Here is a 109,604-nt window from a genome sequence, read left to right as displayed (position 1 = left end):
TGGAAATAGTTGAATCAGTTTTATTGGGAACGTATGTTCTAATATCATATGCTACTGCAAATGTAGCTTTGCTAAATGTAGTACATGCAATATATTATTTGGTAGATGACATTCCAAATAATACAAACCTCCTCTCTCACGAGTGAAAACAATCATCTTCCTCATCACTAGGTCATGAATGACACAATGAGTAGTGTAAAAGGTTAGTAAAAAATTCATTGACATTGCCAATTAACAGACAATAAATTCAATGGAAACTTAGGGACAAGTAAGGTAGACTGAATGGATATGAAGGATGTTGAAACAATAGTACCCACTCCCTGAACTGATGAAATAAATCCATCAGCAAGGTTGGCATATTTTATATTCAAGGATTCCTTCAAGTCAAAGAACAAAGATGACATACCTAATATATGTTTAGTAGCCCCTAAATTAAGAACTCGGGATGGTGACAAACACACATTGTCAGCTAACATACCTGAATCGGTCTCACTGGTAGTAGGAAAAGAAGTATAGGAACATATGCAGAAGAGAAAGCAACGGAAATCTAAGCCACACATTGAACAATCTATTGTTGTTGCTTAAATAATTGTTGCATTTTAAGTGGGGCTCTTGGTGTGGCTGATGCCCCAACATCAACCACATTACCACTGCCATCATGAATAGTAGAGTTGGCTCATGCAAGTTTTCCAAATTTAATTCAATATATATCTACGTGATGATCGGTGCGTCAGTAATAAACACACTTCCTCTATGATTTGCATTCACTGCAACCTCTACCTTGGCCTGAGCCATCTCTACCTCTACCCCTATCAATACCTATACAACCTCTAGAAGAATATATTGAACCTGATTTTTATCTAAAATACTAAGAGCAATAGCCTCACCCATCTTAGCATCTATACCCACTTTTGGAACAGTCATTTTTTCAACTCTCATAATTATGTTAAAAGTAGTGGATGAAGTAGGAATCTCATTAGAAGCTAGTAGTTGGGCCATAATTCTATCAAATTCGGCACTTAAACCATCAAGAAATTTTGCTACCAGTAGTTGGTTATGCCGCTTTCTCAATTCTCTTTCATTTGTAGTGAATAGATGATACGCATTGATTTCCTACCAAATCCCTAGAAAAGCATTGTTGTATTTTGTAACTGTCTTGTTTCCCCTTTTTAATCCAAAAGAGTTGGTGTATAATTCATATACTCGTGAAAGATTACTTTTGTGAGCATATAGGAACTCTAAAGACACCCACATAGCCTTTGCAGTCTCACGATTCATTACCTGATTCTGTAGTATATAATCAATTCATAATTTAGCTATCCTTTGTTTCCCAATCATCATCAGTGGGAACCAGGGATCATCTAGAATGAACTTTCTCTTCTTTCTTGCCTTCAAGTACATTCTCACTGATTTGGCCGAATTAAGATAGTTGGACCTATCAATTTTTGAGAGGTGATAGTAATTGTGTCTTTTCCATCAGATCTTGAAAATTCCCTAGATGGGCATATACTTTACCAACCTTATTTTATGTATAGGATCACAAATCAACCAAGCAATACTTCCAACAAACTTTCAAGTGTAGCACCAAAATTAGGGTTAGGCCAAGAATAGGATATGTGCACTCCAAACAACCTTAATCAATGTATAAGCTTCAATTTCAAAGAGAATAGTATCAAATAACCCTTAATTAGAGCTGACATCAGCTTAGATGTGGATGATGCAGTCAATAGGGTAGGGATAGTTGGCCACAACCCAAGAAATCTCAATAAAACCTGTAAGTCTAGAGTTATGGCAGGGAAAAAAGAGAGAAAACTTGAACTTTTACTAATCACTAAATGGAAGAAAAAAACCTAATAAATCTCGTTTCTAACAGATCCCCCCTTCAAAGATTAATGGAAACTGATAGTGGATGCTACCAGATACTATTTAATGCTCTGATACCATAAAAAAACTTAAAAGAGAAGAATAGGAGAGAGAAGAGAGAGTGGCTCACAAGAGAACTCCTTGGGGTCGTGTAGGATCCCCTCTCTATTTAATTTCGAGGGTTTTGTTAATTATAAAAATACCCCTATGTAATACTTATCTCCTTACATCTTCCATTCTACATATCCTATGTACATGAAATTTGGACCATGGACATTATTCAATACAAGGAACAATATTACATAGAAAAACAAATCTATTGATATAATAAAATAACCAAAATACCCCTGAATTGGTTTTCTAACATGGATCAATAGGAGTATTTATGGTATCTAGCCAACCTTCACCATTCTTGCCATAAAAATGTCGTTGGCCTTCAAAGATGAAAAACAAAGATATGGGGATGTCATTTTGATGTATGAAGAATTTGGAAGACTCGAAATTCTTCTAGAAATGGGTTTTCACTATGATACTAATTTAAGCTATGGGTTTATGGCTTTCACTTGATATTATTGCTCACACGTTGCCATTAGTAATGTCATAGGAAAAATAAAATAATGAAAAATTAATTTCCTTTGACAATAATTTTCTATTGAAAGTGCAATATATTATGACAGTAGTTTTTTTTCTTTTTTTAATTTGTGTCAGCTTAGTATATATTTTCTATCATTTTACATTGAGGCAACTAGAAACTATTTTTCTATCATCTTATGGTGTTTTTCTTCACATAAACATATCAATTAAGTTCGTGTTTAAGGATGATAATAGGGTGAGTGACAAAGGTGACGGCATAAAACAGCATCCATATTACTGTATCAACTAGAACTGGCCACCACTAGCCTTCGCCTGTCTAGCTCAAGGCCTTGCTTTGAAATAAGAGATTGGAGCCAAACTATGTAGCAAACCCTGGTCTCATTGGGAAATGGCAAGACCTTCCTGTCAATCATTAGTTAGTTTTATCAATTTTGAAGAAGGAGAGGGAGAGACCGGTCAAATTTGGATTGGTTTTTTTATGATTCGCTGATTGAACCACAAAAACCAGTTCCATTGGCCAATTTTTTTTCTCTTTTTAGGTTTTCAAAGATACAGACCCACAGAGTCTCTAGAGAGAGAGAGAGAGAGAGATTGAGACAGATGGAATCGTTTTTACAAAAAAAAAAAAATGATGAGGTTAATGTACAGGCACTCTATGAGCAATCAACGAACGGTTTGTCAATTTGACTCACTCAAAGAGGAAAAAATCGGTCTATGGTGTAGGTACAAAGCGGCACCCGACCCCAGGAGGGAAGATAAAGCTGCTTTTCTTTTCTGCCTTTCTCTTCGTTATGTCGCTCAGCAGCCATGGGAATATTTCAGCCTCCTTTAAGACAAGTACGTCAATTTTGTCTCCTTCGCTCTATTATAATTTAACCAAACCCCCAAAAGTCAATTTTTTAAATTCCTCCCGTTTTCCCATTGCCTTTCCACGACAAATGACTCTTTCAATTTGTCCAAATCCAATGTGCCTTGTTAATGCGTTTCCCTAAATTGACTCTTCTCCTCTAACCGTCTTTTTCAAGTTGAACTAATTACCATCACTACTCTTCTGTTCAACGCCTTATCATCGCTTCAGTTTTCTTCAACCACTCATCATCTCACATGGAGAAAACAAGTCTCAGTACCGTAACGTCCACGCAAGAATAAAATTGTAATAACAGTTCTCACGTACCCGTGTTCAGCAAGACAAAAATAAAATTTCGGGGCTCATGGACACTGCTGCACCAAATAATTTTCTTTCTATAAATGATAAAATTTAGAAGAATAAATTACTATAAACGAACAAGAAACAAAGTGGAAGAGAAACAAGAAACAGGTGTTTTTTGGGGGGGATGGGGATGGGGATGCGGATGGGGATGGGGGGGATCACATCAGCATTCCCCAAGGGATAAAAAAACTGAAGGGAAAAAATTAATAATCGAAAAACAAAAAAAAAAAAAAGTTCTAACCTCAAGGTTAAGAGAATACTGGAATCACCTATGCTTTGTAGCCATTCATTGTGAGGGTTATCATCTACACCTTTTCATCAAGCTCACTAGATTCTGTTCCATGCTTCTGAGCCTTGTCACTTGAGATAGAATAACTCCTCCGTTCTTTACCTCCAGGCTTGGAAGAGGCATTTCCATACCACACCATGCCCATCACAGCCAAAATCATGCCAAGAACTACATGTAAATTGAGACCTTCTTTACCAAAGAAGAAGAACCCCATTATTAGGACGAGAATGGTCTTCATGTGTCCAAGAACCTGGAAGGACACGGCTGTGAATCTGCCAATGCAGATGAATTGGCTGAGGTTGGTACCAACTGCTATTGTGCATGACAGTACGATGAAGAACTGCATAACAAGGATAAGAGCAGTCAGATAACTACACGAAACTTTGAACCTTCAAATATATAAAGACAATTGGTACACTGCAAAATAACAGCCTGCAAGTGATGCACCGACACACATACAAGCAGCAACAAATCAAACCATAAACAAAATCTTCCTATGCTGAAGGGCCAAAATAAAATTAACTCATGTTTACAGATGTTGCTTCCACTTCATTGTTTCTAAGTTCTTTTTTTACCGAGTCCATGCGGCAGACCGTTCAACAGTTATAGTAGCACTTAATATTGTCTGGAGTAGCCAGAAACTCACCACTGACACTGCATTGTAGTCAAACATGTCAACCCTTTTAGTAGTCAACCAGTAGTCAAGAAAGGGTCCCACTACCAACAGTGTAGCAGCCTGAGCAGGTGCAGTGTGGCCCAGGAGATTGAATGACCCGAGTGAGTATTTCCGTTGCAGATAATGAACATACTGGAAGTATCCACAGGAAGAAAAAGGCAAAATATGTTAGATGCAAAGTAATTGTTGATTGATGAAAATTACTACTTCTTACATATCCATACAGAAACTTACATATTGTTGGATTGCAGTGCTCCAAACAGCGATAAAAGCTGCAATAAAACCTTTTGTATTCACGCTCACATCAGTAACAGTGCAAACGGCAACACCAAGGAGAACTACTCCAATACTGAGTTTGGTGTCTCTAGAGTATCGGATCTTGTCCAAGACAACTTCCAATAAACAGGATACAGGGATCATACTCAGCTTGGCAATCTGCAGGTGAATGCATCTCTATTCAGTAAAATGCAAGCATTTCCATGATCCATAAGAAAAGGACAAATATCTACTTGCTAACCTGATAGAATCCAACTGAATTCCACATGAGGCTCACATTCATACCAACAATGGAAAAGTTTGCAAAGAGAACAAATTTCAGAAGTTCACGGAATGGAAGATGGGAAGCCTGGATGTAACCTAGCCACCTGAGAACTACAGTCATCAAGGTTGTCATGGCAAAATGCAAGCCAGTCAATGTAGTAGCTGCAGCAAAAAATAAAATAAACAAACACAACATTAGTACATCATAAAAGAAATTTGTTTATCAACATAAAAGTAGTCAAATTTAATTAAATACTAAAAACAACAATTCCAATGCATGAAAAGAAAGAAAGAAAAAGAACTCAATAATAATGTGGGAAAAGCAACTAGAATGAGAAACTCCTTTATCTTTGCTCCTCAAATCTCATTCCATTCTGGAATCAGTTACACATTGGCTTGGTATATCAACACAGAGTCAAAAACACAATTTCTACTGAGATATTACTGATTTAATTGTTTTCTCTCTGTTATGTCCAGCAGCCATTTTTAAGCATGTCTAACAAAAACATAAAGAAACTCCCGCACTGGAGGTGACTTAATACATCCAACACTGCCCTAGAGAGCTACATAAAATCAAAACTGGAGCTCAGACAATAAGTAGCTGGATCGTAATTTCTAAAGAGTATATGAAAAGAGTAGAAAAGCCACATTCATGTCAAACTATCTAAAAATGGGAAGATTTAAACAACATTTATATTATATTGTTTTATTAGATATTCCCTTCAATATGGATAATGTAGTAACAACAAATGCACTGAAAACATCCTTGGAAATTCTACTATTTGATTCAAAAGTCAATATAAGTGGTAAGTCATAAATGTGAAGAAGCATGTGATATTGATCCTTAAATGGCTTACCACCATTGGGCATTATTTTGTCCACACAGATGGAAAAGGATAAAGGTAACAGAACTTAGAAAAAAAGGTATGTTTTCAACAGGACATTTTGACAAGTGACACTGCCAAAGAGTGTGGAGCCTGGACCCTGGCTTATGATGATGATATAGAAACAAGGTCTAAGATCATACCTTATAGAAGAAGAAGCTAAAGAAGATGAACAACAACAAGGATAAGAAGAAGAAGAAGAAGAACATGAAGAAGAAGAAGAAAGAAAAATAATCTCCTGCATTTCCATTCAGTAGCTCAAAAGGATTTATAATTTCTCTTAATGATGTTTACTCACCCTTGTGAATATGTAACAGAACAACTTGAAAGAGACACCAGCAAAAATGAATAAGAAGAAATAAGACATATTACAACTACCATAGAGTTTAACATAGGACATATAATACAAAGAGTCTAACTCCAACCCCAGTATTCAGTTCAAGAACATGACTTAAACATGTGAAAGACAAGGCAAAAACCACATTTACAGCTAAGATTTTAGATTTTAATCACAAAATCCAGAATGTATACAGACAAATAATGTTGTGGTCAAGAATGGGGTCTTCATGTCTAGGATAAACTGGTACCACAAAAGACAGATGCTAAAATTTTCTGAGGATACCAAGAAGTACTTAGAAGAGCAACCATGTACAGTGAGCCACACAAGTTCACATTTCATCAGTTGCTCAATATCCCTATGAAGAACATTTCTCAGGCAGATAAAAACTTGAATAGACACCTGCATGGTAAGCCTAATGACACGAATACTAACCATCAAAATTCAACAAATAGAAGCCAATATCTGCACTACAAGAGTTTCCATGTGGATAATGGTGCAAAGAACATGCTTCATGGACTCTGTCAAAGATTATTCTACCAACAGAAAGACAAATGCATGATAAAAAAGACAATACAAGCCGGAATTTTGTGCTCACCAAAGCTGAATCCATAAGTAGCCATCAGGGCCTTATTAACTATGATGATCCCAACAGAAGTAACAACGTTGAACATCCATGATGCCACATCTAAAGCGGCTTTCCTGTCAGCCTTGCTTGCTGGAGCCATATGGTTGCACTTTGTCAAGCTAGAGTCAGGTATTTCACTATCTTGTAACTTACATCAAACCACCTCATGCAACAATCTGAAACAACCACAGAACTTTCACAATTTCAATCCAGAGAAATTTGGGAAATTTATAAAGGAATAAGAAAATTTATGAGCATAGAGGGTATCAAAACTGAAATTTCCCATATAATTGAGCTAGATTGGCTTTTTCCCCTCTCTAAAAAACTTGTGTAAACAAAGAAGAGGCAACAAAAAAGGAAGGAATGCACAGCTGAAACTGAAAAATTAATCTCCCGAACAGATCAAATCATAAAGAGATTCAACTTTACCCACCGAACATTCAGCATCAACAGATAGGATTCAAAAATCAACAAGTAAAAAGGTATTGGCTGAAGTGTAGGAATGAGAAATGAGAGAAACTTGACATTCATAAACAGGACCTTTCCTGATGACACAAAGCTGATATTTAGGACTGTTAGAGATCAAGCATCTAAGATGATAAGATACAGAACAAAATCGTATGTTCCTCCAATCAATGGATTCAAATTCCATTGATAGCATTGTTTAATGAAAAAATACATGTAGAAAGTAAACTCTTCTATCCTGAATGCAATACAGTAAACATAACCTTCATAGGAATATCATTTGATATTAACTCGTCAAAAAATCCTATGTTATGTACTTGATAAAGGTCCAGATGGCTATAAGAATGACTAGCTGCTTCCTCCCTTTGGAGGAGCATGTGATTCAGCCTAATTGGGTACGAACTAACAATGAAAATGGCTTGTGTGCTATGAATTCCTGAATTACAGGTCATCCAGACGATTGAAATATGAAAGGGTTTCACAAAATAAACTCAAAGGCAAATGAATAGCACATAAAGTACATACTTAAGGACAAGGACACCCACATATATTAATTATTTCGTCATATTCCAGAGAACACCAAAAGAGGAGATTGAAAGAATCAAACAAGATACCTTAAATTCCAAAGAAAATGGACTCTCCTATGTACAACGAAGAAGCTGGCGGGTGGTCATAGTCTGTTTGTTGGTCTTTCAGGCTAGGCCATCATCTCCATTCCTTTCATTGCAAAAACTACATGAACAGAAAATATTTGATAAGACCAAGGGGAATAGCGACCGAGGGAACCTGAAGACCTATTCTAAGTTTCAAAAATTGACCTACCGAGGCCAGATTACGAAAACTCGGTCAGAAGTGCTAGTTGATTAACTTAAACATGCCGCGAAAACTCTTAAAATTTTATGAAATGTTCTGGACAATATGCCGAAGAAACATCTGAAATTGCAAATGGTGCAGTGAATTTCTAAAATAACCAAAAACTGCAGGTGTCACCACAAGAGCGAAAAACTAATTTTACAGTAAAAATTCGACCAGAAGAATTCAATTTTTAAGAAAAGATCCAAGCGTATGACTGAATTTACACTTAAGATCCATCCCTCGCAGCTGAATTTTCAGTAGAGATCCAACTGTCACAGCTGAATGCTCAGTAAAGATCCATCCGTCATCACCGAGATCAACAACAGAGGTAACAATCACGGGACCTCTCCAACAAATCCTCGACAGATCCTAGACCGACCGCAGCTCCCGCACCCCAAACCAACTCCGCCACAGTGTCAATTCAACGCAAAATCTCAAATGCAACAAAGTCAAAAAGCCAAACCGAGAAAACAAACATGCAACCCGATCTCAATTCTCAGAAATTCAGCCGCGATCCCCAAAACCGCAGCGCGAAATACAACACGGTCGAAAGGAAGAGAAGTCAAAGGAAGGACTCACATGGCAGGTTCCCGTGATTCGATCTAAGAAGTTCCAGAGCATCGAACACGCGTAGGGTTTGGAAGAAGAGCGCTTTGAATACTGCGAGATCCGAGGCAGTAAAAACCCCGGGAACAGAGATCTGACTAACAGGAGGTGAAGGAGAAGGTGGAGCGAGAGGAGAAGGAGATGGATCGGCTCAGTCGCCATGATAAAGGATTCGCGATCTGCTTTTATAGGCGGAGGGAATTAGGGGGGGCACGTGCGCTCCCGTGAAAAAACAGACAAAAACCAGAAGGATTAAGGGGATTTTAATCACAGACAAACCCTTAATTAAGGATTAAGGATTAATGAGCAAAAGTTGAAAATTGTATGGCCGGCCTCCTGCGCACTTTAGCTATTAGCGTAAGTTTAAGCAATAAGTTCAAATTCCTAGGATTTATCAAATATTTGTCGTACCACAAACACTAAAAGAGAATTCGAATTCATTCCCAGCCCGGAGAGAAAGCCGCGACTAAAGGGCGATTCTGACTTTTCTCGGGAAAGTCGATTCATTTATTAACTGCCTCTAAACATCAAACATGGCCATGTGAGTCACTGATACTGACTCCAATTATGAAATTGTCATGGAAATATCTTTCCCACCTTCCCCTCCGATTCTTTCAATGAATCAGGGGGTTGCTAGTGGGAACTGGCAAGCATTCAACCATTCAATCTTTTTTTTTCTTTTCTTTTCTCTCCACTTTTCGTACTTCCAAATTCAACATATATCTTATCGTATAAAATGGAACAAGTTGCATGTATGTTTTTATTTTTATCCCACCAAACACTTTGAGTGTAGAATAGGTTAAACATAGTTGCCATGGTGGTATCAAGGCAAACCCTTAGATTTCGGAATATAGACCCAAATTCGCAATTTTAGAAAATTGTCGTATATTTCGATATAAAAATAGGTAAAAATTATTTTATGAATGAGAAAAAAAAAGTATTTGTTGATGGCATTATCGCAATATGTGATAGTTTTGTTATTGTGACTATAACATATCCTCTTTTGATGTTTTAAAATTCATAGAACCCAATATTGCTCCGACAATGTTGAATAAGAGGAAAAAGGTAAAGTGGATAATTGATGTTGTTTGTTATAGATTTTGACATCATTGAGAATTATACGTAGAGATCTATAATTGGACGAAATCATTGAAATACTTTCTAATTTTGAGAAAGAGAAAATTGAGTTGTTAACTTCTCTAGATATGAAAATTGTCGTTAGATGTATGCGTCAAGTTGCTTTCAATTTTTACATTTTTTAAATGTGTCTTCGCACGGTTTTGACTTTTTAATCTTCAACAATCTCACAAAGTCAATAATTTTAATGCTAAAAATAATTGTAAGAGTCTTGAAGACGTATCATGCTACATTTGTCGATACAATTTGTTTCAAGTCAATACCATCCTTTAAGTGGTAGTTCAATAATATATCATCCTTAACTTTTTTTTTCTAATCAATAGACTTTAAAGTTAGAAATAGAAAAGAAAAGAAAAATAAAAACAAAAAATTAATAAATCAATTATCATATGTATTTTTAAATAATACTTTCAACAAACATGAAAGAGTAATTGTGTAATTTTCTCCTCGAATTTACATCTTTAGAGGAGGGAAATTAGAATAAAAGACATTTTTTAAATTAATACAAAATAAATTAATATTTTGGGTAAAATCTTAGCTCGAAGGCAAAAAGGAATTTGGATCTTCTATAGATAAAATAAAATAAGAGAGAAAAATCCTTCGATCAATCAAATTAATTGAATAAAAATCAACGAATACATAACAAAAACAAATGTCCAACTTAAAGCAACAAAAAACACGCACAAAATGCACACAAAAAAAAAAAAACATGTGGGACAATAATTTGGACATAGTCTACAAATACTTGTTAATTTATATAGTTCATCTTGAGTTTAATGTAAAAAATAAAAATTGTAAAAAAAATTTTCTTTAGGAAATCAATAGTTGTTAGTAAAGCCAAACTATGTATATATTGAACATAGACATACGTAAATGTAATAAATAAAATAAACTATAGAAATTGAAAAAAAATGTAATACAAATTTTTAAATGTAATAAAGATGGTCTGGTAAAATAAATGAAATAAAGGAAGAAACATAAAAGAAGAAATTAACACTGACAAGAAAGAATAAGAATCAAGTCAAAGGTATGCCAGAAAGATGAAATTGAGGAAACCCCTAAACAAAAAGTGGTTAGAAAAAGATGGATTTTTTTTCCACGAAATCTATAAACGGAAGAACAAAGAAAAAGAAGCGGTAGAAGAAGTATTCACCAATTCTTGCAGCCAAGAGAAGAGAAGATTTTTGGCAAACGACAAAAGTTTTTGGCGACAGTAGAACAAATAGAGAGATAATTGGAGAACAAATTTTAAACCAAATTACCAAAGTCGGTGAAAGAATGAATTGAGTGTCTTGCCAATATAAGGTAACCAAGTGTTGGCGATGACCGGAGGAGATTTTCTAAGATATGAAGTATATGAGAGGCTTAGAAACTTCTACTCTCGAAAATCCAAGACCCTCTCTAGCCAAACTTCTTCTTGGGTAAATTAGTTGTTTTTCAAAAATGATAATCAAGAAAAAAAAATGTTTTAGCTTTCACTGAAAATTAAACCAAACCAAAGCCCAATCTTAACTCCACCCGACTTTATGTAACCTAAATTCAGTAAGCTCCATTGGTATTAGGTAGTGACCTAATATTAATTTAGTATAGTTTGTTTCAATGCCAAAGTTGAATTTACAAAAATTACATACCCCCTTTAAAAAAAATAATATTATTTCTAAATAAAAAAAGAGTAGACATGACATGACATGAATCCAATTTCGATCTAATTTATGATCCTCGTATACTCAAAGCCCTCAAAATCCAACTTGACACTTTGCCTCAACTAATTCAAATAACCTTTCTCTTAACTCAATTAAGACATGGTCCAATCGATTGAAGCTGACTTTTTGTATGATATGAGGTTTATCTATGTCAATTAATTTACTAACTAATTCACTCATATGAAAAAACATGTTTTTTCTAGTATTTATTTGGAAATTATAATAATAGCTGTTTGGAACATCTTAAGAATTTTCTTGCCAGTTTTCTATTAGAGCACTAATAAAAAAAATTAAACTAAATATTTATGAGAAACTTATAACCAAGAAAAGTATTTTTTAGCTTTTCTTGAAATATAAATTTTCAACCAATGACACTAATGGGGCCTAAAGAGTGACATAATCTTATATATTTTCAACCATAGACAGCCCAATAAATATGTATGAATTTTGTGAAGAAAATTAAGAACTTATTTTAAATTGAGGTCTTTAAGAAGTTAAAATAATAACAAATAATGAGAATTATAAATTGTTGAATACTTTTTCTTTGGGGTAGAAACAAATTGAGCCAAACCCTAGACAAATCAACCAGGCTCAAGCTCAAGCCTCATAATTGAACTCGAGGTCAACTTAACTCCACAAAATTCGTGGCTATTAAATGAAAACCATGACTTAACTTAGCCTCTCAGTTTTGCCTCTTATTATCATGTAGATATTGAAGAACAGGTAAGAAATAGTTTTATATAACTCTCATAGTAAGAAGTCTCACCGAACTAGAATTAATATGGTGGAGTCTAAAAAGAGGATCATGAGAAGGAAAATTCAATTGTTCAGTTAAAAGGAGACGAACTTTAGTTATGTTAGTAATCTGTTTATGTTAAATTGATCAATTGTTCTAAGACTTGTCTTTTAGGCTTTGTTTGGAACAAAAAAAGTGGAGAAAAAATAAAAACAATATAAGAGGAAGAGAAAGAGAAAAAAGAGAGGAAGTGACTTTCCCTCTTATTTTCCTTTCTTTCAATGATTATTTGTTGCCAAACAACGAAAATTACTTTCTCTCTCCTTTTCTTTTCTATGGCTCCAAACATGCCTTAGTCATTGACTTTGGGTGTAACTGAGATATGTGTAGTTTAATCGTAATATGATTCTACTTATTGTACTCAATTATAATAAAATAAGTGAATTGTTATTTATTTTATATAAATTTAACAATATTTTTTTTGTAAATGATGAAAAATAAGGAAGGGTTAAAGTGGAGTGGGGTTAGGAAAGTAGGAGAATAGAGTGGGGATGTGAGTGGATTTGTTACCTATGTTTTGACTCAATGATTGGTATTAATTTTACTAGTTTATCTTGATTTTGATTTATTATTTGTATTAAATAAAATAATAATATATTATTTTTATCAGATTAGGCATTCGAGAAATTTAACCCGATTACCTGTTTATTATTTATTAAATAGAATAAAAAATAGATAAGTGTTATTTCACACTCGATTAATCGATTACCCGATTATATGTAAAAGTAATTCGATAAAATTTTATTTGAGTGATTGATAAATTGGTAAATAAAAAATAGCATTTTTTAATATTGATAATAGTGTGTATCAATATACTATATTTTTATATATTGAAATAACTTATTATGTTCCGTTAATATATAGTTTAGGGTTTAGGGTTTAGGGCAGAGAGTGTGTAATCAACGTTAAGAGAATGAGAATTCGGTTTCATAGGAATATGTTTTAGATTACGTTCATGGGAAGGATTCGGGTTCTTCAAAAATCTACCGCGAACCGGACCGGCACATATTAAGATTAAAGGCCAGAGGAATAAACCATAAAATAAATGGTATTATCGTACTTTTACGAAGAAAATTGCAATAATCATTTGCCGGACTTCGTCATTTGAATCGTATTCAGCGGTCAAGAGCACCCAGTCGTCGTTTTTGCCGACAAAAGCAATCTCTCGCTTTTATTCATTTTTATCTCGTCCCCCCCCCCCCCCCCTCCCTCCTTGCTCTCTCTCCCCCCACCGAGCCCTAAAATAGTGTAAACCTGGGAAGAACCCTAACCCGATCATGAAGAGCAAGAAGCCAATGTCACTGAAGGAACTCAAGCTCTCAGTACCTGCTCAAGAAACGCCGATAACAAATTTCTTGTAATGTTATTTCTTTGATTATATCACCTCGTTTTTCAACTTATTTATGGATTGAATTAATGGGATTTTATGTTTCTCACTTCTGTAGTTTGATGACCCATTGCTTGAAATTGTACCTAATGTTTCCGACTTGTTTAACTATGTGGCAGGACGGCCAGTGGCACATTCCAGGACGGCGATCTCCTTCTGAATCAGAGGGGGCTAAGACTTATTTCCGAAGTAAATGATGGCCGTGTGAGTGTTCTCTTATTATTCTTCCTTCCTCTGTTTTCCTTCTTTGACCTTCTGGCCAGGTAATTGTGTTTCTCCTGCTATCGTAGTGTTACTAAACACGGGGGAAAGATGGCAGATGGTTCAATTGATTGGATCGCCGTCTGTTTTACTTCCTGACTTGGTTACAAGGTTTAAACTACAAAAAGCCTCTATATGTAGGCGGAAGATGGGAACTGTGTCATGATTATTTTGTGAAGCGACGAATCAAATGACATTAATAGTTAATGATGAATAGTAGGTTAATGCTTCTAGCCTACAGGATGAGTCTAAGCTAGTAAATGCATTTCCCATTGACGTAACGTAGGTAACGGAAGCTAAAACATCTTTAGTACGGAAGTACGAAACTAAATGGTACAGCGCCTGTAGTCTTTAAAACCAAATACAATTATCTTGTTCATGATATGCTAATGTCTTCCAAGCACAAGATATAATTATGGCTTATACTAGTTGTTTTAGGTGGCTAATATCCGGCTGCTTGAGGAAATTACTTGTAAGTTGTAATCCATCCTCCTGGTGTGAAGGTTCTTGCTCGGAGCACTGTGGTTGTCCTATTAGGTCTTTGTTTGTAACCCAATTTGGCTATGAGACGGAGAGAAGAAAGTAACGCTGGATCTAAACTTTACAATTTTTTTGTTTGGTGATGCCTCTGTACTTTGTAAATCTCGACCTTAATATAACACAAGTTGTGTATTCCCCATTCTTACTGCTGGTGTAAGTTCTATATTGTACTTGTGTTATGGAATCCACAACTTTTTTTTTATACTACCTGTTGAATAGATTCCTGTAAGATCGTTCTATTGTATGTGCATGGTAATAGGACACTTGTTTAAGTTCTTCTATTTTCTCTCTCAGACCTTGAGAGAATTTAAGCTTTCCATTATGTAGTATGTTTATTCGTGGACAGCTTAAATTCATACTGGACTTGTTTCATTTCACAATTGTATGTTAGCTGACGATTCTTTAAATATACTTTGTTGACAAATGCCCTATCTGCAGTCTTCTGATTCAAAAGAAGTTGATTTGCAATTCTCCTTGGAGGACCTTGAGACCGTCAAAGTTATTGGAAAGGGAAGTGGTGGTGTTGTCCAGCTTGTTCGTCATAAATGGGTGGGCACGTTATTTGCATTGAAGGTATAATGCAAGAGAGACTTAGTAAAACCTTTCTTTGCTTATGGCACATCATTATTTGTATTGATGTTATAATGCAAGAGATGCTTCGTAAAACCTTTGTTTATTTATTTTCTCAAAGTTACATTTTCTTGCATTTTTTTTTTGCAAAGCAAGTTACACAAATAGTTATTACCACATCCTTTCATCTTCTCTTTGTTTGTCCCATTTCTTCTTGTTTTTCTTCTGGAAGAAACGGCCCAAGTTGCTAAAAGTGGGCCATATGCATTGACAGCACCATTGCAAAGTTATCAATTCAGACAGAGATAAGGATCACCTATGGTGACTTTTGTTATTTGCCTTAGGCAGTGGGTTTTCTGTGTTCTCCTTATGTCTCATTGTGTTGTTTGTGCCCTGTTAACTCATTCTTTTGTTTGGTTCAAAGGCAACATAGGTCCTGTTGCAGCAAGATCTACTATTGCCTATGCAAGTTCTCTGAGGATCTGAAGTTTAGTGGTAGGAGAAGTTAGACCATTCACAAGGGCATAAAAGCTTATCATTGTCGTTGTGACCAACTTAGGTTATGTCTTTGACTTGTTCATTAAAATTTAGCTTCTCTTCTGGAATTGATTCCTTGTGTAAGATAAGGACCTGTAGGGCCCACAGAATACCTAAGTCTTGATTTCTCCAAAGTCAAGTCAACTTAGAGAATCATTAGCTGGAAGCCAGCTTCCCCTCACTCTTTCCTTTTTGCTCTTAATTTCTCTTTCTCTTCAGTTTTGTGACTGGAATTTAGGACATTTGGCTCAGTGATTGGCTTCCTGTTGTTGACATTCAATATGGAAAAGTTGTTGAATTTTTTCTCTTAGTGACGAGTTTGTGTTGCTTGGATGTAGTATGTAAACTAAATGCTGTGATTTTATTGTCAAAGGTTTGATTTATGGGGACATAAGTCAACTAAGTGAAATAGTGAAGCCTTGTTGTTTGGTATCTGAAGATTGACATTATGGGGTGACATGGGTCCTATTTAGCTAAATTCTGTTTGCAAATGTTTCTCATGATTCCTTTCGGTTTATGGTGACCCGCCCTCATTTCCTTTTTCTCTTCATATCTTAAAGAACAAAGCCGTTTTAATGTTTCTCTTTCTTGAAGGTGTGTCATGGGAATTTATAAGTTTGATATCCTTGTTGAAAATAATCCAAGGAAAAAGACAAACTTTTACTATGATGCACTGGCTGGTGGCAGGTTAAGCCAATTACAGTTATTTATTCTGCAGGTTATCCAGATGAATATCCAGGAAACCATCCGTAAACAAATAGTCCAAGAGGTGAAAATAAATCAGTCATCACAGTGCCCGCATGTGGTTGTTTGTTATCACTCTTTCTACCATAATGGGGTTATTTCTCTGGTCCTGGAATACATGGATCGTGGGTCCCTTGCAGATGTTGTCAGACAAGTTAAAACAATACTTGAACCCTATCTTGCAGTTGTTTGTAAGCAGGTCATTGTCTCCTTCAAGTATCACATTGTCTGCCTTCTGTATAGAAGTCGCAACTACTGCAGTTACCTATTTCCTTATGATATTTTTTTTAACAATATTTCAGGTTTTGAAGGGTCTGGTGTACTTGCACAATGAAAGACATGTGATTCATAGAGACATAAAGCCATCCAACCTGTTGGTGAATCATGAAGGGAAAGTGAAAATAACTGACTTTGGAGTCAGTGCTGTCCTGGCTAGCTCTATGGGTCAGCGAGATACTTTTGTTGGAACTTACAACTACATGTCGGTATGTTAAGCAGTTAATATTCAGTCCTCAAACATACCTTTAGAACTGAAGCAGAACATGTAGTTGTCTTACAGTTAAAGCAGCTTAGGAAAATTCGAGCACATTATAAATGGAGCCTAGAAAGTCTTAACTGAATTTTATTTCTTGTGACAGCCAGAACGAATTAGTGGAAAGACTTATGATTATAGTAGTGATATCTGGAGTTTGGGCCTGGTCATACTTGAATGTGCAATAGGCCGTTTCCCTTACATACCTTCTGAAAAAGAAGAAGGGTGGCTAAGTTTTTATGAGCTTCTGGAAGCTATTGTGGACCAACCACCACCTTCTGCTCCTGCAGATCAATTCTCGCCAGAGTTCTGCTCATTCATATCAGCATGGTAGGTTTACTTGTTTTATGTAGCCTGCGAATGTTATCTTTTACTCATTTTACTTTTGACATTCTTTTATATTTGACAAACACCATATGTAATTTTGGTCGGTTGTGTATACTTCCTTTTCCTATCCTGCTTCGCCTCCATGGAAATGATATGTAATGTTGTATTTGTGGGTAATCTTCCTTTGCCTTGTCTTATGGCCCATATTTATTTAGTTCTACTATGTACCTCATTTGGCCTTCCATCAATAGTTTAGTAAGCAAATCCATCCTGAGCTCATGAATTCTGTAGCTAGTGAAGTATTGGATCATTTTTCTCTGTTGACAATGGATGATGATTTTAGTCTTGCACTATGTTATGTTTGGTAAGTTGTTGCAACTTTTGGCATTTGTTGTCCTTTACTAACCGTAAGATTCTTCTCCTTTTTGACTTGATTGTCTTGCAGCATACAAAAGGACCCACAAGATAGAATGTCTTCTTTGGATCTTCTGGTAGTTTTTTCCCCTTTTATTCCTGTGCATTATTCTTCTTTTGGAGATTGTAAGATTAAGCGAGTCTATTTGTTTTCTTTTGCAGAATCATCCTTTCATTAAAAAATTTGAGAACAAAGACATTGATCTTGCAATTCTATTCGGCAGCCTAGACCCTCCTGTAAATTTTCCAAGATAATTTTATCCTGTAGTAATTGTTCCAGTGTATAAATTGGTATCATATACAACATGTGGTTGAAAGGCGTGGTTTATCCTACCCCAGCCACAGGTATGTGGTTGTGCTTGTGTCATTCACACCAAGAGAGAGCATAAGTAGCTTTTCACTTTTCATTCGGCGTATAAAACCGGGTTCATGGGTACTGAAACCATGTGGGGGCATGTTGGGGCTCCAGAAGGTCCATATCTAGATGGAATTGAAACTAGTTACTTTTTAACCTCAAGGTCTGTTAGCTTCTCAAATAGGAAATGATTTACTGCAGTCACCAATTTTTAGAGTGCTTGTTATATTCTGAAGCACTGCCAATTTTGAGAGTGTCATAATATGTCTATATAGAAAACTACAGTAAGTTTGTTTTGCTTTTTAAATGAAATATAACTCTCTCTGTTTCTCATATGATGAGTTATTCCACAGAGCATATTGTTTTAGAACTTCACATTGCCAATATTCATAATTTGAAACCCTATGTATCATCAATTTATTTCTGTGTTTCTTTGATGCCATTCAAAATGGACTTTCTATGTAGTAATAGTTTGTACTCTGATGGGTATCAAATAGTAAACTGAATTGAATGTTGGACATGCAATTAGAAAATTCTATATTGAACTATTCCATCTCATCAAGATTTCTCCATGTAAGTGTGAAAATGGGTCCAAAGGCATTCTCTAAAATGACTAGTTAAGTTAGATACTTTATGTGAGACTGTTTTTTATCAGTAATATTAAAACAGAGTAATATAAAGTCAATATATACTCCTACATTGAACAACATATTAGATCCAAGGGCTCATAATAATGTAGATCCTGTTCGAATCTGATCAAGTGGATTATGATAGTTTGGGTTTGATCACTAGTAGTAGTGTGACGGATCAGATGTGGATCCGGATATAAATGCGAGGGTTTAGGCATGGAGGCCTGCCACAGCTTCTCCCATTTCCTATCCCTATACTTGTGCCATCTGGGCTCTGTGGCAAAAATGAACCTGGCCCCGGTGAGCATCTGAAGCGAGGAAGATTTACTGGGTTAACCTTCTGGTTCGGTGCACGTGTGAGGTAAAAGACTAGGAAAAACTCTAGTAGATGTTCGATTAATAGCTCTGAACTCAAAACTCCAGGATTTTGGTTAATGGCCTGAAGCACCTCAAGTTCTCTCCTCTCCGCGGAGCCCCGCCCTGTCGCTCTGTGCCGTTCTTTGTCCCAGAAACTGTCTCTCCAGGCGGAGGTGGTTTCAGTGAAGGAAGAAAGAGGAGAAAACGACGACGGATACTTGGACGACGAGACGGTTCTATCTCTCATGAAGGGGAAAAAGAAAACTCAGAAAGGTCCCTGGGTTTGCCGCAAAACGATTGAAGTAAAGAGCGATGATGACGAGGACTTCAAAGAGGAAGAAAAAGCCTCTTGGTAGGAAAGTTTGAAAAAGAAAGGGAAGGATTAAGTGAAAAAGGAAGAGCGCAGTGACGAGGAAGATGAGGATGATGAAGGAGATAGGAAGCCTCTGAGTGCAAAAGCTTCCTAGGGAGGGGTGTCTAAGAGTAAACGACAAGCACCTATAAAGGAGGAATACGAGGATGACGAAGAAGAGGGAATGAAAAGGATGAAAAGGTTTTTTATCCCTTCTCTTACTTTACATTTTCTGTTTAACTGTTTATCTAGGTTTATTGTTGTGGAGGGTTGGATTTTGTTTTGTATGCGGATCACGTTGTTGAAAGAGGGTTTTATGATGATTGTTGGGGTTTTGTGTGAAGGAGAAGAAAAAGGCAGGTAAGAGATTGAAGGAAGAGGAGAAAGCTGGAACGAAAAAGGATGGAAAAAACAGTAAAAACAAGAAGAAAAGGAAGGTTTATGCTGTACCGGAGCAGAAGCTCAACCCGCCGGAGGAAGTATGAAGTACACTTTATGTACAGTTTTTTAAATTTTACCAGTGGACTTTCTGCAGCATGATGGTAGGTCTTTTTCTTGCCGGGGTCTTTTTTGTTTTTGTTTTATAGAGAGACCCATTGAGGATTTCCTATGAAATATTATACAAGCAGTTGCCCAGCAGTAACATGGCTGCAACTTGGTGAGAGATTTTGACCTTTTATTATTTTTTTTGTTTCAACTTGTTTTCTCCCTTGCAATGTTTCGTTTCTGGAACTTACTTCCAAACAAGGATGATAGAGCATGGGTGTACGAAGGATCCCTGTTACCCAATTTGCTTTAAAACCTCTAACTCAGCGAACCTTGATTTGATTCACAACCTTGCGTAGGTTTTTGAATAGCTCCAGAAGAGTTCGCTGATTCAGAAAAATGAGTTCCAGTTAATCCCCATTGCCTTCAGTCATCTAATTACCAACCGCTTGCATGGGAGTACAGAATCACTGTGGTTACAAATTATAGCCCAAATTAAGCAAGAATGTTATGAGGAAAAAATGGAAGACTTGTGTCTGCATCAGTTTGTTTGTTGGGCTGTGCATCTGGACGCTTGTGAACCGGCAATGTACCAGGTGGAACTGATCATATGCAGATGAACATATTCACGCATTGGAATTAACACCATGCAATTTTGTTGATCGTCTCTCTTAAACTTCTAAATGGGCTAATGTGAGCTTCTGCACAGCTGTATGGACAATGTTCTACACTGCTCTTTTCGATTAACCTCCTGGGCCTTCTCAACATTGTGAACTGGACTTCTCTACTTGTTTGGCTGGTCCTTTGCTGATCCTGCTCAACAGCTGGCTCTATGCCTGTATGTATTTGCTCCAAATTTCATGCTACGATTGCCTTTTCTGTTGTAATTTTTACTTGTCTTAGTTAACATTGATACCAGTATCAGTGTCTTACAATTTTATGTTTTAAAGTAGATTCTGTTGATGAGCATTAAAAAAAACCCAGTTATGTGTTATTTCACTGTCTGCATTCGTCTGGACATTCTGGATGATCACACTTTTAAAGTCCATGTGAGTTTTAAATCTATGAAGTTTTTAGTTTAAAAGTTCTATGCTTCTTATAGATTTTTAAAGTCATTTGTTAGTAAGATTAAACTCAATCCAAGAATTCCAAAAATCTTATGTTAGTGGAAAATTTCTAAAAAAAATATTCTTTTCTAACTAACATTGATTTAGAATCTTCTGTTAGAGTTGGAAATGTAAAGAGTTTGTTCACGGTTGTGTTGTAACTAAAAATCGAAAAAGTATACATCCTCAAAACTGCAACTCGTCTCCAACAAACTTCAAATGTAATAACCAAAAGAAAACTAAGAAAAGGAAAAGGGTCTCCCCTAGGCCCTCCCATTGTGTGGGGGGTGGGGGACACCCTCATCCCTATTCCGGACCTCTTTCTAGGTGGGGAGGGCATAACATTGCTGTAGGGAATATTTCCTCCCAATAAGGGGAGAAACGGGGGACAAAAAAAAAGAAAAGAAAAGAAAGTTAGAAGAGAAAAGAAAGGGAGAATGGATTATTATTTTATTTTTGATTAAAATGAGAAGGGTTGAAGGTATACCCTGTATAAAACGGAGGAGGATTTTCTGGAGAGTGAATTATCTATAAACACTTTAGTCAAGAATGGGATGTCAGAGGAAGGGAGAGGTTTTTGGTATGCTTTATAGAAAATCGGGATGTTAGATGTTTGAAGGCAGTAGTCTTGATTTCTTTCTTCTTTTCTCTGGGACATTTGTTGAATTTTAAGACAACTTGTCGGGTAGAATCTGCCTCAAGTCTGCCAACTTTAAGAGTCCAGACAAAAAAATCCTATCTACCCAGTCCTGTGTTTTTTCTCTGCTCTAGTACACCTTTTTTTTGTTTTCTTTTCTGTGGACTGTTTAAGGGAGCCTTTATGGTTTTTGGGTGGCTGTGTTTTCTAATATTATTTATTGGGAGGAAATAGTGTTTTCTTATAGTGTCAAAAGGAGCTTGATGTTTCAATACTGTCTAAAACTGGATTCTCCTTTTAAGGCCTTATGCTGTATTTTTTTTTTTTTTTTGAAAAGGAAGGCCTTATGCTGTAGATGTTGATGAAAGTGTTGGAGGGGTAAAGTTCTTTTGTCAATAATTTTCTAAAGTAGTGGAGTCAATAGAAAGGAGCTTACATCTGTTTATTAACCCTTTTATGCTCTGTCATGGCTTTAAAAATGGAAAATGGAGAGCCTTGGTAGACACTATTTAGTTACTAATGGCAAATGCACATCTTCTGGTAAAAATATTTGTTGTTTGATGCATTTTATGATGATACAGATATATAGCCTGCATTAATGGAAGAGGTTTGGAGTTTGCTGGCTTCAATGTTATTTGCCCAATTGGCATAATCATAGAAACATGATGAATCAAGTCAAGATAACAAAACAAGGAGATTACTGTTTGTATACTCTAATCTTATTGATATGTCAATTGCCTCTCCATCTTTTGTAAGAATGAAACACTTTTTGGTGGTTAGGAATCTTACATTATACCTGTTGCTTCATGAATGCTGATTAAATTGGCAATATTCAATCAGAAAGTGTCTAAATTTTAGCTATTATAATAAGTCGCTGATTTCTTGCTAAAAAAAGGTGCCATAACAATACGAGATAGTCGATCTTCTGGAATCTGATAGAAATGATTTAACTACATTCATCTTTAATGTGAGTTAAGTCTTTTTTTTTTAATATATTATTGGAAACAAGAAGCAGATTTACCCATGTCAATGAGCTGGTAGGTACGCAAAGGAAGTTTGTTTTGGAGGAATGAGTATGCAGTTAGTTTAACATGGAGATTGAATGTGTATCAATTTGGAGAATTTGAGTAGTTTGACGGAAATGGAGATTGCCTTTTCCTGGACATGTTTTTTTAAGGATTTTACACTGATAATCTAAAGCTTAGGAAACACAGTAATTTCATGATTGGGATAGTTTGGATAGAAAGTTTATTTTTCTAGTACTTAGATTTATCTCCATTGAAAGAAGGGGATTGTGTGTGCAACTCTGAAATAAGTCATGGTATGCTGAGCTTGAAGTAGTTGTGTGTGAACCTAGGTTTTTTGAGGCGTCATGTCAAAATTCCCTGAATGCCAGCCTCAGTTTATTTTATAAATAGAGAGTTATTTTGACAAAAATAAAGTTTATATAGGTAATTTTATTTTCACTGAACTACAGGTAATTTTATTTTACTACCTCAAACTTCCTTTCCATAACTTCCTCCAATTGTCCAAATTTTTTTTTATCTCTTTAATCTCTTTTTATGTTGGGGGGTAATATGGTAAGAGTTTTTTTTTTTTTTTTTGGGCTGAACCGTACCTAGCTCTGAAGGGTGGATGGAGAAACCTTCCCTGTGTGGACCTGGCTCGGTCAGGGTGGTTTCCCTGCCCATGTTCCTATCCTATTTCCTAATTATTAGAGATAAGGGCAAGACCAGACTCCAGGCATCTCTAATCATGATAATGAGTGGACTAACCATGAGAAAGTAGTTTCATTGGCTTTGTGTGGCATTGTAATTGAGGAAAAAGTAGATAGAATAAACTGGAGGAGGAGATTTGTTATGAAAATCAGTGATGGAATCAATATAACAGCAAATTAGCAGACACCATCAATTTTACAATTTCATTAGTCAGGAATTACGAATTTGAGTTCACTTGACTGACTGTTTCCGTTGTCATGGCTTCCTTTTCTTATAATCAAGTATGATTTTTATCCGGACTTCTGTGAGGGGTAAGTGATAAGTAGTGTTTTTATAGATTGGCTCTCTGGATGCAGAAGTAAAGTGCTCTCCACTTGGAGCCTTTAGAGCTTGACTGGAAGTAGGTAGAAATATCTTGTGTGTGAAGACCTCTTTGTAGTTGATTAATGAGCAAATAAGTCTCAGTTCACGCAGTCATTTAAGTCCACACGTTTGCTTGTGAGCTTTGTTTTATGTAAAATCAGGGGACAACTTGGGATCTTTTCTTTCTTCCTAGTCCCTTCAAGGCCACTTGATGGTGTTCGGAAACGTCTCTGAAACTAAAGCGATGGTGAACTGACAGCCACTTGGACCCTAGTATTTATTTTGGTGGGGTATTCAAGCAACTGCTCTTCCCGTTCGTCCCCCAGTTTCCATTCTTGTTGAATTTCTGCTTTGGATTTTCTGAGAATGAATAAGGTTTTGAGATTCACTGTGTGAACTGAAGATACACTAAGTAGGTGTTCACATTCACCTACTTAAAAGCCTTTCTTTATGAACTCTGAAATTGCACATTTTGCATGATCTTCTTTGGATGAGAGGATGAGACCCAGAGAGGAAAGCTACAACAAGTTCTGGAGTAGAAACTGAGAAAGGGCCCGCAGAGGATCAGCGTGCCGGGTCGGTAACCGTCAAGAAGGCATCAAGGTCTTCTCCCTCAAAGACGGTCGTGATAAAGTTTTCAAAGAAGAGAGGCCGGGCGGTGTTACCAGTTCAGACGACGATTTCTCAGCAATCCCGAGAGATGAAATATTAAAAAAAAAAAAAAAAAAACTCCCTCTTCCAGTTAATACCCAGCACTATACAACCTGTCTCTCTTCTCAAGATCCATTAGCAAGGTTCCGCGTTTTGGATTGAGCAGGTCAAAGGTTCTGGTTCTGCCCCATGAACTGATCATTTCTTTAATGGAATTTGGTGGTCTGGAGAGATTCTTCTGGTTAAGATTATGATCATGGGGGAAGATTAGGAAGATGCCCAGAAACTTGAATCGTATTGCAGGTTTTTTTTTTTTTTCTTTAGTCCCAAATGTGAAGAATGTCGCATTCAGAGCAGAGAATATGCGTAGGCCAGGACATTATTGTTTACTTGCAGCTGCCATAAATTTATATTTAAAAAAGTCCGGAAAGACTGTTGTAAGGTCAAGTCTTCTCCTTCCCCTGGATCTCTGATCATTTGTGTCACAAGCAGCAATCTTATGAAAAAAAAACACGAGAGAAATTTGAAACTTACAGCAGTTACGAGTGGTGGGTCTGGCCTTTTAACACTAGATCCTGCCACGTGACGTAATTGCTGGGCCCCATCTGATCGCCGCGGTGGGGCCCAGTGCCCGTGGAATCAAGAGCTACTTAGTTTAAAACCGGCGCATTGTAGAGAACGGAGAAGAACTCGATTCTAACGTGCGCAGTGTAAAGGCTGAGAAGCTCCGACCTGGTCAACCTTTCCCGGTGGGAGCTCGAGGGACACGCCAAATCCCAAATCCCAACAAACTTCAAAAATAGATAAAATTAAGATCGTCCTGCTGATCACAGCCGTTGAATACACTGCGCGGTGGGGATTTTATAGCTATAACCAGCCTGGAATTGAGGTGGCCCGTAGATCGTAAGTGGATCCACTATTGGTTAGCGGAGGGGTATTTTAGGAAGAGAAAAAAATAATGTGGAATGATAACTGATTAGCAGGGGTGTTGAATATGTATTATAGTATGTTTATGGGAGTTTTATTACTGGGAAAAGACGAAAAGGGTAGAATGTCTAAAAAAGTTGACTTGTTGCAACCATTAAACAGACAGAGAGAACTGATTAGGATTAAGGGAAGGGACAGAGATTAGGGAGAAAAATATAGGAAAAATGGTAATTAATTATAATTTCGGAGTTTTCTCTCTTGAGTTGTGGTTTGATTGAGGTGAAAGAGGCAGAGGGGAGGAGAGAGAAAGAGAGCGGAGTGCCAGCCCCAGCCCAGCCACCTCTCTCTGTTTCTCCCTCGTTCAAAAAAGTCACTTCTTTGACCACTCTTTCTTCCTCCTCGCTGCCCCGGCATTTCCTCTCTTCTTCCTCCGAACAACCGCTTAAAAACTTTCTCTCGCATTTCGTTTCTTTACATGGTGTGCTCATCTTGGAATCGGAATCTCACCTTCCCCAATCATGGGTGCTTGTCTTTCCACCCCCAAGGTCAGCGGTTCTTCCAGCAATAATAGGGAGGCCAAATCTTGCGCAACTGCGGTCGCGGGCCAGCAGAAGAAGAAGAGTGATGAGGGGAACAAGGATCAGAGCAAGGAAGTGCAGCAGCACAAGGGGAAGAACCCCACCAAGCGGACTGGGGGCGTCATGCCTTGCGGCAAGAGGACGGATTTTGGGTATGCGAAAGATTTTGATAAAAAATATAGTCTCGGGAAATTGTTGGGGCACGGCCAGTTTGGGTATACCTTTGTGGCAACCGACAGAGCCACTGGTGAGCGTGTTGCGGTGAAGAGGATCGAGAAGAATAAGGTGATTCATTGTCCGAATTTTGTGGATTCTATGGCTTTTTGTCTGCAGTGGGCCTGTGATTCGGTTGCTTTAAGTGATCTTTTTTGGGATTAAATTTCTTTTTCTTCATTTTTCTTAACCGATAACGATTTGGACAATCTGTTCGATTGTTCCTTCGAGGAAACAAAAAGAAATAGGAGAAAATTCTATTCGGTTTCTAGTTTCCTCTCTTTGTTATCTTTCTGTTATGCAATTTGGCTTGTGATTCGTGGTCAACTCTGCATTGACGGACTGTTCATCTCCCATTCCTTTATTCTTCTTCACTTTCTTTAAACATTACTTCCATCTGAACTACAAACCACTTAGTTTCTCCATTTTTTTTCCATGATTGCGTGGTTCTTTTTTGTTTCGTTTTCCTCGCATCTGTTACTGTTTCTTCGTGTTCCATCTTTGATGTTTTCGGTGGTCATGATTATTTTAGTGCTGTTTGTAAAATTTTTAATTGTTCCTTCATCGGGATGTCTTTGAGCTTTTCTTTGTCTATCCTTGCAAGTGTATTTTTGTTCTCTGTAAGGGTGTAGTCTTCTTCCTTTTCGTGGATTTTCTCTCATTATTCGTCTTAATTTAGCTAGCTGTTTTTGATTTACCCGTTGATTATGAGAACCGAGTAGATTGTGCTTCTTGAGAGCTAATTTAAATGTTTTAAATATAATGACAATATCGAAGCTCGGAATCTGTTGTTATTTAGGTTGCTGGATGTTAAGTTGTAAACTTTTTTTCTTGTTTTCCGTTCGGCATTGTTCTGTGATTTTTCAAGTTGTCACCATTTAAGTCTGCAATTGTGCTGTTCAGATTCATGATTACTGATGCTGTAGACGTAGATATCTTTGTTGTTTGTATGGAGTGAGGATGTTTTAGATTGTGATGTAGTAGGTCTGTCATGTAAATACTAAACATAATTGGTTGACATTCCTCAGCAATATTATGTTTAGAAAAAGCCTGTCATCTAGTTCATTTTTTGCTTAGTATAAACAAAAACTAAAGCTTGTCATCTAGTTCATTTTTGCTTAGTATAAACAAAAACCTATCTTTCTATTCAATTTTTAAGCATACCATCAGTCTCGCAAAGCTTAATGCTTTAACCACCAGTACTAGAGGACATCATGGACCCGTCTTAACAGTAATGAAATAAACCATTGGTTTAAGGCCTATGAAGCCTTTTTGCAAAATATTGGCCTGGAATTCACATGTAGAAGGCCAACATCTTACTCCCAAACTGGTTTTGCTTATACACATTGTTCAGGTGATAAAACTAAACGTCCTGTTGGTTGTCCTCAACGGTTTGCCTTTTTTCTCACATTGCTGACTACTTTAGACTTGCAAGCAGTGCCCATCCTAAAAAGTCACTGGCCACACAAACTGTTTCACTTGAAAACATTGTCTATTGAACAAAACATCCTTTATTGAAGCTTCTTATTTCACATAAATTATGGTTTTCTACATGAAAAAATTGGATGAGGCTGAAGTGGAATTGAGACAAATATGTTCTTATAGAATAGTAGAGAGAAATATATCTACTTTACTTGATGAATATGGTAATTTGGGTTATTTTCATCTTGTTTAAGTGATGTTGATACATACGAGTGCCTTAATTTCTGTTCTTGTAAACTTTGGCATAAGTCTTCTTATTTTTCCTTGTTCTTGGGGATAATTGTTGTTGATATCTCATAATGGCAGATGATCCTTCCCATTGCTGTTGAGGATGTTAAGCGAGAAGTCAAGATACTTCAAGCCCTGACAGGCCACGAAAATGTAGTTCAATTCTATGATGCTTTTGAAGACGATTCTTATGTATATATAGTTATGGAGTAAGTTCTATCTTTTGAGGCTTCTATAACTCCAAATATCTTATTCTCTTGTAATTTTATAATCATTTAGGAATTGGGATTCTATATAATGAAAATTGGGTTATTTATAGATTAATTTATTTAAACTACTAACTATGGTATCAGATCTTATTTAAAAAAAGAAAAAAAACTATGGTATCAGATCAATTATTATGACTGGAAGATGCCTGATTGTTCCTTTCATAGTTGCACTCTTCCATAGGCTTTATTTGTCTAACAGGGTCAAATAATCTCACAAAGCAAATCAAATGCTTTTGTTATCCAAAAAATATATTTTGATTAGAAATGTTAACACATTATATCATGGTCATCAATAAATAATATCAATACTTGTTTTGGTCCTCATCTTTTGCCAAAGTTGTCTTACTCTTGGTGCTAATTGGTATTTTCTTTCTTTATCAGGTTATGTGAAGGTGGTGAGCTATTGGACCGTATACTTTCCAAGTAAGATTGCTCAAATTTTCTTCATGTTCTTGTCATTCCTTTGATTTTCATCCTCAACTGTGATATGAAAAGTTTCACTTCATTGAAGAGATGAAACGAAAAAAATTAAATTGTAACTGGATGATGTTTAGAGGGTGGCTGTGATAGGTTCTTTGTATGTCAAGTGTAACACTGGACAATTTCTTTGACCAAGACAAAATTTTTTTTTTGAAAATTGAAAACATCTTCAACCTTTTAGTTGTGTATGAAATTATCTCTTGAAGGAAGAGCTTGTTAACTTGCCTTAGGCTTGAACTACATGGACGTGTATGGAACAAATTTTCATCTATTACACAGAAAGCTTTGATAATTGTTACCTATTGTTGAAACATAACAACTTAACTGTGGAATGTCAACCATTTATTTTCTATCTGAACTCCACATTAGAAGCTTAGAATCGTCCATTTGATCACATTTTTGCACCATTGCTCATTTACAACCAGAGCCTTAGGTTTGTGAGTTGGAGTTGTCTCGCACAGGACATGTATGCATCTTTCTTAACTTAGTTGTTTTTTCTCAAGACGCTTTGTTTCTGTTGGTGGTCTAGCTTAATCTTTCATATTTATCTGCATATGTAAATTTGTTAATTTCCAAGCTTTGTCCCTGTTTGTTTCTAAAGAAAAAAAGCTTTACCCTTGTTTCTTTTATTTGTATTTTCAGAAAGGATAGTCGTTATACTGAGAAAGATGCAGCAATAGTTGTTCGACAAATGCTGAGAGTTGCGGCTCAGTGTCACTTACATGGTCTTGTGCATCGTGATATGAAACCTGAGGTAAATCTTTTCTATATTCTTATTGGTATAGCTCAAGAAAATGTTAGTTTTTTTAAAATGTTCTTTCGATATTTTGTCTTGTAGAATTTTCTTTTTAAATCGACCAAAGAGGACTCCCCTCTTAAGGCCACAGACTTCGGTCTTTCGGATTTCATTAAACCAGGTTAGTTGGCATATTGGTTTTTTAGTTCTGGATTTTTAAGTCCTTTTTTTTCAATTTTTTGTGCAATGGGATCCTCATACATATATATAATAATTAACACAGGAAGGAAATTCCAAGATATTGTGGGCAGTGCTTACTATGTTGCACCCGAAGTACTCAAACGCAAGTCTGGCCCTGAATCAGATGTTTGGAGTATTGGTGTGATCACATATATTTTACTGTGCGGGAGACGTCCATTTTGGGATAAAACTGAAGATGGAATCTTCAAGGAGGTCTGCACACTGCTGTTTCAATTTTTAAATAAGATGATGTTTCTCTCATAGAAAGCAGAGATACTGTTGTTTACTTATCTTTATGGCAGTATACATGATCAGATTTTGTTACTTTGATGAATCCGGATACCTTATTATAATCTGAGGGTTATTGCTTCTGTTAAGTGGCCTAAAACACTTATTGTCAATTAGCAGTCTTGGAGTGAAACAGTGAATGTAATTGGACTCATATTCATATATTTAAAATAGATGTTTTATCATATATATAGATTTTGAAAAATTCAAGTTTTTTTTTTTTTTTCAATTCAAAAAGATGAAAAGTTGTTTTTTTGTTCATTCAATATCTATAGATATGGTAAAATAGAAATTCTGATGACACGCATTCTTATATTCTGTTTGTAGGTACTGAGAAACAAACCTGATTTCCGTCGTAAGCCATGGCCAAGCATAAGTAATGGTGCTAAAGATTTTGTCAAGAAGTTGCTAGTGAAGGATCCTCGTGCAAGACTGACGGCTGCCCAAGCTCTGTGTATGTAAATTGTTTGTCCTTTTGAGATGTTATTTAACTTGGTTTCTTTTGTTTCCATATTATAGGATAAGTCGGAGGTTTACTATGTTATTATTTCATTAGGAGTTCTGAAGTGCTTTGGCAAAGAAACTTCTTATTGAACTTCTGAATCTTTGCTTTATTTGACTTATTTTTTTCTCTTTTCCTTTATAATCTGATTAGATGTATCTTTGCAGCACATCCATGGGTGAGAGAAGGGGGGAATGCATCAGAAATTCCTTTGGACATATCAGTTCTTTCTAACATGCGCCAGTTTGTGAAATACAGCCGGTTGAAGCAGTTTGCACTAAGGGTAAAAGTTCAGCCTTATTTGTTACCAATATTGTTGAAATTACCAAGTGGTATTTCTAGTACCTTGGTGGGAATTAATTGGAGCTTTGTCTTGTTCAATAAAGGCTTTGGCAAGTACACTAAATGATGAGGAGCTATCAGATCTTCGTGACCAATTTGATGCAATTGATGTGGACGGAAATGGTGCAATTAGTCTTGAAGAAATGAGATATGTATGTCTTTTAACCAGCTCTTCACACTCATTATGGAACTCTTCGTTCTTTTCTCCAGAGTAAACCAGCCATATGGATATGTATTTTATTCTACCTATTATACTATTTTATTAATCATTGATTCTAATTTTCCATTCCTGAAATTTGTGTCATGACAATTTAGCTCAGAAGGAAATATAGTGGCATCTATTAGTTTTATTCAGGTGTTATTGGTTTGCATGCACCTGCCACAGGGCTGAGCCAATCAAAACATGGGATTGCATATACGTCCTACATTTTCTCTCTTTTTATAACTTGTGAAATACATTATTCTTTTAGTGCTTAGTCCTGTTTATGTTTGTGCTCCTTTCTGTCAAGCAGATGTAGATGTGTAATATACTGTTTGAAAGGTCATTTTCCTAGTTATGTTGTCATTTTCTGCTATAGGAAAAAAAAATGTTTTTCAACAATTGTGGTTTTAATGCATTCAATGAATTGGATGCCATTGTCTACTTTGTGGGTCTTCGTTGTCCCTTTTATTGTTTTTGCTTCTTTGATTTAGATAGTATTATTATTGCTTATTCTGTTTTCAAATTTTTTAGTAGTTGTATGTAATAGTGCTTCCTCGCTGCCCCCCACAACAAAAAAAATGTATTTTTATCCAAGTGGGTGAAATTTAATTGACAAAGATTTGGCATGAGCAGAGTGCTACATATATGCATTTAGCCAAAGTTGCCCCTCAATTGTCCCGCAAATGCATCTGTAGTGCTTTTGATGATAGAGACAGCTTTTGCATGACGTAAGGGCTTGTTAAATTTGTTCTATTTGTTCTATCTAGCACCAAAAAGTCTTCTACTTAATCTTTTCTTTCTGATTCAGCTGCATCTTTACTGATTATTGAACTTCTGCGTGCAATGTATACAAATCATCCCAGAATGGCCTCTGAGGTCCTGTGCTTTCTGTTCTTGAAATCATCTTGGCCTGATAATGCCTATCGTGTTAGTCAACATGATACATCCTTCAAAGCGACAAGTTCTGTTGAATGGTAGAATCTTTGCAACCAGTTGAGCATGAGCTAATCCACACCTTACAAAACTAAATATTATCTTACCTAAACATCTGTGACTAATAGGTAGGCGATCCTGTGCTGAATGTTGATTACTCATCCACTCTAAAGCCAATAACCCTGATTTAAACACTAAAAACTCTTCTATGTGGCTATTGAGCAAAAAGCCAAAAGGTACTAGATCCTGAGCTTTCGTCACATGTATATTTGACTGGCCCTCTCAATAATAGATGAGGAAGGAAAGTTGTGTCAGAAGATTGACTTTTGGATAAACCTTTTCACTTCTCGTAGCATGAATCTTTTACTTTGAATAGAGAAGATACAATATAGGCTTTAGCCATACCATTTGATGAGAGAGTGTGCGGGTAATGCATTGTTTATACTTACATACCTCTTGCAGTCGGATACAGTTGGTTTCTTCTATTTTGCAAATTCCTTCTTCTATTCTGATTCCTTTTCTTTTGTATTTGAATGAATACAGATTGGGTTTGGTTTTCTCTTTCTTTATGACAATTGTGCTTGTTCCTTTTTAGGCTCTTGCAAAAGATCTTCCTTGGAGATTGAAGGAACCACGTGTATTGGAGATTCTCCAAGCGGTGTGTCTCTTTCCTGAACTTAACTATTGTCTTATTTGCTTTCTCATGTTTTTTGTTTCATTTAATTTACTTATAGTAAGTTTGATGATATGGAATAGAAAACCTCAAATAATTTGAACTAGAAAAGAAATAAATCTTGGGTGACATTTCTATTCAATTACTTTTCTTCCCCCTTGTGTTTATGTTTGCAAGAGGGCACGCCATGGTGTTCATTTGTGTAATCAATCTTAAGGAAACATGTCCCCTGGGTCAATAACGTATAACATCATTTCTGTAGGAAGCACCTATGCATACTAGTGCAGAAGGGATGACCTCTTTCAGGTTGACATGGTAGGCTTGCTTTTTTTGATACTAAGGTTCTGATACCAGTTCTTCTCATGTTTCTTAATGCAGATGGACAGCAACACTGATGGGCTTGTGGACTTCACCGAATTTGTTGCAGCAACTTTGCATGTGCATCAGTTGGAGGAGCATGACTCTAACAAATGGCAGCAAGTCTCTCAAGCTGCCTTTGAGAAGTTTGATGTGGATAAAGATGGATACATCACATCCGAGGAACTTAGGATGGTATTTCTTGGACCCAACTGTGTCCCTGTTTTTCTTTTGGGATGCTGTCCTTTTTTATGTATCTTTAGTTGTTCAATTAAACTGATTTTTTGCTGATATGTTGATTTTTTCCTTTCGCAGCATACTGGTCTGAAAGGTTCCATTGATCCACTTCTGGAAGAGGCAGATATTGACAAAGATGGGAAAATTAGCCTGTCTGAATTCCGTAGACTTTTGAGAACGGCAAGCTTGAGCTCAAGGAATGTACCTAGTCCCTCTGGCACACGAAATTCTCGCAAATTGTAGATTGTACAGTGATTATTAGTAGAAAGAGGAAAGAGGAAAGAGGAAGGATCGACAGAAAGGAAAGAACTGAATGGGAAAGAAAGCTCTAGAAGATGTTCTTTGTAATTCGTAAGATGGATTCTGTTTGGTTCTGTTTGCCCAGATTTTGTTGAAGTGATGTTAGGCTGTCATGGAAAAGCCATTTTTGTTTGTCGATGGGAACTTCCCTTGGGCAGTGAGGCCCTCACACATCTGAAAGTACTCAGCATCAAGAACCAAATCATCCAAACCATTGTACATCCTTTACTTTTTTACAGGCGCAAGTGTTCATGTATGGTTTTAGATTTGCTGTGAGAAATGTTCATATTTTGTTTAGGTGCTTTCTGGTTCACGTACTGTATATTGTTTATTGGTGTAATTGTAGCTTACTGAAGCTTCTGTACTGTAACAAAAGAGGGAAGAGAGTTTGATTGTGAAGTTCAATCCAAACCCAAAGACGCTAGCACATTTTATTGTATTGGATAGGTATCTCCACAACGAATAGGAGTCTGAAAGTGCAGGATCAAAAGGTTTTTTAGAAGAAATTCAAGGAAGGAGTGGTATACTCTTTTAAATTGTGACTTCTACGGATTTGCTATTTCATTCGATTCATAGTAATGGTATCATCAACGTATTATCGAATAAAACAACTGAGACTGACATCGAATAAGTCTCAAAAACTCAAAATTACATCTTTGCCACTTCATCTAAACTTTCTACTAAAATGAACAAACTGCTTGTTAGGTCCTTCAAATATAAACCTAGGGGGCATGTTGGGGGTTGAAAAGGTTTATCGAATTTTATGATTAATTTTAAATTTTAAATTTTAAAATTTAAATAAATACAAATAACAACCCTAGCAACCCATAATAAATACACTAATATTTTCAGTGGTTCATAGCCCGACACCGTCTTGAATTACTAATCTACTCCCAAGGGATTTACACTTTGAAGTTAATTTACTATGTTTATCGAATTTTATGATTAATTTTAAATTTTAAATAAATACAAATAACAACCCTAGCAACCCATAATAAATACACTAATATTTTCAGTGGTTCATAGCCCGACACCGTCTTGAATTACTAATCTACTCCTAAGGGATTTACACTTTGAAGTTAATTTACTATGCTGAGAGGGCAAATGACATTTACATAGTAGGCATCAAAGGATCCCAGGAAATATCCCCTTCAGCAAAACAACAAAGGAAAGCTTCTGCCAAATGGCCCAAAAGACGTTTCTGAAGGAGCACACCTGTAAATTGTGTGCACAGAAAGGCAACTGTCTGAATGAACAGTCAGCATGCAACTCCTACTTAACACTTGGTCACTAGTTATCAGGTACAAGCAATTAGAGCTTTAAAAGGGAATTTCAGCAACAATTACAAATCAACTTATCTAAGTTTTGGTGGGTTTGCAACACAACAATGAATACTTGCTTTTCGATTAAGCTCAAAACCTCTTAATTTATGCAGACATTACAATAAGAAAACTTAAAAGAATACACCTAATCCTAGGCGATTCTACTACGATAATTAGCAACTAAATTCAATCTCATGCAAATGATTTATTTCAAAATATGAGCAGAGTGAGATTTAAAAACATCTAAATTAGAGTTTGAAAGGTTGTGGAATTGCCCTTAGTTAGAATCTAATAGGATAGACTCATAGCCAAAACTCCCAAGCAATGCAAAAAAAATTTCAGAATACATTTAGGCCAAATTCAGATCTAAAAATACTAAGTTCACAAAAGGAATTTCAAATTACAGGAAAAAACTAATAATATCTACGATAACTGTTCCCTTTGGTATGGGAAGTTAGTTACGTGGCATTGTTAAACCAGTGATATGAGCCTTTTCAAAGCTCATTTGGATCAATAGCCTTGCGATCTCGGGTTTCCAGCCGATATAACCAACTTGATTTCTTTCAAAATCATATTATCAATGATATTACGTTCCTATTCTCCCATTTATATATGCCCAACACGTCTTCTGCTATCACCTAATAGTACTCGGGTTTTGACCCTATTCCTGTCGGCTTAACACTATGTTGGATAGGTAGATCACAACTCCGTTTTTTTTCTACCTCGGAGCATAACCGACACTATTAAGTTCCTAACATCGACACTATTATGCATATAAAACTATTTAAATAGTAACTCACAATTTAAAATATACATTTTAAAAAAATTACTGTTCATAAATTACTATTCAAACATGATAATACTGTTCATACATACTATTCACAAATATCATTGTTCATATATACTGAAAGAAAATACAAATATAACAGTACAACAATTACTACATTACTCCCTAAGGTTACCGACCGGTCATTGGTCGGTCCCCTATTTACTCAGCCATAGAGGCTTAAGAGGCACATGCCGTGTGGTGGTAAAAAATCGCCTTCTTTGCTCCGATTTCTTCTTCGGTTTTCGATTCGATGATCTGTTAAGAGTCAAAACATCAAATTTATAGTTTTGATTTTGGAAATTTTTTTGATTGTACCCCCAAATGGAATGGTCCTGATAAAAGGTAGAGGGTATTTCTGACCTTTTATTTAATTCTATTTTTACCTTTGCATTATTGGCTTTCGACGCTGAAAATAGGGATAATTTGATCTTTTCATTCTAACGTCACAATTGCTATCGTTGAAGAATCTTTCCTCCGATCACATTGTTGATGCGGATTTTTCACGTTTAACTAATGTCGTTTGTTGACGTCGTGCTAACCTGTTCATTGCATCAGCATGTCTTCTGCGAAAATCTTCTTCTTGTACTGTTTGCAAGGTGGTGACTGCCGAAGGTTTGTTGTGCCATCGTGCAAAATTTCTCCATAGTATTCTTGCTCACTGGGAAATTCCCATTAAATTTTTTTTGTTCTACCTCCTCGAGCGCTTTTTGTATAGGGGCAGGAGTCTCTTTGAAGCTCTTCGAAAAAATGGTCATTGGTAGTGATGCTTTGTAGACGAAACAATTATTCTGTAATATCAGCTTCAGTAGATGCTAAATAACGTTTCAGAGGTCGATAACTCATCGGTCGCACCATATTACTTCATGGCACGGTTTGACCTTTTCCTTTATCTTGGGATTGAACTGTGGGAGTTCTCCATCCTTTTCAAGGGGTTTGATAGTGATTACCGATGTACATGGTAAAAGCTTATATGTACCCATTGACGATAGTGATTATCTGCAATGGACGATACAAATTTTAGCCGTATCATTTTGCTTTTTATTACTAAGCAAAATGCCTTGCTTGCCTTAGTAATTTCTTTTGGCAGTTTCTCAAGTGGGGTTAAATCTGACACTTGTAACTGAATTTGTCTGATTAATCCGTAGTTGTATAATATCCAAATATATTTTCCATCCATTTATGGATAAATGACTATCCTGTTCCAGCGTTTGCTAGAATCAGTAGTCTGAAGGGAGTGTGAATCCATACACCAATTTTTTCGTTCCAATTCTGGAATTGAGACTGGTGATTGACTGTCTCTTTTGAAAAATCATTGTCAAACTTTTGAGGTCGTACCGATAGTTCGTCTGACATAATGTTAGTGAGTGTAAGGGGTCTAATTTTTTGCAAAAAATCAAACACACTATGGACTTAGGTTTCTACTTTACCCAGGCTTTTCAACCCAGTGAACTCAGAAGGGGTAACTAACCATACTTTGAAAGTTTTATCTTTCACAGCCACTTCCGTTTCCTCTTGTGGAGGATCCGTTGTGACCGCCTCCTTTCCAGCTCGTGATTGGTAGGTAAAAGTCTTTAATTCCTCTATCTTCTAAGAAGACTTTAGTTATGATTTCTTTCTCATGCATAACATGACCGGTAGAAATTCCGGTATGATCTTTACTCAGTTGTTAATATGGCCGTCCATCTGCTTGCTTGAAGCATGTGTTGTGCATTCCTTTTCTTGCAGTGGAGATCCGGTTGAAGTCCTGGCTGAGTTTGGTGTAGCACACCGTTTGTGGAGTTTTTTTTGTAATTCGTTGATTAATTGTTTTACCTTGAGTTGTAAGTCCTTGCCACTAAATCTATAGCGGGCACAGTTCTCATCGAGTTTCCCACGTTCTGAAAGAACCAGGAGATTGTCGAAAAGGGATTGAATTGTAGAGAGCAATACCGTCAGAGTAGTTATTGTTGCTACGAGATCATTCAGACAATCGCTGAGAGGATCCATCTCCTTTTTTCCTGTCTATAACACAAGCAAACTCTCACTTCAAAGTATCAGGTAAATAATTTTTTTCTCCTTTAATATGATCAACAGTAAAAGAGAATTGAAAAAACCATTGCTGCCAGCAGAGTAATCTTCCACGGAAAAGAGAGTCTTTGAGATTTCTTTTCATGAAACCTACAAAGTTCTTATAGTCGGTACGTACTAGAAATTCTTTGGGTGCGAGATAGATAAATAATTTTTTGATACTATCTCTTACGGCTAAAATTTCTTTCTTGTAAGAATGATAATTTAGTTATGCTGATTTGAATGTTCCTTAAGTATATTTACAAACTTTTTTGGAATTATTTGTTTTAAATTTTAATACAACTGCCCAAGTGTGATCTAAAGCATTTGTTTCTAAAATGAGGTTGGCATTTGGTTAAGGTAATGCTAAGGTTGGGAGTTTAGTTAACATCTGTTTGATCCTAATGACCCTTGTACTGTTGTCGGGAGTCCATTCCCACTTAACAATCTTTTTTAACTTCTTCTGAAAAGGTTTTCAAGTCTCTCCTAAATTCTCAATGAATTGTTCAGCATGGGTAAAACATCCTAAGAACCTTTGAAGTTGTTTTATATTCTCTATATCATTTGGAAATGATGATATTTTGTTGAGAATATGATTTTGGAGAATTATTTCTCCTGAGGAAATATGTAATCCTAAGAAATCTATCTTAATACAAAATATTTATGTTTTCCTTTTGCTGAGCACAATTCCAGCACTTTTTAAGGCTTCTAAAACCTGTTTTAATTGTTTTGTATATTGTTCTCTAGTTTCAGAAAAAAACTAAGATATCATCAACATCAACATAAAAAAGAAAAAATCAGAAGAACGATTGATATCATCCATTCTTCTTTGAAAAATGTTTGGAGCTTGTTTTAACTCGAAGCACATAACAAGCCATTCATAATGTCTAGATGGACCACTGAATGCAGTAAGAGGAATGGCAAGTTCAATAAGTTGAATTTGCCAAAAACCTGATTTGCAATCAAACTTAGAAAACCATTGTTTTCCTCTGATGGATGCAATTAACCTTTCCTTGTTAGGGATGTAATAGCCATCCATTTTTGTGGCTTCATTAACCTTCTTATAGTTAATGACCATTTTGGCTTTTTCGCCTTGAATTTGTGCATGATTTCTAACAAAAAATATAGGAGAAGTATGCGGAGAATGACTTGCTCTAATAAATCCTTGTGAGAGCAAATTGTTAATCTGGTGGGAGTTCCACAACGTCTAACAGTGTGTAAACCATTGGTTTCACTTGAATTTCCTTATCGGGGTCAATAAGTCTGAGATTGGCAAATGGTTTCTGTTTGAACCACCATTCTAAAGGTTTTTCAGAATAGGTTGATTCAAGAAGTTTTTGAACTTCAATTTTGCAGGTTTCTGTAATGAGGAGGGATTCTAACAGTGGAACCTCATCACCACACTTGTTGCATTTCTTGATGTGTTCATGGAGAGTGTGGGCATGGTCGGAAATGGTGTATGCCTCAAAAGGTTTGATTGCGTATGCGTATACCGCATCTCCATTTATTTCTCGTCTTGTTTGACATCGAAGACGATAATATTTTGGTGTTTGTTCAACATGGGCGTGGAACATTAACCATTCATTTCCTAGGACCAAGTCTTTTCCAGAATTTATAGAACTGCCTAGACTGAGGAGTGAAGGGATAAAAAAATGTTCGACTTCAATGTCGGGGTAAAATTTTTGAGCTTCACATGGAAGTACCAAACATTCTCCTAAACCAATCGTTATTCAAGGTGGTTCAGTAAGAAGTTTCCATAAATCTTTTGGAAGTAAAGCATGTCGGGCTAGACACAATGTACTTCTTGTATCTACAAGAGCATGAATATGAAATTTGATATATCAGGGTAATTTTAAAACTATCGTGATATAACAATTTTCAGATGCTACATGCTTTGCATTTATTTGGATACTCATTCTCCAGGTCTAGAAGAGTCTGACATATTTTCAAAATTTTCTGATTCGGAAGATTCTATATTTAGATGAAGTTCGTAGACTTTATCTTTGGATTATATGTCATCATGATGACATATTTCCAATCCTTCTATTTCGACAAGTACCATATAGGTTTATATTGCAGTTTTTTCTTGTCATTGGGACAATCTCTAGCCAAATGTCCCTCTTTTTGACAAATCCAGCATTTGCATTTGCTCGAAGGTTTCCCTTTTGGGCAATATGAATTTGGACTTGTTTTTTCGAAAGTTCTTTTTTCTAAAATATCTATTTTTTGGAGAATAATTTTTTTTTTTGAAAACTTCTTACAATGTTTTCTTTGTTTTGAACTATGATCCTTACAACCATAAGCTTCTACACTTTTGTTTTGTTCAAAACAACAAAGTGTTTGTTTATACGCACGACTGTTTTTCTTTTGTAGTCGTTGCGTGTACATAGATTAGCAAGCTTGTCTTGTCCAAATCTATGACGTCTTCCCAGAGTATCTGCTCGTAGGAAGGCTTCCATGGAATTTTGGGGAAATTCTGGATTATGTTGCTAATATATTACTACGTATTTTTTTTTTCACAATGAGTAGTAAATGGCTCTGGCAATTTTGAATAGAAGATTATCAGATAATGTTTCTGTTCTTCTGTTCTGAGTTTGTAGTAGTAACTTGCAAACTCGCAATAGAATTTTTCGTAGAAACAAATATTACATATTTGTAACTTGTTGAGTTTTTGTAGCATCTCTAGTCTTGTTTGAGATTTGAGATTTTCATTCATGGCTTCTAAGGAATGGTGGATACCTTGAAATTCTTTTGATATTTTTGCTGCAATAGCTTTTAATATTGCAACAATGGATGTAGATCCTTCTGGTTTTACCTTTTGGTTTTTGGGAAGGTTGTCCCACCAATTGGCAACATTACCTTGTAAGGCATGGGTAAATAAGTTATATGCAGAATCCTTGTCCCATGATTCGTGCATATTTGCAGCATTACTTATGCTTCTTTCCCAGTCCTTAAGGATTTTTTCTCTTTCTTTTGGGCAATCTAAATTGAGATAAAATCCGAAAGGATTTATGCTATCTATATGATGATGTCCTTTGTTAGCTTTGTTGGGATCAACAAAGGCATATTTTGTTGAATACCGTTGTCCTCCTAATGAGACTTTAGAATGAGAGTATTTGTTTTGGAAATTATCCTCAATAACAAAGTTTCTTTCTTTGGAAGATTCTGCTTCGGAGTTTCCTTGAAGCATTTTAAATCTTTTTCCAAGATCATCTGCGAGTTTATCTTTTGCAGAATATTGTCCTTTCGTGGTAGTTTCAGTAGCAACGTTGTCTTCATGGCTCTGGATCACTTTCTTGTTGCTTTTCTTTTTGCTTACTAGAGGATGGTTTTTCATCTTGAACATAATAAATCGCTTGTTTACCGAAAGTATTATATTTTGCATAAACTATATCGTCTGTAGATGATGTTATGCTTGAAGCTATCCTGAAACCTAATGGTTTGGGATTTTTGTCTTGGTATTATGCACACTAATTTTTTAAGTCATCTTGTTATGTCAGAGAGTCCTAAAGGTAAAGGAGTTTCTAAATCTGTTAGATAGAAAAACTCATTCATTTTTTGGAGTCCAAGGGGTAAAAGGATTTTTATACTTTGAATTCATTGTTTTAGAACCTAATTGTTCTTTTTATACTAATAATTCATCTAAAATATCTTGTATTTTATCTTTGTTTAGGTTTTCTAAGCATTGTTTGAGTTCTGTTAATTCCCTAAAGAAAACAAGACTCGTTCCTTCATTTACCTTTTCTAGAATTGTTTCTAGAATATTTTGGTATTTTAAAACTTCTTTATGTCTGAATTCATTATATATGAAGTTTATTTTTGTGAGCATGTTGTCTACTGCAACCTCTATTTTTGTTAAAGTTTTGGGTATAAGTGACTATTTTCTGTAAGTCACTATTTTGGACAGGAGTCAATGCCCTTGTGAATTGGCTATGTTCCATCATTTGGCCTGGGGTTTACTATTCCTTCAAAATCAGAACTGGTAGAAGTTCTATTGGTAGAAGCTCTGGCTGGTCCATGGGAAAAGTTGTTTCTGGTGTTGGTGATTACCAGTTTTCCTTTTATATTCTTTATGATATTTCGAGATAGAGGTAGGTGTCTTGGTGCCATTGGTTGGACTACCCATTCCGTTGGCCAAGTTAATTCTTTTGGGTCGAGTTCTTTGACAGTTATGCTTTCAGAATATCCAATATTTTTTGGATAATTCTGTAATTTTCTTTGAATCGTTAACTAGAACCTTTCCAGTGTTGATTCCTCTAGATACTACGCATACCAGTATAAACATAACTCTTCTTCCTGGTTGAATTCCGTTTTTCGACTAGTTGTCTGTGTAGATTTTTAATGAAAAAGAATCTTGGAAATATTTGTTATCTAGATCTATATGAAGATTGGGCCAAGTCGTCAAGAATACTGGGCCTAATCCTAAGTTTGCTCTTACTTCTCCTAGAAGAGATTTTTTAAAATTATTTTTTATTGAGTTATTACCAATTGCTGCGACAAAAGGTAAATTTTTGTGGATTTGTATCAAGGGGTCTAGCCCTATTTGTACTAATCCATAATGGACAATTAATATCCCTAGGATAACTGAAGTCTATAACAATGGCTCTTTTATAAATCTTAGAATATATTAGAATGTTGGGAGAGTTGGAACAAGCTTCTTCGTATTGTGGAAATTGGTGGTTAATAGTGTGGGATGCAAAAACCTTTTGAGTGTCGTTTCTCCGAGAAAATGATGCTTTGTCATTTAAGAAAAGTCGGCCATATTGAATGTAATAAAACTTGAAAATCTCAAAAAAATATGAATTGAGATGCTAATGATAACGGTAGTTCATTTACAAATTTTTGTGACATAAGGTGTCCAAATCAAATCTCTAAAATTTTTTCTCCAGAATTTCTCGAACAAGCCATTTGGACGGCTAGGGTTCGGTTAGATAACCTTCTTAAAGTGATTTTTCTTCATATTGGTCACCTAACGAGGCGAACGGATACTTATAGGATCTTTCTCTTTTTAGTTTGATCAGATAGTATCTGCCCTATCGGTGGCCTTTTGTGGCTATCATTTCTTCCTTTCTTTCCATTATATCATTTATTTGGATAGGCCAGTCAGATGGTTGTGGGAATGGACCACAACATTACCTTTTCTAATCTCCTATTGTGTTGGATGGAAGTGGGCTGATTGATGAGCCTTTATAAGTGACCCTTCTCTTCATTCCTTCTTACTTCTAGTTACTTAGACAAATGTGATAGAAACCTATTCAAAGTCCTATCTTTTCAGTTTTCAAGAAAGAAACTAGGGTTTGAGGTCTTGGAAAAAGGCTGGAATTTGTGTGTGATGGAGTGCTTTGATGGAATGATGAAGAGGATTATGAGAGTGGGCAAGGGGCTCTTGAGGGCAAGAGGGACCACGTGGGGACTTGGAAGAAGGAAACAAGAAAGCTTCTAGGCTAGGGAGAAAGAGAGAGGGAGAGAGGAAGAGACAAAGAGAGGAAAAGAGGGAGAGAGTGGGTGAGAGGTGGGAGGACAAATTTTAGGAGAGGGAGAGGAGTGCAAGAGAGGTTTGGAAAAAGGCTTAATTGATTTTTTCGACCATGATTTTTATTTTTACTTTTTTCATTACATATTTAGGGAAACTCCTCAATCAATTAGGCTCCCTAATTACGTCAATCAATGGACGATTATAAAATCAAAAGAAAGAATCTAGGAAATTTTTGAATCAATTATGATTTTATGTTTAAAGATTATTTGAGAGGAAAAAGTAGAAATTCTAGAAATCCAAAAAAAAGAGGAAGGTAGGACCCCTATTTCTACCCTTGACTTTTGGATTTATTTTTACTTTTACCCTTGAGTGCCATTTTTCCATTTTTCCCTTGAGCTCCAGCAATCCCATATGCATGTGTACCACCTTTTCTCTTGCTTCTTCTTCCCTTTTCCTTAATGCTTTTGAGGGTTTTAGAGTTGCTATTGTTCCACCCTCCTAAAGATCAACCTTGTCCTCAAGGTTGGAAATCCGAAAGGAGAAGAAAGTCATCCTAACTTTCCCACTTGGCATCAAATAGTGCGGTTTGATCCCATAAAACAAGGACCTCTATGTGTAAGCGAAAGCCATGTTGTACTCAACGTTTCTTCAATATAACCAATGGGAGAATGGTTGTTTCTGCTGCAATGGATGGTACAAGGGTGGAAATGGTTTGTGCCTCACCTAATCACTACTTTAGTTGGGAGACGCAGAATACCGGGTGATGGTCGTTTCGTCTGGTAGGTGAAAATGGTCCACAACTTTGTCGATTTTTTGGAGCACTTTGAATGGTCTAAATTTTTTGGAGTAAGTCTATGATTCTATCTAGTAGCCAATGATTGTTGCCGATATAGTTGAAGCTTTAGATAAAACGAATCTCTTATGAAAAACTCGACTTGTATTTTCAATTGTGTTAACTCTTCATATGTTGTTGCACTAAGGCAAGATGGTGCTTGAACAGTTCAAGGTCTGATCTCGATCTAGTAGAACTTCTAGAGAAAAAATATGTTGTTGATCGTAGGTTGACTACCACATTGCTTTTGATGATAACAAAAATTAATTGAACTAATAACTTGCAAATATAATACTTTAGATACTTCACCTTTAAGAACATCTCAAGGTCTAAAGCATCAAAGTCAAAATGATGACCTCAAACACATTGAAGAACATCTCTTGAAGAAGAACCCACAAGGAAGAAGACAACGAGAAGACTCAAGTTCAAAACATCATAGACAAACATTTAAACTAGGTCAATTTTTTGTAAGAGAGTATTCTAACTCCTATTCCTTAAGTACTCATGAAATTGAAGTTTTAGGTTATAAATTGCATATAGACATGTTTAGAATCATCATACACATCACCTAAATATATTTTAAATCAGTTAGAGAGAAATTCCCATGCTTCATACAATATATATTTTTAATCTGACATTGGAATGATCGATCAGTTACTGACTGTGATCGATCATTCAAAATTGTGCAGGCCATAAATATAAAACGATTGATCGATCATAGTTGTCTATGTCAAACGCCTAGCCAATACAACCCAAAAGACATGTCTGTTAAGTGCGAAAAGCCAAGTACCTAACCTAGGTGGACCAGGGGTGGACGAAACCTAACCCAGGTGGACCGGAACCACCTAGCTCTGACACCCACCATTCCCGTTCTCTACCGCTTCCGCTGGGATTCGAACGCGGAATGTGGTGCCCAGCTCTGATACCATGTCAAACGCCTAGCCAATACAACCCAAAAGACCAGTCTGTTAAGTGTGAAAAGCCAAATACTTAATCCAGGTGGACCAGGGGTGGGCGGAACTTAACCCAGGTGGACCGGAACCACCTAGCTTTGACACCCACCATTCTCGTTTCTTACTGCTTCCGCCAGGATCTGAACGCGGAACGTGGTGCCCAGCTCTGATACCATGTCAAACGCCTTGCCAATACTGCATTTGACATGGTATCAAAGGTGGGCACCATGTTTCGTGTTCGAATCCCGACGGAAGCGATAAGGAATGGGAAAGGTTGGTGCCAGAGCTAGGTGGTTCTGGTCCACCTGGGTTAGGTTCCGTCCACCCCTGGTCCACCTAGGTTAAGTACTTGACTTTTCGCACTTAATAGACTGGTCTTTTGGGTTGTATTGGCTAGGCGTTTGACATGGTATCAGAACTGGGCACCACGTTCCGCCTTTGAATCCCAAGTGAAGCTGTAGGGAACGGGAACTGGTCCACCCGGGTTAGGTTCCATCCATCCCTGGTCCACCTCGGTTAAGTACTTGGCTTTTCGCACTTAACAGACTGGTCTTTTGGGTTGTATTGGCTAGGCATTTGACATGGTATCAGAACTGGGTACCACGTTCCGCATTTGAATCCCGGGGGAATTGGTAGGGAACCGGAATGGTGGGTATCAGAGGTAGGTGGTTCCGTCCACCACTGATGGGTTAGGTACTTGGCTAGGCATTTGACAGTCCAGACAAACAAAATTTACATGGAATGTTTGATCATCCCTCCAGATTGATCAATCAGTTAAAGCCTTGCCAGTAAGGGACTTCAAGTATGATCAATCAAATGAAAATAAACAGATCGATCATACTGGTATTGCATAGGCAGAGGGAATCTTGATTGATTGATCAACCACTAGCAATAATCAATCAACATAACTTTTCTGGACTAACGGTAACATATTGACAGATCAGTTCATCAATCAATAAGTCACTATTTGACAGAAAAGTAGCCATTATGATCGATTGATCAATCAATCACTTACCAGTGATCGATCAATCAATAGTTTGATTTTAATAGATGGGCAAATAATGACTACTTTGAGTTGGGGAAGCTATAAATACCCCCACAAAACTATGAGTAAAGAAGAAAATGAGTATTTATTAGTATATCTTCAAGCCATAAATCTTTATCTTGAAAATTCCCTTCAAAAGTGTTGTAGAGAGAAAGAAAGAGAACCTTATCTTTGAAAAACCTATTCTCTCTTTCAATCATCCTTGCATGCATCATAGTACAAACTCCTAGATCATTCCACAACATGCTACAAAGGAGGAGGCAACTTGAATCTCTCAAGGACAATCATCCCTCCAAGTAAGTGAGTAATTTCTCTCTTTCTTTTATGTATTTGTGAAGGTTCATCTAGAACCTCTTAATCTGAATAGAAAGACATAAATAGAGCTAGAATCTAGCAGCAATCTCTTGGGGAGATTGACTTGTGTAAAAATTGTGTATCGAGTTACACATGGCCAAAGACAGCCAAAATCTCTTTGTAAATTTTTGAGTTATTAGAGTGTAATAGTAAAAAAATTTCCAAGCAAGGGTTCTTGGGTGGTAACTACAACTAGGGGAACATTGAGAAAAAAAAATCTTTTGGTCCTTGTGGTGTGTGCATATCTCTACTTATAATTGAATTGGTTTTGGGCATCATATTTTGATTACACGCACAAATCAATTTTAATTTGAATAACTCAATTCACCTCCCCCCTTCTTGAGAAGCCACCTAGGCCAACAATTGGTATCAGAGTAGGCCAAGAACTTAATTGATCTCAAAATCTTCTTGATTTTGAAAATAATAAATGATATCTCAAGATGAATTGCTTATTCCTGAAGGGCAATCTGCCAACCGTCTACCATTATTAATAGAACAAATTATGGATATTGGAAGGTAAGAATGAAGTTCTTCCTTCAATCCATGGAATGGGACATTTGGCATGTAACCAAGAATGGCCCATTGCATTAAAAAAAAACCTTGAAATTGGCACATTATTTAGTGAATTTACTAGGGAAGACAAAGGACAACTCAAAACAAACTCTAAACCACAAACCTCTTTTTATGTGCCTTAGGACCAAACGAGTTTAATAGGGTCTCCACATATAAGACCACTAAGAAAATTTGGAAAAACTTGACGTCGCACATGGAGGAACAGTAAAAGACTCTAGAATCAATCTTTTGATAGCCCAATATGATGAATTCAAAATGAAACAAGGTGAGTCAATTGCTGAGATGAACTCAAGGTTCACTCATATAATGCATGAGTTGAATATCTTAGGAGAAGAAATTTTATTGTATAAGCAAAATGACAAAGTTTCTCAAGGCACTTTCAAAGTCATGGGACATGAGGAAGACAACCATTCTTGAGGATACCAACTTTAGAACCATAAGCTCAAAAGATCTACTTGGAATTCTTCTCCCATAAGAGTTGGAACCTAAATATGTAGCGGAAGAGCAACCTAATTGTTAACTTGTGAAGCGTAATCAATGCCCTATGTTGAGTCGGTACACGGATCGACCTTTGCAATAAGGTCATCGTGTGGGTTGGAAGTAGGGAGGGAATCCCCCCACCCGGGGGTGTGGGGGCGGAGCTCCCGCTAGATCCACGATATATTGACTATTGTTTTATTAAGGGCAGTTTGGGAATTTTACTTTTGTAAAACGGTTGTTCTAGTTTTCTCTTTATTAGGGTTTGATCATCATCACAGAGAAGGACTTTGAGTTGCAGCTTGAGAGTGGTTAGAGAAAAACACCTGTAAGTGTATGCGATTTCTCTTTGTAAACTATTTCATTTTCATAGTAGATTACTGCTGCTACAGAAGACAGGACGTAGTCTCATTGAGGTCAACTTGTATAAATCTTGTTTGTCTCGTGCTTGCTTTTTCTTTCTTCCACATTTATTATTATTGTTCTCGTTAGTTTGGAATTAGGGCATCTAAATCCTAACACTAAGAAGAAGAACATTGCTTGTAAGGCCAAAACATGTGCTGAAATTAGATCTAATGAAGAGAGCTCAGATGAAATAAGTTTTATCACTAGTCATCTTCAAAAAGTTCATAGGAAGAAGAAAAACCTTAGAAAAGACCAATTCAAAGTTCAAAATGACAAATTTTGAAAGAAAATTGATGTTTGTTTGAGTGTGGTAAACCTAGACATAGAAGGAACAAATGTCCTAAGATAGAAGAAAGAACCCCATCCTCAAGCAAAGATCCCAAGAACAAGAAGAATAAAGTTTTGATGTCGACTTGGGATGCAATGGAGGAAGAGTCTAGCCACTCGGAAGAAGATGAAAGTGATGTAGGACTCATGGCTTTTGAAGAACATGATAATGAGTCTTCACCTTATGTAGGGGTATGTCTCTGAGTCAAGGCACAAAAAAATATTTGGATTTTGGATAGTGGTTGCTCAAGGTACATGACTAGAGATATAAAGAAGTTTGTTGAACTCAACACAAAAAGACATATCTGAGATATTGGATGATGCTCTGTAATCGGTTACCAAAGGTGTAAACACATGTAGTGCAGATATACTTGTGTTTATCATAGTGGTATTGGTTGTTGGAGGAATATGAGCTGCACAAAACCTACAGGAGTAGTAGATAAAAGCAAGCTAACTTGAGTACTGAAAGATCTTCTTAAGAGTATCTTGAGTGTTGCTAGAGGATCCAATTCCACTTAGTATATCTATCTATTCAGCCGAAATACCAGAATTTGTTGTAACACTTACTAAAAAAGTGCTTAGACCGTCCACAATGAACACACTTTCTTTCTCATCCACTACGATATCTATCACCACTATAACGGCCACATCCCTATCCATACAACCTCCCCCCGTCATCTAGGAGACTTAGACCTAGGAGGGATGGAACAGGTATGAAGGGTAGTTGCATAAGATCCCTTTACACTCTTTTTATTCTTTATAGCACCCTTTGCCCTAGTCACTTGATTATACCTTTTTTAGTTTGGGGACATCACTATCAATAAGAATTTATGTTATAGAATCATACTTCGGGCCCAAACTATCTAAGAACCAAAGAACTTGAATCTATCCTCTTTTATGAGCTCATTAGAATTTGTAGTAAAATGATGAAATGTACCAATCTCCTACAAGACACACGGCATCTCTATAAAATATTTAGTCACTGTTTTGTTACCAGAGTCATGCTGAAATATTTTCTAAATAAATCATAAGCTCATGATAGGTTACTTTCTCAAAATAAATTGTACTATAGGAATTACCTTATCTCCTTAGACATATTACAACTCATCTCATTCTTTCATCCATGTTGTTCAATGGCTAGGTCATCACCTAACTATCATTTGCTTGCAATTCATCATTCATTGGAAGACGTGCACTCTTGGAGATATTTTAATTTCCTTTTAGCCTTCAAAAACATCTTTGATAGACAAAAACCAATTTAATAGTGATAATCAAAATGATATTAGAATCCTTGGAATTTGACTCATCCGACGCTTTATGAGGGGTAACAATTTTTCTAGAAATAGCCACGAATGCTCTAAAACACCAAATTCAACAACACAATTAGTTTAAAATATATCACCAATAACTTCGATGTAAACCAATACTAGTTCAAGAATAACAACTTGTTCAAATTCCTATGGCCCCCGCACAAATCAACTTCTAGGGCACCCATCACACACACTTTCAACACCACAATTAAAGCAACATATGCAAATAGACAAGTAGAAAACAACCAAAAAATAAAAAATAAAAAAAATATAACATTCCAACTTCTAATGGCTTGTACAAGCACTATTTGCATCTCAGTATTGATGGTGCCAGTACGGGTCTGGTCCAAATCTTACTTCCATAACAGTTTTAACTCTAGGGGCATGAGCATACTTAACTATTATTAAAATAGTAGTAAAAACCATCATCTCTTAAGTTATGGCACAAAAAGTGAAAAAGAGCTGACCTTCAAAAGAAATCACCAAAGGGTAGGTATAGAATTCACTTTCTTGAACTTGTAGACTAAAAAAATAAAAAGAACGGCCTCAGAACTCCTCCCTTATAGATTGTACCGCTCTGATACCATGTAATATCGAGAGAAAAAAAAGAAAAGGAGAGATGTGGAAAAGAAAGAGAAAAGGAGGTAGAGAGAACTGCAAGAGAGACAATAGTTCATTAACTCCCCTCATTCCCTAATTAGATTTTATTAATCTCTTAAGTGAAATTACATGAAAAGGAAAAAAAGCTTCTCAACTCACTCACGTGTAATATAGCCAAAAAACACTAAAAGAAGAAAATAAAATTATATCTTTGACACTCCAACTACACATTCTACTAGTAAAAAACTACAAGCACTATCACACACTTTGGAATAACCCTCACATCTTAAACTCCCAATAGTGCACAAACTTCTAACATAACAAAAATTGGGCCTTAGTCCATGCATATATCGTGTGATAATACCATTGTTGGATCGAGCATAAATCTATTTAAAAAATGACTACCTACTTAGGAGACATATTACTCAATTTTATAACCCAATAATATTTCTTAATCAACATAGGTCTAATGTATACCGCAATTACTATCTTTCCCGACTTCCTTAACCAACTTTTTTGGCTCTTAAGTTGGAATATGTGGAATTACACATCTTATAAACCCGAATAGATTGGCATCCCAAAAAACATGGGAAGTCTTGGGATTCGTTGACTTAGACCACTTACCTAAGCATTCTTTTGAGGAGATTTGTTGTGTTGAATAAATAATGAACCTGAAAATCAATTACCTCCCAATGTTATTTCTACAAAATGTGCCATCTATTTGGTGCGCAATTTGTCAAACAATTTCTTAGATATTGGGTGAGATTTGGTGATTCAATTAGTTTTAGGCATATTGGATTGGAAAGAATCCTCTTTTTTACGAGTTTATAATGTTTTCCGTAGCAAAAAAAGACTGATATTTCAATTAGATACTTGTGGGGGAAGATAGTGATCAAAGGATTAGTAGAATCATAACTAGGCTGATTCTCTTCTTATCTTCTTGGGACCCACTGGTGACTCAGATTTCCTAAGAAGTCTCAACAGCTTTTGAAGGGATTTGTCTATATGAAGAATGTTTCTTACAATCTTAATAATTCAATATAACTCCATTCTTGGTAATATCAAAGGGAAAGGTTTACATTAAACGTCCATTACGATTTGATAGGCAATTTCTCAAATTGCAGACTTGTTTGACTCTTTACAGATCTCCTTGCATTGTTGGACAAATTCTGAGGGCAAACCTTCCAGCCAGAGGAGGACCCCTCTTCAACAACAACAAGTCTTTTTGAGCTAGCTTGTTGTCACAAATGATCAATAAGATTTATAAAACAATTTTCCTACTTCCATCCTTTTCCTTTCCTTATTAACTACATAACAGATATATGAGTAAGTTGGAATATCAATGATATAATTCGTTTTTTTTTTTTTTTTTGCCTCTCTTCTTCACTCTTACTAGGGTAAAAGATATAATTGTAATATTATACTTTTATTCATTTAGAAATAAAACTTAAAGCAGAAAATCCATAACCTGATTCTTCCTCAAAATTCGTCTCTTACTCGTCTCCTTCTTTAACTTTTTCTCCACAACTCTTCTTCTTCTAATCACTCCTTAATCCTCTTCTATTATGATTATACATCATAGAATCCTAAGTTTCAACAGAAACAGAACTGCTAAAAGAAGAGTTCACTATACAATGACATCTATTTTAGTGTCACGGCCAATTTCAACCTTCATTGGAACCAAGTACCATTTTCAGAAATACAGAAACCTGTAGAATGTCAGATCTATGGTGACCCTTGAAAGATCATGACCGAAGATTACTGTAAAATATTTATCCCTACTTTTTGAAGGCACCAAAACATGGTAAAAAAAAGAGCTCTTCAGCTTTAAAGTTAGATAATGGTACATCTGATTAAGTATTTCTTAGCTTACTTTATGGGTAACAAGACAAAACCCCATCAATTACATCATAGTTTGCCAAATACTGTTTATTTTTAAACAATTACTCTTTATTCACCCATCATACAAACTTCTTTGCACAATAAACATCTAAAGTTATTAGGCCACCACCTTTTTGGAAGTCACTGAATTGACAATCACTGCAAATTCTGGACCCTGCAACACCACCAAAATTCATGCATCATAAATTGATCAAAAGTAAGTCAGGTAGTTCAAGAAAATGGAACAGAACCTGAGGAGAGAGGGAAATTCAGAAACACAATCAGGAAATCAGAGAAACAATTAAAAACGATTCTAGCCTCAATTTTCTTTCCCGTAACGAATGTTATCTCTTATATATATATTTAAACAGAATGTTATCTCTGATATTTCATCTGATGGCTTAGATACCCCAGAAGAGGAATCGAGCTAAGAGAGTTAGATTACATTACTCTTATAAGACACACAAGATTCATGTAAACAAAGTTGACCCCAAAAGATTCTTGTAAAAAAATTTAGCCCCAGAACATTTTAGAAAAAAAATTTGACTCCAAAAGATTCTTGTAAATATTTTAAGAAGTGTTATGACATCCAAAACCAAATGTCAATGCTATAAAGAAAAGATGCCTATCTGAAGCCATCAAATTGTTTTGCTAGCTCAGAGAACACTTAGAATGGCCAAGGATTCAACGCCAAGTATAGCCTAATGGGTTGCCCATGACGGCATTGACAAAGGGTATAGCTTCAGCAAGCAACAGGGTCACATTTTTTTCCCTAATTTGGAGCAGAACGAGTAAACACAATCAAGAGATGGGTCTGTACAAATAAACATTATTTTTACTTGTTCTATAAAATAAACTAAGAGGCCTCCCAATCCTTGGCGGTAATGACTTTCTGCATTTTCCCACTATAAGCTTGGACCGTTCAGACAGAACTTTTATATACAATTCAGAGCTATAATAAAGGGCCACACATGCTGGGGAGTTCTGAGAAGATCCTAAATCAGTTAAGATGGGTCTGTACAAATAAACATTATTTTTACTTGTTCTGAAAAATAAACTAAGAGGCCTCCCAATCCTTGGCGGTAATTACTTTCTGCATTCTTGGACCGTTCAGACAGAACTTTTATATACAATTCAGAGCTATAATAAAGGGCCACACATGCTGGGGAGTTCTGAGAAGATCCTAAATCAGTTAAGAGGGATCTATAACTTAGCATAAAGAACATCGGTCAGACTTCTCAACCCTGAGCTTGATCTTTTAAGTGGGAAATTTTTCTCCATAGAAAACAACTGTTAAATACTAGGTACCTTTAGTGAAGCACCACCAACAAGAAATCCATCAATATCTTCTTGTTTTGCAAGCTCAGCACAGTTGCTACCATTTACAGAACCTGAAATAGAGAAGCTTAAGTTAAATAACAGAACATTACAAACAAAGCAGTTAACCCACTGCCGTTATATAAGTTTACACAGATCAAAAGATTGCTGACCACCAAACATGCAGGTTCACCAAATGTGTTTCTAGAATTAATGATGACAAACAAAAGGGAGGATATGATGAAAGAAAAGAAGTGAAACAGGTAAACTAATGAAATCCCATAATAAAAGAACTAAACGAGAACTAAGGAGATAACAAATACTTACAAATATATAACTTTTGTAAATATTAGTGTGCGTTAAATAGTAAGGATTATTTATCACCAAGGCTGACAAGAATGTCAGGTCATGACAGGAAGAAAGAAAAGAAAAAAGAGAACAAGTGTGGAAATTGAGGATTGAAAAGGCATATTGACATGGAGATAAATATATGAGCCAACTACATCATCTACAACCAACAAAAGAGACGCCCCAAGAATAATGATCTAGCTTCTGACAGGAAATAAAGGAAGACCAAAAGTGAACTCAAGAAGGAAGAAGGGTCAGCTATGAATTGAGCTTACAACAGTTAGCACAAATGGAAGGGTGCTCATTGAGCCAAATCAAACATAGTGGGAAGAAAGCTCTGCCATGGTACGACAATAGCAATAGTTATTCCAAGTACAACAACAAATTAAGTACCTCCATAGATTATACGAGTTTTGGATGCAACTTCTTCAGAGACATTCTTTTTAAGCCAATCACGAACAGCCACATGCACTTCTTGGGCTTGCTGGGGAGTGGCCACTTTACCTGTGCCAATTGCCCAAACAGGCTCATAAGCAATGACTGTGTCATCCCAGCTTGGAATATTATCTGCAGGCGAACATAACTCAGCAATTAAAACAGCAATTTCAATCTTGGTTCAATCTTCATTTTTAGAGAGAGTTGCAAATTTTCAGTTATTCCAACAAGAATTGTGAAAAAAAAAAGGGATACATCACCTGCAAAAGCTTTCAATTGTTGGAAACAAACATCAAAAGTTTTTCCTGCTTCTCTTTCTTCCAATTTTTCTCCTATACAAGCTATCACTTTTAGATTCTGACTCAAGGCATATGCAGCTTTCTTCCCAATAAACTGAACAGGATAAAGTGTAGTGTTAATTCAATATGACTAGAACTATTAATTCTTTTTTTTGAGAAAAACTAGAACTATTAATTCTACACAATTGATCTGCCAAATTCGTAATCCTTAATTCGATACATAGCTCAAGCAAACTAAATCACTCTGGCCCAGAAGTATACCTGGTCATCTTCTCCAATTACATGTCTTCTTTCAGAATGCCCAAGAATGACCCACTTGCAGCCAATATCCTTAAGTTGCTCTACACTACATACAGGAAGGGACATGAAAATATGAGGATGACAAGGTGCAAAAAAGATATGAGGAATGGTGCTGAATTCCCAGCCTTGTTACAAGAATCCAAAAAAAAAAAAGCCGAAACAGAATTAAAACCAATAATGATAGATGACAGACATAATAGAGAAATTGAGGAATACAAAATTGGATCTGAACTAATACACCATCTAATGTAAAGATAGAAAATCCAATGAAAGATGTCCACATAAAGTGTATGAATAGAAATGTGCAATGCTGTGCTGGGTTTTGTTGTTCTCATTTCGGTTCTCCACAGGACATCTCGGTAGCAATAACTTCAGCAGGACCCTGAAACTGGAGAGAGGCCAAAGGCTTCTGCAGCAGCAGTACTCAGCATTTCATGCATTTGACAAACAAGAACCTTCAAAAATCCTTCGCCTACATGCAACCGATATTTGAAGCAAGACTCACTGCATTCTCAATGACGGCCTTTTTTTATCTAGTCAAGATAAGTTGAAAGTCATCCTGAGAAGCTATGCCAGACGGGCCTTATTGGCAAGTTATGTCATACACAATAAACAAATGTCTGTTGCTGGACAATCAAGATTGTTTGATCAAGCAGTATCTAATGCAACAAAAGTATCTGCAGCACATCCCATTGTGTAAAACTAGACAGCTGAAGATGATTACTTAAAAAATGTGGGACAGTGTATGTTTTTTTAAGAGTGGGAGTTAGCATTCCAAATCAGAAGGAATTCAATCAGCTAGAAACCTTGGAACCAGTTAGTTTCCAAATGACGATTTAAAGCTCCATGACAAAGTCTCACGCATCAATAAACATGAATATGACAAAAAGAAAAGGACAGAAAATGACATTGTAATTAAAAAAACAAAAAGAACAGTTTAAATAGCATTTTCAACTATTAGCTGGAAGATAGACCTGATCTCTCCAGTAAAGGCGCCACCCTTTCCAACCCAAGAATTTTGAGAAGAAATCTCAATTCGATCAGTTAAGGAATTCTTGACCTGATCAATGTAAACAAACGGAGGTGCTACAACGACATCTTCACCAAATGGAGCAACACAAGAGTATAAGTCAATAACCATAAAGATAACCAACACTTAAATTACAGGCATTGCAATCCTACATTGATCAAACAAATGTGAACCAAGAAAAAGGAAAGGTCAAACCTAGCCAGTCGCGAGAGAATTACAAGGCTTATATATATTCATATAGCCAGTTCAACTAAATCTGGGGAAACTTGAGCAATTACTTGGTTTATACAACATAAAAACTACTCACAAGAAAGCAAGTTCCGGATGAACAAGCATTTAACAAACATATCAGTCATGTGTTTATAGTTCAAATTTGCTTGACGCACTTTAAATTTACCTATCAATCCCAAGATTTGTTTTGAGCAAACCAATCTCATTTGCAGCTTCAAGTTGTTAAAGAAATTCTAAACCTCCTTCTGTAGATATCTCAGACAAAAAAAAAAATGTTTTTAATGGTCCTTATCAAGTTAAGCACATTGTAGTAAACTCTACAGTTTGGTTAACACATTAATAGTGTAAAAAAATATTAGAGAAACAACAGCCTGAAAGAAAAAACGCCACCGTTTCTTTTCAACTCTGCTAGTTGCAAAGTAGGCTAATGCTGCTAGAAAATAATATTTCCTCTTTAAACCCCCTAGCAATAGATGCTGTAGTGATCTGATTTCATCTTTAAAATCATCATTCAAGAAAACTCATTTTTTCAAGCAAAGTGAGAATTTCATCAAGAGAGAAGGTACAAAATCACAGAGAAGGGCAAAAGTACAACGACACAAATAAAACAAAATTCAACCTGTGTGCAATGAAAAGGAGTCACCAACTACAACATGTGTTCATTATCCTGTCAAACGCTAGGATAGATTAATCATCTTTTTCTTTTGTGAGCAATCTTACCGACATCAGACTCAAGCTTCGCACTGTTTAGATCAGCAACAAGCTTGCTAATAGATTCTTTTGTTCCATTCTGTTGCAAATAAAGTTACAAACATAAAGGAAGTCAAATACATGAAACTGCAAACAAAGATGAAGGGACACAGATATCAGAAGCATCAGTGGAGAAGAATATCAGAACTACTAAAAATAGAAAGAAATATCAATTGTTAGAAGACATAGTAAGCTTAGGTGGCATTGATGTAAATACTCTATGTTTTTTGGCTTTTACCTCACCTATTAGGGTGAAGGGCATGAATATAATTACTACTCTTTAACATCTATAAATAATGGTTAAGGGAGAGGAATAGTCATTCTTTCTCACTAATCCTCACCCTACTCTTCTCTCACATTGTTTCTCTCCTCTCTCCCATCCGAGCTCTCTCTCTCCTTCTCTCCTCTTCTTCTTCTCTTATCTTCCTCTTCTACCTCCTTCCTTCTTTTACCTTAGGATACAAGCCTTACAGCCATGGAATGCTGAAATTAACATGGTATCAGAGCAGTGATTTGATTTCAGGATTCCTATAATATATATCCTCTCTTTGCTCTGTTGATCAAAGATACAATGCTGGAATCGGTATAGCAGCATGCCTATAAAACAGATAAGTTTCTCATCACTAGTTTGGTTGCTGTATTATCTGTTATCTTTTTTAAGCCCAGAGGACATCCTTTTGCATGGATTCTATTTGTTATCATCTCCCATGAATCCAGCACATATGGAAAGGGAAATCGGTCTTTTGTTCTTCACCACTTATGCTGCTATCGATCTGTAGTTATCCCATGCATGTTGCTGTTTTTTCTCTTCTTGATTCGATTGTTAACATGCTGAGTTGATAAGTTTCAAAGAGGTGGATGTTAAGAGGAATTTATCCTCTGTTTACGTCGGTATTACAGCAGAGGAAATTGTTTTGCTTCATGTATTATACATCGGACAGTAAGAACAAGAGCAGCAGCAACGTTAGTTCTTTTTACTTGCAGTTGGTTCATTGATCTTAATCAATTCCAAGAGTTCTGGAACTCTGAACTACCTCTGGACGAAGAGTTCATTCTGGTAAGAACTCTTGTCTTGAAACTTTCTGTTTTCAGAATCTCAGTTCATGAGATTCAATTTTGAAACTTTCTCTGATTTGTGGAATTATTCTGGTAAGAATCCAAACTTGGAATGTTTCAATCTCTAATCCAGCGTATGAGTTCTAAATCAGGGAACATTGCCTATATGAAAAAGGGACTGTGACTAAGAAGGAAAGTTGCTGTTATTTAAAAAAGGAAAATGGTTATTTAGAAAGAGAAAGTTGCTAGAAAGGATTCAGCAACGTTGGTCCAACACTTGGTTTATACGCCAGCTTTCCTTCCTTGCATTCTCTTTTACCTCAGCAAGCTTTCCTTATTTAAGAAAGTTTTCCTTCCTTATTTAAGCTTTCCACATGGGCCAGCTTCTCCCTTGAATTCAGCAAGCTTTAAACATGCCGTAAACTGCTACATGAAGAGTGGTTGAAGGTTCTTCATGTCTCAAATACATGGGCTCAACACACCTTTCTGAATTTTGATATTAAGCTACTTTAGTTATACTTACTGGTTTCTCTGATATTCAGTACATTTGTGTGTGAAGTTGGGTCCAAGGCCCATCCCAAAATGACTAGCCAACTTAGGAAGTCTATTTCCCAACAAATAAACTCAAAATCTTTGTACTCACTAATCCATGTGGGACTATTCTTTAACACTCCCCCTCGTGTAGGCTCTTTTTTTTGGCCCTACAAGTGGATAATGTAGGTGTAGGTCCACATATAAGTACTTACTCTAATACCATGTGAAGTTTGGTCTAAAGCCCATTCCAAAATGACTAGCCAACTTAGGAAGCCTCTTTTCTAACTAATAAACTCAAGATCTTTGTACTCACTAATCTATGTGGTACTATCCCTTAACATTGTGAAAGGAGTTGTCTTCAATCAGGTACACAACTTCCTATCCTTGTTATATTGCTTGGGTTTGAGCCATTTGGAGAACAACTATTTGATCTTGAGCTGGTTGCTACAACGTCATTAACTACTCAAAGAGGCCGTTATTCCATAGTTCTCATATTTTTTTTGTTGATTGCAAGATTACTTCATGGATAAAGAAGTGTGTTTTAACATCGTTGGTAAGAGTGATTTAATTAAAATCACTACAGTTTCTTTGAAAGGATTATCGAACTACCTAAGTTGCTCCCAATCCATTAAGTGGTTTCTTGTTACTAGAGATTTATTGGGTCACTTAACTATGTCATCTCCAATTGTGGATGAAGAAGATAGTATATACATCAAAAGGCTTAAAGAGTATACTACTTATTACTACTTGGTTGATTAACAACATGAAGAAAGTGTTGCAAATAATGTTGTTCATCTAGCTTGCAAAAATTATTCGATAATTTTCAAACAATGTGTAATACCAAACAGGGGGAGAACTTGCACAATTACCTTGCCCGATTTAGGGGACTTATTCAAGAATGGAAACTTGCTTAGCCCTATTATACCGATATCGCGGTTCAAGAAAAACAACGGGAGGCTTTGCTAAAGTGAGAGCTCTTCTGCTCGGCCTCCAAATCTTTAAAGAGCGGCTCCATGGCAAGCTGATTATTGAAGGCGATTCAAAGACTGTCATCAGCTGGTGCTCAAAAGAAAGCTCCCCACCTTGGCACCACTGGCCAATCACTGATTATATTGCTGACATTGTGTCATCCATTCATTGTAATTGGAACCTCGTTCCTAGATCAGCTAATTCTTTGGTTGATAAATTGACAAAATTTGGAACCTCCCAACAATCTCTCATTGTTTGGGAAGGCTTCTCCTCATGTAATTTGCTCGTTTGAGCTCTCTTAATAAAATTCAGCATCATTTCAAAAAAAAAAAAAAAAAAAAAAAAAAACAATAGGAGGCATTGGCAACGTTTATTCGTCTTGCTAATATCAAACCATATCTTGAGGTTGCTAAAACTCAAATTCTTAATTCAGCCATTCTTCCCTCCTTTGATGACATTTCGCCCACATTGATATGTATCCACCAACCACCTCACAGATTAATGTTTCTTCAGCTATGTATTCAAATAATAGGGGTGGAAATTTAAGTACTAGGGACACGGAAGAAATACTTAAAGGTGGACATGGAAAATGTAGTAGGGCTGGACAAAATTTTTCCAGATTTGACAATCGGGCCTATACTTATTATGGGGGCTTAAACCACTAGGTTGACACTTGTTAAAAAATCCATGGTAAAACCGGATTGGGTTACAACAAATCAGATCTTTACAAACAATAGAGACAAGAATGAAGTCAAACCTAAAACTCATAAAGGCAAGAAGACTATCCAAAGAAGATTTCGAATTACTTCAAAAGTTAAAAAATATGATGGTTCCTACACCCAACAAGGCTGTTCCCACTACTGCAGCAACTACTATCACAGGTATAGTCTCTGCTACTCCACCTTCTTCATCCTGGATCATTGATTTTTGGGCCTCTAAGCATCTGACAGGTAATGGTAACCTTTTGTGCTCTATATCTCCTTGTATGACTGAAAAATTTGTCTCTATAGTAGATGGATCCCAAACCAAAGTACATGGGGTGGGGTTCACATTTACCATACTTACACTTCACCTACAAGATGTTCTTTTTGCTCCTGAATTTTCTTTAAATCTCTTATTCGTCAATCAATTAACTAAAAAATTTAACTGTTCCAACAATTTTTCTCCTAATTCTTTTTTTTTCAGGATCTGCAGAGGAAACAAGTGATCGGTGGAGGCCATGAACAAGAGGGCTTTTATTATCTCAACTTACCTGCAGTCACTGCTACATCCAATTTTCAGATCACAACTCTTCAATGGCACAATATAATTAAGACATCCCTCTCTACAGTCTCTCAAGCATATGACCCGCTCTCTCCGCTCTTATTCAACATGGTAGTAGAATTCCTCTCCTCTATGTTTTATTCGGTTGTTAATCTTGGATGGCTCCCCCATACTTCAGTATGCGGATGATACCATTATATTTGGAATTAGAAATATTGAAGGAGTCAGAAGGATCAAAAGCGGTATTGGGCCTTTTTGAATTAGTGTCTGGGCAGAAAGTTAATTGGGGGAAAACCTCTCTCATGGGATTCAATGTTGGCCCTGAGCTTCTTTCAGAGATGGCAAATATATTTGGCTGTTCAACAACTAACCTCCCAACAACTTACCTTGGTCTCCCCTTATTCAATGGTCGTATATCCCAAAGTCTATGGAACCCAATGGTTGAAAAGATTGAGAGCCGGTTAGCAACATGGAAGGGGGCGTCTTCTCAGTAATGCTGGAAGGCTCATCCTCCTTAAGTCTTGTATTGCAGGCATCCCAAATTATGCTTTATCCTTTATGCCTAGCCCTTCTTCCGTATGTAAAATCATGGATAAGATGAAAAGAAAGTTTCTCTGGAGGGGATCATGCGATACATTTAAATATCACCTGGTCATATGGGATGAAATCTATCTACCAAAGAGATTTGAGTGGGCTGGGGATTCGGAAATCAAAGGAAATGAAACAAGCTCTGCTCCTAAAATGGATATGGAAGTTCAGCACAATTTCTTCTAACCTTTGGAAGGATATTGTTCTTGTCAAGTTGGGTTGTAATTCTCCATGGTGGATGTCAAGTGGTAATCGGAGAGGACTATCCTCAATATGGAGATCACTACACTCACTTCTTCAAAAGATTTCCTCAGCCAGTAGATTCTTTGTTGGAAACGGTAGATCCCTTAACTTTTATTTTGATTGGTGTACAAGGCAGGAACCTTTACGGATCTCCTTCAGGAATCTATTCCTCCTCTCTACACAAAGGGAGATAACAGTAGCTGATGCTTTTGAGGGGGGGGGGGGGGGGGGTCTGAGCCTATATCCCCGAAGGGGTCTCTCCGACATGGAGGCGTTGGTAGCAAGCCGCTTGATGGGTTCTTTAAATTCTGTTAGAATTAAACCTTCCGATGCTGACAAGCTCATTTGGTGGCCTGACAAAAGTGGCACCTTCTCAGTTTCATCTGCATACAGATACATTAATGGTTGGGATTTGAGTCAAAGGGAGCATGAGATATGCTTTGCATGGCGTCTCTGTGCACTGCCAAAGATAAAATTCTTCATGTGGAGCGCATGCCAAAGTAAGTTTCTCACGGCAGACGTTCATAGAAGAAGAGACCACCCATCTATCAACCCCCTCTGCCCATTTTGCAATACAAAGGTTGAAACCACCAGTCATATTCTGCTACAGTGCTCCTTCTTGTGGAATCTGTGGACCTCAGTTCTCTGCAAGTTGGGGCTGCAATCTGTAAGTCAGCCGATCTGATCTCCTTCAGCAAGTCGCTCATTGGCTATCCCCTTCCTGGACTCGAAAAAGTGATGATCTCCGCCTGTGCCAGTTTCATTCCATGGGGGCTTTGGAATAAACGCAACCGAAGGCGTTTCGATACTAGAAGTGAATCAGTGGTAAGAGTAGCGGACAAGGTGGCGGGCCAAATTTCCTCTTGGCTTCTGACTAAGGACGAAGGTCCAAGTCATGTAGGAGTGGACTCCCCCGGAAGCTGGTTACCTAAAGTTGAATTTTGATGGTTCTTCTCTTGGAAATCCTGGGATCGCTGGTTTAGGGGGAGTTATTTCGGATCCATCCGGCAATCAATGTTTCTCTTATGCCAGCCCTTTAGGCATTTCCGATTCAATATCGGCTAAGCTCCATGGCCTCCTCAATGAGCTTCTCCTTTTCAAAGACAATTGCAGTGGTCCCCTTCACATTGAAGGGGATTCGAAGGTGGTCATTGGTTGGTGCGAGTGTGCTTCCCCTCCACTGTGGCGCCATTGGGACATCTTTTGGAAGATTTTAGAAATTACCTCACTACTCTCTTGTATTTGGTCTCACATTTTGAGATCTGCAAATTCAGTAACAGATGTGCTAGCCAAGCAGGGAGCAACCCTACAATCTCTTGTTGTTAGGGATTTGCTCCCTCTTCCTTTGTAATTTTTCTCTTGTTAAGATAAATACATTTTTATCAAAAAAAAAAATTGCAAAGTTTGTCAATTGAGTAAACACCAGAGGAGTACTTATTCTCCTCGAGCTGAATCTAAAGGTGTTCCTCCTTTTTCTTAGTTCATACCGATGTGTGGGGACCTCCCTCTAAACATTTCTAATGTTTCTCAATCAAAGTACTTTATTACTTTTGTTGATGATTTTACTCGGGTAACATGGTTGTTTTTACTTAAGGAGATCTAAAGTCCTACCTAACTTTAAATCTTTTTGAGCCATGCTTTCTATTTAGTTTAATAAAAAATTACAAGTTCTTCAATCTTTTTGCAAGGATAATGGCATTATGCATCAGACCTCATGTATTTACACACCACAACAAAATTGTGTGGCTGAGAGAAAGAATATACGTCTTCTTGAGGTTGTATGGGCTATTCTTCATCATATACATGCACCCATTTCTATTAGCGACATGCCATTCTTACCGCTTTTTTTTTTATCAACGGGATGGCTTCCTCAGTCCTTAATGACCGGTTACCATACTCCCTACTCTATCCTGGTGAAGATATGTTTTCCCTTCCTTTGAAGGTATTTGGGTGTACTTACTTTGTTCATGTCACTTCTCCACATACTAAGTTAGACCCGAGGACTATTAAATGTATCTTTTTAGGCTATTTGGGTACAACTCCTCTTTCAAAAAAAGGTTTGCCTCTAGAGATGTGACGTTTTTTTAAGAACAACCCTTTTACTCTATTGATGGTGCCCCATTGGGTTTTTCTTCGGCTAATGAGTTTCCTAAGCCCATTGTGCCCATCGAAGACTCCCTCTTTTATGGCAATAGTGATTTATCTTTTCAGCCTCCTGAAACATTAACTAATACCACTGTTGTGGAGTTTACAGATCCTCCCGAGGTAAGTTCTCCTTCTCCTCCTCGTATTTTTGGATCTCCATTTGATATTAGACTTATTGTTTTCGAAAAGAACCTAGGTCTAGTACCCGACCATTTACTTCTCACCCCATCTCTAATTTTTTGTCTACTCATCAGTTATCTCCATTTTGCTGCCACTTGCACTTCCTTGGTTCTATTTCTTTTGTGTCTATTCCTTGGTCTTATCAAGAAGCCCTCCAACATACAAGATGGAAAACTACAATAGAAGAAGAAATGGCAGCTCTTTATGAAAATCAAACTTGGCAACTAGTTCCACTTCCATCTGATAAACAACCAATGGGCTGTAAGTGGGTATTCACAATTGAACATAATTCAGATGGCTTTGTGGCCCGCCTTAAAGGTCAACTTGTGGCCAATGGATACACTTAGTGCTACGGGGTTGATTATGAAGAGACATTCTCCCTATGGCCAAGTTAAACTTGGTACGTGTTTTATTATCTCTCGCTACTAACTCTCGTTAGTCTGTGTATCAGCTAGATGTGAAGAATGTCTTTCTCAATGGCGATATTAAGGAGAAGATTTACATGAAGCAACCACCATGATTTGTAGTTGAGGGGGAGTTAGTCTGCTGCGCACAAAAGTTTTTATATGGTTTGAAACAATCTCCGCATGCCTAGTATGACAAGTTTAGTCAAGTAATGCTTCAGTTTGGGTTCACAAAGTGCTCTGTGGATCATTCAGTATTTGTCAAACACACAAACAAAAGAGTTGTGCTACTTGCTATGTATATGGATGATATTATCTCAACAAGGAGTGGCACGGATTGCATAATTCAAGTCAAACAAAAAATATGCAGTGAATTCAAGACAAAGGACTTGGGACTCCTCAAATACTTTCTCGGTATTGAAGTCCTTCAATCCAAGCATGGCATTATTCTACCACAACGAAAATATGTACTTGACTTACTTAAAGATACGAGAATGATGGGATGTCGCCTTGCTGACATCCCTATGGATACAAATGTAAAGTTATGTGTAGGCTCTGGAGAAGATGTTGATGTGGGCAAGGACCAAAGACTAGAAGGAAAGTTGATCTATCTTATTGTGAAGTTACGCCAAATAATATGTTGAAACCGAGTAATAAGCCAAGATCATAATCCAGCCAGAGATAGAGAATTCTCCTCATATATCTCATCTAATAGATCAAAATCGGTAGGGTCAGGTTCATACTCCACATTCTCATGATCGTCTCGTGGTGATTCCTGATCCACCAGGAAAAGGGCCAGAGCACTACTATTAGACGCAATGTGACCAAATCCTTGGTATTTGTGACACTGAATTCTAGAATTGAAAGTGGGCATGTCTTTCCCTATTCCTAGCATAGGGGTTTCCAAATTGCGACTCTCTCAGAGGGGAGGCCCCTAATATTGACTTTCCTAAGACTTGAGAATTGACGGTGGAGGACCTAAAAGGCATTGGACGGGTGTCAAACCCATGTGCTGGCAGAAACCTGGAGACCAACTCATAATTATGTGCAAGGGCATAGACATCTTGCTTCGTCGTGACGCCTCAAAGCAGCGTTTCAAACCTAAGGTCATCATTGAGGCCTTTTCTAAATCGACTCAAAAGTGATCACCTCATCCTCGATGATGGAACAACGCATCCGAAACTCATCAAATTGAGTGATGTATTAGGCGACTGACTTATTCCCTTGCCTAAGATTATGCCACTGATCTAAAAGAGTACTTCAATAGGAAGGGAGAAGGTATTTAGTATGTAGTTTGAGCTTCATTCCTCCCAATGTGTAATAGGAGGTTCATGCCTTCTAGTGACATTCTTCTCATCATTTTCCAAGAAAAGTTGAGCAATGCCGGTTAATTTCATTTTGGCAAACCTAACCTTCCTATCCTCAGATAGTTCATAGCACTCGAAAAATCGGCTCATTTCACGAACCCATGTGGAAAATACCCATGGGTCCAAACGACCGTCAAATGGAAGGGCCTCAACCTTTATGAGTTTCAAAACTTTGTCTTCAGGCCCCTTGTGACGTGGGACATAGGAAGCATGATTCCTAGAAGGAGGGAAGGTGTGAGCACAAGGACGAATAAATTCCTCATCTTTAATACCATAACCCCTAGGAGACCTAGCCTCTACAAGACTTTTCCCTTTGGCTGACTGAATTTCTAGGGATGTGAGCCTATTATTAATAGTGCCTAGTTGTTCCAAGATTTGTTTAAGGGTATCATCTTTGTTGTAAACAATGGAAGATGACGCAAATCCAAACATGATGCGACCACTATGTAAATGCATGTACTTAATAAATCCCAGCAAGTAAAGCCTAGAACAAACGCTATGCACGTTAAGGTTACTTATGGTTTGTTTTGTGACTCAGTCAATAATTCAAATCAACAAAGTGCAAACACACAAGTGCAAATACAACTAAGGTAATGAAAAAAGTAATCACAAGCAATAAGGCAGACCGCACCGACTGGCCTAACTCACAAAGTAAACACTAAGGATTGAGTGGACATAAGTACCGCAATCACACGAAAAGAAAAAAGAATTTTTTTTTGGGCACGGGCTTCAAGGTCAAGATTGACACAAGTAGGTAATCAAGTAAAGACACTAGGTACCAACGCAAAAATAATATTAAAAGCATTTTAAGATAAATAGTGTAACACCAAAACCTGGTACATTGGTTGGGATTGACCAACGTGACATACATAATGCAGGCGGGAAGTTAGGGTTGGAGCTGAAGAAAACAATTTGGTGGTCTTCGAGCAAATTGTTTTTTTTTTTTTCAAAAGGTGTCGGACACGAGCAAGTTCGCACGACCGAATCACGCACATGCAAACTTGCACATGTGCAAGTGATTAAAATCCATCTGGAGGGGAAGAAATTTTTTTTCCCTCCCCTAGGTCTTCTTCCCCAGCCGAGACTTTAGTTCAGCACCGGCAAGGATTGACTGTGATAAGACGATGCTAGTGGCTGACGGTGGCGGTGGAGGTTCCAGTTGACGGCAACGACTGTTGGGGCGGCGTTTTCAAAGGCAGAGAGGTAGTTGCGCAACTATAGAGGGAAAGGAAGAGTGATCTCGGGTCTGGTGAGGATCATCGGTGGACGGCGTTACTGGTGGACAGACGATGGAAGACAATGGATGCAGGGCAACAACAACAGTGAGAAGATCCGAACAGAATATTTTGCGCGCAGATGGTCAGCGATTGTATTTGGCAAGGATGGCCAATTGGGTGCAAAGGCTGTGATGTCGGGACAATTTTGGGAAACATTTTTGGGTTTGGAGTTGGAAAAAACCGGCAAAATCTACGAGACTCAAACAGGGAACATCGATCAATTGTTTTACATGTTTCCTCCTATCGTGAACACTGTCGCAGATGGAGGTGAGTATTGGGTTGAGAACAGTGCTCGCCAAAGGGATCTTCGGCTCTGATACCAAACTGATGAGGGATGCTATGATTTAATGACTCTAACAATGCAACTGGGGAAGAAAGAAAGAGAAATAGAGAAGGAGAAGGGGAATTGAAAAGAAGAAGAGAGGATAACAGAAAGGTAAAAGAGGAAGAATAGGAAGGAAAGAAACAGTAAGAAGGAAAATTTCTAATTCATCATCAATCCTTTTCCATCCGATTACAATCAATAAACAAAAAAAATGGAAATTCAAAATTCAAAACTAGATAAAATAAATAACTGCTAAATCTCCTAAAATCAAGGAGACAAAATAAATAAAAATAAAATAAAGAAATTATAAAAATGAAGAATCACCCAACCACAATGAGGTGGGTGCAGGTGTGGCCCTATGTCGCCGAGTATACACTCGAGTGATCGGTGGCACGCTGGTGTCCCCACCATCTATTACTAACATGCTTTATATGATAACCAATAATGATAAAACCCCAGTTTTGAGAAGCACATCCTTCCAGCTTTCAAACCTATGACAATTTTTTTATGAATCACATTACATGGCTGTTGTGGCCTCCCTTTTTGGAAACTTAGTTATAATTATATGACTAACAAGAAGAAAATGGAACTTCCGTTCTATCAATGATCACTCATAAAAACTTCATAACATCCCAAATTTTCAAGTATTTTAGGAAATCATCAAACCATACTCCCCTCTTCAATGTAGGCACGATCTGATGTTAGATAGTGTACTAAAAGAATTGAACAAACACATGAAAAGCATAACAGTAAACCATCACATCAAAGCCTTGCCCCCTTTTAGGAGTTAGGGAGAAGCATGTATAGAGAAGGGAGGAAGTTAAGGAGAAAAAGTAGGGTTTGCACTTCTAAAGAGGACAGGAAGTTCAGGGGGGGAAAAGGAGTCTACATGCCAAGAGAGGAGAAATTTTAGGAGGAAAAGAAAGAGAATTTAGGAAGAGAGTTAGGTTCTGTCCAAGCAGGCCACACGTCCATTAATTTCTTTAAATAAGGAAGAAAGTCCATAGATTTTAACTAGTACAGGGAACTTCTTGGAAAATCAACTCCTAGTTTGATAGACACCCACTTCTAAACTCACTCTAAAAAGAAAATCCTAAAATAGCAATTTCCAACTAACTAGGACACCAACTCCTTCCCAGCTTTTCCTCCTTGTTGGAGTCTTCTAAACCCAACGACATCTCCTCCCTAGCTCTTTCCTCCTTGCAGGCGTCCTAACTTCTAACTTTCTTGATTATTTTACCCCTCTGACCCTTTACTCTTTTACACCCTTGTCACACTAACAACCTCATAATTAACTACTTCTACAACCAAGTACTAACATGCAGTTATTAGACCAGCCATTCTTTATAGAGTGATAAATGTTGGGAACAACAGCATCTTGAAACAGATATCAGCAAAACGAGGTAATCAAGCACCAAGAGCCAAAAAAAAGGCCATACAAAAATTGGGGTATAAAAAATAAAATCGTATGCAAAAACTGACAAGGCCGAATGACATAACCTGACTAAAATGTCAACAGTTAAAAATGTTGCAATAAATTACAGTAGGAAAATGAAAGGATTGTTAAAAACTATGCAAATAATAGAAATGGATGAGATAAAGTGAACTTACACACTTCCAGTTACCACCCACAAAAAACTGCAACAACAGAGAAATGCCATAATTAGAATAGAGGGATCAAAGGGAACAAAAAAAAAAACATGTATATGGTAAACCAAAAAAAAAAAAAAAAAACAAAACAAAACCAATAATACTTCAACATGATCAATCCAACATGTCTTCCTGCAAGACTATAACATTACATGCCTCAAAAATGAGAATAATGGCATGTCTAAGCTATCATGTTCCAGATACAACTTAGAAGACATTATCTGATTGGTTGCTCTATAAGAAATTTTACCTTGCAATTACCATCCTTAGCAAATGTATATATTGCAACCTAACAATTGGCAGCCAGTTCATGCTTTCCGGTCATAGAAAAATACAGTTCCCTACAGGCCAGCTTGAAATGTGCTTGTAAAACTGCATATTAGATTCCAAATGCCTATCCCTAAAATGATAAATTACAGTAACTAAGTCAAATTGAAAAGCCCCTCTAGTGCAGCACATGTTTAATGTTCCCATGCAAAAGTTTCAACTTATCCAAACTAGGCAGTAAAGGGGTCCACCGGCTCGCTTCACCTAGGCCTTTTTTAAACATTGATTGGTACGACCATATATCCAAAAGCAAGCAAGTGCTGTCCCCATACTCTTGATCATCTACTAGACTAGCATCCGAAAATTCAATATACAAATTATTGAATCTGTAAATATTGTTGTGGGCTTTCTCTTTGTAAAGATAAATCAAACAGCATTCATGTCGCAATAAACAAGCATCCACAAAGTAAATGAACATTTTCTCCTCCAATAAAAAAAATAGTGAAAAAGAGTTGATATATCTGAAGCCACAATCCGCATTAGCTGTAACCAGTAAAATAACAAATTCTACATTCATTTGGCCCGATCATACAATGCAACATCCTCATTTATCATCAATAAGAACAAATCAGTCAAATTTAAGTTAAATGACCCAGCATCAGCCCCATCACTCTACTTTCTCACATCAAATAAACACAAAAATCCAAAGAAATGTCTCATAAAAAAAACAGACAAAAAAAGTGCAACTAAACTAGTAAAAGGCAAATGCTTATCCCAGAACTTAATCCACCTTTCCAGACCCCGCCATGGAAAAAACACCTCTGGAAGCTCTCCGAGTAGCAGCGAGATGGAGATGCGAGTCGATCTGCTGAAAGAAGAGAGATGTAGAGGAAGGAGACTGGTCAAGCTTAAAGGCAGAACGACGCAGCCCAGAGAAATGCGCGCAGGAAAGTTGAGATGCGACAGATGTCGAGACGACCGCCATTCCGCGAACGTATTTCTCCGATTCCTCTGCAGAGCTGAGAAAAAGAACAGGGACAAACGCCTGGAGAGCGACGAGAGAGCCAAAAGAAAATGGGTGCTGTTGGATGCGTCAAGATACCGATCGAAATTTCCGCCGGATTCTTTTCTTTATCAATTTATTATTTATTTATTTGAATTTTATTTTTACTTTAATTTATTCAACACGTGGCTGAGGAAGAGCAGACCTCGTATTATCCTCTTCAGCTGTGGAGCTCGTGGGCGGTGGCGGAGAGGCGCCGCGAGGAGTTATTGACTGTTGACTAGTAATTAGAAGATTCAGATGGCGTTTAACGGAAAAAACGGTCGAGAGAATTTCAAATTTGGGAGAAAAAATGGGCATTCAGACTGTGTTTTAACGTACAGTAAAACCGTCCAGAGAGAGTTGAAAGAGAAATTTTTGCTTCTAATCTACGGAATCCGATGTATATTTTATCATAATTAATTTATTTATGTAATATTTTTAGGTAATCTATTATTTTTTTTGGAATTTATTTCTAAAATATTACATCGTATCAATACTGTTCTTTTTATTTATCCCGTGCATCACAAGGATTTCCACTAATAAGAAATAGCAGGAAGAAGAGATGCCATTGGCATAGGTTTTCCTTTTACAATCAGAAGACTAGGGCCTAAGAGAGGATTAATTCAATAAAAAATGATTTAACCCAACCATTGTACTTTTCAGTTATATTTAAAGAAGTGAATTAGAGCTTTTAAAACCCAAGTATGGTAACAAAGGCAACCTGAAACAGAGTTATCTGAAAAGCAGAATTTCCTTAGTGATTGGTAATTGATCCATCTTCCGCACTAGCTGAGGAGTTATCCTGTGGAATCCGAGATGAAGAGCCCTTGCTTGAATAACTTACCTCTGGATTGCCACTTTCCTTGCTTGCTTGCCTGCATTGCTTCCCTTTCCTTTTATCACAGGTTAACTGCTACAAACACAACACAAACACGGTCAGGTGCCAAATGTACCCCATTTTGGGATAATTTCAAATGCAGCTCTCTTATATACTGTATTCAAATACCTATTTTCTGGCATGTACACAATACCTATGCTCATGCATTCGAATAAAAACTTTGAGCTCAGTTCAGCTGGAAAGCACCTGCTCTTGCATCAACAGCGAATGAGAAGAAGGATGACACGATCCAGGTGTCTTCAGTTCCAACTCAGTTTCTACATCATCAGAATCATCAGCCTTTGCTGCATTAGATCCTCTCTGCCGATCAGATGATTTACTTCTGGAATCTTGTTTGCTTGAAGAGTGAGATCTACTGGTTAGCTGTGAATGTGGGCAAATATGTTGAACGGATGGTGGCTCCATTTGAGGGTTACCTGGGGAAGAAGAGTACTGGAGAAAAGTTGAACAAGGGTTAGGAAAGGCCCCTGGGTTCTGAGCCGGGAAGAATGGGTATGGTTGAAGAGAAGGGTGCATAGGAATTGGGCCTGGAGGAACTCGAACTGCCACTGGATATGGATATGAAGGTGGAGCCATAACAACTGAAGGATCCATGCTCCAGGGGTACATTACTCCAAGTCTCTGTTGATATTGAACATTAAGGTTCTCAATATCAGATTTTAAAGCAGCTTTCTCTTCTCGTAGCTCATTCTTCTCCTGAGTCAACTGCTTGAAGAAAGACATAAATAAGAGGTAATTAAATTAATAGAATATAGAATAAGGGCAAGGGAAAAGCTTGGCATGTTTAATGAATTCATATACCTCCCTTGATTCTTCTGATAGTGATGCATATTCAGCCTTCAGTCTGTTGACTTGAGCAGTCAAATCCTTCAGCTCTTGGATCGCATCGGTAAGGATAGTGACCTTGTCATTTCTGGGTCTTTCTGGATCTGCGGTTTCAATACAAATATAATTACATTTTACAGACCATTTTACAGAATCTGTGTGCTTTTAAAACTGACTCTCCACCCAATTTTCTTACAACTTTCATTTTGTTTGATACCGCAGGGTTTTGGTCAAGACCAGAGACTTCTACTCCGGAGCTGAACCTAGATTGGCACAACTCAAGCAAAACATACATAATTTAACTTCACCATTTGATCAGAAGCTACTGCAGCATAGGAACAAATACTGTCTGTGTATACATGGAGGTGTGCTAGATACTGGCTCTTTACTATCACTTGTCTGCCTCCTCTAGCAGAAGAGCAGCGATAAAGTTTGAAAAAAAAAAAAAAAAAAAACTGATAAGACTTAAACCTATAATGGCTCCAAGTTGTTTACAAGGATCATTTTGTTTGAGTCAAGGGTCTTCTGTGATACTTAAACATGGACACAAGACATAACATGGAAGGGCAATTGCAGTTGGATCCAAAAAAACACTAAGCCATAAACCTCTTTACCTACCAAGTGCATGACCCAAGTCTAGGAACTGCTCGTTCAGTTTATCTCTCCTCAACTTCTCACGATCCGCCTTCTGAACTTTTCTAGCAGCGACTGTGTCCTTAACTTCTGCATCCATTCTTTAGCTGTGCAGAAGAGGACAAACAGCTTGAATTCAATGCAAGTAAAATGGATCATTGTTATCAACAGAGGTAACAGATTTAGAGAACACAGATGAAATCTGCAACCACAAGCATCAGATTAATCATGAGGCAAATAACCCACCAGATTTCAAAACAATAACAGCATAATTGCCAACCTAAATAGAAGTAGAATGTCTCAAGACATTGAAGAATGTATAAAACAGAGTCCACATCAGTATTTTGCTGTCAGAAACCCACCGCACTAAACAACATCAAATGATTAAAATAATAAAGAAGTTATCATGACCAGCTGCCTACAAACATCTTCCTAAAGAAAAGAGCACTACTTCAACAAACACATGAAAAGTCCTTGCAGTAGTTCCCAGGCCTTATAACAGTGTATGCTTTCTTATTTCAAAAAAAAAAAAAAAAAAAAGTGTATGCTTTCCAAAATTTACAAAATGACAACAGGAATCCCAAAAACATTGGTGCTACAGTTCATACCCAACTATATAAAGTAACCCATTATTTTTCAGGATGCTGTCTAAGCAACTTAATTTGTTCATTCTCAAATCCCAAATTGATCAAGAGATTTTCGAAATCACTTTTTCTACTACCAGCAATATCCACAAGTTTTCTCTCACGATTTTGTGCTCATTTGAGATAAAGGCTGCTATTTCAAGTGAATTAGTTTTTCACAGTTCAACAACATGCACTTATTCAACTACAGTAATGTGGTTTGGATCATAAACCTCTCCACAATTAAATAATCTCTGTCTAGATTCATCTATTCCAGTTGTATGGTGGCATCACACATCTAAACGGGAACGACAGGGTTTAAGTACTTCAAGAATGTTTAGGAATATAATATTAGAATGAAATAAGCACAGAATTAAGTGTCCTGTCCAAATCATAAACCCAATCACAAGGTAACATAAAATTACATAATTAGCAATCAAGGTAACAATCTCAAACAGGGTGCAGAAGCAAGAATCTAAAATAGGAAACCCCATATAGAGTTACAGTATAGGAACCTTAACCTAGGAAAAGGGATCAGAAATTCTCATATTAAAAACTAAAAGATTCCACTGTTTACTGTATACCCACTTCAAGCTCAATTGCTTTTGATCTAATTTTTCTGAATAGCAAGGTCCGTTCTCTCATAGAAATTTTTATCTCGCTCAACAAATACCTACAGATGATAGGACTATATATCTGAACAAATGGAGCGTAGTCAAGTTTGAAGCACCAATGTTATTACAGAAAGTCCGACATTAACAAACTATATCCTAACTCCAATTTCTATTCACTAGCCAAATATCCGGGAGAAAGGCAGAGAAAAGGAAATAGTCATATCACACCGAAAATAACAAGACTTGAATCATAACCTTATGAAACCACTCTAAACTCAAATTTCTAGCAAATAAAACCTCAACAAACCCAGCAAAAAAAGAAAAAGAAAAAAGGAAATCGTAATTAACCTTGATTCAGCTGTTGCGTTGTGTAACCTGTCGGAAGACTTGGACACATCCAGGGAATGATGAAAATCAGGGCCAGCAGCTTGAGTTAACTTACGTAACCCCCCGATTTTCATCGCTCCATCGGCAACTACCTCGCCAAAGATCATATTAGGTTTTACAATTATTTTCAGAACTTCTCTTGAAAAATTAAGAGTTTATATCCTTACCGGATTGAATGTCAAAATCTGCAGAACAAAGAAGACATCTCTTCCGCCCAGTGCTTGTGCTCTCCACGAGGGCAACGCACTCCCTTCCCTGATCAGGTTCAGGTATCGAAATTTTTTACTCATAGCTATTAATTTACTTTTGAGAAAAAGACAGCCACATGCGCGCACGGTGCATCTTTCCCGCGTTGCCATTGCTTTCGTGTACCACACGCCATTAAACCAATCGATTAATTAATACGAGAACAATCTTGAGTAAGGAGTGGAGAACCATTTTGGATTACACTGAGCGAAGCTAAATTCCCTCATCCTTCTGAATTCTGATTAGTTAATATGTTAAGAACAATAGAATAAAAACAGGAAATTTTATTAGACCAACACGAAACTTAATTTTTATCCATTTTTGACCTGTTACGGAACAAGAGGGATTACAGTGAAACCCAATCCACATCTAATTCGTAAAACCTTATTAAATAAGCAAATTAATGGATTGAATTAGGTGAATCTACCTTTTTCACCCGCACATAGTAAGGATGATTTTTTAGATTTCTAAAAATGAAAAGCGGATCCAAATTCGCCCAATCCACGTCGTGAAATGAATTAGATTGGATCTTAAAATTTTCAACCAAACCCAACCACGGTTGGATATACGAATTGTTTTAGGGTGAAGGGCTTCACTATTGAAACGAAGCCAGCAAAAGATGAAGTACAAAACACTAGGGGGGTTAGTCAACATTGAAGTCCTAGATGATCTTCAACCGCATGATGCAGTTTAACAGTTGAAGTTGTTAGATAACATTTCATCAGGATGCAGGGGATGAAGCAGTCCTTCATCTCCACGGTTTAAAATCTTTCATCTCAAAGAAGGCCATATTAAATCTTCTTTGAGATGAAGGACGTGCGACGCTTCCTTTTCCCCTCTCTCTCCTCGCACCCCCCTCTCTCGCGCGTCCTCATTTTTCTTTTTTTCTTCCTCTCTCCCGCACTCTGTCTAGGAAACTCTCCAAGCGGCGAAGCCCCAACGGACTATGATTCGCCACCGAAGAAGTAGGAGATTTCGTCGGTGAAATTTCCGCAAGGGTTCTCTATTCCGGGGGGCTAAGAAACAGAGCTTAACAGGTTTCCAAGAGCCCTCTGTCTCAGAAACTCTCCACGCGGCGAAGCCCCAACGATCTGCGATTCGCTACCGAAGAAGCAGGAGACTCCATCGGCGACATTTCCTCTCAACCTTCGTCTCGACAGCACAACGGCAAACGACCCGTCGATGAAATTTCTGCAGAAGGAGGAAGAAGGCTTCCGATTACAATTTTCCGAAGTACACTAAGTCACGCTCCGAACCGGACTTACTGAATCGAGTCAACCCAGGCCAACTCGAACTGGGCCAACTAAAAATAAAATAAAAATAAACTCCAGTTTTGGGCATCCAGAGGGTGGACATAGCTATCGTGGATACTAATTGGGCATAGGTGGAGATGTCGGCATACAGACCCTACTTTCGAGCTTGAGGACAAGCCGTATTGATCTGCTCCGTAAATTCGGTTGGAGTTTGATTAGCTGCCTAGATTGATTTTCTCTGTTCGTCGTGATCTCTGGTTTTTCGGCGTCGTGGGAAGAAGACACTGTTGGAAAATTTGATTTTCCTAACTTAGGAAAAAATTAATGTGGCGCCGGTTCAGCGCCTGACGCAACCCAGCACTATATCAATTTTATTACTATATTAAACTTCATATTTAAGTCTTTGGTAAATAAAATATAATTAAAGTATGCATTTGATTAATTAATTACTTTTAATTTTGTGAAAATATATTATTAATTAATACCATTTAAAAAATCTATTTTATGTTATTAATATAATACTTTTTTATTCATTAATCATATTTGTTTTTTATTTACTCTATTGTATTAGTGATTTAATAGTGGTAATTAAAATATTGTTAACTCAAACACTTGGTTTGATTAACTCATTTTTATAATTAATAAAATCTATGATTTTAAATTTCGAAGATGAAGATGAAGATAAACTTATCCACACTAATACACTATTTCGAAGATTTCGAACATGAACTTGTCCACACTAACACCCATTTCGAAGACGAAAATCATGTAAATGTATGAGATGAAGATCAAGATCAAGATCAAATTTCCAGTTTGTTGACTAACCCTCCCTAGGGTGGACATCATCTTGGGTTTTAGGGGAACCCGACCTGACCCAATTTGGGTGTAGGTTTCTAATTTCACCTTCGAATCGGGGATGAGAGTGGGGAAGAAAAAACCGTCAGGTTTCAGGTCGAGGATGGATTTTTCCAAACCCACCCTGAAACTGACTCAAACCTGACCCAAACTTGATCCACGGACAAGACAAGGATATAAAATAGGGTTGGGGTAGGTTAGGGATGGGTCGGGTTTACGGGAATTTATACGGAGATTTATACGGGAGAAATTTCAGGCTACTATCTTATCTCTCAGATATGTCTCATTTCAAGGACATGTGACATATATTCTTACAAAACCAATCAAATCCAAGATTTAGATCACTATATGCATCAAGATGGGTATCTACGATGTTTTCTCTCCCCTAGCTTGAGGGGAAGTGTTAGAAGTTAAGATTAAAGTATAGTGGCATGATGTAATTTATCTTTGATTTTTTGTCCCTTTCTCTCCTTTCCTACAGTAAAAGGTAATGATGTAATTATGGTTCTTCTCATTACTATAAATACACATTGAGGGGAGGATTAGGCACGTCACTTTACCTAATCCTCCTCCCTCCTCTCTTAATCTCATTTTCTTTCTTCTTCTCTCTCACACTCCTCTCGTTCATCTTCTCCCTTACCACTTCATCTTCTCTCTCACACTCCTCTCGTTCATCTTCTCCCTTACCACTTCATCTCCTCTCTCACACTCCTCTCTCTCTCTCTCTCTCTCTCTCTTTCTTTCTTGTGTTGATTATCTACTTCATTATCATGGGATCCTAAATTCGACAAGGCTTATTAACTTCTCAATAGGAGGTTTGGTGGGGTATTTATAAGTTTCCAAAGCCAAATTAATCATTGTTTGCCCATTTGCAAAAAATTAAGTTTACACTGATCAACCAGTGTAAAGTGGACGATCGATCAATCAGGTGTAACATCTATTTTTCTATTAGAATATGACTTATTGATCGATGGTATGATCGATCAATATCTTCCCATTGACATTTTAAATTGATGAATCAATGTACATGGTATGATCGATCAATTTGAATTCCTTCTAACAGTGCATTACAAATATGGTCGATCAATGACCTTCCTATGATCGATCATGTTTTATGTCCCTTACCAACAAAGTTATGTATGATCGAGCAGTCTCAAAGGTTGATCGACCAATCAACAAGAATTTGTTTTACATGGATAACATTGATCGATCAATCCATGTGGGTTGACTGATCATGTTTTATAGCACAAATTGGTAATGTTCTAGATGATCAATCAATCAACCTTTGTTGATCGATCATGCTTTATATTTTTTGGCATATGCACTTCTAGTTGATTGATCATTGGGCAAATGTTAATCAAACATTCCAGTGCCAGTTCATCTTATAGACTTTTAAAGCATGAGAATTAGTCAACCTAAGTGACTTTAACATGTATTAAGTGTGTATATGTATTTATGAAAAAACATGTTTAAATGCAAAATATGTTCTAAAGCTCCAAGTTTGTATTGTACCTCAAGTTTTGGAAGTAGTGGATTCTTCTTAGTGATTCCTAAAACTCTATTCTTCAATTTTTCTTCATCTTCTAATGGTGCTTCTTCAAGAATTATTGGTTTCCCATGAGGTTTGAGGTCTTTTAGAAGCTTATATCGATTCAATGCTTTAGACCTTGAAATTGATGTCTCTTGAAGGAAAAGTATCTAAAATTTTACATTTACAATTATCAATTCTAAGAAGTTTTTTTAACATCAAAAGCAAGAAGGGACTCTACACTCAATCAACAACATTGACATCACCAATTGCTAACATTGGCATCGATAACACCAATTGCTAACAACTGTTAATTGCTAACAACTGTTGTTGTAAGGCATTCTCTACTATGAAAATTGCGAAAAATCATATAATTACAATAAAATAGGAATTCAATAGGTGAATGTCAATTTGGAGACATGTATTGAAAAGATGTGTTTGATGGTATTGATAAGGAGACAATAATGCAATGATTTTAAAATATGAAGAGTTTTAAGTTATGAACAATGTATATTTTTTTTCAAATCCTTTCTAGTTTTTAGTTAATTTAAAATTAGGAATATTATAATTTTTTTTATCATTTCATAGGTCCTTTCAAAACCTTCTAGCTTTGTATATAGTGGTCATATTTTTATTATTTTTATATTTTTACACTTTAATAATTTCTATAGTTGTTCACTTTGTTTCTTCAACTACCCATCTTACCATTTGGTACACAAGTAAATACAAAAGATAGATACACACACACACAACTGCAGGTCCAAACTTCCTAGCATTGGCCCAATGGTGCATGCTCTCGATGACATGAATTATTAGCTATTTAAATGGCAACAAATGCTTAGAATGAGGAAAGCGTCTCTAACCATATATGTGTATATATGAGTAACAACTACATATTTTGGCATGACATGAATTAAACCAAGATCTCTATCTAGGAAAAATATAAGAAGCAAGTCAAATTAAGGTGCTTCGTTCAGGGGCTCAACACCCACAAACTTCCCTGCTAGCTGCTCTCTGAAGTGGATACTTCCGCACTGCAAACAGGGCAAACCTGGGCAACATTGAAAATGTTAGAGGTGAGGAAGGAGGAAAGCCATGTACCAACTGCTAACAAACTGCATAGATTGTTAGTCGACAGCTAACATAAACCTTTTTTTTTGTTTTTTTTTTTTTTTGAAGTAACATAACCCAAACACCCTTTTGGCTTGGGCAAACTAGTAATGAAGCTAGGAACTGATGGATAAGAATGACAGAAAAGGACTAAAATTTTGAAACCCTACATTAACAGGGATTTAGAAAAGGATTAGAACAATGATAATGATGATGATGATCATAAGGAAGAAGAATAACAGACTGTCCAAGGTGATTCATTTAATCTCAGCAACCACCCCGACAGTTAGTGCTATGATTTCAGTTGCACGACTAAAATACACAAAAAGATCACAATTTGGTATTTCCATTTCTGACAACAATTTGGCGATGTCACGCAGAGAGTACAATAATTTCATGTTTATTTAGGTCCATGTCTGGGGTGGGTTTTTGAAGAATGAGGAGAAAGCAGATATATAGAATGCCATGCATTAATAAAGTACCTTTTTTAAATGTTATACCTTATTCCCTTTTCAAAAAAAATATTATACCTTATTTATTTGAAGCCAGTTGTTTATGCACTCAGGATGGTACAAATGCTTGCATGAAAGGTTGACAAGGGATTCATCATCCTCATACTCCAGTCGACAAATGACACACCTATATTATGAAAAATACAAACAGCATTACTGATGACATCAGAACTATTAACTAAATAAACTGAAGGAAAACTCTGAAGGGTGTACAAACTGATCAGTGATCCCATCTTGGGTAGCTTTATATGTAACTGAAGGTAAAGAAGCAATTGTCTCTGCAGACAGTCCTCTGCTCTCAGTTCCTACTACATCCCCTAGTGCAAGCAACTCCTGAAATGAAGAAGCAATTTTTTTTGTTTGTTTAAAAATGGAAGCTTATAATATATCACACAAATTGCTAATGTTTACCTCATATGACAGTTCATCTGGGTCAACTTCCTGCCACGCATCCTGAGGAGACAAATTGCAGGAATATGAGACATTGCAAGAAAAAGCCTCAAAGAAGATATTGGATAAATTTAGCGATATTACAGTCCAGCAGGATTTAAACTTGGACAGTAATCATCCATCGCAAATTGAACTTTTGAAATAATATAAGCAAAAAACTAGAATATACACTAGGAGTTCCATTGCACCATCTCCTCTACTAATCACTCTTATCAAATTACTGGAGATGAAGATGATCTACAATTCAAAGGTACTCTCAAACACATGAATTACCCAGAGTCTATCACGAAAAGGACAACTTTTTATACCAATCCCAAAGCCCTACATGTTTTCATAGCGTCTTCTTATCTAAGAGCCCAGTCTTCTACAAGAAGCCTCTAAACACTTCTAGAAACAATAATACAATTTTAATCGTTCTTTTCTTTTCAAACATAAGAATATCATAGACATACTTCAAGCACGATAACCTATATCCTGCATATTTACCTTTACTATTGATTACATGAACCAGAATCAGGTAAAAGATTCTGAAGCTTATTCTGAAGCTTGGCAAGCCGAGAAACAACCAAAAATAGAGAGAAATTCAATATGGTTGGCAGTACATCCAAAAGGGTAGAAAGAAAGCATGTAGAATACATCTAGACATTATGCAACTTATAATATAAGTAGAATAAACCTAAAACTTTGTTGAGGTTATATTGATAAACACACCTTGGACTTATTGGCATAGCACCAATATCTAGTCAGGACAAGAGTAACCAAAGACAAATACCCTATAAGGACACTTCATGAACAGCAGAAGCAAAATCCACAAAATTAATTGCACCAAAAACAGTGCAAGGTCACTACGGTAAAACCCAGCATGGACTTTACCAACACGACCAAAACCTAAATAGTTAAAGAGAAATCAACCACACTCATATCTTGACAAGTACATCTCATATAAGCATGACACTTCTTGACACCAGCATGGATTTATAGAAAAGCCAACATCTTATTCAGTTTAGGAGTAACCAACTATATGCTCTCCCGAAGGACACCTCATAAACAGTTGAAGCTAAATAACAGCAACCAAAAACTAGAACCAACTGCAAGGACACACAAAAAACTGAACTACATTACAGCAATAAACACACTTGTGGTATTACAGACATAGACAACACCTAAATAGAATAAGAGAATCAACAAATACTCCTACCTGGTAAGGACATCTCATAAGAATTATCTACAATCATCTTTCAAGTTTCTTCTCAAGCAAGAATTCCTAATAGAATAGCAATAAAATTCTCATTAACTTCATAGGTTACAGAAAGATGGAAGGTGCTTTAGCATGTAGACAATGCCTAAATAAATTAAGAGAAATCAAACGACTACTTGTTTTCCGGATAAGGACACCTCATAAGAACATCCACACTAATTGTTTTATAGGTTACAGAAAGATGAAGGTGCTTTAGCATGTAGACAATACGTCAATAAATTAAGAGAAACCGACTACTTCTAGTTATCCTGATAAGGACACCTCATAAGAACATCCTCACTAATTTTAACCTTGTTGCATTGCAATAAATTTCTGATCAACTATACTGGTTTACACAAAGATAAAGGCACTTATATGCCTTTCCAGGAGGTGCACCTCATGCTGGAAAATCAGTCCTGGGGCATTTTGGTCATTTCATTTCATCAGTAGATTTATTTTTCTATGTAATATTGTTTCTCATGTTGAATTATGTCCATGGTTCAAATTTCATGTACATAGGACATATAGAATAGGAGATATAAAGAGATACGGCATATGTGTTAAGTAGAGGCATTTCTGTAATTGATAAGATCACTCTTAATTAAATACAGAGGGAGTCGTGCACGTTTTGAGCCCTTCTCAAACTCTCTCCCCTCTCTCTTCTACTCTTCTATCTTCAATTTTTACATAATGAAATTCCTAAAAGACAAGTTTTTGTCAACTTGTAATTGTTTCTCATTTTTTCAACAAGATTGACACTAGATTACGAAAAGAGTTTCCCCCAAGGGAGAATGGACATCCACAGTACTATACACCAGGAGACAAAACCAGCTAATCAAGATATTATTACAACAATAAAATCTGAAATAGATCTAACAAAAAACCAACAGAACCAAAAATCAATCTGAAGGAAGAGTTTTTCCCGCAAGGTCTTGATAGCCAAGGAAAGAGGTGTCAGCACCTGTAGAGGTACTGAGAAGAGACCGATGAAATCAAGTGAATCTCATCCACATGGTTCATTAAAAGCAAGACAATTAGGATAGGCTGAGTACTTGACGAATCCATTACATTACCAGTGCTATTTGTCAAATTATCAATTATACAAAAGAAATATAAATAATCATTTTGTCTCCATAAAATCTCATAGGTAAATCAAATTTCATGTTCTTGATAACACCAATACATACAGGCAAATATGTATGTTGAACAATAGATATGGAAGAGTCTTACATGACTCTCACAAAAAAAAGTCTCACAAAACCAGACTTAATATAGTGGAGTCTTACAGGAGTCTCACATGAAGAGGTCTGACAGAAGAATCTCAATTAAAGGTGTTTTAGTTATGTTAGTCTTCTATTTATGTTCAGTTGTTTAATTATGCTAGGACTTGTCTTTAAGTATTAGACTTTGGGTATAATTGGGATAAAGGTAGTTTAATTGTAATTGGATTCTACTTGTTTCCTCTATTACAAATAGAGGTTCACTTTTCCAGAAATTCAACAATGTACATATAGTAAGTATATAAATTCCAGCAATAGATTCATAGCAAAGAGTGACTTTTTCCAGAATTGAAGAAAACTTGGCTGATAATGACAGCTGAATCAAATATGTTATAAAATGGTATAGAAGAATTCACAGTGCATTTAGTCATACCAGAGCACTTTTTTTGGTTGTAATAGAACCTAATATTATTTAATGAAACCCAAGATAATTGCCAAAACCAAACCTCGAGGAATGGAAAGGAACTAGAGGGCTCCAATGACTCCATTATGGAGCAAGAATAGCTGTCCCAAAAGACCATAACAGAATGACTCACTATATACAGCTTATAGAAACTAAAACCACTTGAGCTTGCCACTAGCAATTACAATATCTTTTATTGGGCTCCTAATCTTAAGCCACACAGAAGAGCCAGGCTCTACAAACAAACCTGCAAGAAAGTTTCTCTAACAGAGGACTCTTTGAGCAGTCAACCACATAAAAAAAGAAAAAAAAATGTGAAAAATGTAACATTTAGAATAAAATCTAAAGTGTTTAAGTGAATATTAGTATCTGAAGTGTTTTCTGATAAGCACACCTGGCAAGAGTGAAAGCCAGATCCACAAGGTGGTTGTAACTTCAACCCTGCTTTGTGCAGAGGAATGGTCAGCATTGAAGAATAATACAGAAGATGAGACTAGCAAAGATACAAAATCGGGGACAAACAAATCAGAGACACTTGAAGTAGCCTTAATTTATTTTTGAGTAAAGATAACTATTATTAAAAATGTATATGTTGAAATATCAGAAAAGAATATTTTTGTCATTTACCATTATTGTATGTCCCTCATTGGATAACAGTTACCTTATCTTTATGCTATCGTTATATGGTTAAATTTTTGTTTTATTCTGAGATGTAACTAGGGAGATATTAAGGGTTTATATGTAGAGGGGCACATATGTCATTTTATACCTCTTTTTTTTAGTGACTATGTAAGTGATTTTAGGGTAATTTTCAGACCCTGACAGTTGTTGCTTTTTTCAACACAGCTTTCTCAACTTCTTCTCTACTATCTTTTTTTCTCATCTCTTCTATTTCTTATCATATTTTTACATGGTATCCGAGCATACAATCTAACAATAGTGAATTTTAAACGAGTTTATTTCTCTCCTCCAAGAAGAGGGAACTTTTCAAAATTACTGTTGATTGTTAGACCTTTTTCCCTTTATTTGTACCATAACCCTTGGTTGATGGCTTGTGCTATCAATTGAATAGCTTTATGAAGTTTCTGTGCACCTAAAGGTTTGTCTAGGTCATCCTCTCCCAATACTGAGCTTACGCAAGTCTTCTAAACTTGCAAACTATCTACATCATCATCCCCAGAGCTAACGTCAGCTCCAATTGATTTCCTCTTCAGCTTGCTTTCTCAATTAGTGGATGGTAACAAATTGATAATATCAATTGTGCTTGAGGTGTCCTAAATTTCTGTGTTGTATGGGCCCCACTGTGAAGGCATATACATTATTTTTCAGTTGTTTTTTTGTGCTGGTTGTTGCGGTATTTGTAAAAATTCTGGTGACTATTATCATTTCAAAAAAAATAATTCTGGTGACTATTCATAATAGATGGTGGCTGATTCAAGCGAAGTGATTACACAAGCCCAAGAGTCTGGTAAGGATACTATTGTAATCACCATGAAGAAGTTGAATGGACAAAATTATCTGGACTGCTCCAAGTTTGTTTCGATTTATCTGAAGGCTAAGTGGAAGACAAAATACTTGAGGGATGATCCTCCTAAGCCAATGACTGATGATTAGGATTCAAAGGATAAGCAAGTCATGACATAGCTACTAAACGGCCTAGAGTCAAAATTCAGGAAGTAGGTGATGAATTGTGAGACCATCAAAAGAAATTTGGAGGTCACTAGAAGTTTTGTATGATTAAGAGAAAAACTTATCTCGAATCTATGAATTGTATACAAGGTTCTTTGGGTTAAAGTGGGGATATCCATCGATTATTTGATTATTTCAATGAGTTGCAAAGTATTTTACAAGAGATTAAGGCTTATCATCCCTTCACCACTAAGGCAACTGAGCTCCAAGCACAACAGGGGCAGCTCCATGTGGCCAAATTTCTTGATAGTTTTGGTTCGAAAAATGCAATAGTTTGTGCCCAAATACTTGCAGATGATATTGTGCCTACACTCAAGGAAGCTTGTAATAGAGTAATGCATGTAGAGGTAGTTGTAGTTCCAAAAGGCAACAAGGACAACAAAAGGACAAAAGTTGTTGGGGCCCGGTTCCATCCCAAAATGACTAGTTACTTAGGAGGCCTGTTACTCAACCTTATACCCTATCTTAATACTTCTCCATGTGGGACATTATTCTACATAACAGTTCTTGCCCATGTCCACGCTTATAGATAACGGGTATGAGACATGACCACAAACTCCTAATAAAACACATAACACGTAAACCCTCACCTCATAGAGCCCACAACACACAAATAACATGGGAAGCACAAACTAGATAACATGGGAAGCACAAACTAGACCTTGGCCCATGCACAAATCCTGCTCTGATATCACTATTAGGTTTAATTCGGTTCCATCCCAAAATGAATATCAACTTAGGAGGCTATTACTCAACCTTATAACCTAATCATTTTTCTCAAGCTCAATGTGGGCTTTTTTTCCCCTCAACATAAGTAGCGGCCCTCAATATCCAACCAATACAAGGTCACTCAAAGACACCTGGTGAACATGGCCAAGGAGGACGAGGACAAGACAACAATACACTTGGGCATGGAAGAGGCCGTAGTGATGGCAGTGGTGAGAAAAAGTGTGTCCATTGTGGGTGTACTCACCATTTTTTCAGATAAATGCTGGGATAAATTTAGTAAACCTACCTGGGCTAACTCGAGTTTTCTTGAGCCTAGAGAATCATTTGTAAGTAGTGTAATTGGTATTAGTCCTAGTGCTCTAGATGAACTTCAATAGTTAGCTCAACGCTTGCCACAGTTGATTGCAACCTTCTCATCCATAGCCCAAAATGTTTGCACCACCACAACCACCATGGCAAATTCAGGTATGTCTACATCACATGTGTCTCCAATCTCTTCAAAGGTTATTAACTCTGGTGCATCTACACACATGTTATGTATGGCCACATTATTTTCATCTCGCACTCGGTCTTCCTCATTCAAACAGGTCACATTTCTAGATAGTTCCACCTCTATGACTAGAATTGGAATAGTTCAATAGTTAGCTCGATGCATGCCACAATTGATTGCAACCTTCTCATCCATGGCCCAAAATGTTTACACTTACACCACCACAACTACCATGGCAAATTCAGGTATGTCTACATTACATGCATCTCCAATCTCTTCAAAGGTTATTAACTCTAGTGCGTGTACACACATATCAGGTATATCCACATTATTTTTATCTCGCACTCAGTCTTCCTATTCAAACACATCACATTTGTAGATGGTTCCACCTCGCCTGTGATTAGAGTTGGGATAGTTCAGCCCACTCTAAATGTTGACTATTTATACCTAAATTTTCCATTAACATACTATCTATTAGTCAATTTACTAAGTCACTGTAGTTTTAAATATCTTTATATTCTATCATTGTCTTTCAAGACCTCCAAACGAGGAGGACGATTAATTTCGAGGGTGAAAAAGAGGGGCTCTACCACTTGGAAGGTTTGGTACAACCATTTTCTTTAGCATTCAATGCCGTTGTTTCACCTTTCCAGCGGTACTTGGGGCTAGGACAACCCTCCCCGACCAAGCTACACCTGTTATTTCCACTTTATTATTGAGTGTGAATCTTGTCAACTCGGGAAGCACCATAGAGCGTCTTTTCCACCTAGTTCGAATCTAGTAACAACTTATTTGAAGTAGTTCACTCAAATGTATGGAGTCTCTACCGGTGCTTAATATCTTTGGTTTCCAGTTTTTTATTTCATTTATTGATGACTTTAATCAGTCAAATGGGTGTATCTCATAGGGCAGAGTTCCTTAGTGTTTGATGTATTCTTGAATTTTTAAAGAGAAATTAAAAATTAATTTAGGTGATTCGCTTCATGTTTGCGTACAACTAATGGGCTTGAGTTCATGAATTCGCCAATAATGTCATATATTAATCTTTTTGTGTCTATACCCCATGTGAAGTTGGGTCCAAGGCCCATCCCAAAATGACTAGCCAACTTAGGAAACCTCTTTCCCAACTAATAAAGTCATGATCTTTGTAATCACTAATCTATGTAGGATTTTTCCTTAACATTCCCCCTCATGTGTAGGCCCTCTTTTTTGTGGCTCTACAAGTGGATAATTTTAGGTGTAGGCCCTCTTTTGAGGCTCTACAAGTGAATAATTTTAGGTGTAGGCCATCTTTTATGGCTCTACAAGTGGATGGTTTAGGTGTAGGCCCTCTTTTGTGGCTCTACAAGTGGATAGTTTAGGTGTAGGCCCACATATGAGTACCTACTCTGATACCATGTGAAGTTGGGTCCAAGGCCCATCCCAAAATGACTAGCCAACTTAGGAAACCTCTTTCCCTACTAATAAACTCAAGATCTTTGTACTCACTAATCCATGTGGAACTTTTCTTTAACACCCCACAATAGTAAGGGGTTGCAAAATGGAAGAATTGCCACTTGCTTGATGTTGCCCGCGCTATACTCTTTTTTATAAAGATTTATAAGTCCTACTTGGGTAATGTTGTTCTTAGTGCTTGTTTTTTTATTAATAAGATGCCCCCACCAATGCTTGACGGGAAGATTGCTTTACAAATTCTCAAACATTTGTCCTCGAATATTTTTTTTTGTGAGTTAAGTCCATGTTCTTGGTAAATCTCCTAATAAATTATCTCTCCAATCAATCAAGTGTGTCTTCATTGGTTATTGCTGTACTAAAAAAGGGTACAAGTTTTATTGCCTAGCAACGATAAATACGTTTTTGTCTGCAAATTTTACCTTTTTGGAGGATGTCTTTCTATTTTTCGTAGTTTGATGAGTCTAGTACTTCTCCTTTGCTTGAAGTTAGATGGTTGTGGACGTCAACATATAGAGGATGTTCATAGCATTGTGCCAATTGTTGATACACCGACACTGAGCACTACATATCTATAAACGAAGAACACTTTCCAAAGCCATCACACAGGGGCACCCTCTCCTCCATCCCCACCAATGCTTTTTCATCTGCAATTCCTAAGGTAAGTAATTTATATCTACTTGTTCACTTTGTAAAGGTGTTCAAACTTGTACTCAATGTGGTACTTCCATTTTCAAGTTTGTTTGCTTTGATTTTTGTTTTTTAAAAGTGCGCTTTTTACAAAGCCCAAAGGTAACAAGAGAACAACATCAAGAAGAGGGATCTCTTACAATGAGAGATTGAAGGGCATTTCCTCTTTAGCAAGAGAATCAGCTAAACTATTAGCTGATCTAGGAACATGATTCTAGAAACAAACAAAAGGACTAGCATGATCCTGAATTTTAAAAAAAATAAAAAATTCCAATAATGTCGAAGATCCTTTCAGCCTTCACACCACAAAATAACACTCTTAGAATCACCTTCCACATGCAGACTTGATTAGAATCTATCTCAAAAATGTGGAAACCTTGTCTACGAGCGAAAAACTCTACAGAGGTAGAATCAGAAATGTCACTAAGTGTAGGCCCAGGTGGCTTCTCAAGAAGGGGGTGAATTGAGATTTTACAAATTAAAAGCAAGTGTGCATGATTTAAAATAAACAAAAGTACAAGAAAAAGTAAAGCATGTATAGACCACAATTAACACAAGATGTGTTGTTATCAATGTTCCCCTATTCGTATTCACTGGCCAAGAACCCGTGCTTGGGAAATTTCACTAATATAAGCTCTATTTAGCTTAGAACTACACAAAAGAGACTTCTACTTTCATGTAAGTCATATGTATGCCCAAATACACAATTACAAGCAATTTCCCTAGAGATTGAGCTAGATTCTAGCTCTAGCAAGTTCTTCAATCTAGATTCAAGGTTCTAGATGAACCTCTCAAATAAAACAAAATATTACAAGCAAAAAAAAAAAGCTTACACCATTTGAAGCTTGGAGAGACAGGCTTCTCCTTTGATTTTTCCAAGCCTCCAACCTTGTTGCATACTTTGAAATGATTTTGGAGTTTGACTAAAACGAATGCAAAGAGTTGGAACTGAGTAGTGAAAGGAGTTGCAAGTTGAAACTCTCTCTCTCAAAAATGAAATCAGAAAGAATTTCAAAATTGAATACTTAAAATGTAGTAGGTATACCAATAAAAGCTCATTAACATCTCAAAGTCACGTTTGGTGGGGTATTTATAAGTTCCTCAAGTCAAACTACTCATAATTTGCCCGTTTGCGAAAAATTGACATCTCATTAATCAACCAATGTAATTGAATGATTAATCAATCGAGAGTAACAACTATATTTTTGTCAGAAATGGCTGACATTGAGATCAAAATATAGTTGTTGAGCTAACAAACTTAAGTTGATCAATCAGTGTACTCAACATGATCGATCATGCTTTGTCATTCCTGGTTGTGCAATACAAGAATGACCGATCAAAGTACGGTTTATGATTGATCATGCTTGATGTCCCTAAATGGCATAGTTTAGGTTGATCGATAATGCTTTGTAATTTCTATTTGCTTGGACACGTATAATCGATCAATCCACAAGGAATGTTTATCCTGGTTGATTGATCAATGTACATGTATTGATCGATCATGCTTTGTATTTCTTGCTAGTGCACAATCTGGTTGATCGATCATTTGCTCGATCATTGGCAGCAGATGATCAATCAATCCAAGTCCAATTTTCTGAATTGAAGCTCAAAGCATGAGAAATATGATTCCTATTTGTTCTAACATGTTTTAAAGTTGGATATGTATGTACGGAACATATTATGAATACAAATGACCAAAGGCTCCAAAAATTTCAAGTTGTACCTCAATTTTGAAAAGTTGGGGTTATTCTCTTTACATGTATAGAGTCTTGAAAATTTTCTAAACTACTTGGACTCTAATTTTCAGTTCCTCATTTCTTTTCTTGTGGGTGCTCCCTCAAGATGACTTCACACACATTTGAAGCTTGCGGTCTTGAGTTGGTTGTGTCGGTTTTTTTACATAGACCTTGGTTTTGTATCTTTTGAAGAATATGCATTTAAAATGCTACATTTGCAATTATTAGAACAATTAAGTTTTGTTACCACAAAATACGGATGGGAGTCAATACTCGGTCAACAAATAGGTCCTGAATAGGAGGCTAAAATAGAGCATGAAACATCTCTGGACACACCACCAATACCCGAAGGCCTTGGATTACCCAAAAATGATCATCAAAGTTGAGCTTTATCATAGACGAACTAGGAGACTGCCTTTCCACCAATTTAGGAGTCTTCACTACAACAAGAAGAACAACTTGGTCCCAATTACTTCTGAGCAAATCACCTGAAATATCAAAAAAGATCTACAAGGTTTTTAACTAGAATATAATTTGGGAAGAAGCTTTTTTGGTAAAAAAAAAAACCCTATGAGGAAGAAGTTTTGCTGAAAATGCCTCGAGTTCCTTTCGTTCCAAATCAACCAAGGAATGAAAACAGTAAATGCTTGCAGCAGTGGTCTCCCCAGCCTAGGGAGATGAGCCCCTAAGCAAATGCATACTAATTCAAAGATAGATGCTGAGAAGCAAAGAGGCAGAAAAAATGATTCCAGATTCGCCAAGAATACCGACAATGTAAAAGAAAATGATTAATGGTTTCAGCTTCTGCTCCATAGAGAAGACAATGGTTTCAGTTTATTTGCTTTGATTCATTGTCTATTTCCTTCAAAAAAATTGCATTATCTTTGTCTTCCTTTTCTATTCCTTTCATACAAGAAACATTGTCTTCTCCTCATTGGAAACAAGCCATCGACACAAAGATGGAGACTTCACTTGATAGAGGCATGCGAACATTCTGTAGGCTACCACCAGAGCTAGTTGTCAAGTACATGGCTGATCATTCTATAGAAAGATATAAAACCAGACTTGTTGCCAAAAGGTATACACAAACCTATAGAGTAGATGTCTTTGAGACTTTTTTCCTAGTTGCACGGCTATTCTTAGTTTGATATTGATTTCTGTACTAGTCAACAAGAATTGGCCCTTGTTCCAGTTGGACATTAAGAAGCTTTCTTGTACAGTAATCTAGTCAAAGAAGTTTATATAAACCAACCTCCTAGATATATTGCTTGGGGGAAATAAGGAAAGTATTTAGGCTCCAAAATATATATATACACATATATGTAGGCTGTATAAAACTATATATGGCCTAAAGTAGAGTCCTAGAGCTTGGTTTAAAAAAATCAGCCTAGTAGTTATGTCGTCATTAGAGTTTACAAGAAGTCGATGTGCCCACTAGTTGTTGGTTTTGAAGAGAACTTCTGAATTTGTATTGTGATTATATATGTTGATGACATAGTCTTATCGAGAAGTGATGTGGAAGGCATTGAACTAGTCAAAGGACATCCTGCGGAATACTTCAAAACCAAGGATTTACGTTCACTCAAATAATTCCTTGGGACTGAGGTAGCAAGGAGTAAAGCAGTCATCATTATGACACAGAAAATATGTTATTGATATGCTACATAAGTATGGGCAGTTGGGAGCTAGGCTTGTTGAGACGACTATGAAGGTGAATCACAATCTCCATGACAATGATGGTGTTGAGCTTAAAGATAAGATTATGTATAGAAGATTAGTAGGCAAAATTATTTATGCTACAATGACTTGACCTGTCATATGCGGTGAGTGTGGTTAGCCAGTTTATGAATCATCCGAGGAATATGCATTTAGAAGCTATGCATAGGATTTTATGAAATATGAAGGGCACTAGGGAAAAGGTTGTTGCACGCACAACATGACCACTTGCAAATTGGACGAATATACAGGGTCTAAATTGGATAAACAATATACCTTAAGGTAATGTTTTTATTGGTGGAAACATAATTAACTAGAAGAGCAAGAAAAAAAAATGTTGTGACCCGCTCTAGTGCAGAAGCAGAGTACTGAATAATGGCCCACACAGTTAGTGAAATTCTTTAGGTGAGGTCAGTGTTACAAGAATTGGTTTTTCCTACAAGAGAAGCTACGAAGATGTTTTGCGACAACAAGACTGCAATATTTATTGACGGTAATTCAATGTTCCATGAACGGACTAAACATGTAGAAATTGATTGTCATTTTATTCATGATGTTGTAATTAGTGGAACTATAGTCAACTCCCTATGTCAAGTCCATGAATCTGCTTGGTGATGTATGAAAGCATAGGGAAAAAGAGAATTTGGGAATTTTTGTAACAAGTTGGGGCCCTTTAATAACTACACTCCAGTTTGGAGGTAGAATTGCAATAACTAGAAAAAGGGTATTTTGGTTATTTTTCGAGCTCATCGCAGGCTTTGTATAACTCTCTGGATATCACGTATATTTTTCGAAGATAACGTCAGAAGATAAAACTTCCAACCAGCTCAACACTTCCGAAAATAAATGGTTTGACGAGAGCAGACATAATTCACTGGTTAAAGAACAGAGATAAATCCGACAGAGGCAAAAATAAGGCAGCAAGATAACAAACGGCAACAATAATCTCCTTCTCGGCTACATATAGACTGATGGTTGATGTGAGAAGAATCTTCCCTGAAGCCGAACGGAGCGGGAGAGCAGCTTCAGAGACTGAGAGGGATCATCGCGGTAGGCGGTCATGAACTAGAAACTCCCGGAAATAGAATAGTATAAAGGTGAAAACATAGAGCAAATAATGGGTATAAAGATAGAAAAAAGATAAATACAAACCTAAACTACTAGAGATAATAGATCAAAAAAGGATCACATTATCTCTGTGGGTTGACTGAGTCAACTTACAGAACCTGCTCTGATACCATGTTGAATTTATGGAGAAGAGAAATACTTCATTGACTTAAATGTAATCAGAGTACATGAACCTCTATTATAATAGAGGAAGGTAGTAGAGTCCAATTACAATTAAACTATCTTTGTCCTAATTACACCCAAATGCTAACACTTAAAGATAAGTCCTAGCATAATTAACTAACATGACTAAAACACCTTTAAGCTTAAACTCTTTTGTGAGACCTGCTTCCATAATAATTGTGGCTCTGTTAGACTTCTTATTGTGTAAGACTTTTAAAAAAAATAAAATGTATTAATAAAACGAGAGAAATTACAAGATTTGAGGGAGCAAGTCCCTTACAACCAGCGATTGTAGGGTAGCTCCCTGCTTGGCAAGTATTGTGTAAGACTTCTTATGCCACCTCACGTGATCATGGTGGGTCCCACCAACTCATGTGATCATGGTGGGTCCATATCTTATGGGCATGGGTCCATATCTTATGGGCTTGGGTCCATATCTTATGGGTTTGGGCCCATCTTCCAACACTCTTAGATATGTGGACCTTCCTTGGTCGTGTGGGCTTGGGCCCATCTTCCAACACATCAGATCCTTGGCTGTTTGTCAAAGACTTCAATCCAATCCACTTCCCCAATTAAAAAATAAAAAAAAAAACGTCATCCAACAGGAGCACTTCATCCATGAGGAGCTTTAACAATTTCATTGACACTTGTGAACTAGAGGAAATCGTAGTGGCAGGAAATTTTACCTAACGCAATGGACAAAACCCCATGGTACAATCCAAATTGGACAATTTTTTAGCAAATAATGGATCCTTCCCAATGTAGCAAGAAGGATCCACCCTCACCTCAAATCTGATCCCAAGCCAATTCTGATCAACTCAACAAACAAGGGGGACTAGGGACTAGGGACTAGGAATTTGTACCAATCAAATTGGAAAATGTTTGGACCCTCCATGATATCAGCAATAAGAAGACTTCCACCTCAGCAGCACAGAGTAAATCATCTCCAGGCTAAATCAGCAACACTTAGCTCTCCACCTCAGCAGCTCCTCCAGAAGAATCTAGAAGGTGTCAACGAGTCATGTATTCCTAGAAGAGTCTAGAATACTGTCTTCTCTGCCATGTATTCCAGAAGAGTCTAGAATACACTCTGTAATGTATAAATACCTCATCATGTAAACAGATTCAATCGGAGAGAAAAATATCAACAATTGATTTTGGTGTTCTATCATTCTTCGTTCCTTCTATCATGGTATCCAGAGCCGTGTAAGGACTCACGTCCGTCTTCACCCATGGCTGAATTCCCAAACCTCCCCACATTCTCCCTCTCATTTCCTCATTGTCAAACTCAATCACGAAAACTATCTGCTATGGAAGGCTCAACTCATGCCTTACCTCCACAATTAGAATGCTTTCGGCTACATTGACAGTTCCATCGTTGCCCCCAAACCTCTCGACGACACCCCCACAGATCACCCTTCCCCCTATTCCATCTGGAAACAACACGATCAAGCCCTCATGTCGTCCTCATTTCTTCCCTCACCGAGCCCCTCATCGCCCATGTCGTCGAAGCCTCGACCTCCAGAGAAATCTGGCTCATCCTCGAAAACCTCTTTGCCTCCAAATCCCAAGTTCGTGTGATGCACCTGCAATACCAACTCACGACATTGAAAAAAGGGTCGGATTCCATCACCGACTATTATCAAAAAGCTAAAATCGTTCACGATACGCTCGTGGCGGCAGGCAAGGTCCTCTCCTCCTCGGATTTCATCGCCTACCTGCTCGCTGGTCTCGAAACCAATTTCGATTCAGTCGTGACCTCCCTCACAACCCGTCTCGATCCTCTTTCTCCCTCCCAAGTCTACAACCACAAATCGACTCCTCCATCACCAAACCCTCCTCCCGGTCTCCCCCAAATTTTCGGCGAATGCCACTGCCTCTCTTCCATCGAACCCCAGCACTAGAGGCAGGGGTTTCGACAGGCAAGGGTATCGTGGCAGAGGGGGCTCCTGTAGTCGTGGGCGTGGTCGCTTCGGCGATCGAGCCCCTTCTTCCCCTTTTTCCTCAAATCGCCCTCCTTGTCAAATTTGTCACCGTCCCGGCCATATGGCCCTTCAATGCTACCACCGGTTTGATCATTCCTATCAGGCGCCCCCCCTCCTTCCTTAGCCGCCCATCTCACTTCTGCCCCTTTTTCTCACACTCCTCCCTCCCCTACTCCTGGTCCTCCTGTTGACCATAACTGGTATCCTGACTCGGTCGCGACTAATCACTTTACTCATAATTTTTCCAACTTATCCATCAATCCTACTGAGTATAAAGGCGATGATCAAGTTCGTGTTGGTGATGGTAATTCTCTTCCAATTCACCACGTTGGCAGCTCTGTTCTTCCTTCCACTTCTGGCAATCTTCTCCTTCCTCAACTTTATCATGTTCCGTCTATTTCTAAGAATTTAATTTTTGTTAGAAATTTTTGTGAAGATAATTCTGTATGTTTTGAATTTCATTCATCTTGTTTCTTTGTGAAGGATTGTCGTACCAAGAAAACACTTCTGCGAGGTCCTACTAGTCAAGGCTTGTATGTCTTCCCTCCCGCCGTCTCTTCCTATCAAGCTCATACTGGGTCCAGAGTCTCTCCATTCCAATGGCACGCTCGTTTGGGTCATCCCACTATGCAATTAGTCCACCGCATCATCTCCAAACTCTCTCTACCAGTCAAGCGCTCTCCACAACCTGGGTTATGCTCTTCCTGCTGTCAGGCTAAACTTCATCAACTACCGTATTCATCCTCTCCGTCTTGGACCACTGCCCCTCTCCAACTTTTGTTTGCTGATGTATGGGGTCCTGCCCCCACTGTGTCTAGGGGTGGTTTTCGATACTACCTCTCTTTTGTTGATGATTACAGTCGATTTACGTGGATTTTTCCATTACAGTGTAAATCCGATGTCGTTAATGTATTTTTATCCTTCAAGTCTCAAGTCGAAAATTTACTTCATACCAAAATACGTGCCCTACAATCTGATTGGGGTGGCGAATTTCGTTCCCTTCATACTGTACTACAGTCTCTTGGAATTTCTCATCGTTTGGCTTGTCCTTATACCTACTCTCAAAATGGTTCTGTTGAGAGGAAACATCGACACATTGTCGAAACCGGTCTTGCTCTTCTTGCCCATTCCTTCACCCCTCAGAAATATTGGTCTGATGCCTTCCTTACTGCTGCCTACCTAATTAATCGCTTACCCACTTTGGTGTTAGATCACAAATCTCCCTTTGAAAAATTGTGGAACCGTCAGCCCAATTACAATTTCTTGAAAACTTTTGGCTGCCTCTGTTGGCCTAATCTTCGTCCTTATAATCGGCACAAAATGGATTATCGGTCTCTTCCTTATGTCTTTCTTGGTTACAGCCCCAATCATCATGGCTACTTATGTTATCACATCCCTACCTCTCGTATGTATGTCTCCCGTGATGTTCTGTTTGATGAAACTGTTTTTCCCTTTCAATCCTCCCCATCCCTCCCCTCTCCTCCATTAACGACTCCTCTGCCCTCCCCGTCTCTCCCTCTACAACCCTCTACCACTACCATCCCCGATCCTATTACTCCTCTTTCCTCCCCTGGTTCCACTGCACCTTCCCCTCCGCCTCTGACCCCACCCACTAGACCCCCTTCCCCACTCTTACCACTACCCTCATCTCCCCCTCGTGAGCCTGTACTTCCCGAGTCTTCCGTCATCTCCCCTTCCACCATTTTCCGTCCTCATCCCATGCAAACCCGATCCAAATCCAAAATTAGGACCGACGGTACCCTTGCCTGGCCAACCCCTCAAGCCCTCCTCACATCCCGTGTCACTCCCGATGAACCCTCCTCTGTCACTGAAGCTTCAAAATACCCGGAATGGCATTGTGCGATGCAACTCGAATTCGAAGCCCTTCTCTCCAACAATACCTGAACCTTAGTTCCTCCCTCCCCCTCTCAGCATGTTGTGGGTTGCCCCTGGATCTTCAAAACAAAATACCTCTCAAATGGCTCGGCCGAGCGGCGAAAAGCGCGACTTGTTGCCAAGGGCTACAGTCAACTAGAGGGCTTGGACTGTTCTGAGACTTTCAGTCCAGTTGTCAAACCAACAACCATCAGGTTCGTTCTTTCCATTGCCCTCTCTAACAGTTGGTCGGTTCATCAATTAGATATTCAAAATGCTTTTCTTCATGGCACGTTGGATGAAACGGTATTTATGTCTCAGCCAAGTGGCTTTGTTCACCCTCAATTTCCCACTTATGTCTGCAAGCTCAATCGTGCTCTCTACGGCCTTAAACAGGCCCCTCGTGCGTGGTATGCTCGTCTGAGCAGCAAACTCCTTGAATTTGGCTTTGTCATCTCCAAATCTGACACTTCTTTATTCATCTACCGCCATCAGTCTATTGTCTTGTATCTTTTAGTTTATGTTGATGACATTCTCCTTACTGGCTCTGATAGTTTTACCATTACTCAACTTGTTCAATTGCTCAGTGTTGATTTTCCCGTCAAAGATCTTGGTGATCTTCATTATTTCCTGGGTATTGAGTGTCACAGAACTCCGAATGGGATTTTTCTGTCCCAACGGAAATATATCCTTGATTTACTACACAAGACCAATATGGCTAATTGTAATCCTGTTGGCACTGCTATGTCTCCCTCCACTAAACTTTTTGCTTTTGATTCTACATCTATGGAAGATCCTTCTCTGTATAGGAGTGTGGTGGAAGCCTCCAATATCTTCTCTTCACTCGACCTGATTTAGCCTTCTTAGTCAATCGGGCCTGTCAATTTATGCATGCTCCTTGTCTTTCTCATTGGCAATCCGTGAAACGGATCATACAGTATTTGAAACAGACTCTGGATTATGGTCTGACTCTCACTTCTTCTCCGGCCCCTGTTCTGGCTGCCTTCTCTGATGCCGACTGGGCTGGCTGCCCCGACGACCGAAAATCTACTAGTGGCTATTGTTTATTCTATGGCACAAATCTCATCTGCTGGAGTTCAAAAAAACAAACTACTATCGCTCGGTCCAGCACAGAGGCTGAATACAAGGCCTTGGCTCATGCTACGTGTGAACTAGTTTGGGTCCAATCCTTATTGTCTGAATTGGGAATCTACTTATCTCAGCCACCCATTCTATATTGTGATAATTTGGGGGCCACTTACTTATCTGTGAATCCTGTGATGCATTCTCGAGCCAAGCATGTCGACATTGATTATCATTTTGTTCGTGATCGTGTCCATAACAAGACTATTCAAGTTTCCTTCCTTTCCAGTAAAGATCAGATTGCAGATGTCTTTACCAAGCCCCTATCCATCACCAGATTTTGCACACTCAGATCGAGCCTCACAGTCCTCCCAGGCCTGCTGGGCTCGCCCGGGGGTATCAGCAATAAGAAGACTTCCACCTCAATAGCACAAAGTAAGTCATCTCCAGGTCAACTCAGCAACACTCAACTCTCCACCGTAGCAGCTCCTCCAGAAGAATTCAGAAGGTGTCAACGAGTCATGTATTCCTAGAAGAGTCTAGAATATTGTCTTCTCTGCCATGTATTCCAGAAGAGTCTAGAATACACTCTGTACTGTATAAATACCTCATCATGTAAACAGATTCAATCGGAGAGAAAAATATCAACAATTGATTTTGGTGTTCTATCATTCTTCGTTCCTTCTATCACATGAGAACTTAGGCACCTTGGTGGAAGAATGGTGGCAAAAGCTTAAATATTGAGGAGCTTACTTGTTGGAGGTTCAATCAAAAGCTCAAGCTTCTGAAAATGAAAGCTAAAGAATGGGCCAAGTCTGAGAAAGATAAGTTCAACGCCGACAAGGTGGAGCCAGTTATCCTTGTTAAATCTTTGGACATGGCTGAGGAGTTGGGACAACTCAACTAGGAAGAATTCTCAAGAACCGCAGAATGTAAAACTGAATTGAACAAAATCACTCACAAAGACAGAATTAAATGGAAGCAGACAGCCCAATACAAATGGCTCAAAGAAGATGACTGGACCACCCCATTTTTCCACACAATGCCAAATTAAGGTGAAGGTGACGGTGAAGGTGACGGGATGAGTCAATGCATCTCCTCTACCTCCTTCTCAATAATCAATGGGAGGGCCCATGGACACTACAAGTGATCCTGGGGTATTTAGCAAAAGGGACACCTTTTACCTCTTCTCTTCAATATCATTGTGGAATCTCTTTCCTCCCTACTCTACAAAGTCAAAGAGATGGGATGGATCAGATCCATTGCCACAGAAGCTGCCATTGATATCCCCTTCTTCCAATTTGCGGATGACACATTTGATTGTATCAAGCAGACAATGGACAACTAAGAAGATTAAAGGCACTGCTGGGAGTGTTTGAGACTTTCTAAGGGTAAAAATCAGCTGAGCAAAACCACCGTATATGGAATCAACATTTAGGATGAGAAGCTGGCGGAATGGGAAGAAATACTAGGATGCAAGTCTTCTTGCTTTCCATCAACCTAGTTGAGCTTGTTGTTTTTCACAAGAGGAACAAGAGGCTCTGAAAACCAATCATTGAGTGGATGGAGAATAGATTGTCATCCTGGAAGGGGAAATTATTATCCAAGGTGGGCAGGTTGGTTTTTCTTAACTTGGTCATGGTTGGAATACATCCTATTATCTTTCCTTCATTCATGGTCCTGCAAGTATCATCTCTAGGCTCAAGAAAATTCAAAAGCACTTCCTTTGGAGGGACAAGGAGAAAGGATTCAAAGTTCCACTTGGTTAAGTGGAGCAGTGTTTGGTAGTCAAAGAAAGAAGGTGGGCTGCGAGTTAAGAATCTCAAAGTTATGAATGACGATCTCCTACTGAACTGGATCTAGAAATTCATGATAGATAAGGAGGCTACATGGAGAAAGATTGTGGCTAGAAGTTTAAGTCCATTGGATGATAAGAAGTGGCCTGATGATTTTCCCCGCCGTAAACTCGCTCCAATCTGGAAAAAAAATACCCTAATGACTAGCAAGCTAAAGGATCACACCAAAATGCATGTTGGCAATGGGCAATTGATTAGCTTCTAGACCGATAAGTGGATTGGTAGTGAACCTCTCAAAGACACCTTTCCTCACCTCTTCTCCATCGTAGATTATCCTAATAGCTGAGTGACAAATCACTTCAGTTGTGACGATCAACACCACACCAACTGGCAAGTTAACCTTCGCAGGAACTTGCAAGATGAGTAAGTTGTGGATTTTTGCACCCTAATGACCAGACTTAACTCTCACTTCCTCCTTCCTGAAGGGAAAAATGTTCTTGTATGGGAGTTCTCTAGTTATGGCAGCTACAAGGTTGCTTGTGGGTATCAAAATCAGCAACGCAATGACAACCAACCTCACCCTGCTATCAGGGCATGGACTTTGGATGGCACTAAAGACAAATTCTAAAGACAAATTCCAAAAGACAAATTCTTCACTTGGAGTGCATTACGTGGCAAAATCCTCAATTTTGATCAGCTATCTAGAAGGGGAGTCTCACTCAACAACCACCGGTATACTCATGTCAGCTAGAAAATGAGTCCATTGATCATCTTCTGGTCCATTGCAGTGTCATTTGGAACGCTGTCTTGAACAGAATTGATCTGCAACGTTGTTTCCCAGAAACATTCCAGATGTTTATCACGCAAATAAGAAGTTATCCAGATTCCCAAAATGCCCGACATCCTATGGAAAATTTGCCTCATCTCAGTGCCTTGGGTCATCTAGAATGAAAAAAACCAGTAACATTTTGCTGTCTGGAAAGACTGTTTGAGGACATTAATCAGCAGGCTACCTAGGCTTGCTAGCTCAAGGAGTTCAAAGAGCCATCAAGGGGCAAATAGGGAATAATTGGAAGCTGATCTCCAACAACTCAATTGTCAAACAGCCAGCCATTTTTTATTTGAAGCCCCTGAAGCAGCAAGAATCAAATTAAACTTTGATGCTTCCTCTAAAGGCAAACCTAGACCAGCGAGGATTGGGGGTCTTCAGGAATCATAAGGGAACTATCCTTCAATTTTGTGCGAGGCCACTAGGAATTCAACAACCACCAAAATCCAAGCGGTTCGCCATGGCCTGCAAACCTACCACAACTGCTTTTCTGAGCAATTGGATGTGGGAGTAACTACTTTTCTATGATTAGTTGGTACAAAAAGTTGAAGAAGCCTCCCTGGAGGCACTAGACCACTCTAGAGAAGATATTCAGCCTCTTGTTCTAATTGTAACTTTTCTTGGTATCATGTCAATCTATCTACCAACTTTCGGGTAGATAAGTTAGAAAATGAGGGGCTGGGCTACAATTTCTTATTGTATTTGACCTTCCCTTCTAATGTTCTTTGTTAGTTGTGGCGTTTGGCCCTAATGAAATCATCACCTTCCTAAAAAAAATGCTGATAGCAAAATTCAATCAAGAGGATTATTAGTTGCTAAGAGAGACAAGGAGAAGACAACTAAAGGGTTTTTTAAAATATTCCACTCCCACCCACTTTACCCTATGGATACATCATACATGTTAGGGTATCCTCAAAATGACTAGCCAAACCACGGACTCATACCTCTGCAATATGCAGTATATCCCATGTGAAATGTCATAGTCCCTCGTAAAAGATACAATTATCCCCTAACAGAACTATCAAACCACATACTAGCTTTACAAACTCAGATGTCCTTCTAATGACAATTTCAAAGAAGTTGAAGAAATGCAATCCCTGTTCCATAATACAGTTGTCCTGTACCTACTATTATATGGATTTTTCTACTATAATATTATTTATGGTCCCACGCCACAATCTGTTCCATAATACAGTTGTCCTGTACCTACTATTATATGGATTTTTCTACTATAATATTATTTATGGTCCCACGCCACAATCTGATCCATAATACAACGATGAAACATTCTATGTGAAACACAGATACATGGATGCCTCAAACCATTTTCCTCGATTCCATTCTAAGCAGGAATGTACGCACTAACTGATAGAAGCAATATAAGGAACCAATTTAGTAACTACAAGTATAATACCGGTGAATTACTGTCATGCTCTGCATCTGGACCCTCTGCATGCCCTAAAAACATAAATGACAAACACCTTCAAATTCAGATAAAAAAACTCCAACACAAAAAACTAATAATAAAAAAATAATCGCAAATAACTAATCACTCACAATCATTTATTCCTGTTAGGGCCATCAAGTGCACGGCCACTTCCCTCTCCTCTGCATCCTGAAGAGCTCTTGCATAAGCTTCATCACTATCAAACGCCGAGGGATCGATATGTAACCCCATGTCCTCCGATTCTGCACTCCTCGCAAGAGCATCGAAGGCATCCTCGCCACCGTCACTCTCAGCTTCCCCGTTCTCATCTTGCTCACCCTCCGCCTCATCATCTTCATACACAAAGCTCCCACTGTCGGAACTTCCGTAGTCGCTCACCTCTCCGGTCATTCTCAGCATCATATACGCCCTTTCCTGATCCAGAATATAACCCCAATTCGATCAGCTCGCGTAAACCTCTCGCGTCAAAAAAAAAGGAGAAAAAAGCAAAATACAATTAAAGAAACCACAAACGAAGCTAATTATAAAACCACCGCAGTCCTGGCAGACCTGTTCTTGAAGCGTTCGTGCAAGGGCAAGATCGGAATCGACCTGGCTAAGGCTCGTAAAGGGTGTTCTGGAAGGCGGCCGAGACTCTTCACTAGATCCGGTTTCGGGCTCGTGTTGTGAAACAGTGTTCTCATCGATTGTTTTCTCACCGCCGCCGCCGGGGACTCCTTTCGAGTTCTCCATGGTGGATTAACCCAAAATTCGAAAGTTCTATTAGTCGTGTAGATCGAGGGAGAGAGAGGTTCAGAAAGCCTAAAAAATCGAATAAACGAATGATAAGAGATTCGATATGGGAAACGGTGGAGCAGGAAGGGCCGTATGAAGGGAAAAGTATCGTATGAATGTACTTGTAGTGTGTAGTTGGAGGGGCGTACGAGTGGAAAGCGGTACTTTGCTTTTGTGGGTAGACAAAAGGATTTGTTTAAAACTCGAGGCGTGTATCAACGGTCATATTTCCAATTTCTGACAGAGGGGGGAGTGTAGTGGGACTTGGAAACGACTTGGAAACGACTTGGAAACGAAAAGAATGCTAGCGTCACACCACCACCATGTCGCGAGGCACCCACGGCAATAATTGATGATGTCATTTGAATTATATGAGTGGGGTAAGACTAGGTGATGTAAATTAAGGTAAATTTATTGATACAAGCATAGGAGTATCCAATAATTATCTTTTAAAATGATATCATTTTCTTATTAATGTACCTGAAATTGAAGAGGTATTTTGTTGGATGGAGTTGTTTCCTCATAGTTGTGTAGAAAATGTTGGCGTGAGTTCCTCAAGAGGAGGACTTCTTCCTTTGGAGCAGTCTCCCAGATTCGTAAAAACAGAGGAAGAAGTCCTCTGTAACTACGGCTCCGGAGATTATCCAAGAGCCTAGTTAAACATTAACTGTAATGTGTATATAAATACTGATGTAATTGTATTGAAATGAATAAGAAAGATTTTACCAGTTTACATGGTATCAGAGCTAGATTAACCAGTTCAACGACTGCGAGAGTCAAGTTCCCGTTCAGGGATGACGCAAGGAACTGGGAGACGAGTGATCTGAAACCCCTCGTCTTCCTACCCCGCATCGGTAGAAGGAGAGTGGGTTGAAATTTTCTCCGGCGAACGATGGACCGGGCGAGAAGTTTTCCTACACCGCAATCGTAGAAGGCAAGAGGGCTGAAATCTTCTCCAGCGAACGACGGACCAAGCGAGAAACCACAATCCAATTGGCTCACCGCATTCGGGTCGCTCTCTAAGGCCTTGTCGAAGTCTCTTCCTGTCTCTGAAACCTCCCATCTCACACTGTTCAGGAACCAATGTTGTGGGGACGATGAGTACTCGGATCAGACTCGGACCAAGACTCGACTCAGACCAAAATTGTGTCTTCATCCATGGCCAATACAAACTTCCAGTCTAGTGAATATTTGTCTTCTTCTGCCCTTGCCGAGTTGACCACGAGAATGACTGAAGCTTGGAGCAAAGCTTCAGCCCCGACCCAAACCACCGATATTACTGTACCGATTGGAATCAAGTTAGATTGCACCAACTATGCACTCTGGTCCCAGTTTGTTGAGATGTATATCTCAGGCAAAGACAAACTGGGATATTTGAATGTCGATATCCCTCAACCTCCTCATACGGATCCTACGTTTCAACGATGACGCACAGACAATGCTATTGTCAAATGATGGTTAATTAACTTCATGGATTCGTCCCTCATCAGCAACTTCATTCGATTTCCAACAGCCAAGATGGTCTGGGATGTCATTGCTATAACATACTTTGATGGCAGTGACACCTCTTAGGTGTATGATCTCCGAAGATGTGTGACACGTCTCAAACATTCTAGTGGTTCTCTTGAAATATTCTACAATAATCTCCAAGGCCTCTGGCGTGAAATAGACTTCCGCCGACCAAATCCGATGGAGTGCCCAGCCAATATACAACAATATAATACCTAGATTCAAGAAAAGAGGGTATACATATTCTAGGATTGTCTCGATGATCTCCTAGATCATATCCAGAGTGTTGTTCTCCAAATACAACCTTTTCCAATGGTGAATCAAGCCTTTGGTCACGTCCGTAGAGAGGTTGTTCGTCAAGCCGTGATGACGACTGGTTGTTCCAATGATTCTCCAGGAGCAATTCTGGCATCTAAAAGCGTCAAATATGGTTCGCACCCTCCGACACACTCTAGGTCTATCTCTCTGCATGGTAACAAATATGGTTCTGCCTCCAAATCATGAGTCCTTCAAAAAAATGATGGAACCAGATGCTCTTACTATGGAAATGCGAAGCATACTCGTAAGAACTGCTTCCAGCTACACGAGTATCCTGATTGGTGGCATGAACTCTAGGCTAGAAAAGCACCGGATTCAAGTGAGAATACTGAAGGTACGAGGACGGCTGTAGTAGAACCACATATTTCACTTATTCCAACCAACAGTTCAAATTCTACTCCAGGTAATGTTCTCCTTAGATCTATTAGAGAAGCTGACGGTAGTACTTGGATACTGGATTCAGGAGCAACAGACCATATGACATTTTATGCGAAGGATTTTTCTCAGACCTCTCCTCTGCTACCATATTTTAGAATTCATATAAGTTAGAAATTATATTAATGTTAGTTGTTTAGATATTTACATGTATATAGGTTAACAAGCAAGGATTAATGGGTTGGGTTGGATTGTAATTAAGCCCATGGGTTGTCTTGTACTTAACCTAACTCTATGTTTAAATAGAAGAAGAGGAAGGGGAAGAGGGGCTCCCGAGTTTTCAACTTCTCATGTGTGTTAGTGTGGTTGTCAGTCTCAGAGCTTGGAGCTCTCGGTTGTGGTTGTTTTAGGAGCCTAGTGGGTAGATTTTCTTGGTCGTTGTTGTTTCCTCTAGTAACTAGGTTTCTCTTGGTAGATTCAGAGCTTGGAACTCTTTATTTTGGCTGCTCACAGCAGCTTCTCTTGGTGGAAATTATTGGTCGTTATTGCTCTCTTCAGCAACTTAGTTTGGTTATTCCAACCACCACTCTTGGGCTAGAAAATATTGACATGGTATCAGAGCTTACCTGCCGATCCTGAAATCGCCATTCCAGAACCATTTGTTGCAGTCCATTACTCCCAAAAGGGGACAGAAGGGGGAGTTTTCTTCTTAGACGAACCAGAAAGACGGACTCCCTGTATTAAGGTTCGTCTCGCGGGTGACATTTGACACCATCATCAACTCTGACTTTCGACGACGGTAACCTTTGCCACTTCTTTGGTAAAATTCTGGCATTGCCTTGGCACTGCAACCACCGAACTTCTTCGGCTCACATCACCACAGACAACATTTGATTCAATTCGTGGTGCTATTTCTGGCACCGCCTTGGCACTACGACCACCGAACCTCTTCGGCTCACACCGTCGTCCCGAGATTTTTTTTTCGTGGTGCTTCTATGTTTTTTTTTGGCGCACTTGAGCTGTTGGGTGGCGTTGAGTTTGGACTCAGAGTTGACGTTCTGAGTTTGGACTCAGAGTTGGCATTCTGAGTTTGGACTTTGAGTTGGCGTTCTAAGTTTGGACTCTGAGTTGGAGTTTTTAGTGAAGAGGTTTTAGCATTTGTTCTCAAAAAACAATTTTCAGCAAAGGGGGTTTCAGTTTCTTTTCAGAAAGTTTGGTGACTCACGGGGATTTAAGCCAATTTTCAGCAATTTTCAGAAAGTGGGTTTCAATATTTTTTGGTGACTCAAGGCTTGCATTTCAGTAAGGTTTGCCCTCAGATTATTGTGTCTCAGCGTGGCTTGCTATATTTCATCATGTCATCTGACAAATTAGATTTTTTGCCTATTCGTTTCACGGGTAAGAACTACACTACATGGGCATTTCAATTCTATTTATTTGTTATGGGAAAAGAGTTATGGGGTCATATAGATGGAAGTGATCCATCACCTCGAGATGTCGCAGCTTGGTCAAAGTGGACAACCATGGATGCTAGGGTAATGAACAAGATACTTGGCTCTGTTGAGCTACACTTTGTTCTTAATCTATGGTCCTATAGAAATGCAGCTGATATGTGGAATTACCTTCACAAGATTTACAACCAAAATAGCACGGCTCTACAGTTTCAATTAGAGTATGAGATGGCTCATTTCACATAGAGAAGCCTCTCCATTGAAGAATACTATTTTGGGTTTCAAACCCTTTGGGCCGAATATGCCAAGTTTGTTTATGAGAATGTTCCAGTTCCTGATCTCTCTGTTGTTCAAGTCGTGCATGAGACAAGCAAGAGAGATCAATTCTTGATGAAGCTCCGTTCTGAGTTTGAAATTGCACGTTCCAATTTGATGAATCATCATCCAGTACCGTCTCTAGATATCTATTTGAGTGAGCTTCTAAGGGCGAAACAGCGTATTGCCACTCAGACCAGCATGGAACATCAGGCTAATACTGATGCCCCTATTACTGTGGCTTATGCAACATAGGGGAGAAATCAGGGTAGGCACATGAAGTCTATCTAATGCTTTAATTGTAAAGAATTTGGTCATTTTGCTCGGGATTGCTCTAAGAAGTTTTGTAAATACTGCAAACAAATGGGTCATCTCCTCGCCGCTTGTCCTATTCGCCCAGCAGGGGAGAAGGGTACTGCTTATCATGCCTCCACAGGTGCTTCTAATTCTACTGCATTGCCTCATGTCGTGTCTGTTACTCCGACTACTATTCCTATAGACCCAACAAATCCGAGTACACTCACTCTTGAAATGGTACAACAAATGATCATTTTTGCCCTTTTACCTTTGGGCTCTTAGGTAAGAATAAAGTCTCTACTCGGCCATGGTATGATGACTTTGAAGCTTCTAACCATATGACCAACACTGCTATTTATCTTTCTAATGTCAAAAAGTATGATGAAAATATGAAAATTAACACTGGTGATGGCAGCTCTCTGCCTATCAGTGTTGTTGGTGATATTTCTCCTACCTTAGCTAATGTTTTTGTATTCCCTGATCTCTCCACAAATCTTATTTATGTTGGTGATTTGATTGATAATAATTGTAATATCTTGTTCTCTCGATCCGATTGTGTTGTGCAGGATTAAACGTCAGGGAAGATGATCACGAAGGGGCCTAAAGTGGGACGACTCTTTCCCCTTCAAATTTTTCTCTCTTCTAGTATTTTTCTCGTGCTCCTTTACTTTCCTATGCATGTAATGTTGTTATTTCTGGAACTAAGATGTGGCATAAACGTCTCAACCACCCAAACTTTGATGTACTTCATACCATTTTTAATTCTGGTTTATTAAAAGGTATAGCATGTTCTTCTCTTGATCTTTCATTTGATTGTTCATCATGCAAACTTGGCAAAAGTAAAGTTCTACCTTTTCCTCATCATGCATCTCATGCCTCACACTATTTTGATATTATTCATAGTGATGTTTGAGGAATTTCTCCTGTTGTTTCTCATGCGCATTATAAGTACTTTGTTACTTTTATTGATGACTTTAGTCGTTTTACTTGGGTCTACTTCCAACGGGCTAAGTCTGAAGTTTTTGTCATATTTAAACGCTTTCTTGCACTTCTTGAGACTCAATTCTCTACCAGCATCAAGGTATTGCACTCTGATTCTGGCGGCAAATACATGTCTAATGAGTTTCAGGATTTTCTTCAAAGCAAAGGTATCATCTCTCAATGTTCGTGTCCTTTGAGTCTGCAACAAAATGGCATTGTTGAGAGAAAAAATCATCATCTTTTTGTTGTCATACGAACTCTTTTACTTGATTCATCTTTTCCTCCTCGTTTTTGGTGTGAAGTGTTGTCTACTTCGGTTCATTTAATCAACCGCTTGCCTTCTCCTAAGTTGCGTCATGTTTCTCCATTTTTTAAGTTATTTGGTCATTCTCCTTCATATGTGGATCTTCGGACATTCGATTGTGTTTGTTTTGTGCATCTACCTGCTCATGAATGACATAAACTTACAGCCCAATCCGTTAAGTGTGTTTTTTTTGGTTATGCTATATCCGGAAAAGGCTATGTTTGCTATGATCTCCATGCTCGTCGTCTATGTGTTTCTCAGAATGTGGTTTTCTTTGAAAATCAATATTTCTTTTCATCTCATGTTGCGCTGCCATCTGCATCTTTATCTATTCTACCTAGCTTTTATGAGCCCAGTTCCACTTCATTTGTGCCCCCTCATGATCCTAACCTGGTGCCTGCTCCTGCTCCTCCTCCTACTCCTGCTTCCACCACTCTTCACCGGTCTATTAGCCCTTCTCGCCCCCCTGATAAGTATGGTTTCTCCTCCATTGTTTCTCTTGTGGCTAGTTTATCATCTATTTTCATTCCCTCTTGTTACAAACAGGCAATGCCAATAGAACTTGAAGCTCTTGAGGAGAATCACACTTGGGATGTTGTTACTTGCCCCCCTACTATTAAGTCTCTTGTGAGTAAATGGGTATTCTTTTTAAATCTTCGATCGGATAGTTCTTTGGATCGGTACAAAGCTCGCCTAGTAGGTCGGAGAAACATGCAGGAATATGAGAATGATTATGAGGATACATTTGCTCAAGTTACCAAGATGACCACGATTGCACTATTTTAGCAATTGCTGCTTCATAGTCCTGGCATTTGCATCAGATGGATGTGAAGAATGCATTTCTACATGGTGATCTACAAGAAGATATCTACATGAAGCTTCCCTCTGGCATGACTACTTCTTCTCCTCAGGATGCCTGCAAGCTACGTCGTCCTCTGTATGGACTTAAGCAAGCTCCCTGGGCTTGGTTTGAAAAGTTTCATGGTACACTTCTTATTCACGGATTTACACAAAGTCAGTATGATTCTTCTCTCTTCTTTCACAAATATGCATTGGGCATAGTCCTTCTCTTGGTCTATGTGGATGATATTATCCTTACTGACAGTGACTCTGACCTGATTACTAAGCTCTAACAACTGCTACATGCCACCTTCCATACAAAAGATCTGGGCCAGCTCACGTACCTCTTAGGACTAGATGTACATCATCGGGTCAAAGGTATTTTCCTAAATCAGCACAAGTATACTCAAAATATTATTACCTTGACTGGTTTAGCGGACACTTCTTCTGTTGTTACTCCTATGGAGGTGAATGTGAAATACAGGAAAGATGAAAGGAACCTTCTTGATGATCCTATTCTCTATCAACATTTGGTTGGGAGTCTCATCTACTTGACCACGACTCGCCCAGATATCTCCTATGTCGTTCATCAAGTTAGTCAATTTATGTCTTCTCCTCAGCATCTTCATCTTGATGCAGTCGATGCATCATCTGCTACCTTCGAGGTTCTCCTACCTGTGGGTTATTCTTTCCTACCAGCTCATCTCTTCTACTTGTTGCATACAATGATGCTAATTAGGCTAGGTGCCTCGATACCCGTTGCTCTACTACAGGTTGGTGTATGTTTTTA

General features: G+C 37.7%; 6 protein-coding genes across 12 annotated transcripts; 2 read left to right on the top strand and 4 right to left on the bottom strand.

Moving 5' to 3' along the window:
- Nucleotides 1–3,679: 3,679 nt before the first annotated feature.
- Nucleotides 3,680–9,089, bottom strand: LOC137938719 (UDP-rhamnose/UDP-galactose transporter 6). 2 transcript variants are annotated; one of them, XM_068783731.1, is made up of 7 exons: nt 8,921–9,089; nt 8,101–8,218; nt 6,992–7,197; nt 5,150–5,334; nt 4,867–5,067; nt 4,603–4,764; nt 3,680–4,296 (listed from the first exon to the last, which is right to left on the bottom strand). In XM_068783731.1, exons 3-7 carry the CDS (start codon nt 7,119–7,121, stop codon nt 3,973–3,975), a joined length of 1,002 nt encoding a protein of 333 aa, XP_068639832.1. In that variant the 5' UTR covers nt 7,122–7,197; nt 8,101–8,218; nt 8,921–9,089; the 3' UTR covers nt 3,680–3,972. The 2 variants fall into 2 exon arrangements, with proteins under 2 accessions (XP_068639832.1, XP_068639833.1); XM_068783732.1 differs by lacking the exon at nt 8,101–8,218.
- Nucleotides 9,090–13,798: 4,709 nt separating this feature from the next.
- Nucleotides 13,799–18,300, top strand: LOC137938738 (mitogen-activated protein kinase kinase 6). The gene is made up of 8 exons (XM_068783760.1): nt 13,799–13,940; nt 14,090–14,174; nt 15,210–15,344; nt 16,597–16,821; nt 16,925–17,107; nt 17,261–17,484; nt 17,927–17,972; nt 18,058–18,300. The coding sequence occupies exons 1-8, from the start codon at nt 13,861–13,863 to the stop codon at nt 18,148–18,150; spliced, it is 1,071 nt and encodes a 356-aa protein (XP_068639861.1). The 5' UTR covers nt 13,799–13,860; the 3' UTR covers nt 18,151–18,300.
- Nucleotides 18,301–19,260: 960 nt separating this feature from the next.
- Nucleotides 19,261–33,968, top strand: LOC137938678 (calcium-dependent protein kinase 18-like). Of its 2 annotated transcripts, XM_068783668.1 has the most exons (14): nt 19,261–19,789; nt 19,933–20,067; nt 20,434–20,912; nt 28,056–28,186; nt 28,628–28,669; nt 29,369–29,480; nt 29,565–29,643; nt 29,746–29,915; nt 30,318–30,444; nt 30,660–30,775; nt 30,879–30,986; nt 32,565–32,627; nt 33,021–33,194; nt 33,315–33,968. In XM_068783668.1, exons 3-14 carry the CDS (start codon nt 20,907–20,909, stop codon nt 33,477–33,479), a joined length of 1,293 nt encoding a protein of 430 aa, XP_068639769.1. In that variant the 5' UTR covers nt 19,261–19,789; nt 19,933–20,067; nt 20,434–20,906; the 3' UTR covers nt 33,480–33,968. The 2 variants fall into 2 exon arrangements, with proteins under 2 accessions (XP_068639769.1, XP_068639768.1); XM_068783667.1 differs by lacking the exons at nt 19,261–19,789; nt 19,933–20,067; nt 20,434–20,912 and adding an exon at nt 25,762–26,339.
- Nucleotides 33,969–51,890: 17,922 nt separating this feature from the next.
- On the bottom strand, nt 51,891–70,036 carry LOC137938773 (triosephosphate isomerase, chloroplastic-like). Its single transcript, XM_068783808.1, has 9 exons — nt 69,735–70,036; nt 68,639–68,665; nt 56,647–56,716; nt 55,640–55,763; nt 54,627–54,711; nt 54,327–54,459; nt 54,025–54,198; nt 53,275–53,357; nt 51,891–52,141 (listed from the first exon to the last, which is right to left on the bottom strand). Exons 1-9 carry the CDS (start codon nt 69,927–69,929, stop codon nt 52,085–52,087), a joined length of 948 nt encoding a protein of 315 aa, XP_068639909.1. The 5' UTR covers nt 69,930–70,036; the 3' UTR covers nt 51,891–52,084.
- Nucleotides 70,037–70,492: 456 nt separating this feature from the next.
- LOC137939076 (transcription factor bHLH121-like) lies at nt 70,493–74,303 on the bottom strand. Of its 5 annotated transcripts, none has more exons than XM_068784255.1 (6): nt 74,137–74,303; nt 73,931–74,057; nt 72,331–72,452; nt 71,689–71,816; nt 71,074–71,592; nt 70,493–70,902 (listed from the first exon to the last, which is right to left on the bottom strand). In XM_068784255.1, exons 3-6 carry the CDS (start codon nt 72,443–72,445, stop codon nt 70,744–70,746), a joined length of 921 nt encoding a protein of 306 aa, XP_068640356.1. In that variant the 5' UTR covers nt 72,446–72,452; nt 73,931–74,057; nt 74,137–74,303; the 3' UTR covers nt 70,493–70,743. The 5 variants fall into 5 exon arrangements, 4 of the variants coding, with proteins under 4 accessions (XP_068640356.1, XP_068640357.1, XP_068640359.1 ...); XM_068784256.1 differs by having other exon boundaries at nt 70,493–70,899; XR_011109925.1 differs by having other exon boundaries at nt 70,815–70,899; nt 70,996–71,592.
- Nucleotides 74,304–78,695: 4,392 nt separating this feature from the next.
- LOC137938167 (E3 ubiquitin ligase BIG BROTHER-related-like) lies at nt 78,696–102,503 on the bottom strand. Its single transcript, XM_068783155.1, has 7 exons — nt 102,200–102,503; nt 101,761–102,064; nt 101,618–101,661; nt 79,885–79,926; nt 79,691–79,806; nt 79,492–79,600; nt 78,696–78,902 (listed from the first exon to the last, which is right to left on the bottom strand). Exons 1-7 carry the CDS (start codon nt 102,380–102,382, stop codon nt 78,855–78,857), a joined length of 846 nt encoding a protein of 281 aa, XP_068639256.1. The 5' UTR covers nt 102,383–102,503; the 3' UTR covers nt 78,696–78,854.
- Nucleotides 102,504–109,604: the final 7,101 nt, after the last annotated feature.

The sequence above is a fragment of the Aristolochia californica genome, unplaced genomic scaffold (assembly GCF_029961685.1).
Source record: "Aristolochia californica isolate CCGP_79_NKW_82.1479 unplaced genomic scaffold, dmAriCali1.0.hap1 SCAF_8, whole genome shotgun sequence".
Lineage (NCBI taxonomy): Eukaryota > Viridiplantae > Streptophyta > Magnoliopsida > Piperales > Aristolochiaceae > Aristolochia > Aristolochia californica.
This window is presented reverse-complemented; position numbering and strand designations above follow the sequence as displayed.

Excerpts from the sequence above, each read along its gene's own strand:
- LOC137938738 (XM_068783760.1), top strand. The coding sequence starts at position 13,861 with ATGAAGAGCAAGAAGCCAATGTCACTGAAGGAACTCAAGCTCTCAGTA. Across the intron at positions 14,175-15,209 it reads CCGAAGTAAATGATGGCCGT|TCTTCTGATTCAAAAGAAGT; the intron begins GTGAGTGTTCTC and ends CCCTATCTGCAG. Across the intron at positions 17,108-17,260 it reads GAACTTACAACTACATGTCG|CCAGAACGAATTAGTGGAAA; the intron begins GTATGTTAAGCA and ends TTCTTGTGACAG.
- LOC137938167 (XM_068783155.1), bottom strand. The coding sequence starts at position 102,382 with ATGGAGAACTCGAAAGGAGTCCCCGGCGGCGGCGGTGAGAAAACAATC. Across the intron at positions 79,807-79,884 it reads CAGATGAACTGTCATATGAG|GAGTTGCTTGCACTAGGGGA; the intron begins GTAAACATTAGC and ends TCTTCATTTCAG. Across the intron at positions 79,601-79,690 it reads CAAGATGGGATCACTGATCA|GTGTGTCATTTGTCGACTGG; the intron begins GTTTGTACACCC and ends TTCATAATATAG.
- LOC137939076 (XM_068784255.1), bottom strand. The coding sequence starts at position 72,445 with ATGGATGCAGAAGTTAAGGACACAGTCGCTGCTAGAAAAGTTCAGAAG. Across the intron at positions 71,593-71,688 it reads TATCAGAAGAATCAAGGGAG|TTGACTCAGGAGAAGAATGA; the intron begins GTATATGAATTC and ends TTCTTCAAGCAG. Across the intron at positions 70,903-71,073 it reads CGCTGTTGATGCAAGAGCAG|CAGTTAACCTGTGATAAAAG; the intron begins GTGCTTTCCAGC and ends TTGTGTTTGTAG.
- LOC137938773 (XM_068783808.1), bottom strand. The coding sequence starts at position 69,929 with ATGGCGGTCGTCTCGACATCTGTCGCATCTCAACTTTCCTGCGCGCAT. Across the intron at positions 54,460-54,626 it reads TAATTGGAGAAGATGACCAG|TTTATTGGGAAGAAAGCTGC; the intron begins GTATACTTCTGG and ends TATCCTGTTCAG. Across the intron at positions 54,199-54,326 it reads ACAATTGAAAGCTTTTGCAG|ATAATATTCCAAGCTGGGAT; the intron begins GTGATGTATCCC and ends GTTCGCCTGCAG.
- LOC137938678 (XM_068783667.1), top strand. The coding sequence starts at position 25,995 with ATGGGTGCTTGTCTTTCCACCCCCAAGGTCAGCGGTTCTTCCAGCAAT. Across the intron at positions 29,481-29,564 it reads ATCGTGATATGAAACCTGAG|AATTTTCTTTTTAAATCGAC; the intron begins GTAAATCTTTTC and ends TTTGTCTTGTAG. Across the intron at positions 30,776-30,878 it reads TGAAGCAGTTTGCACTAAGG|GCTTTGGCAAGTACACTAAA; the intron begins GTAAAAGTTCAG and ends TGTTCAATAAAG.
- LOC137938719 (XM_068783731.1), bottom strand. The coding sequence starts at position 7,121 with ATGGCTCCAGCAAGCAAGGCTGACAGGAAAGCCGCTTTAGATGTGGCA. Across the intron at positions 5,068-5,149 it reads ATTCAGTTGGATTCTATCAG|ATTGCCAAGCTGAGTATGAT; the intron begins GTTAGCAAGTAG and ends ATTCACCTGCAG. Across the intron at positions 4,297-4,602 it reads ACTACAATGCAGTGTCAGTG|TTCTTCATCGTACTGTCATG; the intron begins GTGAGTTTCTGG and ends CTTGTTATGCAG.